The sequence below is a fragment of the Pelodiscus sinensis genome, chromosome 1 (genome assembly GCF_052426305.1).
Source record: "Pelodiscus sinensis isolate ZL-2025 chromosome 1, ASM5242630v1, whole genome shotgun sequence".
NCBI lineage: Eukaryota > Metazoa > Chordata > Testudines > Trionychidae > Pelodiscus > Pelodiscus sinensis.
In genome coordinates this window covers 234,159,688-234,300,841 of record NC_143052.1, presented here as the reverse complement: position 1 = coordinate 234,300,841, position 141,154 = coordinate 234,159,688, and the positions used below count along the sequence as shown (strand labels likewise).

At 44.1% G+C, this 141,154-nt stretch overlaps 9 protein-coding genes and 1 long non-coding RNA gene across 17 annotated transcripts in view; 8 read left to right on the top strand and 2 right to left on the bottom strand.

Annotated features, from left to right (window-relative positions):
• Window positions 1-6,721, top strand: part of LOC102457410 (uncharacterized) — a 9,298-nt gene extending 2,577 nt beyond the window's left edge. Inside the window, exons 1-2 of the mRNA XM_006113542.5 lie at window positions 1-1,596; window positions 2,508-6,721. The exon at window positions 1-1,596 is cut by the window's left edge and continues 2,577 nt beyond it. Of these exons, the coding sequence (XP_006113604.3) occupies window positions 948-1,596; window positions 2,508-2,584 (726 nt within the window). The 5' untranslated portion in view covers window positions 1-947 and the 3' untranslated portion in view covers window positions 2,585-6,721. The remainder of the gene's footprint in view (window positions 1,597-2,507) is intronic.
• Window positions 1-8,544, top strand: part of TXNDC9 (thioredoxin domain containing 9) — an 18,276-nt gene extending 9,732 nt beyond the window's left edge. Inside the window, exon 5 of the mRNA XM_006113543.3 lies at window positions 6,728-8,544. Coding sequence (XP_006113605.1) covers window positions 6,728-6,845 — 118 coding nt within the window. The 3' untranslated portion in view covers window positions 6,846-8,544. The remainder of the gene's footprint in view (window positions 1-6,727) is intronic.
• Window positions 8,545-8,695: 151 nt separating this feature from the next.
• On the top strand, window positions 8,696-22,303 carry LOC102457002 (lysozyme g-like). 2 transcript variants are annotated; one of them, XM_006113541.5, is made up of 6 exons: window positions 8,696-13,595; window positions 14,100-14,188; window positions 14,641-14,730; window positions 16,744-16,940; window positions 18,459-18,597; window positions 20,926-22,303. In XM_006113541.5, the coding sequence occupies exons 2-6, from the start codon at window positions 14,146-14,148 to the stop codon at window positions 21,069-21,071; spliced, it is 615 nt and encodes a 204-aa protein (XP_006113603.2). In that variant the 5' UTR covers window positions 8,696-13,595; window positions 14,100-14,145; the 3' UTR covers window positions 21,072-22,303. The 2 variants fall into 2 exon arrangements, with proteins under 2 accessions (XP_006113603.2, XP_075772968.1); XM_075916853.2 differs by having other exon boundaries at window positions 8,696-14,188.
• A 7,672-nt stretch (window positions 22,304-29,975) lies between these two features.
• Window positions 29,976-47,471, top strand: LOC102456758 (lysozyme g-like). 2 transcript variants are annotated; one of them, XM_006113539.4, is made up of 6 exons: window positions 29,976-30,234; window positions 34,278-34,361; window positions 35,198-35,299; window positions 36,788-36,984; window positions 45,776-45,914; window positions 46,901-47,471. In XM_006113539.4, the coding sequence occupies exons 2-6, from the start codon at window positions 34,280-34,282 to the stop codon at window positions 47,032-47,034; spliced, it is 654 nt and encodes a 217-aa protein (XP_006113601.3). In that variant the 5' UTR covers window positions 29,976-30,234; window positions 34,278-34,279; the 3' UTR covers window positions 47,035-47,471. The 2 variants fall into 2 exon arrangements, with proteins under 2 accessions (XP_006113601.3, XP_089631507.1); XM_089775381.1 differs by lacking the exon at window positions 29,976-30,234 and adding an exon at window positions 34,030-34,126.
• Window positions 32,173-49,941, bottom strand: LOC142825107 (uncharacterized). The gene is made up of 3 exons (XR_012899619.2): window positions 49,027-49,941; window positions 34,457-34,600; window positions 32,173-32,574 (listed from the first exon to the last, which is right to left on the bottom strand). It is a non-coding gene; the product is annotated as an uncharacterized LOC142825107 (long non-coding RNA).
• A 17,200-nt stretch (window positions 49,942-67,141) lies between these two features.
• Window positions 67,142-85,189, top strand: LOC102445789 (lysozyme g-like). Its single transcript, XM_075916771.2, has 6 exons — window positions 67,142-67,292; window positions 75,058-75,150; window positions 75,949-76,050; window positions 77,392-77,588; window positions 83,128-83,266; window positions 84,626-85,189. Exons 2-6 carry the CDS (start codon window positions 75,108-75,110, stop codon window positions 84,757-84,759), a joined length of 615 nt encoding a protein of 204 aa, XP_075772886.1. The 5' UTR covers window positions 67,142-67,292; window positions 75,058-75,107; the 3' UTR covers window positions 84,760-85,189.
• An 8,275-nt stretch (window positions 85,190-93,464) lies between these two features.
• LOC102446023 (lysozyme g-like) lies at window positions 93,465-113,520 on the top strand. Of its 4 annotated transcripts, none has more exons than XM_006137415.5 (6): window positions 93,465-93,649; window positions 99,736-99,802; window positions 100,646-100,747; window positions 102,897-103,093; window positions 111,976-112,114; window positions 113,022-113,520. In XM_006137415.5, the coding sequence occupies exons 2-6, from the start codon at window positions 99,790-99,792 to the stop codon at window positions 113,153-113,155; spliced, it is 585 nt and encodes a 194-aa protein (XP_006137477.2). In that variant the 5' UTR covers window positions 93,465-93,649; window positions 99,736-99,789; the 3' UTR covers window positions 113,156-113,520. The 4 variants fall into 4 exon arrangements, with proteins under 4 accessions (XP_006137477.2, XP_006137478.2, XP_006137476.2 ...); XM_006137416.5 differs by lacking the exon at window positions 93,465-93,649 and adding an exon at window positions 97,901-98,052; XM_006137414.5 differs by lacking the exon at window positions 93,465-93,649 and adding an exon at window positions 97,905-98,084.
• Window positions 113,521-113,814: 294 nt separating this feature from the next.
• LOC102445543 (lysozyme g-like) lies at window positions 113,815-126,627 on the top strand. Of its 2 annotated transcripts, XM_006137412.5 has the most exons (6): window positions 113,815-117,013; window positions 119,899-119,991; window positions 120,199-120,300; window positions 121,393-121,589; window positions 122,547-122,685; window positions 125,158-126,627. In XM_006137412.5, the coding sequence occupies exons 2-6, from the start codon at window positions 119,949-119,951 to the stop codon at window positions 125,289-125,291; spliced, it is 615 nt and encodes a 204-aa protein (XP_006137474.3). In that variant the 5' UTR covers window positions 113,815-117,013; window positions 119,899-119,948; the 3' UTR covers window positions 125,292-126,627. The 2 variants fall into 2 exon arrangements, with proteins under 2 accessions (XP_006137474.3, XP_075772877.2); XM_075916762.2 differs by having other exon boundaries at window positions 113,815-119,991.
• Window positions 126,628-131,441: 4,814 nt separating this feature from the next.
• Window positions 131,442-134,172, bottom strand: MRPL30 (mitochondrial ribosomal protein L30). Its single transcript, XM_075916763.2, has 5 exons — window positions 134,017-134,172; window positions 133,080-133,163; window positions 132,450-132,596; window positions 131,763-131,836; window positions 131,442-131,677 (listed from the first exon to the last, which is right to left on the bottom strand). The coding sequence occupies exons 1-5, from the start codon at window positions 134,068-134,070 to the stop codon at window positions 131,545-131,547; spliced, it is 492 nt and encodes a 163-aa protein (XP_075772878.2). The 5' UTR covers window positions 134,071-134,172; the 3' UTR covers window positions 131,442-131,544.
• A 30-nt stretch (window positions 134,173-134,202) lies between these two features.
• MITD1 (microtubule interacting and trafficking domain containing 1) lies at window positions 134,203-140,250 on the top strand. Of its 2 annotated transcripts, XM_006137420.5 has the most exons (7): window positions 134,204-134,501; window positions 138,205-138,306; window positions 138,451-138,587; window positions 138,750-138,836; window positions 139,466-139,581; window positions 139,909-139,969; window positions 140,044-140,250. In XM_006137420.5, exons 1-7 carry the CDS (start codon window positions 134,348-134,350, stop codon window positions 140,137-140,139), a joined length of 753 nt encoding a protein of 250 aa, XP_006137482.4. In that variant the 5' UTR covers window positions 134,204-134,347; the 3' UTR covers window positions 140,140-140,250. The 2 variants fall into 2 exon arrangements, with proteins under 2 accessions (XP_075772857.2, XP_006137482.4); XM_075916742.2 differs by lacking the exon at window positions 139,909-139,969 and having other exon boundaries at window positions 134,203-134,501.
• The last annotated feature ends 904 nt before the right edge of the window (window positions 140,251-141,154 follow it).

Genomic DNA, 141,154 nt, shown 5'->3' with positions numbered 1-141,154 from the left:
CTCTGTAGCATAGATCTGCTATTTCGAAATAAAGTATTTTGGAGTATTTCTTCTGGAATAGCTTATTTTGAAATAAGCGTGCAGTGTAGACTTACCCTAAGAGAGTCTGGGGGAATGTCTGCTTTGTCTTCCCTTTCTTCCACATCAGTAACAAGCAAGTACAAAGAGGGTGACCAAAGAGAATATATTAGCAGGATCCAACAACTGAGGAACAAGTAGACTTGCTTTATTATAACATATATCGGAAAACCTATTTTGTGAATGTTATAGTGTCTTGAATCTAGTAAATATTGATGAGCTGGCTCATTCCTCATGTGGTAAAACTTAGAGGAAGAGATGAGGGTGGGAGGAAACCTGTATTAGGCTCTCTTTACAAAGTTTCTCCCATCGGGCTACATTAGCCCTCCCTCTGCAAAATGAGTCACAAACCCTACAGACCCCCAGAGATCCCCTGTAGGCTACAGCCATGTGTGGCTGTGCATGCCCACAGTACTCTGGAATCCTAGTTTCCTGTGTCTTGCTTTCTGGGCTCCTGACTGTGATTCTCCTCACGACTCTTCAGGAAGAGGAGGCAGCTGCATAAGCAATGTAATGCTTTCTCTGATAATCTCTGGCTATGTTTACATTGCAGGCTTCTTGCGCAAGAACAGCTGTTCTTGCGCAAAACTTGCAGAGCATCTACACTGCACACGCATTCTTGCACAAATAAATTTACAGTCAAGCGTCAGAAAACGGGGCTTCTTGTGCAAGAGCTCTGATGCTTCGTATGCAGAAGAAGCCTTCTTGATCAAGCGGGCAGTGTGGACAGGCAGCCAAGAGATTTTGCACAAGAACTGGCCTCCCAGGAAAAAACGCAGGTGGCTGCTTGGACACTACGTACCTGGATTCATAGCTCACTACTTCCTGCTTGCTGGACCCCCCCTCTTAAAGGCACACACAGGCTGCAGATGCCGTGCGGCAGCATCAGCACAGCCAGCAGCTCCACCATGTGGCTCTGTCCTGCTGCACCCAGGGGTCCCAGGATGTCTGCTCCAGAGGCACCCCGAGACCCTGCACCCGCCTCCCAGCAGCCACACCAGGGCTCCCAGCAGGCCCGGAGGGGCACTAAGCGGCACGCACCATGCTGGTCTGGGGCTGAAGTCAAGGCTCTCCTGGACTTTTGGGCACAGGAGGAATCCCTTCACAATCCTGGTGCCCATCACCGCAAGGCTGATACCTTCAGCTGCATGGTCCAGGTGCTCTCAGACCAGGGACATCCAGCCTGGACCCTTGAACAAGTCCGGGCCAAGGTTAAGGAGCTGCGCCTGGGCTATGTCCAGGCCACTGAGGGCAAAGGGGCAGGAGCCGACACCTGCCCCCACTATGAGCACCTGCACACCATCCTCAGCGAGACAGCAGTCCAAGGGTCCTCGCTGGCAGTGGACACCGTACTGCACACCCTCGTGGTCAGGCCACCTGGTCTGGAGGAAGAGGACAGCCTGACCACTGGCTCCAAGGACGAGGGAGAGGACCGCCCCATCACCCTCCACCTCGAGCCAGTGCCCAGCAGCTGGGAGGCTTCCTGGGCCTTGTCTGAGGCCAGCAACCAATCCTCTGGTGAGTGTAGTGCTTCTTCCACACAGGGGAAGGGGGCAGCATCAGTCAGGCAGTTCAAGCTTACGCAGCACATGCAACCTTGTGCACCTTGACTGTGTGGCACGTGGACACAGCAGGCAGCTCCAGGGTATGCCTGGGACCCTGCTGCTCATACACATCCTGCCCCGGGCGGGTGAGCCAAGCCAAGCCCCAAGGGCACAGACCACACCCCACACATCCCAAAGGTTGCCGCACACAGACCGCAGGCAACCATGCTTGCCCATGTGACACAGCAGTTGCTCCTGTGGAAAGTGCAGTGAGCCAGCCCTGTGAGCACAGCCCCAATGGAGCCCCTCGGCTGTCCCTGAGGGAAGCCCCCACTGTGGCCACACACTTCCCAGGGCTACTGGTCTGAGGTCAGGGGAGCAGGGAAGCGGCCAGCCCAGGCCTCTGGGCCACTGAGTCTTGCTGCAGGAACAGTACACTCCCCAGTAACCCTGGCTGCGTCTCTGAGGAAATCAATGACAGTAGTCTGAGAATCCAGATCTCGTCTGCCACACTTGCTCCCATGTAATGTGGGGATGTGTACGCAAACATAACTACAGCATCAATGGTGTGTGCTCACAGCCAGTGACAAGAGAAGAAGCTATGTGCTCTAAGTTGGAGAGGAAGTTTGCACAGTGCTATGCAGACACACTGCATGCCAAGTAGCTAGGACACAGACAAAGGGGTCTTCATTCACAGTGATGTCTCCCAAGGGTTACAATCCATGCAGGATCACTTCATTCCCAGGATTTTGAGCTAGTCCTTTATGCGAACATACACACGGGACCGATTGGACCCAAGCTATAGTTGTGTGGTGTTATGTGGGGCTCAGGGACAGTGTGGGCAGGGCTGACTGACCCCTTCGTTGTTTTCTGTGTTCTCTGCAGCAGGACCAGCTGGGAGCGAGGGACCCTCCAGTCCTGCGGCGGTGGCAGCACCAACCACCCAGGCACCAGTCCAGTAGGCCAAGCAGTGTGACCAGCTCCTCTGGCGGCAAGTCCAGGCCATGGAGAGGATGGAGGCGGCAGTCACCACCAAGCTGCAGGCTGACCTGGAGTGGCGGCAGCAGGCATGGGAGCAGTTCCTCCAGAGGTGCGACAGGATGTGCAATACAATCTCCATTCTCACGTCGCACATTGGCCATCAGTATGGCCTTGCCACATCCTCCTACCCTCCCTGCTGTGCCCATGCTCCCTCTAGCCACTTCTCCTGCTGCCTCTACCATGCCTGCTCCTGCTGCACCCCGTTCTGCCCACCTCCCCATGCTGTCTGCCCCAACCTAGCCTGAAGAACTCTGAGGCCTCTGCATTCGCAGAGGCACTGGCAGAAGCAGCCGCTCCCAACAATAGTTCCCCCTCCCAGTTCAGAGGCCCCTCCCACTCGCCCCCCTTCTTTCCCATTGTAAATAAAATTACTGTTTACTCTTGTTTAAACTAAAAACTATTTTGTTTATTGGGAGGTGAGAGGAGGGAAGGGTTGGGAATGGGAGGGAGATGTGGACAGGAGACAGAAGCGACCCTACTGTGGGCCTGGGAGAACATGTCCTTCAGGGCCTCCTGGATGCACAGCCCATTGTGGTGCGCCTGTCAGGTGGCGGCTGTGTGGGGCTGCTGAAATGCCTGGCTCTCACCTGCCCTCCCCTTCGACTCCACTATGTTGTGCAGCACACAACATGCTGCCACAACCTCAGCGATGTTCTGCTCACCCATTTTGAGACGAGTGAGCAGACAACAGAATCACTCCTTCAGCCGTCCAAAGGCATGCTCAACCTGGTTCAGGTGGTGGTTGAAACATTCCTGCCCAGGGTCCATCCATCCGGTGTACGGCCACATCAGCCAGGGCATGAGGGGGTAGGCCACGTCCCCCACAATGAAGAGTGTCATGCGGATGTCCCCAGCCATCAATTCCTTCTGGGAAAAGAAAGTGCCTGCCTCCATCCTGCGATACAGGCTGGAGTTTCTCAGGATGCAAGCGTAATTTGCCTGACTGGACCACCCCGCATAGATGTCTGTGAAGCGGCCGCATTGGTCCACGAGGGCCTGGAGCACCATTGAAAAGTACCCTTCCGATTGATGAAATGGTCTGCTCAATGCTCCGGTGCCAGGATGGGGATGTGGGTCCCATCAACGGCTCCCCTGCAGCTGGGGAACCCCAGGGCAGCAAAGCCAGCCACGGTTGCATTCACCTCCCGCAGTCAGATGACTCTCTTGAGCAGGATGTCGTTGATGGAGGGAGTGTGGGCTATACTAGCAGAGAGAAAGAAAAGGGACAAGCCAGAACTGAGAGGCAAGATCAAATCAGTATTTTAGATGCCTATATACAAATGCAAGAAGTATAGGTAATAAGCAGGAAAAACCGGAAGTGCTAATAAATAAATACAACTATGACATTGTTGGCATCACAAAGATGTGGTGGGATAATATACATGATTGGAATATTGGTATAGAAGGGTACAGCTTACTCAGGAAGGACAGGTGGGAAAAAAAAGGAGGAGGTGTTGCCTTATTAAAAATGTACATACTTGGACTGAGCTGGAGATGGGCATAGAAAATGTGCATGTTGAGAGTCTCTGGATTAGGCTAAAAGGGGTAAAAAAACAAGGGTGATGTCATGCTAGGGGTCTACTACAGGCTGCCTACCCAGGCGAAAGAGGTGGATGAGGCTTTTTTTAAACAACTAACAAAATTATAGAAAGCACGGGATTTGGTGGTGATGGGGGACTTCAACTATCCAGATATATGTTGAGAAACTAACATAGCGGGGCACAGACTATCCAATAAGTTCTTGGACTGTATTGAAGACAACTTTTTATTTCAGAAGATTGAAAAAGCTATTGGGGGGAAGCTGTTCTAGACTTGATTTTAACAAATAGGGAGGAACTGGTTGAGAATTTGAAAGTAGAAGGCAGCTTGGGTGAAAGTCATCCTTGATAGGATAATGAGTCTTGTGGATAAGGGAGAAGCTGGGGATGTGGGTGCATAACTGGCTGGATAAGCGTTCCCAGAGAGTAGTTATTAATGGTTCACAATCCTGCTGGAACGGAGTAACAACTGTCTAGGAAGGAGTACAGCAGAAAGGGACCAAGGGGTTATAGTGGACCGCAAGCTAAATATGAGTCCATAGTGTGACGCTGTTGCAAAAAAAGCCAACATGATTCTAGGATGCATTAACAGGTATGTTGTGAACAAGACAAGAAGAGAAATTCTTCCACTCTACTCTGTGCTGTTTAGGCCTCAGTTGGAGAATTGTGTCCAGTTTTGGGCACCACATTTCAAGTAAGATGTGGAGAAACTGGAGAAGGTTCAGAGAAGAGCAACAAGAATTATTAAAGGTCTAGAGAACATGACCTATGAAGGAAGACTGAAAGAATTGGGCTTGTTTAGTTTGGAAAAGAGAAGACTGAGAGGGGACATGATAGTGGTTTTCAGGTATCTAAAAGGGTGTCACAAAGAGGAGGGAGAAAACTTGTTCTTCCTGGTCTCTGAGGGTAGAACAAGAAGCAATGGGCTTAAACTGCAGCAAGGGAGGTTTAGGTTGGACATTAGGAAAAAGTTCCTAACTGTCAGGGTGGTTAAACACTGGAATAAATTGCCCAGGGAGGTTGTGGAATCTCCATCTGTGGAGATATTTAAGAGTAGGTTAGATAAATGTCTATCAGGGATGGTCTAGTCATTCATGGGTCCTGCCATGGGGGCAGGGGACTGGACTCGATGACCTCTCAAGGTTCCTTCCAGTCCTAGTATTCTATGATTCCATGGCGTGGACAACCTGCAGAAGGGCGCACAGAAACACAGGGAACACACCGAATGAGACAGGGCAGGTGCATGAGCCCTTGGGGCGGGGGGTGCTCACTCCCGTGTGATGCCCTGCGGTGCCCTTTCCCCACAAATACACCATGGCCCCCTCGGCATTCCTCCCCTCCCCATACCAGCAGGCCTGTGTGAGGGATGGCCGGCACAAATCCCTGGGTGATGGGGCCTCCCCCCTCCAGCCTGTAGACTTCCCTTCCCCCGGACAGGGAGTACAGCTCCCCCGAGGGCCTTGCCTGCATCAAAACAGCACCTACTTTGGACCTGCCCATCCCGAACTGGTGTGCCACCAAGCAGTAGCTGTCTGGGTGGCCAGCTTCCACAGGGCAATGGTGACCCTCTTGTTCATGGTGGTGGCGGGCCGCAGCTGGGTGTCACGTCTCAGGAGCACAGGGGCTAGCCAGCCACGCAGTTCCAGGAACGTCTGCTTCTGTATCCTGAAATTCTGGAGCCACTTCTGGTCATCCCATTGCTCAAGGACCAGCCGGTTCCACCAGTCGTAACTGGTGTTGAGTCTCTAGTAACACCTCTCCATGGTCGGGTAGGGATGCCACAGCGAATCCACCGCATCTGGGGAGAGGGAGTCCAGAGTGAGCTCGGCGTCAAGCTCGTGCAGGAGTAGCGAGGCAGCATGGAGCAGCAGTTGCATGCACTCCAAAATGGCCATGTGGGGCCAGAGCAGGCACAGTGTTACCTCTGGTTCCATGGCATAGCAAGGAGAAGGCAAAAATCCACAAAAGCACTAAGGCACAAGCTGTGGTGTCCAAAGAGGCACAGGGCAACCACAACAGGCACTGCTACAGCTTTCAGTCCCTACAAGAGGTCCCAAAGCACGCAGCAGCAGAGAAACGGCGGTCCAGGGAGATCCCTTTAAGCACGTGTCTCAGAGGAGCTCTAGCCTCTGCCCCTGGAAGGTCCTGGTGCCCTTTTGCCCTGTCCAAAGTAGTTCCGAGGAGAAGTCTTTGTGCAAGAGCATCCTGCCAGTGTGGAAGCTGTCTTGCTCAAAAGTGCATGGCTTTTGCAATGCGCTTTGTCCAGTGTGGACGTGCTTTTGCACAAGAACTTTTGCGCGAAACAGTTCTTGCACAAGAAGTCTGCATTGTAGATGTAGCCTCTCGGTTTAGTGATGGGGAAGATTGAGGATATAGAAGGAATATGCTCCTTCTACCTGCTATTGATCTCAGTCCCCCTGTCTTTAAACAGATGTGTCCAACTAGCTGATTCTCTGGGTCTGTGCTCTTGTCTGTTAATTTATCTTGCCTTTTAGTTTTAAACAGCAACATTTTATTTTTTTCTAGTGGAAACTTGATGGACCCACCTTTTCAGAGCCAAAAGAAATTTGGAACCAGTGTCACAAAGCTGGATAAGAAAACCATCAGAGGAAAGAAATACGATTCAGATTCTGATGATGACTAAACACTCAGCTAGAAATCTTTGTATATCATTCTTTGTTTAAACTGGATACATTTCTAGGAATGTTTTTCTAGTCTATTGATTTCAGTATGTTTGCACATAATACTCCATTTTTCTGTACAATTTATAAACAAAATCACATTTTGAAGACATTCCAAATATTTGTTTATTTTTAAATGTCATTTATAGGTTGAAAATCTGAGCCCCTTTGAACCAGGTATCATCTGAGAACTGACTATATACATTTAATTCGTTTCAAAACATTTCAGTAATCTGTACTTCAGTGGTATATGTTTTATACCATTTATCATATTTTCAATAAAGGAAACTTTAAAGGGTCAAGAATTGCAAAGAACTTGATGGTGCAATGTATCTTACAGCATTGCTTGCCTTATAGTGCCATAGTGTAGCATTGACTAATTTAACTACATTGGACTAGGAACTGTAAAAACAATTTTAGCTTTTGTTATTTTTCGATTAGACCCTCAAAAGAAATTCCCATTTACCAAGAATGTACACTGCGTGTTGCAGCTTGCACCAGCAGGTAATAGTACACAACAAGTGTACAGAAAACACCTTGCCTGCAGAGTTATCTGATATGAAAATTCTGCGATTGTGAATTTTAGATGATTGTATAAGAGATTAGGCAGAATAAGAACAGCAAGAGAGACAATGTTTGTTAGTTTGTTTTTAAATTTGATGCAGTACAGTTTATTGCTCTGTTGCGCTTTAGTAACCAATAAGAGATCTTCAAATAATTGTAGCTGAGTTACAGATAAAACAAGGGAAACTGCAGAAAAATAATTAATAGAATTTTCATAATAGCAGTAATTTGGAAAAGGTGCAGTAGACCTGTTTCTTGGCGTGATATAAATAGTCAACTACTATGCTTTGCCTGTGGAGTTTTTTTATAACCAGACAACTTTATGCAACTATATTACATTCATTTTAAAAAAGTGATGAGTACAATATAAAATTAAGAAAACAATGTCTAATACAACTACTATAGAAATCAAGGCAAGTCATTTTAGCCTTTTACATTTTGTAGGCATTAAATGTTAGTGCAGTACACCCTGCTACAGTGGTCTCCTTCATGGCCTCTCCTAGCTTTGTGAAAACTTGTCCATACTGAGATACTATTTGCTTAGCATCCACAGAATTAGGCAAGATCAATAGTGATTGTTTTGTTGTCTCTGAAGATCATTGAAGTACGAATGGAAGAAAAAGTGTGTTGCAAACCTCAAAATGTATGCAAAATTGTGGACTGTGCAAAGTAAGCTAATTTAAAACAAAATTGCAATGGAAGCCTAATATTTAAAAGTTGCAATTTCCACAATATCGCAAGCGAAGTAGGATTTTAGTAATAGAAGTATCTTTTTTCAGAAGAAGTCTCTCTCTGTGAAGCTCTGAGGCCAGCATGCAGTTCAATTTGCCTAGCTGAGGAAAGGATGAGTTTTTTCCTTCAGTGTTCATAAACACTAGTTCTTAATTTCCTCTTGGGAAATAAGCATCGTTGGCAATTCCAGCTTCTTTTGGCCCATCAAGCAAGATGAAGACTGAAAATCTAATCAGTCTCACTGCTTAGTAGTGAAGAATACTTACCAATGGGCCAGCCCACCAATATATTTCTCTTAAGTCTGTAAAACGTAATTATATTTTGTTTCAATTCATGTACATTGAAATAAAGTTATTTGAAATCAGATAGTTTAGCTTGTTTGTAATGCTTTTTATCCAGAGAGCTGTGTGCCAGTCACACATTTTAAGTTTCTTTTGACTTTTTAAGAGAGCATCTGCTAGTTAAAATTTTATCTTAGCAGTGGCACACTTATTTTGTTGAAAGAACAATACATCCACTTGAGACCAAATCAAGTGCTAAAAATTATTTTCTCTGTTGGAGGAAGAGAAGTGCCAAAACAGGTTTTCTGTGCATTCAAATCTCATGTCAGTATACAGTGTTTGGTGGTGTGATCTTAAAATATAGTTGCAGAGAGAAGAGTCCTGTTCTTGCATCTAGTTTTGCTCGAATGAATGAATGTAATAGTTCACTAGTAGTTTCACATACCACAACAATAATCAGACATTTGTAGGCTGAGTTCTGCTGCTTTGAGTAGACTGGGAAAACATGCAACTCTTAGGGTACGTCTACACTAGTCCCGTAGATCAATCTAGGGAGGCTAATGAGGGCGACCGAAATGGCAAATTAAGCCCGGGATTTAAATATCCCGTGCTTGATTTGCCTGTTCCCAGCCGGTCGCCATTTTAGAAATTGACTAGCCTGAAGTAACTGCCCGTGTCTACACGCGGCAGTGAAACGGGATTCCGATTTAAAGCCCTAACTCGAATTAACTGGTATTCCTCCTGCAATGAGGTTTACCAGCTAATTTGATTTAGGGGCTTTAAATCGGAATCTCTTTTCACTGCCGCGTGTAGATGCTGGCAGTTACTTTGGGCTAGTCAATTTCTAAAATGGCGACCGGCCGGGAACATGCAAATCAAGCATGGGATATCTAAATCCCGGGCTTGATTTGCAATTTCGTTCGCCATCATTAGCCTCCCTAGATGGATGTAGGGGGCTAGTGTAGCTTTACCCTTAGTCATCATCCTGAGCGCTACATCCTGGCTGCGTCTAGTTTGGCATGATTTTCCGGAAAAGTTTTCCGTTAAAAGCATTTTTGGAACAGAGCGTCTAGATGGGCACAGACGCTTTTCCGCAAAAGCACTTTTTGCAGAAAAGCGTCCATGCCAATCTAGACGTGCTTTTGTGCAAAAAAGCCCCGATCGCCATTTTCGCGATCGGGGCTTTTTTGCGGAAAACAAATCTCAGCTGTCTACACTGGCCCTTTTGCACAAAAGCTTTGCACAAAAGGGACTTTTGCCTGAACGGGAGCAGAATAGTATTTCCGCAAGAAGCACTGATTTCTTACAGTAGGAAGTCAGTGCTTTTGCGGAAATTCAAGCTGCCAGTGTAGACAGCTGGCAAGTTTTTCCAGAAAAGTGGCTGCTTTTCCGGAAAAACTGGCTAGTCTAGACACAGCTCCTCTGTGTAGGCCTTAGGAAAAGTAAAACTGTTACCATGAGTGCAATCCTGGCATCTATGGTTATTCATTCAGTTTGTCTCACTTTCAGAGTATGCATCATAGTCTGTTTACAATATGAACATCTGATATACAATTGTGTATTTCAGGTGTACACCTGTAGGATTATGCTTCTTTTATATTCCTTCTTAAATTACAGATTGAAACTGATAAACAAAACCAAAAATAGGCTGGCCCTTTTTATAAGATGCAAGTGATTCCATCCCCTTAAAGAAGTGTTCTGAGTAAATATGAAATTTAAGGTGTCTCAATCAATGGAGTAGGAAGTGGAGTTGAAGTATCTATAGCATAGAAAGCGTAAATGAAAATAATTTTTTACTGGGACTGGTCTATACATTTAAAAACCCAAATGAATGACAGAACAATTGTTTAAATCTTTGAAATTGGCTTTTTCAAAACAAGAGAATACAAAATTAGCAAGGAACAAAGATAACGCACCTCTCAAACAGTATTGGAAATACACAAGAAAATTTTCCCTATTGATAAGAATGAAGACTGGGATTGGAGGATGGAGGAGAAAAAGTAATTAATGACACTTTCAATTTCCTCTGTACCTGTGTGTATGGTAGTCTGATACATGAGTTGATGGAGGAAAACAGTCTTTGGAGCAATAAAACCTGCACTAAGCCCTGATTCCTCCAAGAAGGGTAGTCAGTTACTGCAACCCAATTCAAGGAAATACAATTCTGTATTACTACATGTTCAAATAATGTCTAAAAGTGATGATGTAGATGTGAAAAAAAATGTAAGGTGAACTTCAAATCAACTATATTTTGCTCGTTCATCCGACAAGTCGGCAGGCACATCTCTTTTCTAGGGTCTGTTGCACTTGTTGCTAGGTAAGGCATGAACCCTGTAGTTTAAAGAAAGCTTCTTTAGGGACTAGATGTTATTTTTAAAGTGTTTCAGATCTTTCCCACTTCTGAAGGTTTTTGCATCTGCCCCTGTGGCAGTTATCCAGAATGCTTGCTCTTTAAGGGTAAACTTCACTAAAAAAGTTTAGATGGGGTGGATTTTACTGCAGACATATCTACATTTACAGTTGTCCAAGACTTGGCTGAGAGAGGAGACACTGTCAGAGTAAAGCTATTGCTTTGAAATAGCCCACACAGCATCATCTAGGCTAGGTGGTGATATGGTTGCGGTACTCTGCTTCTGAGACTTTCTACCCTGAATGATTATTGCTAATTGAGATTTTTCTCAGGTGTATTTGAGACTGTTTCAGCTAACCAATTTAATGAGCTCTATGGCTTGCAAGTGCTTTCCCGTGTATCACATGTGCATAAAAATTAGATTATTGTAAAGCACAAAAGCAAAATAACTCCCTCACAGTCGTCCCTCCTTATTAATTACTTGTTAATTATATAGTGTGCTGCCCTAAAAAAAGTTTGAGATTATTTCCTTTATGTGGTTTCCAAAATGTTGACTATCTTTTAAATGCAGCTTTTATAATAATGGGTTGTAGCCTTCATCTAAGCATGATAAAACTGTAAGACATATCCTTAAATTAATAATATAACCTTGAAGTGTCATATATTGCAATTGTGTCATTTACAACAATGTAAAGTCATTTGGTAATTACATGTTTATCAGTGGCAAACTATTACTTCCTACAACTGCAACTCATGCTTTGTAATATAATTCAGGGCATGTTACTTAGTAAACTTATGATTTTTAAATGGGTGTTTCCTCTTTGACCATATAATTGCAGAAATTGTAAAACTCAAGAGTGCAATCTGAGCAATGTGTTAGAAAAATTAAATATTTTCTTGTTTCTTTTTAAATATAGACACTTGTAAGAGAAGCAAAACATTCTCTGGACTATTTTTGAGTATTGATTTTTCACATGAATACATACAATACATAATTCTATGTTTTCTTTCATTAGAAACAGAACACTCTGTATGTGAAAACAAAGATACTGTGTGCCCAAGGATCTTAAAAAATATGAATCTGAGTGTGCAACACAGGCTTCTTAAGTAGATCTGTAGACAGATTCTTGTTTATCTCTAGGAGCTGTGAAAAAGCTGGGCCCTGGTTGACACTTGATCTAAAAAACTTCTCAGTGACTGTACCGCTACAGATCTAGATAGCATGACATTATATCACATGAGCTGATAAAATGTTTATGCTTGGCTGAAGGCGTAACCAGTCTCACTGAACTGTTTACCAAAATTAGATGCTCCCAGACTTAAAACAGCCATAAACAGCATTTCTCAAACACAGCCTGGGGCTCCCCTTACATTGTGCTTTCTTTAAAGAGATCTCATACTTGCACCTCTAATTGTTTTTGAGGATGTTCCTGTCTCCCAGATGCCAGACTGCTTTCCCTACATCTGTTCCAAAGGAAGGCACGTTCACAAGCGACAGCACTGAAATTTTATTAGTGAGATGATATTTACTTCCAGATAATTGGTAGAGATATTGAATAATACTGGGCCCAGAACTGATCTCTGTGGAACCCCACAGACGAGGGATGGGAATCCTCTGGCATGCTGGTTACACACAATACATCAGGGTTAGCCTCTGGTGGGCCATGATACGATTAGTTTACATGAGCATCTATAAGCATCGAGGTCTACAACTCCTAGTGTGCGCTTTTCTCCGTTCCTTGCCAATGGAAGCTGTGGAAAGCGACATAGGCCCTGCCACTGCTTCCTAAAGTACCCACTGGTTGGAAATGGGGAGCCACAGCCACTGGAAGCTGTCTGGCTCTGTGCCTGTGGATACTCAAGTAAACAAACCATCTGACAGCCCACCAGTGGCTAATGGTGACAAACCATGTGCAGCCCATTCAGAAGGCTCCCCACCCTTGTGCGCACCACCTTTTGATGTTGATCCCCCATTAAGAACATAAGACCAGCCATACTTGGTTAGACCAAAGGTTCATCTAGTGGTGGCCAATGCCAGGTGCCCCAGAGGGAATGAACAGAATAGGTAATCATCAAGTGTTATGTTCTTATGTATGCAGTTACCTTTATCAAACAAACTTGTAATTTCCTTGCAGAATAAAGTCAAGTTTGTTTGACAAGAGCTATTTTACATAAACCTGTGCTGATTAGTATTAATTACATTTATAGCCTTTAATTCCTTATTGATTGGATCCCATATCAGCTCTTTCATTTTTTCCCCCTGGGATTAATGTCAGGCTAACTGATATGCAGTTAGTCCGGTCATCCTTGCTCTTTTAGAAGTTTGATGCAACATTATTAGTCTTCCAGAATGTCCCCAATGTTCGAAGTTTTACAATTTGAAATGTAACATCAGTAGGCCAGAGACCTCCTCAGCTAGGCAATCTAGGGATGTACAGTATGAAAATAATAGCATTCTGAATCAGTTGTGACCTTTCCTACTGACTCACTGCTATACTTTGTGCAAGTCACTTGTACATCAGCTATAAAAAAGGCTATAATACTTACTTCACTGGGGTGTTCTGAGGTTTAATAAAATAATGAGGGGCAACACTTTGAGATCCTTGGATGAAAGGCATTATATGAGTTCAAAGCATTACTATTATTATAATTTTAAACTTTACAAGACATGTCATTACTCTAAGTAGAACTCAACATTCCCAAAGCCAGAAGGTGGGTCATCTTAGTATATATATATAAAGCTCTTTACGTGCTTGATCTTGCAGGACAAAGCAGATTGAAGACTGGTGAGTCTGAACTCATTCATATTGTATTCTCTTGGAGTATAAGGAATCTTCAGTTTTACTCATAGTAGCGTTCTGTTTGTAGTAATCTAGTGACTGTCGTGTATTTAAGGATAGCGAAGCAATCAGCGGACTTTTAAAATTATTTTTATAAAAGGAATCTTTGAAGAAAAAAGTATGTTAAAAAGTGACTATATGACCAATAGTGTTCATGGAAATATCAATGATGTGCCAAAAAGTCTGCTCATTATTGCCCTGATCTATGAAAATGTTTGCTATTGATTTAATGGGTACAGAGACAGACTATCATCGTCTCATCCTTCAAAAGCTATCAAGCATGGGGCTTGTTACACTGAAGTCCATAAGTGATAAGCCCTGACCTAGAAAGTGCTGGTAAAAAGTCAATGAGCCTATGTTTGGATGTGGTTTGAGTAAAATCTTCCATTTGTGTGTTTGACCTTTTACTTAGTAATATTGCAAACTTTCTTAAATTCTTCGTGTTTGCAGAGTTTGATTTTCAGACAGTCTTGGGTGCCTGAGAAGAGCCATCCTCATGCTACTAACACTGATGTTTCTGGGTCTTGCCGCCCTTGTTGGTGAGTTAAGGGACATTATTTCTATTTCACTAGTCAAAAGCAACACTGGAAAGAGATTATTGTAGAGTTGGGAGAATGTAATCAGATCTGAGTTCTTCTACTATATAGAACTGTAAAATCTACCATATGAGTGACTCTTTTTGCGGGTTTGAGGTTCCTTGCTTACCATGTAAGCATATTAAACTATAAATGCTAAAGTACGAATCAGATACGAGACTAGAATCACAAAAAAATAACTTCCTATGTTTATTCTCAGCTAAGGTCATAAATGCTCTTGGTTGGCTGATGGCTTCAGTTAATTTCCAACTTTCTAGAAAGTAGAACAATTTGGTAATGCTAGGGCTAGTGATTCATTGTTTTTCCTTCAGAATTTCACTTAGTGCTTGCAACACTCTGAACAATACAGTCTTAAGATCTTATTTTATTTTAAATACCTCCCTTTAACTTTTTAGCTCCTTCTGCAAGTTATGGATGTTATGGTGATTTACATACTATGGAAACCCCTGTGATTTCCTGCAGGCCTGTACAAACCCCAACTTGTGGTAGGTAACATTCACTGCTTGATGGTTTGTACTTCAGGGCACACAGCTATTTGCACATGATGGAGGAACATTTTTATATCCTATTGTGACTAAGTTAAACTTTCTAGAGCTCCCTATTCAGTTAGTCAAGGGGGGAAAACCCTGTAGTTGCTACAAACCTTCTATTTGTGCTTCAAAATAAAGTGCTCTTTGGAGGGCACAGACAGTGATACTGAGTCTACAAAACAAACTGAGGGGAACTGCCAAGTGTTAAGGGCTACTCTTTGCAAATGTCTTTTGTCTCTGTCTGTGACGAAATGCCCTTTCAAGGTCCCACCTTTACAGCAAACATACTCTGAACAAAGAGAAGCAGACATAATCCCTTTCCAGTCAACACAGCTCCTTAATCACCTAAGCTTTTAGTGGCATTATCTCCACACAGGTGCTGAGCACACACATTCCTCAGCACTCCCAGACACCTCCTATTCTGGGAAAGAAGATTCCTGGAATCAAACTTGAGTCTTGACATCCTGAGCAAACTGGCCATTTGTGACATGCCAGATAAATACTGTACAGGACAAGGCCCAGATCAAAGGAAGACAGCTCTAGAGCTGTGATGATCCTTCTCCTTTGGGTGTCCCGTTTTGGGAATTCTCTCCCAATTTCCTGGGCATTTGTTTGAGGAGATTAAGTTTTGTGGGTGAGAAGTCTTTTTACTTGCGCTCCTGTTTGTAAAAGAAGATGTGTTAGAAAAAGAAAAGGAAATTGCAGCATTTTATTTCAGCATGTAGAAAACATCCAATATTTTCCTAGTCCCACCGAGAGTCAATGCCAAAAGTCCCATTGACTTGAATGGAGCTAATATTTCTCCTCGTGTAATATCTTGAAGATCTGAAGATAAACTTGGAAGATTAAGTACGAGGTGCATTGGTCTGTGGGCTCTATTTAAAGCCAATCAGGTTTCAAGGGGGAAGATTCCAATTTTTTTGCTTTCATTCCAATTCCCATTCATGATATAACTATGCCATCATCAGGCTAGGTAGAAGCTTGCAAAAGAGGCCTACAAGGAGCATTAAGGAAGGAAAATGATTGAATAGATAGCTCTCTTTCCTCCAAGTCAGTAATGATCCAATGATCCAGAATGCATTAAGAGGCTGGAGGTAACTTTTTGGAGATGCGATATATAAAAGAGTTCCCTTCCACCTTCAGTCATGAAAGATGCCAGAGCACTTTTGTAAGAAGAAGGATGCTATACCTATTGTCTTGATCAAGCTCCGAGTTGGATCATTCCATTTTGTGTATTTATATATCTAAATTCCCCTTTGCTATATTGATTGGATACAGTATTCTCCACTTTCTGTCCTGCATTATTGCCATATGCTTTTAAATAGCCGCTTTACTTCTGAGCAGAGGTGACTAGAGTGATTCCTGTATATAGCGTAGTAAATTCATAAAACTTTTGTCGCTGAAAATTGCTACATAGTGTTAAGTTATGTTAAATACATGTATCAACTGTTTTAAAGCTTGCTGGGGAACTAGACAGTTAATATAGTTTCCTATGTTGCTTTTTAAAAATACAAATATTTTGACATATTTATCTTTGTGTTGTTTCTTATCATTTTATGGATAGTTTTTCAGAAGTCATTTAGAATCTATGACCTGCAGGTGCTTAGCACTTCTGAAAATCAGTCTTGTCAATTTTTTATTGAAAAGGAAATATGAAAAAAGACAGGATCAGGAAAATGATAGGGAGGAAGGAGATGTCAAGGACTGCTTCCCCATCCCTTTGTTACTGATTCAGAGATATAGAAAGATATATATTTATTGCCTTCCGGATTTCAAAAACTATGAACCATATTCCGAAATCAATAGGATTGCACCTGCTTTTCAAATATGTTGATCCATATTAAATAGCTGCAGTTTTCTAAACAGAAAATGATGTATTTGGAATTCTAACTGTCATTGTAAAACTGTTAAAACTGATTTTAACAAAATTACATGCAGAAATCACATTCACCTTTGCATTTGCTACAGGTGTGCTTACGGCACAAAAGATTGCTGAAATAGATATTGTACGTCTAAGGGCCTATCAAGCCCCTATTATGAGGGTTGCCAGAAAGACGTGCTTAGATCCAGCACTGGTTGGTGCAATCATATCTGTGGAGAGTCGTGTTGGAGCTGCTCTTCATGATGGCTGGAACCGTGAAAGAAACCGATTTGGCTTGATGCAGGTACAGAAGGAAGACCAGAAAAATAAAACTCCCAAAGAGTGAAATAGAAATATTATGCATTAAGATGTCAAGCCACTCTGCTAGCTTTCTTTGATAGGATATCAAGCCTTGTGGATAAGGGAGAAGCAGTGGATGTGGTATACTTAGACTTTAGTAAGGCATTTGACGTGGTCTCACATGACCTTCTTATCAATAAACTAGGGAAATACAACCTAGATAGGGGTACTATAAGGTGGGTGCATAACTGGCTGGATAACCATTCTCAAGGAGTATTTATTAATGTTCACAATCATGCTGGAAGGGCATAACAAGTGGGGTTATGCAGGGGTCTGTTTTGGGACCAGTTCTGTTCAGTATCTTCATCCGCGCTTTAGTGAGTATGATTATTAAGTTTGCAGATGATTCCAAGCTGGGAGGGGCTGCAAGTGTTTTGGAGGATAGGGTCAAAATTCAAAATGATCTGAACAAACTAAAGAAATGGCCTGAGGTAAATAGGATGAAGTTTGATAAGGGCAAATGCAAAGTAGTACTCTACTTAGGAAGAAACAATCAGTTTCATACATACAGAATGGGAAGGAACTGTCCAGGAAGGAGTACTGCAGAAAGTGATGTGGGGTCATAGTGGACCACAAGGTAAATATGAGTCAACAGTGTGACACCGTTGCAAAAAAAGCAGACATGATTCTAGGATGCATTAACAGAAGTGTTGTGAGCAAGACATGATAAGTCATTCCTCCATTCTACTCTGCACTGATAAGGCCTCAATTGGAATATTTCATTCCAAGAAATATCACATTTCAAGAAAGATGAGGAGAAATTGTAGAAGGTCCAGAGAAGAGCAACAAAAATGATTAAAGATCTAGAAAACATGTGCTATGAGGAAAGACTGAAAGAATTGGGCTTGTTTTGTTTATAAAAGAGAAGACTGAGATGGGACATAATAGCAGTTTTCAAGTATCTAAAGGGGTGTTACAAGGAGAAAGGAGAAAAATTGTTCTCCTTGGCCTCTGATAATAGGACAAGACGCAGTGAGCTTAAACTGCCTCAAGGGAGGTTTAGGTTGGACATTAGGAAAAACTTTCTGCCTGTCAGGGTGGTTAAACACTGGAATAAATTTTGTAGGAAGGTTGTGGAATCTCCATCACTGGAGATATTTAAGAGCAGATTGGATACACGTCTATCAGGGATGATCTAGACAGTTCTTGGTCCTGCCATGAGGGCAGGGGACTGGACTTGATGACCTCTCAAGGTCCCTTTCAGTTCTAGCATTCTATGATTCTATGTTTCTATGTTTACTTTAAGAAATAACATTATACTTTACCTTATTTAGCACATTGGGACTGCACTTATATACATACTTAAGTCTGTTCCTGTGCAGGAAAACATCTAAGCACGTGCTTACCTGTTGTCCCAAATAAGGATACATCCTTGAATTGTGGTCTAAAAGTATAAAGAAGAGAAACCAAAAGAGTGGTTTTGTTTCTAAGGAGAATGAAATTTTTTGTCTCTATCTTCTAGATTCCTGTAAACTACAATTTGGTTCCTGTAGCCTGGAACAGTGAAGATCATATAGCTCAAGGTGCAAATATTCTAGTTACTGGGCTAGAGGATATAAAGAGAAGGTTCCCTACCTGGCAATGGCAACAACACCTCAGAGGTACAGTATGTGCTGTATAACGTCCAGAAGTTAAAGGGACACTCTAGAGATAAAACATGATATTTGCTGATAAAACATGTTTTGCTGCATTATTAAGATTTTAATAGCTGCAGATTTTTAAAGCTGAAATTAATATAACGATATGATTTACTTTCCACCGTGTTTTTTCAGTTTACTTTTTGTATTCAATATGGGGGAGTATGACAGTTTTGTGTTGGACTATATTTTCTGGTTCTCATGCACTGCAGAGTGCGGTTGTGCTGGATTTCCAAAACCGTAGCAGACATTTTACATGGAAACAGATGTTTCCTTTTTATTGCAATTTAAATATCAAGAACATTTCTATTCATATTTCATCCCATAAAATTATTTGCATAAAAACATGATTTATTATTTGTATTACAGTTCCACATGGAGGGAAAGGGGGCCCACTGTTCCAGGAACAGCACAAAAACAGACTCAACAAGCTTACAATCCAAACAAGTCAGAAAGGAAGGAGAGAAAAGAGAAGCACAGAGCAGTGAAATGGCTTGTCCTGTGTCTCAGAGCAAGCCAATGACTCGACTCTCAGTGCAGGGCCCTCACCAATAGAGGACAGAGTCTCCACCAAAATCCATAACCTACATTTGGATTCTTAAGTATCAGGTGTAGGTTTGATCTAGCTTCCGCTGAGCTGAATGACAATAATCAAGTGACTTCTGTGGATGACGGTTCAGGCCTTAGCTGACTAGGCTATGTCTGCATTTCAAAGAAAGAGTCACATCACTGAGTCTTAGAGCCAGGTGAATTGACTTATGCTTCTGAAGCTCAGCGTGCAGGCCTGCTGACTTGGAGGGGGTGAGGAAAGGGAGCAATTGCCACCAGGCCCGGCGATTCAAAGGCGTCTGGGGCTCTGGCTGCCACTTCTCCGGCAGCAGTAGCAGCAGCCAGAGGCCTGGGCCTTTAAATTGCTTCCAGGCCACTTGCTCTGGGCAGCCCTAAGAGTTGGGGGTGGGGGTGTGCCACACTCCAGGTGGTGCTAAGGGCCAGCTGCCCTTGGCACTGCCCCTTCTATTCTTGGCACTACCACTTCTATCCTTGGCTCCGCCCCTTCTGGGAACACATTGCTGGGCCTCCCCAGTTTCCTCAGGGGCTGGCAGAGGCTGTTGGCTCCACTGTCGGCAGGGGGGTCCAAAACCAGTAGATAGTCCCACTCAGGCTGTAGCCTGGCCTCCAACACCCTGCTATTTTTTACTCTATAATGCGTGCACCATGAGCCCAAGTCAGTTGACCCAGGCTCTGAGGCTTCTTGCTGGGAGCTTTTTTTTTTTTTCTGTGTGAATCTATCCACTGGCAAGGTTGCCAGATAGTTTCAGCAAAAATACCAGACACACTTGACATTACATCATAATCTACATTACATCTTGTTTAGAAAATACTGGACATTGATATTTTCTCATTTATATTTTCTCAATTTGTTTCCCAAACAGAAAGCTCAGATACTGCTGTCCAGTTCAAACCAGACACCTGGCAACCTTATCCACTGGCTCTAATACTAAGACAGTGTAAAAACATTTCCATTGAGTCTAGTGGAGCTGAATCAGGCTTTAAGTCTCTCCTCATCTGTCTGTCTTAGAAGTGAACTGGATATTAAGTGCATGGAAGAGGTCATATGTTGTAGTAGAGTATAAGGGCCCTGGAACTTAAACAGAGACTCAGATCCTTTTCCTGACATGTCTTTTTAGACTGTGAGCACATTGGGGCCATTTTTGTACTGTACCTGTCACGGGGGGGGAGGCCCATTATTGATTAAGACCTCCATGCAGTACTGTAATACAAATAATATATGCTATTTTAAAGCAAAGTTACATGATTAATTATGAATAGAAATGTTCTTTGATATGTAAATGTCTATAAAAAAGAAAGGTGGTAGGTAGGTAGGTGATGTAGTTAAATTGTGAACACAAGAGTGGGAATGGGGGAACTTATAATGAACAAAATGTGGTTATTTCAGGTGTATGTTGTATCTCATTACTTCATCCTTCATTTGTCCTGGCCATTTTAGAGTCTAGATTTTTTAAGGCAAATACTGTGTTGCCATCTGCATTCAGAGAGCACCAACCATGTTTTGGATGTTATTGCAATGTAAATAATAAACAAACAAATAATAAGCTGTTTGCAAACTTCATGCTAAGAATCAAGTACTCTCTAAATGCAGCTACACAATACCACAATTCGTCATTTTTCAATTAGATGGATTTTCACTGAAGCCACAATTTCTGGCTGAGATTTATTTGTTTTTCATTTGATTTAATGTATTTGTATTAACTACTTTGTGTCTTGTTTCAGGTGGGATTTGTTCCTATTATAACAAGGTTAGGAACATCCAGGTCAATGATGGAATGGACATTTGCAATTCGAACGATGATTACGTTAATAATGTTATTATTCGAGCCAAGACTCTGCAGAATAATGGATTTAGAATTTTAGAGTAATGTCGGCTTCCGGCTCTTTTCAGATAAATCATAATTCTCGTTATTATCAACCTGATCATGAGAGATCTGTATATCTGGAGAAAATAAATGTTTAATGTAGTAATCAAATAGTGATTGTAACCACAAAATAAATTGTTCCAGGGCTTTTCCCAACAATAGTGGAGCTGGAAGAACTTGTAAATTAATTCCACCAACACTCCATCTAAGCACCTATCATTAGTTTCAGTTTTTTCACTTGCTAGAGTTGCATGGACAACAGATGTTACTATAGATGTAGGAGTTAATTAATCCCTTCTCTAGGATTCCAATGGGTTGTGTGTGGGAGAAACCCAAGACCTCGGTGCCATTAGGCAAAAACAAAACAAAAACCTACAGGCCAGCAAAATCTTTACCTGTTGAGCCGGGGAGGCCTCTTGTACATTCTATTGTACAAAAGTGAGTTTGGAACTGCTCGTGCATCATCTAGATGGGAGGATGTGTGGTTTTCCTTTTATGTCTACTCTTGTACTTTTTTCATTCTCATGCCTCCCCTCCCCCAACAGGGAGGAAGAAGTCTTCAGCTCCATGGGCTCCTTCTCTTTACCTTATCCTGCTATTTTGTAAACACATTCAAGGAACTTCACTCTGTATTCTCAACCCAAGTTGATGTCTTTGCTAGCTGGCTCATCAATTGGCCAGTGAAGAAGCCAACCAGGCTAGTATACTGGAGGGCACACTGAGCATGCTCAGTATATCTTCTACATTAATTTTCATTAGCCAGACTCCTTCCAGTGGCAGATTAAGTTAACTATATAAGGTCAAAATCAGCTTTACATGGCCATATCCAAAAGGGAATATCTAGGTAGCCCAGAAGTCATGCAGAGCCTCTCTGGGGGGGACAATCCCAAAAGCATCCATTTAGTGAGTTTCCTGAGAACTATATGACGGTGACACTGCTTAGTAGTACAACATTGACAGCTTTAACTTTGTTGCAGTTAGATTGGCACCTTTGAGCGTTTAAACGTGGATGTTTCAGTATCTGCTTCACTATTATGAAAACAAAACCAAAGAAATACTCTAGAAGCATCTATTTTTAACTGAAAAGATCATACCTGATGTTTAAGATTATTCTGTTTGAAAGTTTATTTTTCATTGTGGTTATATTTGGATATGTACATTTACTGACTAAATGAATAAAGGAAAGTGGTATATTAAAATGTTTTGGCAAATGAAACAAGACTCCATCTTTTCAGTTTCATGACCAAAAATGGGCAGCAATTTCAATTACCTAGAAATGGTCTAAAATTAATTTAAAAATATATGGTGGGTACAACTCCTGAAGTTTCTCTGAATTCAGAAGTCTTAGTATCCCTTATTAAACATAAAAGATGTACAACCCCAGTGACAATGATAATACTCTGTGGCTTGTCTGCACATTAGAACATGAAAAAATATGGAGTTCCGGCAAGTAGTTTTTCTCCCTCTGCCTTGTAACAACCTTTTATATACAGACCACAGGACTACTAATTGTTTTTAAAGTTAGACTAACATGGCTCCCCTTCTGAGACTTTCCTTCATGTTATATTGTGCAATGCACAACATACCCCAATACATGGAAAGAAGTAAAGAATTTTGACCAAGAATGTGTTGTAGATCTGTACTGACAGCCTAGTCTACCAATAACCCTGCCCAGAGCCCCTAACCCATCCATCATGAAATTGTTTGAAGTAGTGCTGATCACTTGCATCAAGTTATTGTCCTTGGTCTTCCAGTACGGATGCTTAATATTCTTGACTTTGTTCTGGCTGTGGTGGAGCCCTTGCTCTGTCAGCTTCTTGGAGATGTGATCACAGACGATGAATTCCAGGTCTCAAGTCTCAGAATCAGCTTCCTTGCCTCTCAGCTGATTAGCGGAGTGTCTACAGCCAGCAGCATATGTTTCTACTGGTGGTGCACATCCACACATGACTTGGTGCATATAATAAATGTATTCTGCATGTGGATGGAAAAATGTAGAAGGAGCATTGATGCTGATGCTTGCACTGAAAGCTATGTGTGAATGTAGTTTTCAGACACAACTTGCTTAGATGAACAGCTTGAAGATGGGGGAGAGGAAAGGATTATGGAAAGGCATTGGAAGACTTGTGGTACACAAATAATGTTAGTCTGCATCAACACTGCAGACTTCCTCAGTCAGGGTGGGCTTACTCAGTCTTTAGCCTATGCCACTCTTAGGTAAGCCAACTTGAGTTAAAAGAATCACAAAACTTGAAAGAGTAGGTTTTGTATGTGCACATGTCAAGAGTTTGGAGCATCTCTTGAATTGAAGTGAAGACAAAGTGAAATGGAGGTAAATGCTGACCTTAGCAGGGAAGAGGCAACTTGTGGGAGGCACTGCAGTAAAACTAGAACTGACAGGCCATTTTTTGCAAGTTTAAAAGTCACAAACATCTCATTACGAATAATTTCTTGTTTTATTTCATTAATGCTTAACCTGATTGAAAAATCTTACAGAAATCTGACCATGGGAATTACCGTCCAGTGTTTCCAAGGCACCTCATCTCCTTTTCTGGGAAGCCTGATGGCCTGCGTTGTTGTGAGAATAGTACAGTTGCACAATCTTAATTCTGAATTCTGTTGATAAAATGCATGGTGTGGGCATGACCTTGAGTCCAAGTTTTCTGCAAAGCTACTAATCTCACGGCAAGGATGTTGTGAAGTTAAAGGCAAAGCCAATTACTCACTGAATAAATAACAAAATTATATTTGCATAATTTCTTCCTTCAAGTTTAAAACAGAACTTCCCTGAACTGATGATTCCTGGTGACACTGCTACCATAAACAGAAATATTTTCCTCCTTTTCATCCTTGAGTTGTCTCTGCATTCTCAGGAAGTACATCCCAAACAGTGTGATCATGTATCTTAGTGTATGAATATTATTTAAACAAAAGACACACCAAATTGCAGGAGAACCCAAAAGTAGAACATCACTTCATATGCAGATGTGTTAGTTATCCAATAGTTACTGGCAGCATAATGAAAATGTTGTCAGTGACAGGGAGACACCCAAACCTGAATATCCTCACAAAAGCTGGAAGAAAATCCCCATTAATCGATGATATCAGAGCCAGTGATCAGTGGACAGAACCACAATATTGCCATAAATGAAGGTCACAGGCACCTTGTATGCAAGGCAGACACCACTTAGGGTATGTCTACACGTATAAGGGTATTTTGAAATACGTTATTTTGGAATAACAACTCCTGAAATAACTATTTTGAAACCGCACATCTATACTACCGCGAAGCATTGAAATTAGTCCAAGGCGGGTTCCCTTAATGTGCACATGCTACCTTGATTTAGAGCCCTAGGAGGCACTGGAGAGTAATTACATAGCCTGAGAGGGGTCTTGAAATCTGCTTCTCAGTTCAGGAAAAGGGTCTAAGATAACAGCTAAATAAATAAATGGAGATTGCTTATCTTCTAGAACTGGAAGGGACCTTGAAAGGTCATTGAGTCCAGTCCCCTGCCTTCACAGCAGGACCAAGTACTATCCCTGATAAATTTTTGCCCCAAATCCCTAAATGGCCTCTATAAGGATTGAACTCACAAGCCTGGGTTTAGCAGGCCAATGCTCAAACCATTGAACTATCTCCCCCAATAAATGCCAGCTCCCCATAAATACCAACTCAGGGTCAAGAAAGGGTCGCGGTTGATACATGATAGATGGAGATGGACTAATCAGATCATGAGGCACAAGGTGATTGGTGGTAGCCTGGCAACATCAGAGGGTGACAACCTTACATGTCAGCAGTGGTGTGTTTTTACCTGTATATAAGGTGATGTCTTGGGGTATCTTCTTTGAATGACCCAGAGGGGCAATGGAAGTGTTTCATTATTTTGAACCATTTAATTGTTACGGGATACAAATGTATAGTGGTTCAGTAGAGTCTATTGATAACTATTAATGTACTTTGCTTAACAATAAACCTGGCCTGGCACCTTCAATCTATATCTGGTTTGTGGTCTTTGGGGGCTCTCTTGGAGTCTGCTGTGAAGACTAAGTGCACGTGTCTACATGAGACACATCACTGAGCGCACACACAAGCAGCCTTCTGGTTCTCATCATCAACGGAGCCAGAGACGCATGAGGATATTGTGACAGTGAATCCTGACCCCTGCTAACTAACAGCATTGCTGGACAGTTGCATGAGTAACAACAGAAGACAGTGGGGTTTTAACCCACACTCTCATTCACCAGCTGATTCCCACCCCACTGCACCAAATCCTGCTAATCCAATCCATCGTATGCCTTCCCCAACTCAACAACCTTCAAGGTAATCCAAGCAACTCCAACACCCTCACATCCTAGACTGAGAATCCTCGCTGCTGTCGTAGCTGACAGCTTACTGTGACTTTGGCCATGTAAGAAATATTGAGGCAAATTAAATTATGCCCTACACATAACTTGATGGCGTTTGGATGTTAGGAGATAACTTTTGAGCACCGTAGCTGATCACTTCTAAAATTCCAGGCATGTTCTAGGCATCAATAGGCAGAGATAGGGAAGTTAAATTTCTAGAAATTTTGAAGACATGGGGGAAGAAACAACGCTTATTTCCATGAAAATGGAAATTCTGGAAAAATTGAAAAATCTGCGGTAGCTATTTACTTATCAAAACTAAACTTTATTTACTTCTTCAAAATTCAGAATTGTATCTTGTGTAACTCAGCTAGCACATAAAAAGTTCAGTTTGATATATTAATGAAATAGATAAGTATAGATTCTTTAGTTTTAATGCAAATAATAATGGTGAATATAGTTAATGCTAGGAATAGAGAAGCAGATTCACACTAAGACATTTAAATGCATTTTTTTTAGCTCTTGGCACATAAGAAACAAATACAAAATGTTGAAATTAGAAATACACAGGGAAGAACTGGAACTATAGCTCATTCACAATCTCCATTCTCACACCCATGAACTTAAGGTTATAATCTTCGGGCTCAAAGTCAAATGTAAATAGACCTGACCTGACATTATCATGCAGCTATAGACAAAACTCATGTTTTTAGAGAAATATTTATTTTACATTCTTATTGGTTATTATTAGAAAGCATTTTGAAGGCCTGATGGGCAGAGTAACAATAACCTCACCGCAAAATATAATGGACAAACTGGACAGTCCCTACAGGAAAGAATTAATGGACACAAATCAGATATCCGTAAAGGGACCATACAAAAACCTGTTGGAGAACACTTTAATCTCCCTGGGCATTCATTAACAAATCTTCAAGTAGCTGTTTTGTTACAAACCAATTCCACAAGCCAAATACACAGGGAAGAACTGGAACTACAGCTTATTCACAAATTCCATTCTCACACCCATGGACTGAATAAGGATACTGGATGGCTGGGTCATCATCAACCTACCAAACAATGAAGGCGATAATGGTTCCTTGTCTATGTAGAATCTCATGATACCATCTATATGTTTTGTCAGTCTTTAAATGCTACCTAACCATTTGTTTGCTAATTAATGGTTCTTATCTGCCTCTTTTGACTATCTAGCCTTTAGGTACTTAGAAACTATTTGTTTTTCCTATTACATTCCAGCTCAGCTTTCCCCTTGATATTTTTTACCCACTGCCTCTTCTTCTCCCCCCCCCCCCCCCCGCCCTATTTATTTTGTTCCTGGACATCCAACACTGAAGAAGTGGGCTATGCCCACGAAAGCTCATGATACCATCTACATGTTTTGTTAGTCTTTAAAGTGCTACCAGACTATTTGTTGTTGTTTTAAGTTAATATTATTTTAAACATTCCTCTAAGCGTGTTTTCACTATAAATTCTGAGAGAGAATATTTCACATACCAAGGAGTCCTGTGGCACTTTAAAGACTGACACATTTATTAGGGTATTAGCGCATAAGCTTTCGTGAGCTACAACTCAGATGCTGAAGAGAGAAAGAAAAAGGAAACAGTGATGGGACTGTGCGATCAGTGCTAATTAAATCAGAGAGGATGTGGCTCATCTCCAACAGAGATGAGAAGATGAGAGTACCTGAATGGGAAATTACCTATTGTAATGGGAGAAACACTCCAGGTGTTTGTTTAGGCCTTGGTTCAGGGTGTCAAATTTGCATATGAATTCCAACCCAGCAGTTTCTCTCTGCAGTCTGTTTTTGAAGTTCTTCTGTCTGAAAATGGCACCTAGCAAATTCAAAACTTTGTGCGCAGAGATATTAAAATGTTCCCAGTCTTAATATCTGATTTGTGTCCATTTATTCTTTTGTGTAGAGACAGTCCGGTTTGTCTGATGTACATGGGAGAGGGGCATTGTTGGCATATGATGGCATATATCATACCAGTATCCCTGAATGAAGGTCTAAACAAACACATGGAGTAGTTCTCCCATTACAATAAGTAATTTCCCTATTCAAGTATTCTCAACTTCTCACTACTGATGGAGATGAGCCACATCCATTCTGATTAGCACTGATGTCACAGTTCCATCTCTATATTTTTCTTTTCTTTTCACTCACACCCCTATACAGCTCTATTACCCGAGGCTCGTGACTGACTGACATCTCCCTCTTTGCCCAGCACTCTCTGCCTTCTGTGCCTGGCTGGACCCCTAGGATGGATCCACATATGCTGGCACTGCATCTTTCCAAGGCAACATGTGTGGGGGGGGGGGGGGGGGCACACAGGGACACATGTCAGCCACACCAGATTTCTGTCAGGTTTTGTACTAAAATGTGACCAGCAGCAGCCTTTCAGCCCTGCGTGGGAGGGTAGGGATGGGAACTGCATCCAACTGCAGGGGATGAGATGACCTGGGCTGTGTCTTTGCAGAATTCTTCTCTCCTCCAACCCTTGCTCCTTCCCCACAATGTATCTACCTCCTGTATCCTGGCTACAGCATGTGCCCCGGGGCCCAGGGATCCTGACTATAGGGTCTTCAGCAAAAATGACCAGGGAGATATCTGAGCAGAGGAGGTATTTAGGCAATGGAGCAGCTCTGCACTCCCCAGGGACAGTACCCAGGCAGGGGGTGGGAGACAGGCATGGGTGAAGAGGATACTAAGCCCCTGCCGCAGAGGCTGCTATGGAATCTGCAAGTTTGGGGCATGAGCAGACTGGAAATCGCCTCCCTTCACTCTCCCCCACTGCTCCAGAGCGTAGCTGAGGGGTGGAGAGGCTTCCTCATACTAGTGCTGTGTGGGGCTTTGGCACATGCAGAGATTTGCTCCTCCTAGCCAGCACCATGAGCCAGAGGGTGTTAGGTTTTCCCAAGGTCCCAGCCCAGCCAGAGAGGCAGTGGGAGAAAGAAGGAGCCTGCTGGAGCATTCTTATCAGGGGCTGGTTTTCTGCACAGTACTAGCAGTGGGACACCCTGGCAAGGACACACAGGAGCTGTGGGGATGGGGCTAGGGGGAAGGGGCAAAGCAGGGAGAGGGGAGCATGTAAAGAGCTGGTGGGTGGGAAGCAGAGGGAAAGTGAAGCCACTACCTGGCTCCTGCCCATGCTCATCAGCCACTGCAGCTCACACCCCATGCCAGCTGGAAACGGGACACAGCAGGGGCTGCACTGATGGCTTCATGGGGAAGTGGCCAGCCCTTGATGCACTTCATTTTGCTTTACCACCAGCCTTGCACACCCATCCCCACCACCAGCTACTAGACGCTCCCACTCACCACTGGCAGGTGGGCAGCTGGTGAACAGGGATTCAGCCAGCAGCAGAATCCACCAGTACTGGTGTGTGTGGGGAGGAAGAGATAGAAAATGCCAGACAATTTGCCCTTTTTAAAGAAAAAGTCAGGACACTTTCAGGAGGGCTTAAATATAGGACTGTCCCTTTAAAAACGGGACATCTGGTCACCCTAGCCATTAGTTGCCACTGTTTTTTCTTTGTTTTTTCTTTGTTTTCACAGTCGCTCCTGAAAAGGTCTGTGACATCAGAACAGGACAGGGTGTGTTAGTCTGTAAGGGTATGTCTACACTACCCCCCTAGTTCGAACTAGGGGGGTAATGTATGCATACCGAACTTGCTAATGAAGCCCGGGATTTGAATTTCCCGGGCTTCATTAGCATAAAGCCGGCGCCGCCATTTTTAAAAGCCGGCTACTGCGAACCCCGTGCCGCCCCGTTCCACGAGGCGTACAGATAGTTCGGATTAGAAGCCTAATCCGAACTATCTAGTCCGTGCCGCGTGTAGCCGCGCGGCACGGGGTTCGCAGTAGCCGGCTTTTAAAAATGGCGGCGCTGGCTTTATGCTAACGAAGCCCGGGAAATTCAAATCCCGGGCTTCATTAGCAAGTTCGGTATGCATACATTACCCCCCTAGTTCGAACTAGGGGGGTAGTGTAGACATACCCTTACTGTAAACACAAGAAGGAGACCTGTGGTGCCTTAGCAGCTAACAAATGTATTAATTTAGTAATTATTAGTAACTATTTATTAACTAATAAATGCGTTAGCCTCTAATGTCTACGCAGCAACATTATTTCAAAATAACATAGTCCGCATCTACACAGCTGGCAGTTATTTCGACATGTCGAAATACTGTCAAGCTGGAGGACTTCTTACTCCTATTCCTGTAACCCTCATTGCATGAGGAATAAGGGAAGTCAGAGGAAGAGTGCTCTATTTCAAAATAAGTGCTGGGTAGACAAGCACCAAAACTCAAAATAAACTATTTTTAAATGAGTTACACAATTGACATAGCTCAATTTGTGCAGCTTATTGTGCAATTGCACCCTAAGGTGCCACAGAACTCCTCATTGCTTTTGCTTTGCTTTGGATTTTGTCACCAACTGCAGGGACAGGAAGCGAATGAAAAAGAGAACATGGGGAAGGGGAAATTCTTTACATAAGCTCTTAAAATTACATACTCATACCCTTCCTTAAGGATGTGGTGGTAAGAGACAACAGGCCTCTCTCTAGCATGCCAATGCATCTGATGGGCCAAATTTGAAATTTAAATCTTGCTACTGGGTTACACCTTTCCTAAATCAAGTCTCATAATGACAGACTCTGGTTTGTTTTAATTATAAACTTGAAACTATTTAATCACCGCTGATATAGTTGTTTTGAATAGAGGGAAGGAACCTTCCATGGTATATAAAGGTCTTCAAAACAAAACAACCATTTTCTAGGAGCAGAGAAACTGAAAACAGGTGAGTGTATTACCAAGCTTATTCAGAGCGGGACCTAATCTCTATTCTACTCATTAGTAAAATCCTTAAAAAACAAAAACTGGTCTGGTAGCACTTGTATTGACTAACACAACATATAGATGGTTTCATGAGCTTTCGTGGGCACAGCCCACTTCTTCAGATGACTGAGGTTTTGAGTTTAGGATGTGCAGACCTAAAATAAATAGGGGAGAAAGAAGAGGGAAAGGAAAAAAAGGAGGGGGAGCGGGAAACAAGGAGCAGACAGTATGGAAATATCAAAGGGAAAAACAGGAAGGCAGAACTGGCAATCAGTAAGCTCCTGAAGATTGGATAGTTAAAATGAAGCAGATAAGGATCAAAGGCAATAAATAGGGAGGGTACTGATGCAAGAATCTACACGCAAAGAGCTGTTTGCACCTTCAATAAATCCCTCATCTCGATTGAGGCCATTATCATGAGAATTGAACTTGCGGATGAACTGGAATTCCAACACCTCTCTGTGTATTTGATTGGCATAATCTGTTTGCCACAAGACAGTCACCTGGAGATCTTTTAAAAAGTGATTAGGTAGATTGAAATGCTGTCCAACAGGTTTCTGTATGTTCCCTTTACATGTATCTGATTTGTGTCCATTGATTTTTTCTCGTAGGGACTGTCCAGTTTGTCCAATATATATAGCTGTGGGGTATTGCTGGCATTTGATGGCATAGATCAGATTACTGGATGTGCAGTTGAATGATCCCTTGATTTGGTAGCTTATGTTGTTGGCTCCAGTGATTAATTCACTTGTATAGATATGTAGGCAGAGTTGGCATCACGGTTGATTGCAGGGCTGGGTTCCTGGATGCTTATGATGTGGTTGTGTAGCATGGTTACTGGAAAGAATTCGTTTCAGGTTGGGGGGGGGGGGTTGTCTGTAAGCGAAAATAGGCTTTTCCCCAAAGACCTCTGAGAATGAGGGATCATTTTCCAAAATGGGTTGCAGATTGTGTATAATGTGTTGGAGGGGTTTGAGTTGTAGACTATACATAATGGCTACGTCTACATTGGCCCCTATTACGAAACAGGCATGCTAATGTAGCACTTGGGAAGAGGCAAATCCGCGGGGGATTTAAATATCCCCCGCGGCATTTGCATTTTCATGGCCGCCGCTTTTTTCCGGCTTGGAGATAAGCCGGAGAAAAGCGTCCAGACTGGCGCGATCCTCCGGAATAAAGCCCTATTCCTACTTGCAAGTAGGAATAAGAGATCCTCCGGAATAGGGCTTTATTCCGGAGGATCGCGCCAGTCTGGACGCTTTTCTCCGGCTTATCTCCAAGCCGGAAAAAAACGTCGGCCATGAAAATGCAAATGCCGCGGGAGATATTTAAATCCCCCGCGGATTTGCCTCTTCCCAAGTGCTACATTAGCATGCCTATTTCGTAATAGGGGCCAATGTAGACGTAGCCAAAAAGAAGTGGAATTCTGTTATTCTCCTTTTTGGGTCTATCTTGAAGTGGTTCATGTCTGGGTACTTTTTTGGCTCTGTCAATCTGTTGTTTCACTTCTCCAGGTGGGTATTTCAGTTTTAGGAATGCTCTATAAAGATTCTGTAGGTGTTTGTCTCTGTGGGTATGTCTAGACTATACCTCTCTGTCGACAGAGAGATGTAGATTAGGCACATCAAAATCGCTAATGAAGCAGGGATTTAAATATCCCACGCTTCATTAACATAAACATGGCTGCCACTTTTTTTCAAAACAGTTTAAAAAAAAAGGCAGTGTAGACACAGATCTTTCAAAAATAAACCCTTTTTTGAAAGAACCTGTAAACCTCATTTTTTGAGGAATACAGGATCTTTCAAAAAAAGGTTTATTTTCGTAAGATCCGCGTCTAGACTGCCATTTTTAAAAAAAAACCCTCCGTTTCGAAAAAAAAGCGGTGGTCGTGTTTATGATAATGAAGTGCGGGATATTTAAATCCCTGCTTCATTAGCAATTTCAACATGCCTAATCTACATCTCTGTCGACAGAGAGTTGTAGTCTAGACACAGCCTGTCTGTGGGATCAGAGCAAATCTGGTTGTCTCTTAGGGCTTGGCTGTATACAATAGATGGAGAAATGTGTCTGGGATGGAAGCTGGAGGCAGAAAGGTAAATGTAGCAATTGATGGGTTTCCAGTATAGGGTGGTGGAGAATTGTCCATCATTCAGTTGTACTGTAGTGTCCAGGAAGTGGATTTCTCATGTGGACTGGTCCAGGCTGAGGTTGATGATGGGATGGAAGTTGTTGAAATCCTTGTGAAATTCTTCAAGAGTCTCTTTTCCATGGGTCCATATGATGAAGATGTCATCGTTGTAGCCTAAGTAAAGTAGCGGTGATAGGGGGCGAAAGTTGAGGAAACATTGTTCAAGGTCAGCCATAAAGATGTTGGCATATTGTGGTGTCATGCGGGTGCCCATACTAGGGTTTGTATTATAAATGAGCCATTAAGATTGGTCACAAAAAATGAATTACGAACGTCAGCAAAGATGAATTATTGCATCTTGATTCTGAATTTATTCTCCTAGCTTTCTTCAATAGTGTAACAACCTAATTTGTGTGAAAAAGGAAGACCTACTGTTATGGTCTCAGTCCTAGTATTTATATACAGAATTATTTTCTGTCTCAGTGTTTGCACATTCAGCCAAGAGCAACACTCCATCATTTCAAACATGGTTTCTTTGTACTGTAGCGCACATGGGCTAGCTGCCCTTTGTTATATTCACTGCCTTGCTTTTGGCATAGTCAGCTCAAGTGCTGCATTGCCTTCCCCAGCCTGCTCCTGCACCCTCACCCCCATGCTTCTTTTGAACTGTATCTCCTGCTCAGACCTGCACCATGCCGTAGCCCATTCCCTGGCAAACTCCTCCTGCACACCGAACCTAGTATTTTGGCCCCACCCTAAAAGTTAGGAGGGACCCACAAAATCTACCAGGGCCAGGTCGGTTCCTAGAAGAGTTACTCCAGACCCAGGGAGAAGCCCTGAACCTTGGTGCCTTTTTTCTCCATCCTCATAGGGCTGAGAGAGGAGTGAGGTGAGCATCTTTATTTTTTCTGCATCTCAGTTGGGGGACATGTCTGTGAGAGGTTTTTTCTCCTTTTCACTTGGACACCAGATCTTTAAGGTTTGTTTGTTTTGCATCTTACTTATGTGTGGCCCCAACTGATTTTTCTGTGGGTTGGTGGCCCCCAACCCCAAAACCGTCTCTGCTGTAAGACATTTAGCTGAAGCAAATTAGCATAAATATAGTCAAGTATAACAGGCTGAACTCTAGATAAATGGCCTAACAATTACCTTTAGATGGCTCAACAGAAGGAGTTAAAATTTACCAGTAAATGCTACCACAAGGAACATCAAAAATACTAACCACCAATCCAACTATAGAAAGGGTATAATGGATACAATAATGTGCTTGGATGGCAGTTACATGGATCAGTATGTTATCCTATCAAATCTGAACACCACAATAGTAGGTGAGTGAAAAGGCTAAATCTGGGCATGGAGCATGAGCTGATGGTGCGCCGGCCTATAATAGGGCAGCCACCATGTGGTTAAGAGTTATTTCTGGGCTTCTTGCATCACTATCGCAGGGGCGGCCCTAGACTAGCTGCCAGCAACTGGCGCCTTAGGCAAACCATGCAATCGGTGCCCCCACCTCCAAATCCCTCAATGATATTGCGCCACCATTTGGCATTTAACTTGGCACCTAGGCGACTGCCTAGTTCACCTATATGTACGGGCCACCCCTGACTATCTGTTTTCCACTGCTTAACCCTTCAGCTCACCGAGGAACTTGGTCCATCAGACACAGTGGCACGCTAGTGACAAAGCTGGTCTGTTGTATCATACTACAAGGTCCTTAAGGAAGGATGTGAGTATATAATTCTATGAGATTATGTAAAGAGTGGGGGAAGAACCATATCACAGTCTGATCAATTAGCCATCATTAAAGTCATCATTACCCTCTGGAAGGGTCAGACAACAGCACTTCTTCTCACTTAGATATTTTGATTTCTATGCAGACATGGATTTATTTTCAGACTCTCTTGGGTGCTTGAGAAGAACCATCCCCATGCTACTCACACTGATGATTCTGGGCCTCATTGGTGAGTCTGGAGTCTCTTTCTAGTTCACTTAGCTCACTGCCAAAGCAACTGTGGAAGTAGATAATTGTGGGGATGGGATGTGGGATAGGTTTTACCTCTCTGGCACCCCTGGGAGGAAGGAAACCCCTCTCTCATGCTGGACATCCTTCTCTGGACAGCATCTTGACTGTAGCCTTGGCTCCAGATTTGGGGTGCAGCCTCTGGCTTTGCCTCTTTGGGACTCTGCTCCCTGCTGGCACCTGGAGTCAAAGAAGTCCAAGATAAAAAGATAAAATATTTCCCACAGCCAAGCAAAGGACCAGTTCCCCACAGTCTCATGCAGGACACAGGCCAACAGGGAGGAAGGGTTGGGCTGCTTGTCCCTTGTGTGTCCAAACAACTGAGGCCGAATTCCAGGGCTTCAAAAATAAAAGCTGGTTCTGTTGCTTCTTGTATGGGACAAATGAGTTTGGTTCATGAGCAAATGGAATATAAATAAACCATTTCTGACTAATTTGGGTAACTCTTTCAAGAAGTGGCAACTCTTGCCAAAAGTGGTAATAGGATGTTCTGCGTGAGGGGCACCTGATATAGAGGGAAATAGGTTTTCATTTTTAGCCTCTTTTAGAGCCAAATTAAAACAGATCTCACTTTGCACAAGACTTCTCCTTCACAGAGGCTCTGACTCCTGGCTAGCAAGTTCTGCACTCCCAGAAAATTCAACCCAGATCCCACAACCTATGACACAGAACCCATCTGAGAGCGGAGCAGTGTCTGATTCATGACTTTGAATCTTTTCACTTTACTTATGTTTATGAAAAGTCCTTAAATTAAAATATCTCCATTCAATTTTTCAGGTACTTCTGAAAGTCAGACTGGATGCTATGGTGACATAAACAAAATTGATACCACTGGGGCTTCCTGTAAAACTGCAAGAGCAGAAGGCTTAAGCTACTGTGGTGAGTAATGGCTGCTGTTTGGTTGCTGTATTTTAGCACACAGAGTCATCACAATGATGCACAGTATTTCACTTCTGTAAAGTACTTTGCAAGCATTCATTGATTAAACCTCATAACATTCCTCTTGGCTAAACACCATTGTCCTCATTTTACAGAGACAGAGAGGAGGACTTACACTAAAATTTCGTAACACCAATGTCTTCAGTGGAGTTTCACTGCAAATGATTTTGGCCCAGAAACAGATAGTTAGTTTTTTCCACGAGTGACTTTTTTTAAGGTGCCCAACATGAACCATTTAGGGGCTGATTTTCAGAACCACTCATGTAAGTGCCTCTAATTAAAAGGATTGGGAACTGTGGGCACCGTGTGATAGGTCAGTTAAGCTCTTTTACAGTTCATTGTCTCTTGCTGATGGGCCATCGGCACTGTACCAAGCAGTGTCAGCAGTGGATGCAACCCAAAGTAGCAAATATGAAATTACAGATTATCACATCAACATTGCTAACTTCATTTACCTAAATGATACAGGCATACAAATGGGATAATCATATTCAGTTAATCACAACATCTCCAATTATATGTTACATGAGCCACCTTACATTAGTAATGATGACATATTCATATCATAAGCTTATTTTCATAAAGCATGTAAAATACCCTGTCCTACTCTGAACCCTCAAATACCAGGCTCAAGGTGTCCCTGTTTGGAACATCCAAATTTAACAATTACTTGTTAAACTTTGGCCCAACTGAAATTTCTAAAGCCAAAATTGGGATTAGTACTAAGAAATTCCTGACTCTCAGACTTGTGTTGAGTTCTCACTATTTCACACCGACTACATGCTCCTCAGATCAACAATTTATCTGGTATTGCTGGTAAAAATAGAAGGAGCTCCCTAGTCTTTTACTCTACAAATACAATCAGACTTAATGCCAATCCTCCCCATGTTGAGTAGAATTGAGATTTCCTCCTAATGTGGGAAGAAACAGTGCTCAGATGCCAAATGAAACTGAGAGGAAAGTGCAATTATTGAGATGTATCTCAAATTACAGTTCTCCCAGCATAAGTCTTCTGCCTCTACCTGTAAGAATTCCATCATTTTGAATCCACCTCTCGACTTTGAAGCCCCATATTACAGTCCTGTTTTTCTGGCCATAAAGGGGAGATGTGACTCCTCTCAACTACTGCCACCATCACCCTTACATCATTCAGAGGATGACAGGCAGCCGCTAATTCTTCTGCTCTATCTGCTCAGCAAGCCCCTTCACCTTCACCTTGAGGCCTGAGAATTAAATCCAGACTCTGTACATTATTTGAAGACATATTTTTTTTGTCTTGAGACATTATTAAAATTCATAATCCAAAATGCACAATACACATGACTTGACAAGGGCTATCAGAGAGTAGAACGGAGCTCTGTACTTAAGAAATCTCTTGCTGATATAACAGTTATTAAGGAGACATCTTTACTCTCCCACTTACTCCAGGAATTAATGCTTCAGCAAAGATGGCGGAGAAAGACTTACCTACTATGAATAATTATAAAGCCATCATTAAGAACGCTAGCAGAGCAATTTGTATGGATCCAGCTGTGATCACTGGCATCATCTCCCGAGAGTCAAATGCTGGAACCCCCCTAAAGGATGGCTGGGATGAAAGTGGAAATAAATTTGGTTTGATGCAGGTCAGTAATTGTCAATAAACTAAGCATACAGCCAACTGCTTGGCAGGGAGCCAGTTGCATTTCTCAATAGTGCAGCTTAGGCAAAGAATGAAATTTGGCCCACTGCTATTGCTGAGGCATCAGCTCATGGCTCGGGGGTATGTCAGACCTGTCATTAAAGAGGCTGCTGCTTATGCTGTAGTTTGAACATCAATTATTTCCATGAGTTCATGGAAGTGCCTAATGAGCCTGAATGTTTCACCCCTCCACCCAGAAACTCTATTTCTTGTTTTTAATATTTATTTATTTAGGAAGGATTATCCATCTGTCTGTCTGTCTGTCTATCTATTTTGGAATGTGTCTGTCTGTGCATCTGTTCGATCATTTGTTCAAGAGCTCCTCCTAAGCCATAAGAGCTAGGACTACCCAATTTTGCCTGCAGCTTTATCTTACTCTCAGTTGAAACCAAAGTCAGGGTTTGGTTGTGTCTGGACAACGGAAAGTACCGGAAATGGGACTATTTCCGATAACATGGAAAAGGAGGCAGCAGAGAAGAGAGGGATGTGAAAGGGAGAGACACAGAGAAGAGGGACGCAATACTGAGAATGGCCACTGGGGGCAGCACAAAGTCAGTGGCCATGAGGGCTGGGACTCCATCTTGCCTGACTCCAGATGAGTAAAGAGCCTCCCTGCCCAGAGTCTCCCACCCCAACTATGGAGTGCCTGTAGGACATGGGAAGGAGGGGGCAGCCCCCAGAGCCTCACCCACCCCCCACAACAGTATGCAAGCCATAGGAGGCTGCTGGAGGGAGGCAGCTGGAGTTGGGGCAATCCCCAGAGCCTGGCCCCTCCCCAGACAGCTTACAGACTGTGGGGCAGAGGGGCTGGAGAAGGGGGCAGCCCACCATGGAGCTCCTCCCCCCCTGCAAGCTTGCAGGCTGTGGAGGAGCTGTTGGAGAGTGGGGCCAGCCCAAAAGCACCACCCACCTCCACAGGCTGCAGGACAGGGTGGCTACTGCTCCAAGCAAAGCCACCCCTCAGAGCAACTGTAGGCTGGGGTGGGGGGTAGCTGCAGACTGGGGCTGACTGCAGAGCCCCAACCCCCACTCAATGAGTGTGCAGCCCCGGATCCACCCTTTCGGGGTAGAGCCACCCTCCAGAAGTGCAACCCTGGCCTCTCGAGAGGAACTGCTGGCAGAGAGCACTGCCATGGCCCCCTGGGAAGGTGTCTGTGATAAGCCCTCCCCCACCTCCCAGTCTCCTGTCCTGAGCCCCCTGCCCTGAGTCTTGCACCTCCCACCTGCCTTGACTTCTGCACCCCCACTTCCTTCCCTGTGAGTCCACCCTACTTCCCCCTGCCCTGAGGCTACCAACTCCTGTCTTGACCCCCCTACACCTCCCAACCCTCTGCCCTAGGGCTCTCTCCTTGATGCAGAACCCTGACTCCAGCTTTAATTTTCTTTCATTTAAAAAAAAATATAATAATTGAAATAAAGCATAGATGTTTTTCATTTATTTTCCAAAAACATCAAAACATTATTTCAGTTAAAGACCCGAGCAAAACTGGGTATATCGGCTAGTATTCAACATAATAGCACAGCTGTGCTGCTTTTGTTGCAGGTGGATGTAATCTGAGGGTACGTCTAAACTACATGCCTCCGTCGACGGAGGCATGTAGATTAGCCAGATCGGCAGAGGGAAATGAAGCCGCGATTAAAATAATCGCGGCTTCATTTAAATTTAAATGGCTGCCCCGTTCTGCTGATCAGCTGTTTGTCGGCAGATCGGGGCAGTCTGGACGCGCCGCGCCGACAAAGAAGCCTTTCTTGATCGGCACAGGTATGCCTCGTGAAACCAGGTTTACCTGTGCCGATCACGAAAGGCTTCTTTGTCGGCGCGTCGCGTCCAGACTGCCCCGATCTGCCGACAAACAGCTGATCGGCAGAGCGGGGCAGCCATTTAAATTTAAATGAAGCCGCGATTATTTAAATCGCGGCTTCATTTCCCTCTGCCGATCTGGCTAATCTACATGCCTCCGTCGACGGAGGCATGTAGTTTAGACGTGCCCTGAGTGTTGAACAAATGGTAACTAAACAACTAAGTATGGGTATGTCTACACTACAGAGTTAGTTCGAACTAACGGACATTAGTTCGAACTAACTTTCATAGGCGCTACACTAGCGCTCCGCTAGTTCGAACTTAATTCGAACTAGCGGAGCGCTTAGTTCAAACTAGGAAAACCTCATTTTACGAGGATTAAGCCTAGTTCAAACTAGCTAGTTCGAATTAAGGGGTGTGTAGCCCCTTAATTCGAACTAGTGGGAGGCTAGCCCTCCCCAGGTTTCCCTGGTGGCCACTCTGCCCAACACCAGGGAAACTCTATTGCCCCCCTCCCGGCCCCGGACCCCTTAAAGGGGCACAGGCTGGCTACGGTGCCCGTGCCAGGTGCAAGCCTGCCAGCACCCAGCCAGCAGACCCTGCACCTGGCACGGCTCGAGCCAGCCACCCGATGCCCCCCAGCCCTCCCCCTCTTCCCGGGACCAGGCTGGCGGCTCCCGGGAGCTTGCCCGGGACCGCAAGAGGCGGGCACCCGCCTGGTCTAGTGCGGACATCGTGGACCTCGTCCACGATTTCCGCATGAGGCACAGGAAAGTGGCCATCTAGGGCAGGAGAGCTGCCAGCCTGGCCACCCAGGAGCAGGTGTGCATGAAAATCAAGGGGGTCCACTGAGACCCCCGACCCTGAGCCCTGAGCTTACAATGGCCGTCCTGGGTCAGACCAAAGGTCCATCTAGCCCAGTAGCCTGTCTGCCGACAGCGGCCAACCCTAGGGACCCTGGAGGGGATGGACCGAAGACAGTGACCAAGCCATTTGTCTCGTGCCATCCCTCTCCAGCCTTCCACAAACCTTGGGCAGGGACACCACTCCTACCCCCTGGCTAATAGCACTCCATGGACCCAACCTCCATGACTTGATCTCATGTCCCTTTAAACTCTGTTCTAGTTGTAGCCTTCACAGCCTCCTGCAGCAAGGAGTTCCACAGGTTGACTCTTTGCTTTGTGAAGAAGAACTTTCTGTTACTAGTTTGAAGCCTGCTACCCATTCCTTTCCTTTGATGTCCTCTAGTCCTTCTTTATGGGAACTAATGAAGAACTTTTATGTATGCACCCTCTCCACCCAACTCCTGCTTTTAGAGACCTCTATCCTGTCCCCCCTCCATCTCCTCTTTTCTAAGCTGAAAAGTCCCAGTCTCTTTAGCCTCTCTTCATATGGGACCTGTTCCCAACCTCTGATCATTTTAGTTGCCCTCTCCTCTCCCAGCCTCTCTCTTCCCCTCTCCCACCTTCTTTTCCCAGTCTCCCCCAGTTTTGTTCAATAAAGACAGATTCCATTTTGGAACACAATTGTCCTTTATTTTGTACATCAAGAAAAGGGGCGAGGGAAGGGTAAGTGGAAGGAGGTGAGGGAGGAATGGGGTACGAGCCCCCGATGGGGAGGACTGGGCTGGCTCTGCGGGCTTCTGGGGGTGGAAGCTCTCCTGCAGCCCCCCCAATTGCCCCCTCTCCCCAGATGGCAGCCTGCGGCAAGTGCAGCCGGTCTGATGGCCGAGTGCTGTGATGTGCCCAGTGTGGGCACTCCAGGCACTCCAAGCCAGGACTGGTTTGCAAGCGGGGCACCCCTGAGAACTGTCTGTCCGGGGTGGGGGTCGGGTCCCTTTAAGCGCAGCCCTCGGCTAGCCTGAGACAGCATCTCCACTCTCTAAGTCCTCCTGTGATGCCCTGCCGGCACTGCTTCCGGCCATCCTTAAGTCCGGTTCAGGGTCCACTTAATGTGGACATGCTAGTTCGAATTAGCAAAACGCTAATTCGAACTAGTTTTTAGTTCTAGACGCGTTAGTTCGAATTAGCTTAGTTCGAATTAACTAATTCGAACTAAGTTAGTTCGAATTAGCGCTGTAGTGTAGACATACCCTATTATACTTGATTTATTTGGCTGGGTACATAACAGATACACCCTCCCATATTTCTGAACGATTCCTCGAGGGCTGCACTATTTCTTTTGTCCACTAAGAGGTATCAGTAGCCCAGTAGTTAATAGCAGATGAGAGATTCATTCTTCATTTCCCTTTTGTGTGACCAATTCTATTAGGAAGACCCAGGAGGATCCCAAAGGGTCATTTGGTAAAATATCTAACGATATTTGGTTACAAATTGTGTTTCAATACTAGCTAATAACCATAGGTGTATAAAATCTCCTCTTTCACTACAAAAAACAACGAATGGTCCTGCAGCACCTTAGGGTACGTCTAGACTACATGGCTCCGTCGACAGAGCCATGTAAACTAGTTTACCCGGCATAGTCAATGAAGCAGGGATTTAAATAATCCCCGCTTCATTAAAATTAAAATGGCTGCTGCACTGTGCCGACGATCAGTTGATCTGGCACAGCGCAGCAGTCTAAACGCGGCGCGGTCGACAAGGGAAGCCTTTGTCGACCACTCCGGTATGACCGGGGGCTTCCCTTGTCGACCGTGCCCCATCTAGACTGCTGCGCTGTGCCAGATCAGCTGATTGTTGGCACAGAACGGCAGCCATTTTTATTTTATTGAAGCGTCGACGGAGCCATGTAGTCTAGACTTACCCTTCGAGACTAACCAAAAATGTAGTCTAAGGTGCTGCAGGACCATTCGTTGTTTTTTAAGTTTTTTTCAGTTACAGACTAACAGGCTACCCTACCCCTCTGAGACTCTTTCACTACAGTTTCTCCAGTGCTTATACTCATCTATAAAAATCTCTGCTTTCACTATTATTTCTCCAACACACCTCTGTCTCCCAATCCCTCTATCCCCATTCCTCTGGGATTATTTATCTATACAGCTCCTATTCCCAGTGTGTCATATGCAGACCTTTGTGTGTGTGTGTGTGTGTGTGTGTGTGTGTGTGTGTGTGTGTGTGTGTGTAAGAAAGCTGGTTACAAAGATTGATATTAATTAGTTCTAACCAGGGTTTAAATACTCTTGAAGTTTTCCAGTTTTCCAGTTTTTTCCAACTCTCTTTTTTAGTGAATGGTAGTACCCCAGTGTGGCCATTTAGTCCACCATTTAGTTCCACTTGTCTGAAGGAGTCCATCCTTGCCAACAATGAGATTTGGGCCAGGTCCATAGGCTGTGGCAGAGAAACAGATTCCTCTGTGAATGCCTGGATTTTACCAAATCTCCCCAGAGCAGGGCGGCACTTTTCTGTGACATTTTTCCTAGATACCTTCTGAGGAGCTGTTACCCCTCAACTTCTATCCTCAAACAGCAATTGAGCAGCTTTCTGCTGTATCTCCTCTTCCAGCAGGTGAATAGTCTTATCTTCTGTTGTACTTCCTGTTTAACATTTCTGGGGGTAGCAGAGTCTCACAAACCTGAGTACATATCAGTGAGTTTCATGGAGGTGATGTTTACTTTATCAAATACTTACTGCAACACACTAGAACACGGGTTCCCAAACTGGGAGGTGTGCCCCCCCTGGGGGGAGGCATGAAGAAACTCTGGGGGGGGGGGGCGCGAGGTAACCCAGCCTCTTCCCCCCATCAAGTTTTGCTGCCCTGTTCAGTTCCTTTTTTCCTTTTTTTTCCCTCAACAAGTTTTGCTGCTATTTTGGGGGGGAGGGGCGTGAGGGTTTTTCAAAAATCAAAAAGGAGGGCGTGATGCCAAAAAGTTTGGGAACCACTGCACTAGAAAACTCCTTCCAACTTAATCCTTTCTATTTATCATAACTAGTTGCACAAACCTTTTAGGGAACATAACCCTAAGCCAATCTGAACAATTTGTATGATTGGACTGCCAAAATGTGTCTGTTATAGATCTATGCTGCTAGCATCCATCATTAAATAATACTCTAGATAGTGATTCTTTTTAAAGATATAGACCATAGTGTTAAAAATTGTTTAAATAAATAGATCAGGCTACTTTGGGGCTAATTTTTAAGTTACTGTGCACTATTGACAGAGTAGAAAATAGCCCTGGGAAATGCAGTTAAATTTTCCCCTTTCCACCAAAATCTGAAATGGCAGCCCTGTCTTTTAGGTCATAATTTCCAAGACCAGAATGAGCCTTCTGGATGAACTCCTAACCTTGGACCGGACACTTAGCTCACCCTTGTGACTTCCCTCCCACAGCGCAGAAAAATGAAAGAATCAGGCAGCTGTTGCCACTGAGCTACTCACACCTTGCACAGCTGCTGCTCCACCTGTCCACACTGGCTGGCTGCACCATTCCTGCTCTGCGTTAGCAAGAGGAGTAACCTCTCTCTGCAGGATCCAGCGAGCCCTGCAGTAGCCTCTGTCGAGGATAGCAGTCCAATCGTAGCAGCTGAGGCTACCAGCAAGGACAATATTTAGCAGCAGATAGAACATCAGACAGCGTGTACTAGGCATTTTGCATACAAGTTCATGCATGCCTGGGCAGGACCATGTGTTCTTTAAAATGGCGTTCCCTCATCACATGGAACCTCATGCTCATCATGCCATCAGAGGCAGGGGTGCACAACAGAGGCAGGCCCTGGCTCTAATCTCTGGGTCTATAATTATTAGGCCCAGATTGGAAGGTGCAATGCCCTACATGTCCTCTCCACTTTCACTTTTTCCAGAGAGCTCAGATTTCACAACTCCATACTTAAAGTTTTCACAAACAGGAATGGGTTTTGTCCTGCAGCAGTTTCAGGCGGTCACTTAATTCTGATGTTCCTTTAATGATCTCTCTTCTGATTCATCCAGTTTAAGATGCCCCTCTTTCTTTCATCAATACTGTGTAGCTCTACAGCTCTCAGTCTCCCTCTCACTTTCTTCTCTGAGGCCAGTCTCTAGAAGAGTGGCTGGATTTTCTATGGCAATAACTTCCTTCTTTACTGCTAGCAGCTTAGTTATCAGATCATCTTTTATGGCCATAATCTCAGAGATCAACTTCCAAATGTCAGTTTTGGTAGCCATTTGATTTTCTTCAGCCCCTGGCATTTCTTCCTGATTTGGCAGCCATGTGCTCATTTGGAACTTGAGAGATTTCTTCACACAGCGAGCAAGAAACACTCCTAGGCTGTGTCTAAACTACATCTCTCTTTCAACAGAGGGATGTAAATTAGACACTTCGAAATTGCAAATGAAGTGGGGATTTAAATATCCCACACTTCATTTGCATAATCACATCATGGCGCTCTTTTGAACAAACGCCATTTCGAACGCTCTACTCTGCACTAGTTAGGCCTCAGCTGGAGTACTGTGTCCAGTTCTGGGCGCCACATTTCAAGAAAGATGTGGAGAAATTGGAAAGGGTACAGAGAAGAGCGACAAGAATGATTAAAGGTCTAGAAAACATGACCTATGAAGCCAGGCTTCATGAACTGGGCTTGTTTAGTTTGGAAAAAAGAAGATTAAGGGGGGACATGATAGCAGTTTTCAAATATCTAAAAGGGTGTCACAAGGAGGAAGGAGAAAATTTGTTCCTCTTGGTTTTTGAGGATAGGACAAGGAGTAATGGGCTTAAAGTGCAGCAAGGGAGGTTTAGATTGGACATTAGGAAAAAATTCCTAACTGTCACGGTGGTCAAATATTCGAATAAATTGCCAAGGGAGGTGGTGGAATCTCCCTCTCTGGAGATATTTAAGAACAGGTTAGATAGACATCTGTCAGGGATGGTGTAGACAGAGCTTGGTCCTGCCTTGAGGGCGGGGGGCTGGACTCGATGACCTCTCGAGGTCTCTTCCAGTCCTATGATTCTATGATTCTATGAAGTGTCTAATTTACATCCCTCTGTCGAAAGAGGGATGTAGTCTAGACATAGCCCCAGTTAGATCTATTTTGTGGGGGCGGGAGAGAGGGGAAATCCACCTTCTGCATCTTAAGCTCCATATTATGGGGGGAGTTTACTAGGCTGAGGAGTTGATGGAAGTAGATTTCTATCCCCTCAGACTTCAAGCTTCAGGCAGCCATTTCAGTTCATCGCCCTGCTCGTTTGATGAAATTCCATTTCTTAGTGGCATCAGCTAACTGGGGAAAAGTCTCAGGCCAAGGTGAAAACCACCACAAACTCGTCCCACAAAGACCTGAGAGACAACAATGGATTTTTAGAATATTCACCTAACACAGGGGTGGGCAGTAAAAAAATGGCAGCCCAGCAGGGTTAGTCCATGGTAGGCCACCACCGCTATATTTACCTGTGTCTCTGCAGGTATCAGTCGATTGCAGCTCTCATTGCCTACAGCTCTCTGTATGTGGCCAACTGGAGCAATTGGAAGTGTCATGGACTGGGACAAATCTTCCTACCACTCCCATTGGCCACAAACTGCAAGGCATGACCAACAAGAGCTGCAATCTTCCAATATCTACAGAGGCATAGGTAAATAAAGAGGTGGGGGACCACCAGGGATTAGCCCTGTATATTGGATCTGGCACACAGGATAGATTTTGCCCACCCTTGACCTAACATCTTAAAGCACAGGCTGCTTCTGCCAAGCCTGTCAGTGATAATCCAATAGTGACTTAAGTGTGCTGGTATATGGTGGCAGCACCAGGCACCTCAGCAGAGCTGAATATCATCATTAATGGCTATAAGTGATATGGCACAGAAAACGCATTTTAAGATAAACCCTTTTTCATTAGAAGAGTCCAGTGTACTAGTCCTTAATGTCTGTGTTGGGATTGCAGCAAGAAGTTCAGTAAATATGAAATACTGATTAATTTCTCAACCATGTCATGTGGAATATGCTGAGAGGAAAGAACAGCATAAACACATCATCTTTTTCAGAAGTAATGTTCTCTTTGTCCCTTCTAGATTGATAAACGCAAACATCAACTGTTTGGACCATGGAATAGCAAAGTGCACCTCATTCAGGGCACAGGCATCCTTGCTGATAATATTAAATTAATCCAGAAAAAATTCCCCAGATGGACCAAGGAACAACAGCTGAAAGGTACAGCATAGACTATATTCAGTAGAGGAGCTAAGGGAACTTTTAGCACAAAAATCATGTTAAAGATTTTTTTGTTACTGATATTTTAAATGCTTTTTATTTCTAAGTATCATTTTTTCACCACTGATTCAGTTTGTCTATTTTGCATAGTTTGGGCAGTGAAACTAGATGGGTGTGTCTAGACTAGATGGCTCCGTCGACAGAGCCATGTAGATGAATTTACCTGGCAAAGGGAAATGAAGCGGTGATTTAAATAATCGCCACTTCATTTACATCAAAATGGCCACTGCACTGTGCTGATCAGCTGTTTGTCAGCACAGTGCGGCAGTCTAGACGGGGATCTGCCGACCCCAAAACCTTCGTCAGCAGATCCTTTATGCCTCGTGAAAGAAGAGTTAATTTGGCCTATCGGAAGCCCTGCACCTCAGTCTTCTCTGTCCCCCTCAGTCCTTGGGGCTGGAGTACCAGTGGAGTAAGGTGTCTCAGTTGGGGGCCACATCAGTGAGGGTTGGGGTTTTTTGGAGGGCTTTTTTTTTTTTTGCTTTTCACTTGTGTGGTCCCTGACTGATTTTTCTGTGGGTCAGTGGCCCTTGACCCAAAAAAAGTTTCCCCTTCCCTGCTATAAATAAAGACAATGTTGAAACCTTTTGTGTTGGACATAAATTAATATTTTACTTTATTTAAAATAAAGTTTGGTAAACTAACACAAGAAAGTTAAAGAGCTTAATCTGCTTAATAATTTCAATTCATATTTCCTTTTTTGCTGGTTAAATTAAAACATTCTTCCTATCTACAACACTAGCAAAATGGCTCGGATGTAATTATATAATTAACAGAGAGTTTCCATTAGCAACTGATGGGTTTTGGAAATATTTGAGTTGAGACAGGTGGGCCATGGGCCAAAAGGTTTGAGAACCACTCGCTGGAATTTTTATTTGTTTTTTAATTTTAAGTCTCTTTTTAAAAATTCCCCTTTTTTGTTTCAGGTGGAATTTCTGTCTATAATGCAGGACTAGAAAATGTCCAATCCTATGATAAAACAGATATTGGTACAACCAACAATGACTATGCCAACGATATAGTTGCACGAGCCAAGTATTTTAAGAGAAATGGATACTGAATATGAGAGTTTTTGTTTTCAGATACATTGTGGTTCTTACAATAACAGGAATTCAGGAAAGAGACCTTATATTTGGGGAAGATTAGAAGCTGGAACCTGCAAACCTTAATCATGTAAATATGGCCATTGACTGCACTGAGAACTTGCTGAAATAAGGGTTTGCATTCTAAGGGTACATCTACACTGCAAGCTTCTTTCAGAACTAGCCAATTAGGCCGTCATAAGATGGGATTTTCAGGTCTCTTCTCCACATCGGTCTTCTCTCCTGAGCCTCTGGTCTCTCGCTCCGTGTGTTTGTGTGTCTCTCTCTTTCCTCCTCCTACTGCCTCCCTCCCTCTCTCTCTCAGCTCTCCTCTGCCTCCTGCCTCTCTGTCTCTCTCTTTCTCTTCTCCTCCCGCTCCTGCCTCTCATTCGGGGGACCGCGGAGCCCAAATGGCCGCTTGCGCCGCTTGTTCCCCTGCGGCGGCGGCGCGGCTGAGCGGCACAGAAGTCAGCCGAGCATCATGACAAGAGATGAAGGACATGAGTCAGGCAACAGTGCTGCCCAGAGGGAAGAAGCCAGCATTTCAGCGTTACAGAGTCACAGACATTGGGCTACTATATATATGATAAGCTTTTCCAGAATATAGTATCCACACTACAGAGAAGCCTCAAAATTAGTCCGAGGCAGGCTCCCTTAATATGGACGTGCTATCTTGACTTAGAGCCCCAAGAAGCCTTGGGGAGGAATAACTTTAGAATGGCCCTGATGAGAAGCTATTTCAACACAGAACCCGTGAAGCATCTACACATACCCTCTTCTGAAAAAGCTTTGTCGGAAAAGGGCTTATTCCTCATGAAATGAGGTTTACTGATATTGGAAAAAGTAATCCGTTATTTCAACTTTCTGTCAAAATAATGCAATTGCAATGTGGACACCAATATTGTTTTTCTGGAATAATGGCTGGAATAACAACATTCTCTTTGGTTTTTTAAAACTTTTTTTAACAATCACTCCAAGATCTCTTCTTGAGTGGTAACAACTAATCTAGACCCCAAACTTTTATATGTATAGTTGTGACTATGTTTTCCAATTTGCATTACTTTGCATTCATCTGCCATTTTGTAACCCACTCACCCAATTTTGTGAGGTCCCTTTGTAACTTTTTTACAGTCAGTTTTGGAGTTAACTATTTTGAGTAGTTTTGTACCATCTGCAAATGTTTAAACCTTATAGTTTATCCTCCTTTCCAGATTATATATTCATAAGTATGTTGAAAAGTATTGGTCCAAATATCAGTGATATCCCTTCGGTGATATCCCTATTTACTTCTCTCTATTCTGAAAAATGTCAATTTATTTGTATTCTTTGTGTCTTGCCTTTTAACCCATAACTGATCCTTGAGAGGACCTTGCCTCTTGTCCCATGATAACTGGATCACCTTTGTCCACATGCCTGTTGACCCCCTCAAAGAATTCTAGTAGATTGGTAAGGCATGATTTCCCCTTACAAAAACATGATGATTCTTCACAAACTACTCATTTTCACCTATGTGTCTGATAATCCTGTTCTTCACTATTGTTTCAACCAGTTTGCCCTGGACTGAAGTTAGGCTTATCAGCCTGTAATATCCAGGATTGTCTCTAGAGGCTTTTTTAAAAATTGACATCACGTTAGCTATCTTCCAGGTCCACCAACCATCAACACCCCCATTTCAGTATCAGAAAAGGATTGTTCTGGCCTGTACCACTTGGAAGGGTCACAGATACTACAGTTGCCCCTCTTTTCCCCATGCTGGCCAATGATAAGAGTAGCTCAACAAACAGCAAGCTGGTGCCTTAGAGGAAGTGTCTAAACAGAGGGCTTCTGTGAATCTCTGTGGCAAGCAATCCACCTGAAAGAGCAGGACCCACCAAGGTTGAGGGGGAGCTTTGTCACAATATTTAATGCTGTCCAACTCCATCCTTGGGCTATGTCCTATCTGAGCTCTCAGGCAGGTTCCTTCAGCTCACCTGGATACTTGGAAGCTGGCAGTCTAGGCAGATCCAGCTACTCCTTGGCATCAGGTTCCTCGAGGTGCCAGTTGGCTCCTCTGGCTTTGTCTGGCTACTCAGCCACCAGTAGTCCCTGTAGCTCTGGCTCTGTCTCAGCATCAGGCTGCCTGGCTCTTCCAGCTCATCTGAGTACTCAGCCACTGGCAGCAATCCCAATAACTCCAGTTCTTCCTCACTTGAGGTGCAGGCCACTGCGAGGCTGGTGGGCAGGTGCCAGTAGCCTGCATCTGGTTCCTTCCATGGCTCACTCCCAATTGTGCGAGAGGCACCATTTTTTATGCTTTCTGCTCTGCCACTGCATTTCCAGAGGCTGGGGCAAGCTCGGCCTGGCTATGCCCATGTGCACAGAGAGAGTGGTTTCTTCCCTTCTGGCTTGGAGGGAAGCCACATTGCCTCATTATAGCACCCATGACTTTGCAAAAAATATACTTCCAATAAATCACAAGGTTCCTCTTGAGTAAGTGCAGACACATGTATTATCATGTTCCCTAACTGCTGTACCAACTGGTCAAAATAGGATAGCTGTGATCTAGTTATTGTGAACGTTGCCAATAACTTAGCTATTGTATGGTAATTGATGCTCCAGTATCAATAATAAATAGAATTTGGCAGGAAGCTTACCAATGCTGATGCTACGGGTAACTCATTAGCACCTCTACTGTAAAGGGCTACATCACAGCATGGTGCCCTTTGGCATCATGTGATCTCTTCTTCTTCCCCTCTGGACTTCCATACTCCATAGAGGGAGTTGAAGTCCAGGATAATGCTCCAGCAACTCTGGCAATGGGTTCAGTTGGAGCGGATTGGCAACCTAAAACCACTGAACTCATTGCTGCTACATTTCCTGTATGTCACACTTCTGAGTGTCTAGAGTTGTCCTATCTGGTGAAGTTCTTTAATAATCATGACCAGTGTAGGAACGGGTTAGGTATTTTGGGACAGGGCAATAATGATTTATATCTGGCATAAAATGTTTCCTGTCTGTAGTCGGTGAAGATGCAACCATGGTCCTTCATTTATGTTTCTTTGTTATGTGACGGTTCACCTCTCCCATCCTTTATGAAATGGACTTATGGACATAAACATACATAACTCAGAGGTGCTTTGAGAAAATTACTTCATGTAACCTATCAATCTTCAGGTCTTAATCCACTGGATCTGTTTATCTTATTTTTGGTGTATGTATCATTCTTGTGTGTAAAATTAGACACATGGAGTAGGGAATACGTTATGGACTTTAAATGTGTGAATGAAAGTCATCAAGGGAGGCATCAGTGTCTGGACAATCATATGCAAATGGCCTTAAGACCTTAAGTCTTAGCAGTAGTTGGTAGGGACAGACCAGGTGACTCCCTATGCACTAAGGGAATCTTTAAAAACAATAGGAAAGTAGGAGTCTTTTGTCTTTGACTGGCACACCCGAGGGAAGGAACCAAAGACCCCAGGGTGAGGAACAGCCCTGGTTTTGGAAGGCTTGGTCAGGAAAGAAACAATTTTAGGGTGAGTTTGTAGTAAGTTTTTGTAATAAGTTTGTACTGACATTTTAGTGTAGAAGTATCTAAGTGTTTCTATTATTTTGAGTTTGTAATCTACTTTGCTCTGCTTGTTCTCACCTATTACCACTTAAATCCTACTGCTTGTACTTAATAAAATCACTTTTATTTTCTGTCAAACCCAGTGTTAATAATTGTTACATGGGGGAGCAGTCAGTGTGTACATTCCCCTTCCGTTGTTAAAGGGGGCTTACTCAAATAATTCATCGGGGGGGAAGGGTTGATCCTATTTGGGGAGTGGTATTCCAGGAAGCTGGGCCCAAAACTGCATTTTCTTTGGACCTAGAGATTCAGTGTCTGCATTGCTTTTTGGGGGGCATTATTCTCAGCTCTGTGCATTGGCTGGAGGAGACCAGGGAACTAGCCCAGCAGGATAGGGCAGCAAGAAGTCCCAGAGAGCAAAAGGATGGTGGCAGTGGCCTTGTCAGCACCTCGGGAATCACCCCCAATGGGTCATTTGTGATTTCACCCCATCACAAATTATATTATGGCATTTAGGAGTGCTCATTAACCGCTTAATTTTCCTGTTTAAATTGAGACATTCCAATTAAAGAGGGGTTTGACTATGTTTATTAGATAAGGTTGCCATTTTGTTTGGTTATAACAACAAGGGTCTGCTATGTTGGGCAAGGTTCTTGTTCCTCCCAGAGAAGGAAAAAAGGTGGAAAGTTTAGAAAGAGAGGGAAAGAGAAGTTGGGAGTTGCTAGGAGAATGGGGAATCTCTATAAGGAGACTCGCGCTCTCATTTGTGGGGGAGGTGTCTCCAGATTACATCTTGGAAAGAGTGATCTTGTGACAGGCACCTCCCTGAGAAAAAATCTACTTCCCTCTCTTTCTCTGGAAGTATGCGGTAACTGTCAGCCTAAAGCAGCTGAATAGTTGGAATAGAATATCTTGGTGTTTGTTATTTTACTAGGGGTACACACACTTACTTGCAGATTCATTTTGGTTAGGAGAGCTTACCTGCACGCAAGAAGGTGCAAAAGGAGATTGGGTGGAGGTTCTTTAGGGAATCCTAATCTGCTTTTGTTCCAGTCAACATCCATCATTGTTCACTCAGCGGAGGTGGTGATTGCCAGCAGGCCACGGTACCAACTATGTGAGATAAGGCAGAAAGCTTCAATTGTTTCTCCTTTGTACTTACCTGTGTTTTTTATGTGTGGTAGTTCTAGCCCTCCATTTTCATCCTCCTATCCCTTCCTTTTCTACCTCAGTTCATTGTATTCATCCATCCTCTTTCCCCTAGTAACTAAAGAGATTTCGCAGCACTTTATAGACTAACGAAACATGTAGATGGTATCATGAGCTTTCGTGGGCACAGCCCACTTCTTCAGATCATCTGTGCCCAAGAAAGCTCATGATACCATCTACATGTTTCGTTAGTCTATAAAGTGCTACCAGACCATTTGTTGTTTTTTCTGAGACAGACTAGCTCAGCTACCCCTGAAACTCCTAAAGAGACTTCGGTTTAACATCTGGTGGGCTATATTTTATTTACAAGGTAAGCTCTTATGCCTTGCAGGAGGCATAAGGGGTCTGTTAAAAAAGGCTTTCTCTCTCGACAGATCCCCCTCTAGACTGCCACTTTTTGCCGACAAATTTTTTATGCAAATTAGGCATGGGATATTTAAATCCCTGCCTCATTTGCAATGTCGACCTGCCTAATCTGCATCCCTCAGCTGACAGAGGGATGCAGTCTCGACATACCCATAGTGTTTTCACAGACACTACATCATCCTAAATATGTTGATGTAAGGGCTGCGCCTCTCATGGAGGTGGAATTATTGAGTTGATGTGGTGGGTGACCTTTATTAACAGGAGCACCACTGTAGTGTAGACACATAGGTAAGCTGCCTTAAGTCGACCTTCCTCATGAAGATCAGGCCATAATGTGTCACTTATCTCTTGCTGCTGGAATTAATCTTGTCTTGCCTCATACAACTATTCTAGTTTTTTCTTCAAATTTATTCTCAGGGAATTTCATGCACTAAATACGCAACCCATGGGTATTACTTTTACCTCGTTTGGTGTTTTCTTTAACTTTTCTTCCTCAAAGAGGAACATGAAGTTCCACAGATCTTGATGTTCAGCAAGGATCTGGTTACTTTATTTTTTTGCTACTCCCCACCCAGATTTCAATATAATCTTGCACAAAAGCTTCAGGGGGTGTCTGGGAGATCATTGGGGTGTCTGAATTGGTCTGTTCCATAATTCATTTAGTAAATCACACTTCAGAAAGTGCCTCTTGCTTGCTCCCTATGCCAAAAAATATGGTAGGGGGATTTTCCCTACTGAGGCATAATTGTGGTGCTTACTTCCTCTTCAGCTGTTAACAACCAAAGTACACTAGGGCTGCGTCTAGACTGGCAAGATTTTGCGCAAAAGCACTTGCTTTTGCGCAAAATCTTGCCGCCTATCTACACTGGCCGCAAATATTTGCGCAAGAACACTGACTTTGTACTGTACAGGATAAGCCCAGAGGGCCAGTGTAGACAGCCACGTTGATTTCTTGCGCAAGAAAGCCCGATGGCTAAAATGGCCATCGGAGCTTTCTTGTGCAAGAGAGCGTCTACACTGGCACGGATGCTTTTGCGCAAAAGCAAATCTTTTGCGCAAAGGCACATGCCAGTATAGACGCTCTCTTGCCCAAATACTTTTAATGGAAAAACTTTTCCATTAAAAGTATTTGCGCAAAATCATGCCAGTCTAGATGCAACCTAAGAGGAGAGGCAGTGATCCAGATTACTCCACAAAGTTTTCCTTGATCCTTCATCAATAATGCAATCCAGAAGATTCCAATGTTTCGGGAGCTTGTTATGAGAGTTTTAGGGAGCTTATTAATGATGACTGTTTGACTCACTCTGCCACACCTTTTAGAATCTCATACACACAAGTGCTATTATCTATTTCGCACTACTAAAATACTTTTTCATTTGAATTTTTTCTAAGCTCAGTTCTTACAACTTTACATAAACAGACAAGTGAAACCACACAATAATTCAACAAGAAGCCTAAGTGAAAAAAGAAAGTTCCCTCTTCTAGTTACTGTAATCATAACACATAAGTTTTGTCTACATAAAATGATTTTTCATCAACTAGTTACACACATATAGTCTAAAGCAATCTTTCTCTCCATTGTCTTTTCTGTGTTTTCTCAAACATTGTGTGCCATTTGTAGCCTTTTACTTTATTCATAATAGATTTTGTGATGCTATCTTGCACCATGATGGGTTCAGCTCTGTTCATTACAGTTTCAAGTTCAACTAAAACACCTCTGTCACCCTCTTCAGATTTAAAGCCTATAGGAACCTAGGAAGACCAAAAAGAGAGACATACATTCACAAGTACCATTTCTAGTCTGTCTTACAAGTTTTATCAGACTCGCTAACAAGGTTATGTTTATCCGAGCATACATCAGTCCCAAACACCCCTGCACAAGTTACAAATATAGTCATACTCACAGCCCCAAAGATGTTCTTAGGCCACATCTATACTTATAGCTAAATCACCTTTTCTGAGTTCAGCACAGGGCATCAGTTTAGCAGGTCTTGTGAAGACACCTTTAGTTGATGGCAGGGCACTTTCTTCTTACCCCAGCTCCCCAAAAAGTGTAATGTTGATTGGTGGGAGAGCATCTCCTGTTGACATAGAACAGCATGGACACTGCTGTAAGTCAACCTAAGTTAGATTAACTTCAGGTACATTAGTGAAGTGGTATAACATAGGTCCACTTACAGCTGTAGTGTAGACTAGCCCTTAGGGTCTGATGAATTCTTCAGCAATTGATTATCAACAGAGGGATGGTTCTTGCTGGGATTTTCCTGGAGGTTCCAACTGTACACACCTGAGAGCCCTCTTTTATAGTGATTTTGACTACACCTAACACTGTATGTTTGTACATGAAAGCATCAATCCGCCTTTACTTATCTAATTTCTGCACTCCAAAATTAGTGAGAGGCCCTGTTTTTTATCCTATTTTCATCAGCATCTATCCACAATAGGTGCTCTGCAGTCAGGACTTACTATAAACAATGTTATAGAAAGTATCTTGTAAGTTGGTACATGATTAAAGCAAAACATTGCCCAACAATAAATGAAAAGAACATGAAGTAATTGGTTACACCCTTTGGGCTGCAGTGTGTGTCAAACCTTTCATGTTATATTGTGCAGAGCACAGCATATCTCAGGCTATATCCCAGAGGTATCCCAGAAAAGCTCTGCCGCATCCAGGGAATGTGTCTGCCGAAAAAGTGAGCGCGTTCTTTCAGCATCCTTGTATTCCTCTCGGTGAGAGGAATAAGGGATGTACGAAAAGAGGTCTTTCTTAAATTTAGCCCAGTGTAGATGGATGAAATTTCAGAAAAGCCTCTTCTGAAAAAAAAAACCCACAAAAAGATACACAAAGATACACAAGAAATTTGCATATATTTTTCCGATAAAACTCTGCAGTCCAGATGTAGCCTCAATATCTGAGAAGAAGTAAAAGCACTTTGGTCAAGAATGGGCTGTAGATTGTGCTGATACGAGTGCCCTGTACTGTCTGCCTGGTCTATCAACAACCCTGCCTAGAGCTCTTAAAAACTGGGCTCTGTGTTTGGAAGAGTGCTGATCCCTCTCATGGAGTTGCCAGACATGAAGTTATTGTCCTTGGCCTTCCAGTACTGACTCTTAATACTCCTGACCATCTACTGGCACAAAGATCCCATTTGGTGGAGCCCTGGCTCTGCCAACTTCTTGCAGATGTCATCATAGAACAATGAATTCCAGGTCTCAATCTCAGAATCATCTTTCTTGCTGGCCTCACAGCAGAGGCCCAGCAGACCCTGGGCGTCAGCCTATGGTCAGCTGGCCACATGCTAAGAAGAGGTCTTTTTAGCTGCCAGTCCAATCAGAGAGTTCAGTACCAGAGCTGGAGACATGCTGATGCTTCTACTGAAAGCAACATGTGAATGTGGATTTCAACACTGAGCCTGCTCAGTTGAGCTGCCCAGTGGGGGTGGGTGGAAGAGGATTATGGGAAGGCATTGGAAGGCAATCAAGTTATGGTAGCCTGCATCAACACTGCAGACTTGCTCCATAAGGTTAAGCTTAATCAAGCTTTAGCCTATACTATTCTTAGGAAAGCCAAGTTGAGCTAAAAGAATCAACAAACTTGAGGCAGTGGTTTTTGTGTGTGGCAGGTCAAGAGTTAATCTGAAGCGAAGACAAAACTCAGTGGAGGCAGCGGCTGTCTTTTAGTAGGGAAGAGGAAGCTTGTGCGCGGTACTGCAATAAAACTAGAACTAAGAGGTCTATTTCTGCAAGTTTTAAAGAGACACACCTCTCATTAAGGATAGCTTTTCTCTTTATATTTCATGTATCGATTGAACATCTTATAGAAATTTGACCCTGGGAATTATCATCCAGTCTTTCCAAGGCCTCTCCTCTCCTTTTCTGGGAAGCCTGACAGTCTGTGTGGTTGTGAGTTGCACAATCTTAACTCTGTTAATAAATTTCATTGAGGGGGAGTGAGACCTGGAGTCCAACTATTATACAAAGCTACTAATTTCTCAGCAGGGATGTTCTGAAGCTAAAGGCAAAGCCAAGCACTTGCTGATCAGAACTTCCCTGACCTGATGATTCCTGGTGACACTGTGCCCACAATAGTGATGCCAACAGAATTGCTGTGCCCCTGGGCAAGGTGGATGGTTCTATGTTCCCAGAATACATGGGGCCTCAGGTGGAAGGTGTGAGGTTGGGGGCAGGCAGCCCTCAGTACCACCTGCAGCGCCCTGCCCAGTGTTTCAGTGGTGATTTAAAGCACCAGGGACTTCGGCTGTTGCCGCTCCAGCAGTAGCAGCAACAGTGGCCGGGAGCCCGGGGCCCTTTTGAATCAACAGGCTCCAGGGCGACTGCCCTGTTTGCACCCTCTGGTGCACTCCTAATTTGCACCCCCTGGTTTGCACCTCCTGGGCATAGGGGTACAGGAGATACATGGCTCCACGTACTTCCCCTCTCTGCTGGTGTAACCCACACACTTAGCGAGTGTGATTCACTGTCCCATGTAGTGGTACTGAGACCACTTACAGGGAGAAATAAGAACAAGTGCGCTCTATAGCCTAAGCTGAGAGCCAGCTGGCTTTATAGCTCAAGCTGTAGACCCTTGGTTCCCAAACTTTTCTGCATCACTCCTCCTTTTTGATTTTTGAGAAACCCTCAACCCTTCCCTCCCCCCCCAAAAAATAGCAGAAAAACTTGTTGAGGGGGAAAAAAAGGAACTGCCCGCATATGAGAAACAAAAATAGCAGCAAAACTTGTTGAGGAAAAAAAAAAAGGAACTGACCAAGGATGAGAAACAAAAATAGCAGCAAAACTTGGGGGGGAGGAGGAGGAGAGATTGATGGGGACGGTAGGGGCTGGGTCACCTTGCGCCCCTTTGGAATATCTTCACATCTCTCCCCCCCCCCCACATGGGGCACGCCTGCCAGTTTGAGAACCCAGGCTTGAGAGGCACTAAGGGTATGTCTACACTACCCTCCTAATTCGAACTAGGAGGGTAATGTAGGCATACCGCACTTGTAAATGAAGCCCGGGATTTGAATTTCCCGGGCTTCATTTGCATGAAGCCGGCCGGCACCATTTTTAAATGCCGGCAGTTCGAACCCCGTGCCGCGCGGCTACACGCAGCACGGAGTCGCCAGTTCAGATTAGGCTTCCTAATCCGAACTAGCTGTACTCCTCGTGGAATGAGGAGTACAGCTAGTTCAGATTAGGAAGCCTAATCCGAACTAGCTACTCCGTGTTGCGTGTAGCCGTGCGGCACGGGGTTCGAACTGCCGGCATTTAAAAATGGTGCCGGCCGGCTTCATGCAAATGAAGCCCGGGAAATTCAAATCCCGGGCTTCATTTGCAAGTGCGGTATGCCTACATTACCCTCCTACTTCGAATTAGGAGGGTAGTGTAGACATACCCTAATATACTAAGCTCCAGAAGTCCCAAGTTCAAATCTACCCGGTGGTGGATATACTAACACTGCCCCCTCAGAGGAAGTGCACTGTTTCTGAGATTTCTTCAGTTCAGAGTCTCTCTCTCTCTCTCTCTCTCTCTCTTTCACATACACACACACACAGAGAGAAAGACTCTGAGCAGAGGGAATTTTCCGAAACAGTGCACTTCCTCTTTCAGAAGACAGTCAGTCACACACACACACACATGCAGGCTATGTCTACACTACAGGGCTTTTGCGTAAAAAGCTTTTTGCAGACGAGATCTTCTGCAAAAACTTCTTGCACAAAAGCACGTCCAAACCTCAAAAGCACAACGAAAAAGCAATGTACTTCTGTGCCAGAGAGCATCCACACTGTATGGAGACTCTTGCACAAGAAAGTTCTGATGGCCATTCTGTGAATGGCCATCAGAGCACCTGTGCTTTTTGTGGTAGGCTCTTTTTGCGCAAGAAACCCCTGTGGAGCATCCACACACACCTTTTTGCACAAGAGTTCTTGCGCAAAAAGGAGTTATGCCTTGCAGAAGAGGTATACCTACACCGCAAAAAGCCCTCTGTTCTGTCAATTGACTGTAGATTTTCTTGTGCAAAAATGCGTTTGAGGTGTGGATGCTCCACAGGGTTTTGTGCAAAAACCCTGTAGTGTAGACATAGCCTCAGAGTTCAATTTCAGTGAAGACTGCTCTGAGTCCTCCTGAGCCACCTGTGCTCTCCCCTTTTCCCTGCTCTGCAGAGATGGGGTACAGGAGCACGGGGACACCCTGACATCAGTGCCTCCCTTCCCCTACCTCATTCTACACAGCCAGAGGGGTCTCTGGCAAGAAAGAGCAGTGTGGGTGGCAGGGAAAGGCACCTAAGCATATGCTGCTGGCCGTGCTTACTCTGCTTTCAGCAAACCTGTCTTACTGCCGCAGATTGACATCTATTGGGAGAGTCTCCAGGATCGACTAGTCATTCATGATCAACCTGATTGTGACCACTGCTCTACACTAACCCAACCTGTTTACATTCCCAGCCTGATAATCCTCCCTTTTGTCGTACCTGACAGTTTCAACCCATCCCTGTTGGCTCACATGCCTCTCCCACACCTCAATACACACACACACCCACCCAATGCTGCCATGCTCATGTAACCCTTCTGCCAGGCCGAGTAAATAGCAGCAGCAAGGGCCGGGTTCAGTATCTAGGGGTCTCCTCCCAATAGGGCCGGGTTCAGTATCTAGGGGTCTCCTCCCAACGAGGTAATACAACACCGGCTCGAGCCCCCACCCAGTGACCTGGGAAATCTTACATACACCTCTGGGTGCCTCAAAAGAGGCAATTCTTCCCCTCTTGCAAGCACAGAGCCTCAGTATAGTAGCAAACCTTTAATAACATGCGGTAACCGACATCTGCATTAAATTGGGGAAACACCATTAAATTGGGGAAACACCACAACTCGGATTTACCAACCAAACAATGAGCAAAGGCCCTCCCCCCAGCCACAAATCTCCCCAACGTCCAAAAGTCCAACACCCCAAGAGTCTCAGCCCCAAAAGTCCAACACCCCAAGAGTCTCAGCCCTGGGTCAGTGCCATCCCAGGGTTCAAAAGTCCACCCGAGGGGTGGGGGATCGATGCACCTTACGTGGCCCGGCGGTGGCGCCGCCTCTCCGTGCCGCTGCCGTCAACGCAAGTCACTCAACGCGAGTCACTCCGCCACACTCCACTTGTCGTCAGGTGAGCCGCCTCCACTGTCCGGCTCCGCAAATCCACCAACCGTCTCGGTCCACGCTCCGGGCTGCCAGCTGGTTGCTCCTGCCGCTGCTCTGCCAGCTGCCGCTCTTACCAGCCGCAGGCCGCCATCAGCCGCTCCGCTGTCTGCCCTCAGGTCGCCCCACCAGCTGCATCTACTGTCCACCTGCGCTTGCTGGTTGTCCCTTGTAAACTGCTCTGCTAGCAGCACAGCACCAGGCCCCCCTCAGCAACAGTGATTTCAGCTCTTGTTCACAGCTCAGCAACAGTGATTTCAGCTCTCGTAGCGCTGGCCCACAGCAAAGTTAGCTCCACAGCTCACAACTAGACCCCTAGTGGAATCTAAATTAACTCTGATATTCCACAGTGGAGAGAGGAGGGAGTGCAATCAGTGTTGTTTAGGCCAGGCCCTCAGACAGAGCCACCCCACCACCAGGTACCAAGACCTGTCCCCAACCTCTCTCAATTTGACTGGGTTTGGAACCCATGCCCCTTGTCTAGCGAGTGCTACTTAGTTTATGGCGAATCCCTCTGTCATAAACAGTTCCACCATTCCATTGTCCTTGATTCGCATAATCAGGGTAACAACACTTTTATCCCCTCTGCCTCAATAAGAGAAAGACTGGGGCTCCCACAGTGACGATTTGGGCTGCTGAGGCACATACTAGACAGGGTGGGTGTGTCTATGCAAATTGGGCTCAGCCCCTGAAATCTCTTTGCACCACTTGCCACAGTTCGCCACTAGATGTCAGGATAGAGTTTACCCTGACCCTGCTTACACTCAGAAAAAAATTTCTTCTTACCTGGCATCCACCATCACCAGGTTCAGGAAAAAAAATGCTCAAAAATCCCCACTCCTGCTCCTCCTCCTCGTTAGGCTTAGAGAAGCAGGATCAGAGGCAGCAGGAGAAAACTGTGGGAGCAAGGAGCCATATACCCTGTCTCTACATGGTGACTCTGAATTAGCGCCACTGGAGCTTGTGTGACCCGCTCTGTGCCTCCTACCCACCATCTATGCCAGGGCTACTCAACATGCGGCCCACGGCCTGTTTGTTTGCAACCCGCAGTGCAGTTTGGGTTTATGCAGGATTCAACATGTGGCCTGTGGGTTGGATCCTTTGAACATGGCCTCCACTGGAACATGATCCACAGAGGTGAGGCATCTCCCAGGCAGGGTGAGCACTGAAAGATGCAAGCAGATGGGCTGGCTGGAATAGATGGGTACAGGGTGTCAGCATTTCTAGCCCCCGGGGAAGAGATGCCAGGAGTGCAGGGGCATTGTGGGAAGTGCTGGCTGCTTAGCCTTGTGGGCAGAGCCTGAGAGGTGCTGACTGACTCACATGGCCACGTTTGGGTCCAGCATTGCATCTTAAGGCTTAATCTTTGTATTCATGCCCATCAGTGTGAAAGAAGCTATTTGCATATATATATATATATATATATATATATATATGAATGTATATGAAACCACACTTAAGTTGTGGCCCTTGGCATGTGCTGTGAGTATCATTGTGGCCCCCTGTAGCCAGACAGCCACACCCCATTTCATCCATCTTATTTGCCTCTCTGAAGCATACAGGACAGAGAAGGAGCAGTAAAATCAGCATAGTCTATGCTGGCTCATCTGATCCTGAGAAGCTGAAACATAGATATGAGGAGAGATCAGGATATGCGAGACTGCCACCGGCTGGCACCTATGTTGATTCGAACACACACACAGTCCCTGGAAGAGGAATTTCCCACTGAGAAAAGAATCCCCAGTAATTCCAATTTAGTTATCTCTCTTACAAGTGTAAATTAAGTTCACAACTCCCTTGTAAGAACTGGTCTCACAAAAGACAGACCAGCCCCATTTGGCATGACAGACAAGAAAGAGAAATACGTGACCCCATGGGTATATAAGATGGGCCCAGCACACACTCACTTTGAGTGTCATTCTACCCTCTACCTGCTGGTCGGGTTAGGTGTTTGACCTCCCGAGGTTCTATGGGGATGCCCACCTCGTATTTTCGTCTTTCCTAGGAATTGAGGGACCGGCCCTGGCCTGACATGCTGGAGTCGAGAGGCACAGAAGGGGGTAAAAATTGTACCTGGATGTGGTCCTCTGTCTTAAGTGTACACATAGAAAGAGTAAGCTGTTACTTGGTACCATTATTTCTATTTTTCTATCTTTATCTTCTTTGTAACCATTTTTAAGATCTATATTTTGCTAGCAGTATCTATATTTTGCTAGTAGTTAAGATATAGAGCAATAGCCATTGTAACCATATGATTTATAAGCTTCTTTAATAAACCTGTAACTGTTTAAGTTTTAACCTGACTCTTTCAGTTGCTGTAACAGAACCAAGCACAATTTAAAAGAACTTCAGCCGGTCTTAAGGGACAGATATAGGGAGCCCTGACCGTCGGCTGACACCCCCGGGGCTTCCAAAGTTGAGTAGCCTCGATCTATGCGCTCTAGAGACTCCTGCCATATTGCTGGCCACAAGACCTAGTGCAGCTTCCATTGGGACAAGAGTCCCCTATCCACAGCAGGTATAGTCATGCTACGCAGTGTCTGCAACATGGCTGACAAATGTGCCATATCTGGTGGGGATTTGGCCAGGTAAGAGCTACTGAAGTGCATGAAGTGGTGCCCCACACTCAACTTGGTGGCGTTTGTCAGGATGTAAGGAGATAACTTTTGAGCAACACATTTGATCACTTCTAAAACTCTGGGAAACGTTCTAGGCATCAATAGGCAGAGTGAAGGAAGTAAAATTTCCTGAAATTTTGGAGGAATGGAAAAAACCAGCTCCCTTTTCCCATGAAAATGGAAATTCTGAAAAAAATTGAAGTATCTGCAGTAGTTACTTGCTTATTAAAACTAAACTTTATTTACTTCTTTAAGAAGGAGAAATATATTCTGTATAATTTAACTAGCACATAAAAGGTACTGTTGAATATATTAATGAAATAGATAAGTACCGATTCTTTAGTTTAAATTCAGATGATAATGATGAACATAGTTAGTATTAGGAAAGAAGCTGCAACTTCACACTAAGGTATTTAAGTGTATTTTTTAACCTCTTGGCACATAGGAAACTATTATAAAATGTTGAAAATACAAAGCACCACTATTGTTACAAACTAAAGGGAAGATTATATTTCACAAAGGGTATGTAAACAGACCTGGCTTAACATTATCATGCAGACAGTGGCACCATTTCAGCTTTTGGTGGGGGAAGAAGGGAGTGAGAGCCAGGGGAACGGACTGAACAGACAGAGGACAGAGACTTCAGCAGTGTTACTGAGTATGCTCAGTACAAGCCAAGCACCAAATGGAGGGTGAGGGGAGAACCAACCTCATCCGCCCTTCCTCACACATCATCTCTATCCAGGGGCTACTAAGGCATTGAAAAACTCATTCCCTACCCATTTTTGCTAATAGCCATTGATGGACCTTGAACTTATTTTGTTCTTATTGGAACCCTGTTATGGATTGGGCCTTTCCACCATCTCCGGGAAGATTTCCACAAGTTAACTATGAAAAAATAATTTTGTTTGTGTTAAGTCTGCTGCCTATAACTTTAATTGGGTCAGCTTCTTGGGTTCTGTTAGTGAAGGAATGAATAACATATCCTTATTCTATTTTTCTACTCCGTTCATGATTTTCTACACATCTGGCATATCCCCTCACCCTTTAGTCAGTTCTTTTCCAAGCTGAAAATTCAGTCTTATTAATCTCTCCTCATATAGAAGCTGTTCCTTACCACTAATTATTTCTGTTGTCCTTTCTGTAGCTTTTCCAAATACAATCTATCTTTTTTTACAGGGGGTGACCAGATCTGTCTACAATATTCAAGATGTCGGCATAAAATGACTTTATAGAGAAGCAATATGCTATTTTGTGTTATCTATTTTTTTCCCCCTAAGGATTCCCAATATTCTGTTAGCTTTTTAGTTTTTAGACTGCCATTGCACATTGAACAAATGTTTTCAAGAACTATCCACAAAGATTCCAAGATCTCTTTCTTGAGTAGTAACAGCTATTTTAGAACCCAGAATTTTGGATATATAGTTAGGATTATATTTTCCCATGTGCATTACTTTGCAGTTATCAACACTGAATTCTATCTTCCCTTGTGTTGCCCAGTCACCTGGTTTTGTGAAATTCCTTTGTAACTCTTTGCACTCAGCTTTGGATTAGTCGCTGTTCACCCCTTTTTCACAAACATTTATAAGTTTGAAAGCATTGATCCAAAAGCAAATCCCAGCAGCGCAACTCTCAATCCTACTCTTTTTTTCCTCCTAGCTCTTAAGTGAAGTACCCAGCAATGATTTGAAGATGATGAAATGATCCTTCAATTATTTGAATGCCAAGCCTTTTCTTATTCTTAATCACCGTGCCTCCCTCTTTTTATAACAAACTCCCTGCCCCATGGGCAAAACTGTAAGCAGCTCAAACTCTGTTGCAGTTAAGATTTACCTCTGGAGTCAGGGCATGAAGCTTAAAGCAGACCTCAAGTATGAAATCCAGGGGTTTTAAATTCAAGAGGGGGGCTATTGTCCCCCCAGAGCCCAATAAATGGTGCCCTTACATGCAGATATAAACAACATTTATGTTTCTACAAGGGTTTCAATTCATCACAGTCATCTCATGTGATTAAGTCAAAAAATGAATCATGATTAAGCACAGTTTTAATCATGCAATTAAACAATAGATTACCAATTGACATTTATTAAATATTTAGGATGCTTTTCTACATTTCCAAATATATTTATTTCAATTGGAATACAAAATACAAAGTTTACAGTATTCACTTTGTATTATTTTTATTACAAATATTTGCATTATAAAAATGATGAACAAAATAAATATATTTCAGTTGACCTTGCACAAGTCAACTGTAGTGCAATCTCTTTATTGTGCAAGTGCAACTTACAAATGTAGATTTATTTTTGTTACATAATTGAACTCAGAAATAAAACAATGTAAAACTTTATAGCCCATAATGCCACTTTTTCTGGCACTCACTACGAGAAACAAGTTTGTTTACCTTTACTGGAAATAATGCTGCCTTGGGGAAGAGTTGTATGTCTCCTGCTCTGTGTTTTACCCACATTCTGCCATATATTTCACATTACAGCAGTTTTGGATGCTGACCCAGCATATGCTGTCCATATTAAGAATATTTTTACTGCAGATTTGACAAAATGCAAAGAAGATATCTGAGACAGGTTGGATCATAGAAATCCCCTTGGAATTGTCCCCCAGTGTGCTGATCAAGCCTCTGATGCTCACCTTCCTGCTCTTTGGGGCTTCCCACCACTCTGTCCTAGTGGGCCAGAAGTTCTGGTTTCCCCCTGACGATGCTGAAGCAGTTCAGCTTTAAGAGGATTCAGCTATATAATCCAGGAACCACCCCCAAAATAGACCAAAACCCCAAATAAATCCATCTTATTCGGTGTAAAACTTTTACACTGAGAAAGCTTATAAGGTCACCTCCTTTTATCAATGAGAGACATGGACAGTGGTTGTTCTTCTGGCAGGTAATAATTATTTACACTGGGCTTGATAATAAACAAAAGTGTTTTTATTGCATATAAAACATAGGATTTAAGTGGTTGCAAGTAAAAACAAACAGATCAAAGTAAGTTACTAAGTTAAAATAAACAAAAAATGCCAACTAGTTCTAATCCACTAAGAAACTTGTTACAGGCAAATTCTTACCCGAAACATCTGTTCTTATCTCAGACAGAGTATTTCAGGTCAGTGTTGATCTTTATTCTGGCCTGGGTCTACAGCTTTTTTCAGAGTTCTTTGTTGCCAAGTTTCTTCACATGTATCCTTTTAGGGTGGGTGAGAAAGTTTCACGGGACAGCTGAAGACAAAGACCTGATAGCTTTCCATTCCTTAAACAGACTTTCCCTCAGTGGGGCGACGTGGACGGGGGAGGAGGGAGGTGAGAGGTGGGAAGACCCTTTCTTTAGACTGCCCATCCCTAAGGAAAAATACCAGATTACAGATGGATTCCAATACCAGGTGGCATAGTCACATGTCTTTCTGGAATCAACAACGGTTAGGGCTTACAGGACAAACAAGACCTTTCAGAGGTTGTTGGTTTGAATACAGAAACATTAAGTTCCTAAAGTATCACTAATGCCCTTCATTAGCACATTTAGAATTAAAATCACATTCACAATTCACATATCTAACTTCACATACAAGAACGACACATGTATAAAAATAGGATATACAGATTCAGCACTACATTACTTGTATTAAGTGAACTGAAAAAGAATATTTCTTTTATTTTTACAGTGCAAATATTTATAATAAAAAAGTGAGGACCATACACTTTGTATTCTGTGTTGTAAAAAAAATCCAAAAACATATATATATTTTTGTATTCTGGATGTTTATATGGATTCCATTTTTTTAAGAGCACAGCATTTTTAAGAACACAATTAATTACATGATTAGTCACAATTCATTTCCTTAATCACTTGACAGTCCTCATTTCTAGGGAAATATTTATTCATTGTGCTTACTTATTATTAGAAAGCATTTTGAAGGCCTGATAGGCAGAAGTAATGATATTATTTTAAACGTTCCTTTAAATATTTATTCACTCGTCATTCTGAGAGAAAATACGTCATATTAACAGTTTCTTTTCAATCTTCCCCAAAATTTCCAATCATTCCAGAAAAAGCCTCAGAAAAGAAATGCCATAAAAATTTTCCCAGCAAGATTTCAATTGTTCTTCTGGATCTCACATTTGAAGAGCTCTACTGATTTTCCTAAAAATCAGAAAACTGGAAAAGCCCTGAATGTTGTTCCTTACTCTCTGTGCTGTGACTCACCTAACAGTGCTGGGGTGGATTCAGAGCCAGCAGAAGGAGTCAGAGGTAGAGGAGAGAAAAGGAGACTTTGTTCTTTCCACACATGCTGTCTCCATAAGCCTGCTCCATATTTAGCGAAAGAGAGGTCAAGAGGATACCAGCCATAGGCTTGTCCCTTTCCATCAATGGGCACTGATGGAATTAAGCCTCCTTCACTGGAGGCTGAGGATAGTGAAAAGTGAAGGACACGGAGTGCCTGGCACAAAGGGAAGGAGAGAATGTGGGTGCCAAATACAGCTCCTGGTGTGAGGCAGGAGAATGCATGGAGCCCTGAGATATGCAGTGATCTGATATGTATGTATTACAGGACCATTTCTGTGCTCCATAAATGCAGGATATGAGGTGTAACTGTCACCAGAGAGTGTTACTTCTTTAGCTCAAGCTGTAGTAGTTTATGCTTTTAGCGTTAGAAGTTCCCAGTTCAGTCCCTGATGTATCAGCCAAGAAGGCAGCCATCTCACACCTAGCTCATGGGGCAAATGCAAGTGCCTCTGGTATGTTCCATGAGCTTGGAGTATGGACACAATGACATGCACCACCCGCTACTGAATAGTTACCCCCTGCTTTTTATGTTTCGTCCTTTCCAGAGTCTCCCCTGAGGGGATCTTTGACACCAGAACAGGATAGGACATGTTAGTCTGTAACTATAAAAACAACCAGGACACCTGTGGCTCCTTAGAGACTAACACTGTATTAATTTATTAATCATGAGCAACTATTTATTACCTAATAACCGTGTTCATCTCTAAGTTGCAACAGGACTCCTTCCTTGTTCTCTTGCTTTGGATTTTGTCACCAACTGCAAGAAGAGGAAACTAATAAAAAGGAGAACACAAGGGAAGGGGAAATTTTTTCTTTTGAAATTTGAATCTTGCCACATAGTGAAATTAAACTTACACCTTATCACACACAACCGTCATAGTGACAGAAGCTAGTTTGTTTTAATTATAAACACCAAACTTAATCACGTCTGATAGGGCTATTTTGAATAAAGAGGGAAGGAACCTTCTAGGATATATAAAGCTCTTCAAAACAACCATCTTCTCAGAGAAGAGAAACTGAAGACAGGTGAGTGAAATACTAAGCTCATTAGGAGTGGGACTAGTCTCTATTCTACTCATTAGTAAAATCCAATGGGTGGTAATGGAAGGCCATTTCTTGTCTCATTTACTTCAATGAAACTCTGCCTGAGAAATGACTCCATCATTTGCTCTTTAATAGTTGTTAATGTGTCTCTGCTGGACATTGAGTTCTGGATAAGAGGCATCTGCTGATTATTCAGATTACTTTAGACTAGAAAACTAGATTCACAGAGCAGCTACAAAGGAGTTTAAAGATGATAATCCCCTCTGCACTGCTCAAATAAAAAGGTGAATTTAGCAAACATCCGCACAGAGTATGCAAGATATCACGACACAGAAAAAAGTGCATTTATAGCAGTAGTGGGTCATATTAACACCATGAAGAATTTAACGTCCTGATTGAATATTACAAGGGTTTGTATTTAGAAATAAGATAAAATAAGGAACTGGGGAAACTTTTGGGATAGGGGGAGCCTATATAGGAAGGATGGGCTCCACCTAAATCAAAGTGGATCCAGACTGCTGGTACTTACCATTAAAAAGGTCGCAGAGCAGTTTTTAAACTAAGAGATGGGGGAAAGCCTATTGGTGCAGAGGAACACATAGATTTGACAGAGGAGAGTCTATTGATAGATATTCTCTAGGTTTTAGTCAGCAGGAGAGGATGGAAGAGGATAAAGTATGAGCCAGATAAGACAAAAAACATTCATATAAAAAAGAATCTGACACATCAGAAAAGGGCAGACAAATAAACAGTGGCAAGTTTTTAAAGTGCTTGTACACAAATGCTAGAAGTCTAAAAAATAAGATGGGTGAATTAGAGTGCCTCGTGTTAAAGGAGGATACTGATATAATAGGCATCACAGAAACCTGGTGGAGTGAGGACAATCTATGGGACACAATCATTCTGGGGTACAAAATATATCAGAAGGACAGAACAGGTCGTATGGGTTGGGGAGTGGCACTATATGTGAAAGAAAATTTAGAATCAAATGAAGTAAAAATCTTAAATGAATCAACATGTTCCATAGAATCATTATGGATAGTAATTCCCTGCTCTAATAAGAATAAAGCAGTAGGGATCTATTATCGACCACCTGACCAGGACAGTAATAGTGACTATGAAATCCTAAGGGAGATTAGAGAGGCTACCAAAATAAAGAATTTAATAATAGTGGGGGATTTCAACTATCCCCATATTGACTGGGTACATGTCACCTCAGGACGAGATGCAGAGACAACATTTCTTGATACCTTAAATGGCTGCTTCTTGGACCAGCTGGTACAGGAACCCACAAGGGAAAAGGCAATTCTCAATTTAGTCCTGAGTGGCGTGCAGGATCTGGTCCAAGAGATAACTATAACAGGGCCTCTTGGAAATAGTGACCATAATATAATAACATTTAACATTACTGTTGTGGGAAATACACCTCAGCAGCCCAACACTGAGGGATTTAATTTCAAAAAGGGGAACTATGTAAAAATGAGGAGCTTAGTTAAACAGAAATTAAAAGGTACAGTGACTAAAGTAAAATCCCTGAAAGCTGCATGGAAACTTTTCAAAGACACCATAATAGAGGCTCAAATTAAATATATACCCCAAATTTTCAAAAAATAGGAGAAGAACTAAAAAAGCGCCACCGTGGCTTAACAACCATGTAAAAGAAGCAGTGAGAGATAAAAAGACATCTTTTAAAAAGTGGAAGTCAAATCCTAGTGAGGTAAATAGAAAGGAGCATAAACACTGTCAAATTAAGTGTAAAAATGTAATAAGAAAATCCAAAAAGGAGTGTGAAGAACAGCTAGCCAAAAACTCAAAAGGTAATAGCAAAATGTTTTTCAAGTACACCATAAGCAGGAAGCCTGCTAAACAACCAGTGGGGCCACAGGGCGATCAAGATACAAACGGAGCACTTAAAGACGATAAAGTCATTGCGGAGAAACTAAATGAATTATTTGCTTCAGTCTTCACAGCTGAGGATGTTGGGGAGATTCCCAGACCTGACCCGTCCTTTGTGGGTGACAAATCAGAGGAACTGTCACAGACTGAAGTGTCATTAGAGATGGTTTTAGAATTAATTGATAAGCTTAACAGTAACAAGTCACCGGGACCAGATGGCATTCACCCAAGAGTTCTAAAAGAACTCAAATGTGAAATTGCAGAACTATTAACTATGGTTTGTAACCTATCCTTTAAATCAGCTTCTGTACCCAATGACTGGAAGATAGCTAATGTAACATCAATATTTAAAAAGGGCTCTAGAGGCGATCCCAGCTGTTACACACTGGTAAGTCTAACATCAGTACCGGGCAAATTAGTTGAAACAATAGTAAAGAATAAAATTCTCAGACACTTAGAAGAAGATAATTTGTTCGGCAAAAGTCAACATGGTTTCTGTAAAGGGAAATCATGTCTTACTAATCTATTAGAGTTCTTTGAGGGGAGTCAACAAACATGTGGACAAGGAGGATCCAGTAGATATAGTGTATTTAGATTTCCAGAAAGCCTTTGACAAGGTCCCTCACCAAAGGCTCTTACGTAAATTAAGTTGTCATGGGATAAGAGGGAAGATCCTTTTATGGATTGAGAACTGGTTAAAAGACAGGAAACAAAGGGTAGGAATAAATGGTAAATTTTCAGAATTGAGAGGTGTAACTAGTGGTGTTTCCCCAAGGGTCAGTCCTAGGACCAATCCTATTCAACTTATTCATAAATGATCTGGAGAAAGGGGTAAACAGTGCGGTGGCAAAGTTTGCAGACAATATTACACTGCTCAAGGTAGTTAAGACCAAAGCAGACTGTGAAGAACTTCAAAAAGATCTCACCAAACTAAGTGACTGGGCAACAAAATGGCAAATGAAATTTAATGTGGATAAATGTAAAGTAATGCACATTGGAAAAAATAACCCCAACTATACATATAATATGATGGGAGCTAATTTAGCTATAACTAATCAGGAAAGAGATCTTGGAGTCATCATGGATCAGGAGCAGCCCAAGGCTGGTTGCAGCAGCTGGAGCCCTAGGCAGAGCGGCACAATCGGCGCCCCTGCCTGCACGGCCGTCAATGGCCATGATGTCATCATGGGGCACCCTGGCACCCCGTGACGTCATCATCGGGCGCCCGGGCCAGCGGCACCCTGGGCAGCTGCCTAGCTCACCTAGGCTCACGGGCTGCCCCTGTCATGGATAGTTCTCTGAAGACGTCCACGCAGTGTGCAGCGGCAGTCATAAAAGCAAACAGGATGTTAGGAATCATTAAAAAAGGGATAGAGAATAAGACGGAGAATTTCTTATTGTCATATAAATCCATGGTACGCCCACTTCTTGAATACTGAGTACTGATGTGGTCTCCTCATCTCAAAAAAAGATATACTGGCATTAGAAAAGGTTCAAAGAAGGGCAACTAAAATGATTGGGGTTTGGAATGGGTCCCATATGAGGAGAGATTAAAGAGACTGGGACTTTTCAGTTTGGAAAAGAAGAGACTAAGGGGGGATAAGATAGAGGTCTATAAAATCATGAGTGGTGTGGAGAAAGTGAATAAGGAAAAGTTATTTATTTGTTCCCATAATATAAGAACTAGGGGCCACCAAATGAAACTAATGGGCAGCAGGTTTAAAGCAAATAAAAGGAAGTTCTTCTTCACATAGTGCATAGTCAATCTGTGGAACTCCTTGCTAGAGGACGCTGTGAAGGCTAGGACTATAACAGGGTTTAAAAGAGAACTAGATAAATTCATGGAGGTTAAGTCCATAAATGGCTATTAGCCAGTATGGGTAAGGAATGGTGTCCTAGCCTCTGGTTGTCAGAGGGTGGAGATGGATGGCAGGAGAGAGATCGCTTGATCATTATATGTTCGATTCACTCCCTCTGGGACACCTGGCATTGACCACTGTCGGCAGACAGGATACTGGGATGGATGGACCTTTGGTCTGGCCCAGTATGGCCATTTTTATGTTCTTATGTAAAATTAGCAATGGGGAATGAATTATGAATGTCAACAAATCTGAATTATTGCTGAATTCAGGATTCTGAATTTATTCTCCTGGCTCTCTTCTATAGTGTAATAACCTTATTTGTGTGAGAGAGGCAGAGCTACAGTTATGGCCTCAGTCCCAGTAGTTATACAGGCAGTCCCCGGGTTACGCGGATCCGACTTATGTCGGATCCGTACTTACGAATGGGGCTTTTCTCGCCCCGGAGGACGTGGGTGGCAGGACCACCCAGATGCGCCACGGTCCCACCACCCGTGTCCTCTGGGGTGAGAAAAGCTGCTCTGCGTCTCCCTGGTCTGCTGGGGGGGGCCCCAGCAGACCAGGGAGATGCGGAACAAAGCCGCAGAGGACGCAGGCGGCGGGATCGCCCAGACGTGCCGCAGTCCCGCTGCCCATGTCCTCCGCAGCAAGAAAAACTGCTCCACATCTCCCTGGTCTGCTGGGGGGGCCCCCAGCAGACTAGGGAGATGCGGAGCAAAGACGTGGAGGATGTGGGCGGCGGGTCCCGCTGGCCACGTCTCCCTGGTCTGCTGGGGAGGGGGGGCGCTAGTGCCCCCCCCCCCAGCAGATTAGGCTTTTCTCGCTGACACCTGGGGTAGAGCAGCTGGGGTGCTGCCGGGTTGGTCCCTGCAGCGTTGAGGTGCGGTGCTGCGGGGACCTACCCGGCAGCGCCCCAGCTACTCTGTCCCAGGCGTCCAGATTCAGCCGCTGTTGAAGCTGATCAGCGGCTGATTCCAGGAAGCCCAGGGCAGAGCAACTCTGCCTCGGGCTTCCTGTAGTCAGCCGCTGGTCAGTTTCAGCAGCGGCTGAATCTGGACGCCAGTTCCGACTTACATACAAATTCAACTTAAGAACAAACCTACAGTCCCTATCTTGTACGTAACCCAGGGACTGCCTGTACACAGAATTCATTTCTGTCTCATTCAGTCAAGACAATGCCCCAGCATTTCAAACATGGTTTCTTTGTACTGTAACCCACAGAGCTAGTTGCCCTTTGTTATATTCACTGCCTTGCTTTGGGTATATTCTGCTTTCATTTTATTCAGCTGTCATGCAAGAAAGCTACAGGCCTGTATGCTGTGAGGCATGTTGCTGAAGTGAGTTAACATAAGCAGGCATTAAGTATAATTAAGCATAACAGGCAACAAGCTTTGGCTTAGCTAAAGAGCCTAAGGGTTACATTTAGATTTAGAGAACTTAGGGGAGCTTGCTCAATGGTAGGAAGTAAAAATTTACCAGTAAATGCTGCCACAAGGAACATCAAAATAATAGCCACAAATCCATGTTTGGAAAGAGTAGCGGTTATGATAGTGAGCTCAGCGGTTATGATAGTGAGTGGCAGTTACATGGATCACTACATTAAGCAAATATATCATGACTCAGAGGGGTATCTGTGTTAATCTGTAACTTAAAAACCAACAAGTAGCCCTGTGGCAACTGAGAGTCTAACAAAATATACATAGTATCATATATAATATCCAGTGGGGTCCCCCAAGGATCTGTACTGGGACCCATCCTATTCAACTTATTTATGAGTGATCTAGAGAAAGGGGTAAACAGTGAGGTGGCAAAATTTGCAGATGATACCAAACTGCTCAAGATCATTAAGACCAGGGGTGTCCAAACTTTTTTCAAAGAGGGCCAGATTTGAAGAAGTGAACATGCGTGAGGGCCGACCATTTTGCCTGACATTCTTTGAAACCATTAAAATTAAATGCAAATTAACTATTTTATGCAAAGTTTATTGCAAACGGCATACTTTTCATTTCGTCACATGGATGACAAATCTAAACAGGTGTTAAATCACTCTGCCTTTCATATCTGAAGGCCAGATGAAAAAAAAATCCAGGAAGCTGAAATATATGTCAGGAACATTGTAAAGTACATTATATATTATCAACTTTTAAGTTCAAAAAATATGAACAGGAACATAACACCAACTATACATGTTGTGTCCAAATATATTTATAACTGATTTAGACCAACTGACATTAACTGAGATTTTACAATGTATTCATCTCAATTGAAAAAAAAAACTTGCCTACACTAATGTGAAGGGTGAAACTGAGATCTGGACTGCAGCACAGGAGAGCGCAGGGCACGCTGGCCTCACGGTGGCACGGGGGCAGGGCGAACCCGCAGCCAAGCGGGGGAGCGGGGCTGCGGACGTGCCCTACAGGGCAGGGTCTAGGACTGCGGCGGCGGCGGCAGCGCGGCCCAAAGCGGCGCGCTGCGCTGCGCGCGCCAGTTAAAAGGAACACCGGGGAGCCGGGAGAAGCGGGGGCCATATTAAATCCGACCGCGGGCCGCAATTGGCCCGCGGGCTGGACTTTGGACATGCCTGATTAAGACCAAAGCAGACTGTGAAGAGCTTCAAAAAGATCTCACAAAACTAGGTGATTGAGCAACAAAATGGCAACTGAAATTTAATATTGATAAATGTAAAATAATGCACATTGGAAAATATAATCCCAACTACACTTACAATATGATGGGGACTAATCTGGCTACAACTACTCAAGATCTTGGAGTCATCATGGATAGTTCTCTGAAAACATCCACTCAGTGTGCAGCGGCAGTCAAAAAAGCAAAGAGAATGTTAGGAATCATTAAAAAGGGGATAGCAAATAAGACTTATTGCCTCTATATAAATCCATGTTACTCCTGCATCTTGAATACTGCTTATAGATGTGGTCGCCTCATGTAAAAAATGATATATTGGAAAGGGTTCAGAAAAGGGCAACAAAAATGATTAGGGGTTTAGAACAGGTCCCATATGAAGAGAGATTAAAAAGACTTGGACTTTTCAGCTTAGAAAAGAAGAGACTAAGGAGGGATATGATAGAGGTCTATAAAATCAGGATTGGTATGGAAATAGTGAATAAGGGAAAGTTGTATGCTTATTCCACAAGATAAGAACTAGAGTCACGAAATGAAATTAAGAGGCAGCAAGTTTAAAACAAACAAAAGGAAGTTTTTCTTCACTCAGCACACAGTCAACCAGTGGAACTCCTTTCCAGAGAACTTGGTGAAGGCTAGGACTTTAACAGAGTTTAAAAAAGATCTAGCTTGATTCTTGGAGGTTAGGTCCATCAATGGCTGTTAGCCAAGATGACTAAGAATAGTGCCCCTAGCCTCTGTTTCTCTGTAAATGGATGACAGGGTGGCGGGGAGGGCTCACATGAAGATTACCTGTTGTGATCCCTCCCTCTGGGGTATCTGGTATTGGCCACTGTCAGCATATAAGATACTGGGCTAGATGGACCTTTGATCTGACCTAGAATGGCCGTTCTTATGTTCTTATGACCCTTCAGCTCACTGATGAACTTGGTGCATTGCACAAAGTGGCATGGTACAGATAGTTCTGGTCTGTTGTCTCTTACCACAAAGTCCTTAAGGAAGGGTGTGAGTATGTAAGTCTAAAAGCTTATGTAAAGAGTGATACTGCCGAAAGCCCCTACACTGTATTATCTATATGGTTTTATGTAGCTTAGATTTTTATTGGCTTTGTTCCTTATTTATTTCCACAATTTATTTGGTCCTCAGGGTGAGTTTCCCTGCCATCCACCCTGAGGCTCCCCAAAAGTGCCCAAAAGCAAACTCCATAGTTTAATTCTGTAGCCTGTGAGGAAAGAACTTATTACAGTCAGAACAATTGGCCATCATACAGTCATTATTAACTTCTAAAGGGCCAGACAACATAACTTCTTCACACTAGTACTGCACGGTGAGATATTTTGATTTCTTTGCAGATTTGGATTTATTTTCTCACTCCCTTGGGTGCTTGAGAAGAACCGTCCCCATGCTATTCACGCTGATGATTCTGGGCCTTGCTGCCCTTTTTGGTGAGTCTGGGGTCTCTTTCTATTTCACTGAGCTCACTGAGAAAGCAACTGTGTAAGATTGTTGTGGCGATGAAGTGTGGGATAGGTTTTATCTCTCTGGCATCCCCAGGAGAAGGGAGCCCCTCTCTCACACGGAACATCCTTCTCTGGACAGCAGCTTGACTGTAGCCTTTGCTCCAGACTGGGGGTCCAGCCCATGGAAACTGCCTCTTTGGGGCTTGGCTCCCTGCTGGCTCATGAGGTCAAAGCAGTCCAAGAGAAAAAGGCAAAACACTCCCGATAGCCAACTAATGGACCAGTTCCCCATAGTCTCATGTAGGGTACAGGCCAATAGGGAGGAAGGGTTGGGCTGCTTGTCCCTTGTGTGTCCAAACAACTGAGGCTGAGTCTCAGGGCTCCAAAAATAAAAGCGGGTCCTGCTGTTTCCTCAGAGGACTCAGGCAGCTTCTGTGTAAGAGAAATGAGTTTGGTTCAAGAGCAAATGGAATATAAATAAACTGTTTCTGACTAATTTGGCTCTTCATATCAATATATTGTCAGAAGTGGTAATAGGATGTTTTGCATGACGGGCACCTAACACAGAGGGCAAGAGGTTTTAATCTCTAGCCTATTTTAAAGATCTCACTTTGCACAGGCAGTGACTCCTGGCTAGCAAGACCTCCACTCCCAGAGAACTCAAACCAGACCCCACAACCTATGACACAGAACCCATCTGAGAGCGGGGCAGAGTCTGATTCTTGACTTTGAATCTTTTCACTGTACTTGTGTTAATTAAAATATCTCCATTTAATTTTTCAGGTACTTCTGAAAGTCAGTCTGGATGCTATGGTGACATAAAAAGAGTCGATGCCACTGGGGCTTCCTGTGCAACTGCAAGACCAGAAGGCTTAAGCTACTGTGGTGAGTAATGGCCGCTGTTTGGTTGCTGTATTATAGCACACAGAGTCATCACAGCGGTGCACAGTATTTTACTTCTGTAAAGTACTTTCCAAGAATTAATTGATTAAACCTCATAACATTCATTTACAGATGAAGAAATTAAGACAGAGAGTAGGACTTAATAAGATTTTGGTATAACGCCACCGTCTTTAATGCAGTTACACTAGGAATGATTTTGGCACAGAGAGGTGATGGTCAATTTTTTCACATGTGGCTCCTGGCTTTCTTTTCAGGAGTGCAACTCAGACACTTAGGTCTGATTTCCAGCAGTGCTGACACAAGCACCTCTTGTTAAAGTTATCAGGAGCTGTGAATATTTCTATCCCTCAACAACTAGACCCAAGGTGTCTCTGAAGAATCCAGAATTAACAACCACTTATTAAAATATGGCCCAACTGACTTTCTCAAGGCTTATCACAAATCAGTAGCAGAGGGGGATTGGCAGGGAGGAATTTCCTCACTCCCCGACTTTTGTTTAGTCCTTGCTGTTTTACACCCGCTACATGTACATCAGATCAACAGTTTATCTGGTATTGCTGGTAAAAAATGAAGGAACTCCCTGGTCTTTCACTCTAGAAACAAAACTGGACTGACTGCCAGACCCGCCCCTGCTGAGTAGGATTGAAATTCCCTCCTAATGCAGGATGAAATGGTGCTGAGACTCCCCTGCCCCCGCCATTCAAAAGGGCCCAGGGCTCCCAGCCACCACCACCACTAACACAGGAACTGTGGTGGCCGAAGCCTCAGGCCCTTTAAATTGCTGCTGGAGCGCTGTGGGGTGCGCTCCAAGCATTTCTTATGGATGCGGGAGGTGCTGGAGTAGTAGTGCTCTGGGCAGAGCTGAGGGCTGGCTTCCCCAGCCCCGCCCATTCTGAGAGCACGGAGCTATCCCTCCCCCATTTAATGGCCTAGCATGTCTGTCAGCCCTTCACTCTACATCTGTCCCTAGGAATCCCACTCTTTTGAATTCACCTCCCAACTTTGAAGCCCCATATCACAGTCTTGTCTCTCTGGCCGTACGTAGATGGGTAGATGTCACTCCTCTTAGCCCTTATCTACATCACCCCTGCGTCATCCAGAGAGTGAGGCCTACTGAAATAAGAATTAAATCCAGATTTCACAAATTATTTCCAGGCACAATTTATTTTTCCTAGATACATCATTAACATTCATACTATGTAAAATGCAGAACACGCAAGTTGCACACGAGCAATGAGAGAGGAGAATGAAGCTCTGTGCTTAGGAAATCTCTTGCGGCTATTGCAATAAGAAACCATCTGATGACTTTTCCACTTACTACAGGAGTTCGTGCTTCAGCAGAGATTGCTCGGAAGGACTTGAGTAGAATGAACAGATATAAAACCATCATTAAGAGCGCTGCCAAAAAGTACTGTGTGGATCCATCTGTGGTTGCTGGTATCATCTCCCGAGAGTCACATGCTGGAGCTGCCCTAAAAGATGGCTGGGGTGATGGTGGAAATGGATTTGGTTTGATGCAGGTCAGTAATTGTCAATACACTAAGACCAAGCACAGCCAAGCACTTGGCAGAGAGCTAGGTGCATTTTCCGTACTGCAGCCCAGACAGAGATTGATACTTGGCCCACTGCCAGAAAATGCATTAGTGTTGAGGCACCAATGCATTGCTCTGGCATGTGTCAGACCGGGCAGTAGAGAGGCTGCCTCTTGTTCAACCTAAGAAGGTTCAACATTTTACCTTTCCACACAGAAGTTCCATTTCTCATTTGTATTATTTACTTAGGCGGCATTAACAGGGTTGCAAATCCCTGCTGTGTAAATACCAGAACAAAACAACAGTCATTAAAGTCTCAAGCTTTCATTTAAAGAGACACTATGCAGTAGTCCAGACATCTGACCTCTGTATTTGTTACCATATTGCCTCATTACAGCATCTATGATGGCATTGGTAGTGATTTTATTAAACAGAGTGGAATCTCTGATTGCAGACATTCCCCAGAGCAGGAATAGGTATTAATTGTAATATTCAAGGAAACTGGACAGCTGTGCTGTTTGTTGATGGTGGGTGTACTCTGAGTGTTGACCACATCATAACTAAACATCTAAGCATCTGTTTGTCTTTGGTTTCTTTGGCTGGGTACATAATAGGTCCATTAATTTTTCCATAACAACTTCCCATGCCCATAACATTTCTTGAAGGCTTCACTATTTTTGTTTCTCAGCTGAGAGGTATCAATAGTCAGCAGCTATGAGCAGATGAAAGGTTCGTTCTTCATTTACTTTCATGTGGCTAGTTCTACTAGGAAGGCTCTAGCCGTATTCCAAAGGATTATACAGAAATGATTTGTTGATATTTGGTTACAAATTGTATCTCAGTACTAGCCAGTGACCATATTGCACACATTTTCCTTCACCAGTTTGTCCAATACTTATCCCCTACCTATAAAAAATCCTCTTTCACTACTATTTCTCCAACACTTCTCTGTCTCCCAGTCTCCTTAACCCAATTCTTTTAGTGTTAATTAGCTATACAGAATCTTTTCCCAGTGTGTCATATACAGACTTTTGTTGTTGTTAAGAAAGCTGGCTATGAAGGTTGATATTAATTTGTTATAACTTTTTTGTTTCATAACTGACCAGTTGCCATGGCTTCTATTAGAGTTATGTTTCTGTATAAAACAGCTTTCTTAGAAAGTTGAAAACATAATTCCCTAACTTTAGAGTACTGGTACCATGGAAGAATGGGCCAGTTAATGTTAGTTTTGTTATCTAAATGTGTTTAAAAAGTTTCTTTATTGAACAGATGTCCAACCATATGCATTCTATGGCTCTCCCAATTTTTAAAAATCATAGAATGCTAGACCTGGAAGGGACCTTGTGAAGTCATCAAGTCCAGTCCCCTGCCCTCACGGCAGTTCCAAACACCATCTAGATAGGCATCTGTCGAACCTCCTCTTAAATATCTTCTCTGATGGAGATTCCACAACATCCCTAGGCAATTTATTCCACTGTTTAACCACCCATGTCTAGCCTAAACCTCCCTTGCTGCATTTTAAGCCTATTGCTTCTTGTCCTATCATTAGAGGCCAAGAAAAACAATTTTTCTCCCTCCTCCTCGTAACATCCTTTAGATACTTGAAAACCACTATCATGTCCCCTCTCAGTCTTCTCCTTTCCAAACTCAACAAGCCCAGTTTTTTCAGTCTTCCCTCATAGCTCATGTTCTCTAAACCTTGAATCATTCTTGTTGATCTTCTCTGGACCTTCACTGGTTTGTGAGCTAGATTATTTGCAAGGGTATCATTAGAGAGGAGGAATAAGTATCTTCTTTCTAGTTCAATCCCAAATGTTTAGAATCGCCTTTGCTCTAGCATGTGTGTGATTCCTGGAGGGTGTGATTTTTTTTAAAATTAATCCATGATAAACTAGGAATGTTTACACTGCCACATTAACTGGATGTTGCATTGTAAAGCCAGTCTCCCCTGCATTTAACACTTCACTTTTACATCAAAAGCTAAGTATGGGACACTTCCAGTCCACTTAATTAGCCTCACTAGTACAAGTCCTATAATTGACAGGTACCCTTTTTTCCTCGTTATAAAATACTTGGTTTCTGACTGTTATTCTTCTCTGGTTCATTATCTGATGAAGAGTGTCTTATCTACAAAAGTGATAGAAATGTAGCCGGGTTAGTCTGGTGTAGCTGAAACAAAATACAGGACTATGTAGCACTTTAAAGACTAACAAGATGGTTTATTAGATGATGAGCTTTCGTGGGCCAGACCCACTTCCTCAGATCAAATAGTGGAAGAAAATAGTCACAGCCATATATACCAAAGGATACAATTTAAAAAAAATGAACACATATGAAAAGGACAAATCACATTTCTGTTCTGATGTGTAGGAGATGCAAAGTCAGATGCAAAGTGGGTCTTTGCCCACGAAAGCTTATGCTCCTACACTTCAGTTAGTCTATAAGGTGCCACAGGACTCCTCACCACTTTTGCAGATTCAGACTAACACAGCTACCCCGCTGATACTATTTCAAAATAGCGAGTCCACACTGAGTGGACCCTGAACCAAAGTTAAGGCTGGCTGGAACCAGTGCTGGCAGGGCATCAGGTTAGGACTTAGTGTGTGGGGCTGCTGCCTGAGGCTAACTGAGCTCTGTGCCTAAAGGGACCCTACCCCACTCCGGACAGACAGTTCTCAGGGTTCCCCATCCCCAAAAGCTGGAGCCCCCTCCTATAGCCCAAAGCTTTCCCCCTCGTCCCCACCCTGGAGTAGGGATGTGAGGGTATGTCTACACTACCCCGCTAGTTCGAACTAGCGGGGTAATGTAGGCATACCGCAATTGCAAATGAAGCCCGGGATTTAAATTTCCCAGGCTTCATTTGCATAAGCGGGGCGCCGCCATTTTTAAATCCCCGCTCGTTGGAACCCCGTGCCGCGCGGCTACATGCGGCACAAACTAGGTAGCACTTTAAACCTAGTTCGAACTACCATTACTCCTTGTGGAATGAGGAGTAACGGTAGTTCGAACTAGGCTTCCTAGTTCGAACTACCTAGTTCGTGCCGCGTGTAGCCGCGCGGCACGGGGTTCCAACGAGCGGGGATTTAAAAATGGCGGCGCCCCACTTATGCAAATGAAGCCCAGGAAATTCAAATCCTGGGCTTCATTTGCAATTGCGGTATGCCTACATTACCCCGCTAGTTCGAACTAGCGGGGTAGTGTAGACATACCCTCACGTCCTTCCACATACCCCTCCCTAGCCCCCTTCTTGATGTCAAACAAAAGACACGTATGTTCAAAAATAGAAACTGGGTATATTGAACAAAAATGGGGGGGGAATGAACCTCTGGGGAGACTGGGAAAAGGAGGTGAGAGAGGGAAAGAGAGAGGGTGCGAGAGGGGAGGGGGAAACCTGAGAGGAGGGAGCTTGAATGGGGAAGCAAGGGGAAGAAGGGGGAGGGGAAGCTCAGGGCTCAGGGTTGGGGGTCTCGCCGGACCAACTTGATCTTCATACAAACCTGCTCCTGGATTCGCATGTGGCCTTTGGTGGCCAGGCTTGCAGCTATCCTGCCAAAGACGGCCGCATTCCTCCGTCTAGTGCGGAGATCATGGACGTTGGGGACATCCCCCCCAAACCTGAATAAGGTCCATGATCTCCACCCTGGAACAGGAAGGCACCCAGCTTCTCCAGCCCCTGTCAGGCTCCTGGGAGCTGGCAGACTGCTCCTGGGGAGCAGTGGAGGGCTGGCTGCCAGTGGCTTGCTGGCTAATGTTTTGGGGCCACTGGGTCAAGGGCCCCGGTGGCCACTGCTGGCTCTGGGCTGGCAGGCTTGGAGCTGGCACAGGCACTGTGGCCAGAGTCTACCCCTTTAATGGCTCTGGGGCTGGGAGACAGGAGAGTAAGTTTTCCTGGTTGTGGCCAGAGTGACCACCAGGGCTCCTTGGGAAGGGCTGGAGGCCCCCTATTTCGAATTAAGTGTCTACACAGCACTTAATTCGAAGTAGCTATTTCAAATTTGGTGTTACTCCTTGTAGAATGAGGTTTACCAACTTCGAATTAAGCACTCCGCTATTTCAAATTACAGGCAGTCCCCGACTTACGCGGATCCGACTTATGTCAGATCCGCACTTACGAACGGGGCTTTTCTCGCCCCGGAGCTCATAGGCGGCGGGTCGCCACCCGTGTCCTCTGGGGAAGAAAAGCTTCTCCCGGTCTCCCTGGTCTGCTGGGGGGGTCCAGCAAAGCCGCTGGACCCCCCCAGCAGACCAGGGGGACAGGAGCAAAGCCGCCCAGGCGGCGGGGATCCCGCCGCCTGGGCGGCTTTGCTCGGGTCTCCCTGATCTGCTGGGGGGGAGGGGGCGCAGCTAGTGCGCCCCCCCCCCCAGCAGACCAGGCTTTTGTTGCGGGACGCCTCGGGTAGAGCAGCTGGGGTGCTGCCGGGTTGGTCCTGTGGGAACCTACCGGGCAGCGCCCCAGCTGTTCTGTCCCAGGCTCCAGATTCAGCAGCTGTTGAAACTGATCAGGCTGATTCCAGGAAGCTGGGGGCAGAGCAACTCTGCCTCCGGCTTCCTGTAGTCAGCCCCTGGTCAGTTTCAGTGGCAGCAGCTGAATCTGGAGCCAGTTCCTACTTACATACAAATTCAACTTAAGAACAAACCTATAGTCCCTATCTTGTACGTAACTCGGGGACTGCCTATAATTTTGAAATAGGGGTTTGCATGTATAGACGCTATTAAAGTTAATTCGAAATAATGGCTGTTATTTCAAATTAATTTTGCAGTGTAGACATACCTAAGGTGCCATAGGACTACTTGTTGTTTTTACAGTTACAAACTAACATGAGACTTTTTAGCTCTTCAAAGGCAGTAACTTTCTTCTTTACTTGTCAAATTAACTTTGTAGCCTTAATCTCAGGGATCAACTCCCAAATGTCCATTTTGGTAGTTATTTGATTTTCTTCTGTACTTGGCATTTTTTCCTGATTTGGCTGCTATGTACTGTCTTGGAAGCTGAGAAGCTCACACTCTGAGCCAGAAACACTGTCAGCGAGGTATCTTTTAAATGTTTAGATTTCGGGGTGGGGGAAATTGTGCTCCAAATTTGGGGGAGAATTTAGAAGGCTTAGGGGTGGATGGAGACAGATGTCTCTGCTATCCCCTCAGAATTCAGACTTCAGGTAGCCATGTTAGTCTAGCCCCTTGATGATCTCCATGCCCTCATTGTATATGCTTCTTGAGGCAGGACCAGTGGGACATATATACAGCAGCAGCAGGCATTGCTCAGTGCTAGCCAGTTAATTAATTACTATAACTTGAAATGGCAAAGAAGATGCAATTTAAGATAAATCCTTTTTCATTAGCACTATCCAGTGTATTATCCATCAGTGTTTATGCTGGGATTACAGCAAGAAGTACCGTGAAGATGAAAACTTGACTAATTTCTCAATTTGCAGTTTAAGACTTTAAGTTATGTACAGTGTGCTGGGAGGGAAGAATAGTATAAACACATTATCTTTTTCAGAAGTAATGTTATCTCTGGCCCTTCTAGGTTGATAAACGCTCCCATAGACCAGTTGGAAAATGGAATAGCCAGGAACATCTCAATCAGGGGACAGGCATCCTTGTTAGTATGATAAATGGAATCAAAAGAAAGTTCCCTAAATGGACCAAGGAACAACAGCTGAAAGGTACAGTATAGACTGTATTCCGGACAGGAGCTAAGGGGACTTCTAGCACAAAAATCACGTTAACGATTTTTTTTGTTACTGATATTTTTAACATTTTACTGCTTATTATTCCAAGTACCCTGTATTATTTTTTTAACTATTGATGCTGTTTGTCTATTTTCTTATTTTGCATAGTTTGGGCAGTGAAACTAGATTAGTCAATTTTAGCATTTTTCCCCATTCTGTAGCATGGGTTTCCTTTCCAACACTAGATGGGGAACATTCATAAATTCTGCCCCCACCCACCCAATCTAGTTTATATTGACATTTGGGCCTCTACTGTTTCGCCATGAATGAAATCTGGTGCCTTTGAAGGCAATGAGAGTTTTGCAGTTTATTTGAATCAATTCAAAACTTCACCCCATATCTCTGTAGGTGTGTGGGTGTGGGTGCATTTTTAGGAAGTATACAGAGCTTCAGGGGACTGCAAAACTGTGTGGTACAACATGGAGCAGAGATTCAGAAAGGGGAGAAGAATGAAGTGCAAGCTCATGTTTTCACTTTCTCCCATATAGTTATTTGTAGGGCTGAATGTAAAGTAACATGGTAATTGGGTCTTATGTTCTATTAAGAACAGGCCTGGTACAAAGATGGAGGGCTTCTATTTGAATGTTCTGAGCCAAATGGTTCAGCAAGCTACTGACATTTGCTCACATCAAAACCAAAAAGCTCCCCGATCGTGGGTGGATTCAGACTTCTTTTATTCAGTCTCAGAGGGGTAGCTGTGTTAGTCTTCAACTAAAGAAACTTAAAAAACAACAACAGTCCTGTAGCACCTTAGAGATGAAAAATATATAGCTAGTACAATGAGCTTTTGTGGGCACAACCCACTTATTCAGATGCTAAAATATTTTGTCATCTGAAGAAGTGGGTTGTGCTCTCTAAAGCAGTGGTTCTCAACCGTGGGCCATATGGCTCCCAAGGAGCCACACCCTACCTCTAGGAGGCCACATGGAAAAAACGGATCATTAGGTAACTTATGTACCTTTTTTCCAACTAACAGTGGCTATGAGGGGGGCCACAGAGGTAAACAAGGCTCAGAAGGTGGCCAGGAGCAAAAAAAAGGTTGAGAAACACTGCTCTAAAGCTCATGATACTATCTATCTATCTACCTTTTTTGGTTAGTCTTTATGGTGCTAAAAGGACCACTGCTGTGTTTAAGTTCTTTTATTCAGTTACTGTGTAGTAAAGACACTGGCTATGCATGAATTCTTCATTTATTTTGTTTGTAATAAGCTAAATCAAGACAGATCTGTCTGGAATTATTTGTGCTTTTTCATTTTAAGACTGTTACTTTAAAATTCCCTTTTATTGTTTCAGGTGGGATTTCTGCCTACAATGCAGGAGTAGGAAACGTCCGAACCTATGCTGGAATGGATATTGGCACAACCCACAATGATTATGCCAATGATGTAGTTGAACGAGCCAAGTTTTATAAGAGAAATGGATATTGAATATGGGCGTTTTCTTTTCAGATATACAATGGTTCTTGCAGTGACTAGTGTTCAGGAAAGATACTATATATTTGGGGGAGATCAGAAGCTGGAACCTGCAAAATTTAATGCTGTAAATATTGTCATTGACTGAATGGGAAGACTTGCTTAAATAAGAGTTAACAGTCTCAGCCACCAAATTTTTACATTCTCCAGTCTTGGATATATGGTAATTTCAAAACAAATTTGGTCTTGGTCTTACTAAAAGGAATAGTAATAATCAGAGAGGATAGACCATTATTAAAATGCTTGTTTCTCTGGATTATTAAAGCTTCTCTATCTGACTATTGCTAATCATCTGCCTTCCAATTTTCAAGCAACAACATAAGATATTTCAATATCTACTGCTGTCTTAACAATAAAAAAGGAAAGTAATCCGTTGGGAAAGGAAGCCTGTATTTTCAATCTTTGTGATTTATTTTGATCATATATTTTCCATTGCAGATGGACACAGGTGAGACAACAGACTCACTGGACAAGGGTGCCATTAATAGGAGACTAGGAGGGCAGTAGCCCCACTCTTGAGTTTGAACCCCCTGGATTTCATACTTGAGATATGCTTAAATTTGCATGCCCTGATTCCAGATGTAGTTCCTAAATGCAACTGAATTTGAGCTGCTTGCAGCTTTGCCTTTGGGACAGGGAGTCTGTTATGAAAAGAGAGAGGGGTGGGGTGATTAAGAATAACAAAAGGCTGGGCATTCCAGTAACTGAGGAATCATTACATCATCATGAAAGCCTTGCTGGATACTCCACTTAAAAGATAAGGGGGAAAGAGTAGGAATGAGTGTTGTGCTGTAGGGATCTGCATTTGTATTACTGTGCAGTGACAGTCTAAAAACTAAAAAGCTAACAAAATAACAGGAATCATTAGGACATGAGCAGATATTAAAACAAAATACCATATTGCCTCTAGATAAAGTCATGCTATGCCCACATCTTGAGTACTGTACGCAGATCTGGTCAACCCATCTGAAAAAAAGATAGATTGTATTTGGAAAAGGTACAGAAAGAACAAAAGAAATTATTAGGGGTAAGGAGCAGCTTCCATATGAGGAGAGATTAACAAGACTGTGACTTTTCAGCTTGGAAAAGAAATGGCTAAAGGATGGGGGGATATGTTAGATGGCTAGAAAATCATGAACAGTGTGGGAAAAAGAATAAGGAACTGTTATTTATTTCTTCACTAACATAACACAAGAAGCTGACCCAATAAAATGTATAGGCAACAGATTTAAAACAAAGTAAATTATTTTTTCACAATCAATTTGTAGAACTCTTTGCCAGGAGATGGTGGAAAAGCCCAAACCATAACAGGATTCCAATAAGAACAAAATAAATTGAAGGAGGATAGGTCCATCAGTGGCTACTAGCCAGAATGGGCAGGGATTGGGTCCCTAGCTTCTGTTTGCCAGGCACTGGGAACGCGTGACAGGTGATGGATCATGATGATTGCCTCTTCTCTTTATTTCTTCTGAAGCACCTGGCATTGGCCACTGTTGAAAGACAGGATACAGGGCTAGCAGGACCATTGGTCTGACCCAGTATGGCCATTCTGATGTTCTTATATAGAGATTAAATGTATCTGCCCCCCTGCTGTAACCCACTGGACCCCACAACCCTTCCAGAGCTGAGATAGCGCCCAGCAGTCCTGACAGGGTCTGTCACCCTCCACAGAGTTAATAACAAAGTAAGAATATACATTAAAATATTAAGGCTAACCAGTGTCCCTTAAGTGACTTGCCACAAGATGTCAGAATATGTTCGTGTTCGAGCTGAGAGGATCTAATATTTAATTAATTGTATTTCTTTTACAGAAGAATTAGATACAGTGCTCCTGTCAGCTAAGTGCTAAGTTGTCTGCCAAAAAAAAAATAGAGATTTCCAGGGCCTTCTCTCTTGGAGAGAGAAGATGTGTGTGTGTGGGGGGGGGGGGGGGGGGGGGACAGGGTGGATGGGGTTGGTCCCCCCCACTTGATGTCTGGCTTGTACCTGAGCATGCTCGGTAACACTGCTGAAGCCTCAGTCCGCTCCCCATTCTTTAACTCTTCCCCCCACTCTCCGCCTTCATCCTGGCATGCACAGGTCATCCCCTCCCCTTCCAAAATCTGAAATGGCACCCTTGTCACTGGGCCTCTGAGCAAGTTCGGGGTGGGGGAGGGGTGGGTGCTGCATTCCTGGAAGGGGTGGGATCTTTGCAACTGAGATCTCTGGAGCACACTGCCTGGGGCTCTGCCGTGCATCACACAGGGCTTTGGCAGGGATTTAAAGGGCCCGCAGTTTTTGCCCCTCCCCTCCTGCCCTGTCAGCAGGCCTCACTGAACATGTGTCTAAACATATAGCATGTGGAGATTTTATCTATTATATTTTTGCTAGAAATGCCTGGAGACAGGACCGGATGCTTTTAATCAAACTGAAATAAGGATACAGACTGAATAAGAATTTTATTAGCAAATGCAGCAAGAGTCAAATATTCATCTTTCCAGCTGGAAAGTTCGCAAAGGTTGGATAATGATAATAGTCCGTGTAAAAGCAGATAAGCAAAGTAAAAAGTGCCTGTCACTGGCCCCTGCCAGAAAACAGGATACTGAGCTAGATGGACCATTGGTCTGACCCAGTGCGGTCATTCTTATGTTTACAGTAGTGAGAGGCTCAGCATGCTCAATAGGAGCATTTCCTGCTGTGCCTCAAGAAGTGAACCCAGGAACTCAGGTGGCTGGCTCACAAAGACGAGAAATCCGACACCTACTGGGTCTGTCAAAATTCAGTCCCAAAGAGGAGCCAAGGTGCATTTGTGCGGCTTCAGGAAGGCAGCAGTCACACTAGCAAGTGTGATCCTCTTGGGCAGCTCGAGTGGCCCCCTTCCATTCAGGAAAAGCTCAGGTATCCAACAGCCTTTGCCTGATGGCCGTCCTACAAAATGGTAAAAGAGGCCATTCTGGATAGACAAGGGCTGATACCAGATGCACACCAGCCCTACACTCCAGGAAAGCTTTCCCCTGGGAAATATACCGTTGTTTGGCGGCACTGTGGCTACGGTACCTGACAACAAAATGGGTCTAGCCCAACATGAATTCACTGGAAAAGGCAGAGGGCATTTTAATCATGGAATAATTTCTAAGGATCCTGCCTGGTGCTGTCCAAAGCTGGTTCCAGGTGTTTCAGTGATCTTCTACCAATGAGGCGGTAAGGAGAACAGAGGCCTATATGCAATTTGGTGATGCCTAGGCGGGAAACTCAGCAGGTAAGAGTATGGTAGGGAAGGGGAAGGAGATGGCAGCAGCAGCAAATCCAGAGCTTGGGCCTCTGGAGCCCAGGTAGGAGCCACGGGAAGAGAGGAAGGGAAGGGAAGGGAAGGGAAGGGCAGCAGCAGTCCCAGAACCCAGCAGACCTGATCCCAAGTAGGAGCCACAAGGGGGCAGAGAACAGATCCCCTGGAGCTTGAGTGCTCCAGGAACTGCAGGGGGAAGGAGAGGAGGAGCAGTGGCAGCCATCCCAGAGCTGGAGTTCTGAGCCCAGGCAGGACAGAAGCCCCGAGCTAGGCAGAAGTTGCAGGTATTGGAGCTGTGAGGTGGGGCAACCCTGAGCTGGAGCCATCCCCTGCAGGAGCTGCAGGGGGGAGAAGAGGCCTGAGCTTATGCAGGAGCCTGGAGCCTAGTTCTAGGGCTGCAGCAGCACAGAAATGACCTCACTGGAATGACCATAACAGAAATGACCTCACTTCTGTGCTGCCTGTAGAGATGTCATCTGATCTCCTTCCAATAACAGCTGAGAAGGGGAAATCCTGTCCCTCTCCAGCTTGGCTAGTTTCTGAGGGTATGTCTACACTACCACCCTACTTCGAACTAGGGTGGTTAATGTAGTCATACAAACTTGCAAATGAAGCCCGGGATTTGAATTTCCTGGGTTTCATTTGCATGTTGCCGGGCACCGCCATTTTTAAATGTCCGCTAGTGCAGACTCCGTGCCCGCGGCATGAACTAGATAGTTCGGACTAGGCTTCCTATTCCGAACTATCTGTACGCCTCGTGAAACGTGGAACAAGGTGTACAGATAGTTCGGAATAGGAAGCCTAATCCAAACTATCTAGTTCGTGCCACGTGTAGCCACGGGCATGGAGTCCGCACTAGCAGACATTTAAAAATGGCGGCGCCCGGCAACATGCAAATGAAGCCCAGGAAATTCAAATCCCGGGCTTCATTTGCAAGTTTGTATGACTACATTAACCACCCTAGTTAGAACTAGGGTGGTAGTGTAGACATACCCTGAGAGAGCAGACTTGATGGGGCAGAGCTAATTTCACTGTCCATGATATTTTTCATGGATGAAAATTGGTAGGGCTCTACCGATGATTAATGTTGCACAATTTCACTCTTACAATATAAATCTTTCCCCCTTTGGCCCTGGATATTCTCTATGGATCAGATTATTTCAGATCCTGAGTGCACCAACATTGTGATTTTCCAGCCATTGAAGTAATCAGACACATTAGCAGGTGTTTGGGCCGCTCTTCACATGGACTTTCTAATAGTTACTGATGATGACTAAGAAAATTCCTGTTTTCTTTGATGTGGCTTCCTTCTTCTTTGCAAATCCATGTCCATTGGCCATTGGCACTGCATTGGCTGCAAGTGTCATCTGAGCTGGGACCCACTTGGGAAACATTCTCTCTTAGCTGACCCCTGGGAGATCTGTGAATAGCTTACATCTGAGCCTCCTCCAATTTTTGAACCACTTCCTTTGCAATCTTTTTTCAATGAGCTGCTAAGAAGTTACTCTGGGGTTGGGAAATAACAGTCGATACTGATAGATTTAAGGAAACACCATTTTGCACTTTTTCAAGTCCTCATATCATCTGGTCCATAGCTAGCAGTTTATTTTCCTTCATCAGCAGATGATGAACTTATGAAGTTTCCCTGTTAAACCATTTATAATTGTCACCCAAGATTCTCTCATGGCTTGCACTGATCATAGGCCCCTCTCTGCATTGCCATCTCCAGATTAAGGCTTTACTCGAGCCATCTTCTGATCAGGTTGGGGTAGGAAAAATACAATCCATCTCCTAAATGCACACAAGTAACTATTCAGATGTTCCCCTCTTTGCTGCTTTGCCATTTCTTCAAGCATTTTAAAGAGGCCAATCCCACCTTATGTAAATGTTTACATAATAGGCTGTAAGAACCATGCTTTGCACTGGAAAACTGCTTTGTCATCACTATCTGTAATAGACAGGAGGAGTTCTGTCCTTTTCCGGGCATCCCAGTATTTGGTAACTAAAGGGTTAAAGTCAGGAAGCTAGGATGTGTTGGCAGGGAGCCAGGAGAGCCAAAGGAAGAAGGTGTTGAGATTTGAATTGAAAGGGACCCTGCTTGCCTTTTTTTCTTTGTGTGAGTTTAAACCAGGATCTGGGGGAACAAGATTAATTTAACCAGACAGGACTACCACGCCTACAAAAAATTCTGGGCATGGAAATGGACTGGACCTTGAAGCACAGATATGTGAGTAGATAGGGAATGGAATGTCTATTTAGATGTGATCGGTTATTTTCTTGGTTTCATTGTTTGGTTAAACTCTGTCCTAAGTCCATGTGTGCTCCCCATCCCCCATAAACTGTAATTTAAGTTGAATCCTAGGGATGGAAATCTGTTGTAATTTGCTCTTTTCTCAGTTGCTTTAAAATACCTAGCAAACAAGTATTCTTTACCAAGTATATTTTTTTGTTTTGTTAATAAAATCTCGGTTTTTTTAGGCTATGATTTGATTCCTATGTCTGGGAAGGTAATAGGAGGCCTATGTGTGCCTGCCTAAAATTCAGAGGTCAGTTATTAGGTTATGTCTACACTACAGCATTACTTCGAAATATCTTAATTCGAAATAGTTATTTCGAAATAACATTTCAAAATAATGCATCTAGACACAAAATTTAATTAGAAATAGCATTTTGCTATTTTGAAATAGCGCATCCACACTGACTGGACGCTGAATCGCATTTAAGGCCATCTGGAACTGGTTCTGGCAGAGTATCAGGTCAGGAGTTACCCTGTGCGGCTGCTGCCTGAGGCTATCTGAGGCCTGTGCTTAAAGTGACCTCCCCACCCTCCGCGGACAGCCAGTTCTCAGGTTTCCCTGCTTGCTTGACTACCTTGATGAGGGACAGCAAAGCATTTTGTCTCTGTGTGCTCTGGTTGCCCTCACTCGGGACACCACAGCACTCTGCAACATGGAGCCAGAGCTGCCCCCGGGCACTCTGGTGCTTCTTTTGGATGCGTTGCTGCGAGCCTGGCTGCACTTTCTGCAGGCTGCCATCTGGGAGGTCCATTGCAGGGCTGTCAGTATCCAGGAGGCCCTGTGGGAGAGCTTCCACCCTGAGGAGCACTAAGAGCCTCCTTGGTCTGCCCCCCTCGGGGCTTGTGCCTCATTCCTCCCTCAAATCCTTCCACTTTTCCCCCCAGCCCTCTTCCTGATGTAAAATAAAATACACGTATTTTCATGAACACAAACTGTCTTTACTTAACAAAACTGGGGGAGGGGAGGAATGAAACCCTAGTGAGACTGGGGAAAGGAGGCAGGATAGAGGAGGAGAGAGGGTGGGGGAGGGGAGGGGGAAACCTGGGAGGAGGGAGCTGAAAGGGGGAAGCAACAGAAAGAAGGGGGAGGGGAAGCTCAGGGTTGCGGGTCTCACTGGACCAACTTGATTTTCATGCAAACCTGTTCCTGGGTTCACATGTGGCCTTTGGTGGCCAGCTGGCAGCTATCCTGCCATAGACGACCGCGTTCCTCCATCTAGTGCAGAGATCATGGACGTTGGTGGCATCCCCCACAAACCTGAATAAGGTTCATGATCTCCACCCTGGACAAGGAAGGTGCCCACCTTCTCCAGGCCCTGGCAGGCTCCTGGGAGCTGGCAGACTGCTCCTCTGGAGCGGTGGAGGGCTGGCTGCCAGTGGCTTGCTGGCTCATGTTTTGGGGCCACTGGGTCAGAGGCAGTGACTGCTGACTCTGGGCTGGCAGGCCTGGAGCTGGCATAGGCACTGTGGCCAGAGTCAACCCCTTTAAGGGCTCCAGGGAGGGGGGAAGGAAGAGGCGTGTTCTTGGTTGAGGCTGAAGTGGCCACCAGGACACCCTGGGAAGGCCTGAGGCCCCCTATTTCGAAATACGTGTCTACACAGCACTTATTTCGAAATAGCTATTTCAAATTTGGCGTTTTTCCTCATGGAATGAGGTTTACCAAATTTGAAATAAGCGCTCTGCTATTTCATATTAATTTCAAAATAGCGGTTTGGCTGTGTAGATGCTAGTAAAGTTATTTCACAATAACGGCTGTTATTTCGAAATAACTTTGCTGTGTAAACATACCCTTTGAGAAAAAAGTTCGTTTACAGTTACAGGAGATAATACTGCCCACTTTGTATTTATAATGTCACCAAAAAGAGAGAACAGGCATTTACTTGGCAAATTTGTAGCAGGCATTGCAAGATATTTGCATACTTGATATAATGAACATGCATATGCCTCTTCATGTTTCATGCTTTGGACGCATTCCAATACAAGATGATGTTCATTAAAAATGCGTTCATTACATTTGTGACACAACTCTTCTGGGGAGAATCGTATCTCTCCGGCTCAGTTTTACCAACATTCTCCCATATGTTTCATGCAACAGCAGTGTCAGATGATGATGACCCAGCACATAGGTGACTAGTGAGAAGGGACAGAAAGGGGGCACTGGCCACGTGATCTCCCCACTGTCAAGTGACTCCTCCTGTGGTCTGGGTCTCCTCACCCCGCTTCCTCCCCATCCCATGTTACCTGCGTCAGGCTGTCTGTCTGTCCCAAAGCACTGCATCAGGCAGCAAACAGCATCCCAAGCAGCATGGTCAGAGGCTGCTTGGGACTGGTGAGAGTGCAGCTGGACCTCCCCATGCTTCCCCCCCCCACCCCATTACTTGTCTAGGGTGCTGGGCTCTTTCTCTGCACCATGTGGACTGTGTCTCCTTTCCCCGGGTGTGAGCAGAGTGACCGGAGACTGCCTGGGAGAGTGCAGCAGCTGAGAAGCAGGGCTCATGGCATAGTGGGGGGGGAGGATCGGCCCTCCCTGACCCAGCACACATTTACTAGAGGGTAGTCTCAACCCTCGGGGGCCAAATCCAGTCAAGCCAGGGGCCATAACCAGCCCCTGGGCCATAGGTATCCCATCCCTTCTTTACAGCATTCAGTCCCCCGTACTGTAGCAGTGTAGAAAAAAACGCTGCAGGGGCTGGCAGGGCGAGCCAAGGCATTAGGACAGCTGCACTGTTTTAAGAGCACAAACAGGAAGCAGCCCTGTGCTCCCGCGCTGGTACGTTTCATCTGGAGAGAGGAAATAAAACCTCCTCTCTGCCCTCTTCTACTCCTGTTTTTGTACACTCCGCAGGTGGCTCATCTTCCTGGGTCACTGTTACCGCCTTTGCCTCTCTCTGTGTGAAGGCAACCCCCCCTCCCCTGAGGTGGACAGCATCTCCCCCCCAGCCAAACCCCAACTCCAATCATCCCCCATCTGATTTTTCCCTTCCAGTCCTTCTTCTGCCTCACCCTAAAGTTACCTGACCCCCCCCCCCCCAGGCCACTTAATTTCTGCCCCCTGTTAATACTCTGCCCATCTCTCCACTGTGCCCTCTAAACTCCTTTTCAATGCTTGTAAAGAGCCAGAAATAGCATCTGAATCCATGTAAGGGCAGAGTGAAGGCAGTAGCAACAACAGCTCTTATTGAGCATGCTCAGTTTCAGTGTGCATGCTTACTACACACTAAGTATCAAATTCTGAGACTTCTGTCGCTGCACCCTCCCATTCTAGAAGAGAAACTGAAGACAGGTGAGTGAAATACTGTGTCATATAAACTAGTCTTTATTTTACTCATTAGTAAAATCCTATGGGCAAGTATGCCGTTTAGGGGATTGGAGGCAATAGCCCTCCTTCCTGAGTTTAGACCTGAGGTCTGCTTAAAGCTGCATGCCCTGACTCCAGAGGCAGTTTTTAAATGCAACAGAGTTTGAGCTGCTTTCAGTTTTGCCTTTGGGAAGGGGGTTTATTATAAAAGAGGGAGGGGCAGGGTGATTAACAATAACAAAAGGCTGGGCATTCCAGTTGTGACAGACCGGGCCGGGTCTGGGCACGGCTGAGGGCATCCGCTCAGGGCGAATGGCTCAAACTCGGGGCTCCATACACCCCCAGACTGGAGGCCCTTCCCAAATAGGCCACAAACCAGTTGCACAGAGCACTTCAGCTGCCTGTCTGGCCAGCCAGAAGCCTCATGAACAAAACCCCTTTGAGACCTCAGCCCTATCTGTGCCCCTAACAGCCCAGGGCCTAACACACAGGTGCGGGGTTTAGAACCTAATCTCACCTTCTTAAAAAAGGTGTGAACAGGAACTAATCTAAAAATGACTGCAGAGTGATATAAGGATTTCATAAAATTGAGTGATTAGGCAACACAAAGGCAGATGGAATTCAGTGTTGATACATGCAAAGTAATGCACATGGAAAAATATAATCCTAACTATAGATACAAAATATCTGTTACCACTTAAGAAAGAGAGCTTGGAATTCCTGTGGATAGTTCCCTGAAAACATCTGTTCAATGTGCACTGGCTGTCTAAAAATTAAAAAGCTAACAGAATATTAGAAATCATTAGGAAAGGATTAGCTAATAAGACAAAATACCATATTGCAAAGATATATTGTATTTGGAAAAGGTACAGAAAGGACAACAGAAAATAATAGGGTATAGGAACAGTGCTCTTCACAGGTGATTAAGTAGCCTGCCCATGCACAGGGCCCGGAGCCTCTAACTGGGCAGGGCTGATTAATCACCTGTAAAGCTCTGTTGCCATGCATTTTAGAGGGAACATTGGTAAGGAACAGCCTCCATAGGAGTGAAGATTAACAAGACTAGGAATTTTCAACTTAGAAAAGAACTAACTAAAGGGGGGATATGTTAGATGACTAGAAAATCATGAACAGTGTGGAAAAGTAGAATAAGGAAATGTTAGTCATTCCTTCACAAACATAACACAGTAAGCTGACCCAATTACATTTATAGGCAGCAGATGTAAAAAAAACACAGTAAATTATTGTTTCACGTTCAACTTGAGGAACTCTTTACGAGGGGATGGTGGAAAGGCCCAAATCATAATAGGGTTCCAATAAGAACAAGGAAGTTCAAGGAAGATAGGTCCATCAATGGCTAATAACCAGAATGGGCAGGGATGGTGTTGCTAGATTCTGTTTGCCAGAAGCTGGGAATGGGTGTCAGAGGAGGGATCATGATGATTACCTCTTCTCTTTATTCCTTCTGAAGCACCTGACATTGGCTGCTGTTGGAGGACAGGATACTAGGTTGAAAGACCTTTTGTTTGACCCAGTATGGCCATTCTGATGTTCTTACATAGAGCTAAAATGTATCTGCCAACTTGCTGTAACCCACTAAATCCCAATCATCTTCCAGAGCTGAGCTAGAGTCCAAGAGTCTTGACAGGGTCTGTCTCTCTCCACAGAGTTAGTAACAAAGTAAGAATATATATTACAATGTTAAGGCTAACCAATGTCCCTTAAGTGACTTGCCACAAGATGTCAGAATATGTTAATGTTAGAGCTGAGTGGGTCTAATATTTCTTTAATTTTCTTTCTTATATACAGGGTATTCCCACTATACGTCTCCCCAGTATACATCCATTCCACACTAAGGTCATTGGCACTTGTAGGAACTGAGGGTATGTCTACACTACAGCACTAATTCGAACTAACTTAGTTCAAATTAGTTAATTCAAACTAAACTAATTCGAATTAGTGCATCTAGACTTAAAATCTAGTTTGAATTAGCGTTTTGCTAATTCGAACTAGCATGTCCACACTGAGTGGACCCTGAACTGAGGTTAAGGATGGCCGGAAGCAGTGCCGGCAGGGCATCAGATTAGGACTTAGAGCGTGCAGCTGCTGTCTCAGGCTAGCTGAGGGCTGTGCTTAAAGGGACCCAACCCCCACCCCGGACAGACAGTTCTCAGGGGTTCCCCGCTTGCAAAGCAGTCCTGGCTTGGAGTGCCCTGAGTGCCCACACTGGGCACATCACAGCACTCGGCCATCAGCCCGGCTGCATTTGCCGCAGGCTGCCATCCGGAGTGGGGTCAATCAAGGGGCTTCAGGAGAGCTTTCACCCCGAGGAGTCCGCAGAGCCACCCCAGTCCTCCCCATCGGGCGCTCGTACCCTATTCCTCCCTCACCTCCTTCCACTTACCCCTCCCTAGTCCCCCTTCCTGATGTACAAAATAAAGGACATGTGTGTTCAAAATAGAAACTCTCTTTATTGAACAAAACTCGGGGAGACTGGGAAAAGGAGGTGGGCGAGGGGAAGAGTGAGGGTGGGAGAGGGGAGGGCAACTAAAATGATCAGATGTTTGGAACAGGTCCCATATGAAGAGAGGCTAAAGAGACTGGGACTTTTCAGCTTGGAAAAGAGGAGACTGAGGGGGGATATGATAGAGGTCTATAGAAGCATGAGTGGTGTGGAGAGGGTGCATAAAGAAAAGTTCTTCATTAGTTCCCATAATAGAAGGACTAAAGGACACCAAATGAAAAGAATGGGTAACAGGCTTCAAACTAACAACAGAAAGTTCTTTTTCACAAAGCAAATAGTCAACCTGTGGAACTCCTTGCTGCAGGAGGCTGTGAAGGCTAGAACTATAACAGAGTTTAAAGAGAAGTGAGATAAAGTCATGGAGGTTGGGTCCATGGAGTGGTATTAGCCAGGGGGTAGAAATGGTGTCCCTGGCCTCTGTTTGTGGAAGGCTGGAGATGGATGGCACGAGACAAATGGCTTGGTCATTGTCTTCAGTCCATCCCCTCCAGGGTACCTAGTGTTGGCTGCTGTTGACAGACAGGCTACTGGGCTAGATGGACCTTTGGTCTGACCCAGTACAGCCATTCTAAGCTCAGGGTCGGGGGTCTCAGTGGACCACCTTGATTTTCATGCAAACCTGCTCCTAGGTGGCCAGGCTGGCAGCTCTCCTGCCCTAGACGGCCACTTTCCTGTGCCTAGTGCGGAGATCGTGGACAAGGTCCACGATGTCTGCACTAGACCAGGCGGGCGCCCGCCTCTTGCGGACCTGGGCAGGCTCCTGGGAGCCGCCAGCCTGGTCCCGGGAAGAGGCGGAGGGCTGGGTGGCAGCGGGTGGCTGGCTCGAGCCGTGCCAGGTGCAGGGTCTGCTGGCTGGGTGCTGGCAGGCTTGCACCTGGCACAGGCACCATAGCCAGCCCATGCCCCTTTAAGGGGTCCGGGGCCGGGAGGGGGACAGAAGAGTTTCCCTGGTGGTGCCCAGAGTGGCCACCAGGGCAAGCTGGGGAGGGCTAGCCTCCCACTAGTTCGAATTAAGTGGCAACACAGCCCTTAATTCGAACTAGTTAATTCGAACTAGGAGTTAGTCCTCATGGAATGAGGTTTACCTAGTTCGAATTAAGCGCTCCGCTAGTTCGAATTAAGTTCGAACTAGCGGTTCGCGTGTATAGCGCCTATCAAAGTTAATTCGAACTAACGTCTTATTTCGAATTAACTTTGTAGTGTAGACATACCCTGATACATTATAAGTCCTCCCATTCCCCACTCTTAAGTCACTCAAAAAAACAAAATAAAAAAACAATTTGCACAAATGGAAGTCAGCCATAGGGAAAAAATTTAAGTTGTTTCGCTATAAATCCAAGTTTTTTGGAACGTATCATCTTGGATCTTATAGTGAGGACAGCCGGTATAGTAATTAGATACGGTGTTCCTGTCAACTAACTGCTAAGTTGTCTGCCAAAAAAAAAGTAGAATTTTCCAGTACTGTGGGAGCCACTGAACAAAGATGATGTGGGGTGGGTTGGTTCTCTATAAGCTGTGCACCTACATGGCTGCACAGCAGTTATCTAAGCTCCTCTCAGAAGCTCCATGCAGGCCAGGAGCTCAGCTGACCAGCAGGGGGAGAGGCATTGTTTCACTAAGCAAGCAGCTAATGGAGGGCAGCTGCATGCTTGAAACTGAGCAGCTCCCAGAGCATGTGAACAAGAGAGATAAGGAGAGAATAAGTGGCTGGGAAGCAAGCAAGAAAGGCAGGAAGCGAGTAATTGGCTGAGGGGGAGCCAGTGGGGAGGAGAGTTTAGAGAGTCTCATACACAAAAGGAGCGAGGCAGAAACTCACCACCCTCAAACCTCCTGGGAACGGGGAGATAAGATACTGACTTCTGATGTGAGTCTGGAGTTTGTTTGTCCTGTGGTGAGGTATGGATAATTTGTCTGTGCTCTGTCCTGTCCTAATTCCCAGTTAGACTGCTGGTGCCTGCTACTTTGAGAAGAAAGAGAAATTCTGCCCAAAGTGGGATCTATAAAACAATAGGAACCTAGCAGGCCTTTGTCTGGCAGGCATGACACACCCAAGGGAAGGAAGCAAAGACCCCGGGGGGAGGGAACTTCCCTGGGTTTGGAGGCTTAGCTGGAATACGAACAATTTGAGGGTGAGTGTGTAATAAGTTTGTACTGAGGTTTTAGTGTTAAAATTATCTAACTATTTTCTGTTATTTTAAATTTGTAACCTACTTTGCTCTGCCTCTTCTCACTTATAACCACTTAAATCCTACTTCTTGCCCTTAATAAAATCACTTATTTACTATCAATCCCAGTGTAAATAATTGTTACTTTGGGGAGCAGTCAGTGTACATTTCCCTTTCACTGTTAAAGGGGGGGTTACCTAAATAATTCATTTGGGGGTCTGATCCCATTTGGGGAGTGGTGTCCCAGGAAGCTAGGCCCAAAACTGCATTTTCCTGGTACTTAGAGTTTCAGTGTCTGTCCTGCTCCTTAGGGAAGAGGAGGAAGAGGGGGGCATTGATCTCAGCTCTGTGCCTCGGCTGGGGAAGACCAGAGAGCTGTCCCAGCAGGACAGGGTAGCAAGAAGCCCCAGAGAGTAGGAAGGTGAGTGGCAGTGGCCTTGCCAGCACCCCGGTGCAGTAAGTTGAGGGTCAGTAACATGGAGTCAGCAGGCCTGAATAAAGGCCTGTAACATAAAAACAACAACAGGCCTTGAAACTAGCAAGCAAGTCTTTGGTTCAGTAACACAGGAGCCAAGAAAAAGACCCTATTGATAACTGTGTAAGTTAGGTTGAACATGGAAGGACACAGGGAGGCACCAGGTACAGGTTGTAAGCCAGAGGGGAGCAGCGGAACATCTTAAGAAATGACTTAATACCAAAGTAGAAAATGTTAGAGGAGGAAATGGGGTTCCTCCATCTCCATTTGGTGCTTGGCTTGTACTGACCATTCTCGGTAACACTGCTGAAGCCTCTGTCCTCAGTCTCCCCTTCCGCATACTTTCACTCTCCTCCTCCACCTCGTGGCATACACAAGACACCCCCCTCCACAAAATCTGAAATGGAGCCCCTTTCTATGGGTGGTAATAGGAGGCTATTTCTTTTCTCATTTACTTCAGTGAAACTCTGCCTGAGAAATGACTCCAGCATTTGCTCTTTAGTGGTTGTCCAGCAGAGACACATTAACAACCACTAAAGAGCAAATGCTGGAGTCATTTCTCAGGCAGAGTTTCACTGACATAAATGAGAAAAGAAGTGGCCTCCTATTACCACCTATGGGGCTAAATGTTGGAAAGCAATTGGAAAAAGCTGCACAAATTGTGTTCTGCAATTTGTGTAGCTTTTCTCTGGAGAAAAAAAAAGCTATAGTGTAGACATACCTTTTGGGGAGCCTCAGGCTATCAAACTCCATAGTTTAAGTCTGGAGCCTAATTGTGGAGAAAAGAACCTTATTGCAGTCAGATCAATTGGCCATCATACAGTCGTTATTCACCTCCTAAATGGGTCCAACAACAGAACTTCTTCACACTAGTACTGCACAGTGAGATATTTTGATTTCTTTGCAGATTTGGATTTATTTTCTGACTCGCTTGGGAAGAACCATCCCTGTTCTGACAACCATGGGTCTCACTGGTGAGTCTGGGGTCTCTTTATATTTCATTGCACTCACTGCCAAAGAAACAATGTAAGATTGTTGTGAGGATGGGGTGTGGGATACATTTTACTTCTCTAGTATCTCCTAGGAGGAAGGGAGACCCTCTCTCATGCTGGACATCTTTCTCTGGACAGAAGCTTGACTGTAGCCTTGGCTCCAGACTTGGGGTGCAGCCTCTGGCTCTGGCTCTAGGACTCTTCTCCCTGCTATCATGTGGAGTCAGTAGTTCCAGAGAAAAAGGCAAAATACCACTATGGCCAACCAATGGACCAGTTCCCCCAAGCTTAAACTGAGTACAGGCCAATAGGGAGGAAGGGTTGGGCTACTTGTCCCTTGTGTGTCCAAACAACTGAGGCTGAATCTCATGGCTCCAAAAATAAAAGTGGGCCCTGATGTTTCCTCAGGGGACTCGGGCAGCTGCTGTGTGGGATCAATGAATTTGCTTCAAGAGCAAATGGAATATAAATAAACCATTTCTGACTAATTTGGCTCTTAATATCCAGGGTGACTCTTCTCAGAAGTGGTAATAGGATGTTCTGCGTGAGGGGCTCTTGATATGGACGGCAAGAGGTTTTAATCTCTAGCCTGTTTAAGAGCCAAATTAAAAGAGATCTCACTTTGCACAAGACTTCTTCACGCAGGCTGTGACTCCTGGCTAGCAAGTCCTCCACGCCCAGAGAATTCAACCCAGACCTCAAAACCAACGAAACAGAACCCATCTGAAAGTGGAGCAAAATCTGATTAATGAGTTTGGATTATTTTTGCTTTACTTATGTTCACAAAACATCCTTAAACTACAATCTCTTCTTTTAATTTTTCAGGTTCTTCTGAAAGTGAAATTGAATGCAATGGAAACATAAATGACGTTGATACCACTGGGGCGTCCAGTACAACTGCAAGACCAGAAGGTTTAAACTATTCTGGTGAGTAATGGCTGCTGTTTGGTTGCTATATTTTAGCACACAGAGTCATCACAATGATGCACAGTATTTCACTTCTAATAAAGTACTTTACAGAATTAATTGATTAAACCTCATACCATTCCTGTTGGCCAAATACCATAGTCCTCATTTTACAGATGAAGAAATTAAGACAGACAGAAGGACTTAACATTTTGGTATAACTCCACTGTCTTTAATGCTGTTACTGAAGGAATGATTTTGGACAGAGAGGTAATGGTGGACTTTTTCACATTGACTTCAGCTTTTTTTTTTTTTCCCTTCAGGAGTGCAAATCAGACACTTAGGCTGCGTCTACACTGGCACGATTTTGCACAAAAGCAACTGCTTTTGTGCAAATTCTTGCCACCTGTCTACACTGGCCGTGAGTACAGGCAGTCCCCGGGTTACGTACAAGATAGGGACTGTAGGTTTGTTCTTAAGTTGAATTTGTATGTAAGTCGGAACTGGTACATATTGTAGGGGAAACTCTAGCCAAACATTTCTCCAGAACTCAGTTTTATTCTCCCACACCTCACTTCCCTCAGTCCTTTATTCTCAAGCTGAGGTGTCTGCTGAGAAAAGCTGCTCCGCGTCTCCCTGGTCTGCTGGGGGGGGGGCGCTAGTTTCGTGTCTCCCTGGTCTGCTGGGGGGAAGCAGCTAGTGCAGGGTTGCCTCACCCCGTTTGTAAGTAGGGATCTGATGTAAGTCAGATCCATGTAACCTGGGGACTGCTTGCATTTGCGCAAGAACACTGACTTTGTACTGTACAAAATCAATGGCTCTTGCGCAAATACTGCGGCGTTACAACTCAGGGATAAGCCCTCTTGCGCAAGAGGCCAGTGTAGACAGCCAAGTTAATTTCTTGCGCAAGAAAGCCCAATGGCTAAAATGGCCATCGGAGCTTTCTTGCGCAAGAGAGTGTCTACACTGCAACAGATGCTTTTGCGCAAAAGTATTTGTGCCAGTATAGATGCTCTCTTGCGCAAATACAGAAAAACTTTTCCGTTTAAAAGTGTTTGCGCAAAATCGTGTCAGTCTAGACGCAGCCATAGGTCTGATTTCCAGAAAGTTATCAGGAACTGTGAATACTTCCAACCCTCAAACTAGGCCCAAGGTGTCTCTGAAGCATTCAGAATTAACAGCCATTTAAAGTATTAAAGTTTGGCCCATGTGACTTAAATCAGTAGCAGAGGGGGATTGGCAGGGAGGAGGCTTTTGTTTAGTCCTTGCTGTTTTACACCCGCTACATGTACATCAGATCAACAGTTTATCTGGTATTGCTGGTAAAAAATGAAGGAACTCCCTGGTCTTTCACTCTAGAAACGAAACTGGACTGACTGCCAGATCCACCCCTGCTGAGTAGGATTGAAATTCCCTCCTAATGCAGGATGAAATGGCACTGAGACTCCCCTGCCCCCGCCATTCAAAAGGGCCCAGGGCTCCCAGCCACCACCACCACTAACACAGGAACTGTGGTGACCGGAGCCTCAGGCCCTTTAAATTGCTGCCAGAGCTCTGTGGGGCGTGCTCTAGGCAGCTCTTAGAGATGAGGGAGGGGCTGGGGTAGCAGTGCTCTGGGCAGTGCTGAGGGCTCACTTCCCCAGCCCCGCCCATTCTGAGAGCGCACAGCTGCCCCTCCCCAGTCCAATGTCCTAGCAAGTCTGTCACCCCCTCCCCCCCCCCCCCATTCTGCATCTGTCTTTAGGAATCACTCTCTTGAATTCACCTCTGAACTTTGAAGCCCCGTATCACAGTCTTGCCTTTCTGGTCATAAAGGGTTCGATGTGACTCCTATTACCCCCTGTCAACATCACTCCTGCATTATCCACAGAGTGACAGGTTTCGGCTGATTTCGCTATCGTGTCTGAGCACACTCCCCCTCCAGCTCCTCGGGGAACCTGTTCACCTTCACCTGGCAACCTCAGGAAATAAGAATTAAACCCAGATTTTGAAAATTATTTCCAGACACAATTTATTTTGCCTGGACACGTCACTAACATCCATAATACTTAATGCAGAACACACAGGTTGCACAAGAGCTATTAGAGAGCAGAGTGGAGCTCTGTGTTTGGGAAATCTGTTGCTGATATTGCAGTAAGGAAATATCTGATGACTTTTCCACTTACTACAGGAGTCCGTGCTTCAGAGGAGATTGCTCGGAAGGACTTGGATAGAATGAAAGGATATAAACCCATGATTATTAGTGCTGCCAGAAAACACAATATGGATCCAGCTGTGATTGCTGGTATCATCTCCCGAGAGTCACATGCTGGACTTGTCCTAGAGAATGGCTGGGGTGATCATGGAAATGCATTTGGTTTGATGCAGGTGGGTAAATGTCAATCAACTAGGGATAGGTATTTTTCAGTACTGTAGCCCAGACAAGGATTGATACTTGGCCTATTGCTAGAAAATACAATAGTGTTGAGGCAGCAATGCATTGCTCTGGCATATGTCAGACAACGCAGTAGAGAGACTGACTCTTGTTCAACCTAACCAGGTTGAACATTTTACCTTTTCACCCAGAAGATTCATTTCTTATTTGTATTATTTATTTAGGAAATATTAACAGGGTTAAAACAGGATCTCCTGATAAATACATCAATGGCCCAAAGTTGCTTCATGACAACATGAAAGCAACTCTTCTGAGCTGCACTGGCTCCTAGAGTGATCCTTTCAAAATACAAACAGGGCTGTATTATCGCTTGAAGCATGTTTGCAGTTTTTATTGCCGTCATTTTTTTACCTCATTGCTGGGAAGCTCCCATCTGGTGTTGAAATCGTCTACAGAATGAATGGAAAACTGTTTAGGCTTAGCAGTCCGAAAGCTAACAGTAAGATTTCCACCACATCAAGCATGGAACTTCAGTATGCTGATGACAATGCAGTTTTAGGCTGAAGATCTAAGAGTGGCAATCTTGAATGTGTTTGCTGATGCTTATGTATGTCTGGGTCTCACCCTCAACATCAAGAAAACCAAAGTGCTCCATCAGCCCTCTCCAAATGAGATACTATGTGGCACACCTATTAAAATTGAGGGAGAGGCACTGGAGAATGTTGATCATTTTCTCTACCTTGGAGGTTATTTTTCATCCAAGGCAGATATTGGTGTAGAAATCCAATATCGTCTGAGCTGTGCCAGTGCAGCCTTTTCTCATTTTGAGGCATGGGATTTTTGAAGATCACGACATTCAAACAGTGATCAATCTTCTTTTCTATCAAGCCATCGTTCTCCCATAACTACTGTATGGGTCTGAAACCTGGACAACCTACAGACATCACTTAAATGTCCTTGAGAAGTATCACCAATGCTGCCCCTGGAAGATCTTGAAGATCAAATGGAAAGACAGGTGCACTAACTTCAGTGTTTTGGAAGAGGCAAAGACCACCTGTATTGAGGCAATGATCATCCATCAGCAACTTTTCTGGACCGGTCATGTTATTCAAATGCCAGACGATCACTTCCCAAAACAGAACATGTTTTCTCAGCTGAAAGAAGGATACCGTAATGTGGAAGGACAACAGAAGCCGTATAAAGACTTGCTAAAGAATAACTTGAAGTGCAACATTGACATTGATACTTGGGAGACACTTGCTCAGGATCACTCAAAATGGAGACTAGTCCTATGCAATGGCTCCTGGCATTTTATATTTGCCCACTGACAAGCCGAGGAGGGGAAGAGGCACAGAGGAAGGGGAGACTGGCTTCTATCATGGTCAGCAGCCTCCTGCTGTACCTGGAAACATTTGTCCTCGCTGTAATAAGGCCTATCCTTGAAACACAAGCTCTATCGCCCACCTGAGAGTCCATAACTCCCATGGAAGATGATCATACTTGACAACAAGTGGTCACCCATCATCATTAACAGGGTTACAAATCCCTGCTGTGTAAATACGAGAACAAATAACAGTCGTTAAAGTTGCATGCTTTTGTTTAGAGACATTATGAAGTAGTACATACATCTGACCTCTCTATTTATTACTATATTACATCATCTAAGATGGCATTGTTAGTGATTTATTTAAACAGAGTGGAATCTCTGATTGAAGACATTTTATAGAGCAGGAATACCTATTAATTGTAATATTCAAAGACACCAGACAGCTGTTCTGCTAATGTTGCAGGTGGATGTGCTCTGAGTGTTGAACAAATGGCAACTAAACATCTAAGCATCTATTTGTCTTCGGTTTCTTTGGCTGAGTACATAATAGGTCCATTAATTTTTCCATAACAACCTGCCATACCATTCTTTAAGGGCTTCACTCTTTTTCTTTCTCCGCTGAGATGTGTCAATATCCCAACTGCTGTGAGCATATGAAAAATTCATTCTTCATTTTCTTTTGTGTGACTAGTTCTTCTAGGAAGGCCCCAGGAGGATTCCAAATGATTGTTTGGAACTAAATAGCCAATGATTTCTTGATATTTGGGTGCAAATTGTGCCTCCGTACTAGCTTATGACCATATGTGTACACATTCTCATTCACCAGTTTGTCCAATGATTATCCCCTATCTATAAAAATGTCCTCATTCACTATTCTTTCTCCAACACTTGTCTGTGTCTCAGTCTCTCAAACCCCATTCGTTTAAGGTTATTCATCTACACAGAGCCTTCTTCCCATGTGTCATATACAAACTTTTTTAAAGAAAGTTGTCTTTTTTGTTTCATAATTGACCAGTTGCCATTGCTTGTATTATAGCTATGTTTCTGTATAAAACAGCTTTCTTTGCTGAAAACATGCCTAACTTTATTGTAGTGGCACCATGGAAGAATGGGCCACCTACTATTAGTTTTGCCCTCTAAATGGATTAGAAAAGTTTCTTTATTGATCGGCCGTCCAATCACATCCATCCCATAGCTCTCCCAATTTTTAAAGATCACTGGTTTGTGATCTAGATTATTTGCAAGGGTCTCACTAGTGAGTGAAATAATGTATCTTACTTCTAGTTCCATCCCATTTCCTAGCATGCATTTAATTTTTGGAGGGTGTGATTTTTTTATTTTTTTTTTGGTATTAATATATAGTAATCCAGTGATCTCATTGCCACAATATTTTTGTCCAATAATGACCGGATGTTTGGCTGGGTTAGAGCCTTTCTCTCCCCCCAGAACACTACAGCTTTGAGCTGGCGGGCTTGATCATATCAGACTGTTTGGAACAGCTAATCCACTCTGTTCAGTGGGTCTGTACAATGTATCTGCATTTATTCTTGATATTTTCTTATTCTATAGGAATTCTTACAATGTTCTCTGTGTTCCTGCTAGGATTTTAGTTGGGAAGACTACAGAAAGATTTTGAAACAAGAAAGATATCCTGAGTAAAATGTGTATGTTGAGTGTGTCTATTCTTTTTCCAACCCAAAATAGCTTATGTCCTTCAGCATTTCACATCCTTTTTTTTCCTTTGTTGAAGTAGTGGTTTGATGTACAGGCAGTCCCCGGGTTACATGGATCCGACTTACATCGGCTCCCTACTTACAAACGGGGTGAGGCAACCCCGCACTAGCTGCTTCCCCCCAGCAGACCAGGGAGACGCGAAGCTAGCGCCTCCCCCCAGCAGACCAGGGAGACTTGGAGCAGCTTTTCTCAGCAGACACCTCAGCTTGAGAATAAAGGACTGAGGCAAGTGAGCTGTGGGAGAATAAAACTGAGCTCTGGAGAAATGTTTGGCTAGAGTTTCCCCTACAATATGTACCAGTTCCGACTTACATACAAATTCAACTTAAGAACAAACCTACAGTCCCTATCTTGTATGTAACCCGGGGACTGCCTGTACATCATGGAGCTTTTGTGGGCTGTTTGATATTTAAATTCCCAAGTGACATACTGAAATTACTGCCCATTTGAACCCAAATGTTTTCAGAAGGAATGACTTCTCAGAGTCTGGTAAATTGACAACTAGTATTTCAGGCTTGGCACAGTTTACTGTAAATCCAGATGTTCCCCAAGTCAGAGATTTTCTTAAAAATAATTGTAGTGTATGCAGCACTTGTTTCCAAGGGGTTTCTGCAAGCTTTATTGCTGTGAGAGATTTGCTGATCCTTTTTCTGTGTGCAGAAAGCTCCGTGGCCTGTGCAGAAAGTAAAGGAGACAATGGACAAGTCCCCCGTAATTCAAACACTGCCTCGCAGAGGACAGGTGTAAAGTGCAGTTATCTGATTAAGGAACTGGGAACCAGTGTGCACGTAAGATAGGACTTCCAACACTATTCTGTCAAAAACTCTTTCTGCTTCAGGTGACATTTTGCTGATCTGGCAATATGGGTGCTTCAAAGTACCAGGGCTACAGATGGCGGGGGAGAGGGAGTAAAGGGGGCTATCACCTCAGCCTGGAGTTTCAAAGGGGCCCGGAGCTCCCGGCTGCTACTGCAGCTACAGCGGTGGCCAAAACCCTAGGCCCTTTCAGGAAGGACAGGTAGGGCTGGCAGGGGAAGGCTAATCTCCAGCCCACCCCTTCTGCGTGAGGCCTTATTCCTTCCAGAAGGGTCCAGAGCCAGACCCCGTCCCCTTTCCCAGGGGTCTGGCATTTCTGTCCTTAGCCCTGTACTCTCAGAATATTGCCTGACTGACATTTGACCAGTGTTAAATGACTCCACTTTGATCTGGATTTATAGAAGATGAGAGCGTGGACTGCACTCAGTAGCTAGTATTTTGGCTAAAATACTTATGCCATGATTCAGCAGTAATATGGGCCAACCAGAGTTGCATACAGTCAGATCTGTTTCAACTTTAGAGAGAAAGACAGCCTACCATCTTTCATAGTTTGTGTAAGATCTTTCCCTAGAACAATAGCTGTTTCTCTCAACAGATCTACTAATGCCACTTTAAATGCCTTATATAATTCAACTAAAAGCCATCAGCCCTGGAGTTTAGGGCCAATAGACAGTATAAAAAGCAGATAAATGTCATCTTCTGTTATTTCTTTATTGAAAGTCTCATGGTCAATTTTGTTTCCCTTTGTCAAGCCAGCTATTTCCAGGTTTTTTTTTCTGCATAAATCAAGAGCTTGGAGTATCTGAGCTAGAGAAGTTTTTAGAATCTTTCATTTTGGTGTATAACTCCCTTCTGCTGATGCTATTTAATAGAGGAATAATATATTGTTCTTGAATCTCTTAAGCCAGATGTTTCCAAATGTTGTCACAGGAGCCTCTCTAACTTAAGAAAAACAAAAAGTGTGTTCTTCTCTAGAGCTTATTAAGACACTAGAAAGCATTGAAAATAATATAATTTGTACCAATACGTGTCAGGTGCTTGATGCAGGAAAACTGGCTTTGTAATGCGACATCCAGTTAATGTTTTTGTTCAAACCCAGAGTAACAATATCAAATTTACAGATGGAAAATTTAACTGTTTTCCTAGTCTTGAACAAAGTCTATAAAGTGCCGCAGGACTACTCAGTGTTTTTAAAGTTGGTGTGCATCTGCACTGCACTGTAACTCGAAATAAGATATGCAATTTGAGTGACACAAATTGCGTATCTTATTTCGATGCTATTTCAAAAAAGCTTATTTCATTATTTGGCACTGTTTACACAAGTGCCAAATTTTGAAATAAAATGCTATTCCAAAACATCCCTTATTCCTAATAGAATGAGGCTTACAGGGACATTGGATTAATGAACCTGAACCTGGACTGCTGTGAAGACGTGAGAGTTACTTTAGGATATCTCGATATCCTGAAATAGCGGTGCAATGTAGATGTAGCCTTACAGACTAACACAGCTACTCCTCTCAGACTTTCTACATCTTCTAAGGCAGTAATTTTTTATTTCACTTGTTGTCAGATCATCTCTTGTGGCCTTAATCTCAGGGATCGCCTCCCATATATCCACTTTAGTAGCTATTTGATTGTCTTCTGCCCTTGGTATTTTTTCCTGATTTGGCTGCTATGTGCTCTCTTGGAAGCTGAGTGGTTTCTTCACACTGTGAGCCAGAAAGGCTATAAATGAGGAACCTCTTAAATGTTTAGATTTGGGCATGGGGGAAATCCATCTTCTGCAGTTTGTGCTCCCAGATTTTGGGGGGAATTTAGAAGTCATAGGGGTGGATGGAGGCAGATGTCTTTTGAAAGAGGGAATATCAAAGACCCTGTAAACCTTGATTTACGAGGAGTAAGGGATCTTTCGAAAAAGGGCTTTTTTCCAACATTTGGCCCCGTCTATGCCAAAGAAAAACCTCTGCAAAAAGGATTGGGAAAAGATATGCAAATGAGAGCGCACTTTGCATATCTTCTGTTGAAAAAAACAGCAGTCTAGACGTCGCTTCAGACTTCAGGCGGCCATTGTAGCCCATCCCCCTGCTGATCTCCATGCACTCACAGTATAGGCTTCTTGAATCAGGAGTTATGGTGCAGGTATACTGCAGCAGCAAGCATTGCTCAGTGCTAGCCAGATAACACTGTTCTACAGCCAAAATGTTTCTGAAATAAATGGTCAAACTTTACTAATTCTGGGTCACTGAAAATGATGCTTAAAATTGTTGATTGACTCTAGTTTTCAAGATATGCTATTAGGTCAGTATATACGACCCTTGACTTGCAAATGGTGGAGGATAAGTGAGTTATAAACCAGAAATGACTAAAATACATCTTTGACTGGATCTATGAATAAATCTATGACTGGGTTTGGACAGTACTTGCTTTTTAGGCAAAACAATGAATGATGTAATCTGAAGCTAGCATTGCATGATACATGATATGAATTGCATCATGTTATTCCCAAAAGTCATGGATGATGCAATCATAATGAAGCTTATATCACGCTGCTGAACAAATTGCCCTATATCGGCTCTAGAAATCATACAGTGTCGTGCTCTCTTATTTGTCAGTGTTTGATTTTGCAAAGGGACACATTTCTGTTTAGCCAAAGTGAGCAGAGATGCCTCATACTTGTGTGAACAGTGCAGATAACTTCTGCTATGTTTGTGGTGAAGTGACTCTTGCATCACACAAGCGCAGTAAAACCACTATGGTTAAGAGAGCCTATCACCTTTAGTTTGGCTGCAAAATTGGAGATCAGGACAAGAGGTGGGCCCTACACATATGTTGCAACACTTGTGCAACAAATCTTCGCCAGTGGTTGAACAGGAAAAGGAAATCTATGCCTTTTGCAGTGCCAGTGATTTGGAGAGAGCCAACAGATCATACCAGCAATTGTTACTTCTGCATGGTGCCTCCAGTTGGGAAAGGTGTGTCAAAGAAGAAAAAGTGGACTGTGCATTATCCAAACATTCCATCAGCTATATGTCCAGTACTCCACGGAGAAGGACTGCCGGTTCCTGATGCACCAGAATCATTCTCACTTGAGTCAGACGAGGAAGAGGATGAAACTTCTGGTCCTGAGCCATCAATGTCACAGGACCCACATTTTCTCCCATCCTCCTCCTCTGAACCACACCTCATAACACAAGGTGAACTGAATGACCTTGTCAGGAATTTGGAACTACCCAAGAGTAAGGCAGAGCTGTTGGGCTCCAGACTACAGCAGTGGAATCTCCTGGCAGGTGATGTTAGGGTTTCCATGTTCCGTGACCGTCAAAAGGATCTTGTCCCATTCTTCTTCATGGAAGGTGATCTTGTAGCCTGCAACAACATCGATGGTGTGATGGCAGCCCTCAACATCATTCACGATCCAGATTAGTGGGACTGTTCATTGAGTCATCAAAGACGAGTCTTAAAGCTGTTTTGCTGCATAATGGCAATGTTTTGCCATCAATTCCAGTTGGTCATGCAGTCCATATGAAGGAAATCTATGACAACATGAAACAACTTTTGAGGTGCATAAACTATGACCAACATCAGGGGCAGCTTTGTGGCGATTTGAAGGTTGTTGCTCTCTTGCTTGGTCTGCAGACTGGATACAGGCAGTCCCCGAGTTACGCGGATCCGACTGATGTCGGATCCGCACTTACGAACGGGGCTTTCTCGCCCCGGAGCTTGCAGGCAGCGGGACCGCCCAGAGCGCAGCGGTCCTGCCACCTCAACCTCCGGGATGAGAAAAGCTGCTCCGGGTGCCCTTGGTCTGCTGGGGACCGTCTCCAGCAGACCAGGGACACCTGGAGCAAAGCCGGGGAGGCGGAGGGGTCCTGCGCCTCTGAGGCTTTGCTGTGGCAAAGCCGGGGAGGCGCGGGACGCCGCCGCCGCTGCTGCTTTGCTCCCGGTGCCTCTGGTCTGGTCGGGACCGTCAGTTTCAACAGCAGCTGAATCTGGACGCCAGTTCTGACTTACATACAGATTCGTGAACTTCTTCGAGATGATGCATTTAACCATGCACTGCGTGGCAAGGAAAAGACAGCATGGAAAGCCTTTCAGTTAGTGGCAATAAATATTCTCGGAAACAACAAGGCAGACAACTACAGGTTGTTGGTGGAAAACCTCCTCAAGGCATGCAAAAGCCTTGGTTGCAACATGTCACTAAAGATTTTTTTTTTTTCCACTGAACTGCGGAGCAGTGAGCAATGAGCACGGCAAGCGATTTCACCAGGACATTGCAACAATGGAGAAATGCTGTCAGGGCAAATGGAGCCCATCAGTGCTTGCGGACTATTGCTGGATAGTGACAAGAGATGCTCCATTTAATGAATACAAGAGACAAGCCAAGAAGCACCGAGTAGACACTGAATAGGACTAAACTATGTACATAATAGTTTTTTGCCTTTTTGTTTCATAATAAATTTTATTTATATAACCCTTTTGCTGATTTTTTTAAAGTGTTACATAAACCAGACAGGTGAAATATTATCATGTAAAGCAACCATAAACACATGAAAAGACTTAGGTTTACAATTTATGATTAAAACTCTATCTACACAATATACATAGACGTAAAATGTAAACTTAAATATATTGGAAACAGTAGCCAGTCAGTTGTTTTAATTGTCATATTTGAATTCAGCACATCAAAATACATAGTAAATAGCACATTTTTATCTCTGAAGCAGATGACATCTAAAAAATTGTAGACCAGTGTAATTAACGACTATAACTTGAAATGGTGAAGAAGATGCATATTAGGATAAACCCTTCTTCATTAGCAGTATCCAATGTACTCTCCCTCAGTGTTTGTTGGGATTACAGTGAGAAGTACAGTAAAGTTGAATATTTGAGTAATTTCTCAACCACGGTTTGAGACTGAGTCGCGTAGAGTGTTCTGGGAGGGAAGAACAGCAGAAATACATCATCTTTTTCAGTAGTAGTGTTCTCTCTGTACATCTAGGTTGATAAACGCTACCATACCCCAGTCGGATCATGGAATAGCCAGGAACATCTCGATCAGGGGACAGGCATCCTTGCTGATATGATTAACACAATTGAAGATAAGTTCCCTGAATGGACCACGGAACAACAGCTGAAAGGTACAATATAGACTGTTTTCAGGCCAGGAGCTAAGGAGATTTCTAGCACAAAAATCATGTTAGAGGGTTTTTTGTAACTGATATTTTAAATGCTTTTTATTTCTAAGTATCATTTTTTTTCACCATGGGCGCTGATTATCTTTCTGATTTTTTTGTTTGTTTGTTTGCATAGTTGGGCAGCGAAACTGGTTAGTCAGTTACAGCAGGGTTTTTTTGTTCTTTGACGCAATACTGAGTGGTGGGTTTCCAACACTGTGTAGGGAACATTTATAAATCCATTCCCACCCTCTCAATCTAGTTTATACAGAAATGTAGGCCTCTACTAATTCACCATCAGTAAAATCCTGGTGCCTTTGAAGGCAATGAGCACTTGCAGTTTATTTGAATCATTCCAGGAATTATCCCTATATCACTATAGGAATGTGGGTGTGGAGTGCATTTTTAGGAATGGGACAGAGCTTCAAGTAACTGCAAAATTGTGCACTGCAATATGGAGCAGAGATTCAGGAAAGGGAGTGGAATTAAATGCGAGTTCATGTTTTAATTTTCTCCCTTACTTTACATTCAGTCCTGCAAATAATTGTAATATGGTAATTGGAGCTTGTGTTCTATTAAAAATAGGCCTGGTTCAAAGATTTAGTGTGTCTATTTGAATGTGCTTAACCAAATGGTTCACCAAGCTCCTGCCACTTTTTTGACATAAAAACCCTAAAGCCCTCTAATTCTGCGTGGACTCAGCAGAGAGCCTCCTTTTTATTTAATTACAATGTAATAAAGAATTCATACACAGCCAATTTTTTTACTTTATTTAATATCCTAAATAAAAAGAAGAAAGATCTAGCTGGAATTTTTATTGTTTTTTTTTCTTTTTTCTGTATGTAATTTAAATTCCCTTTTAATGTTTCAGGTGGGATTTCTGCCTACAATACAGGACCAGGAAACGTCCATAATTATCCTGGAGTGGATAATGGCACAACTCACCAGGATTATGCCAATGATGTAGTTGCACGAGCCAAGTTTTATAAGAGAAATGGATATTGAATATGGGGAGTTCTCTTTTGCATACACAATAGCGCTTGCTTGCTTAAATAAGCAGGGTTGTAAAAAGGGTGGGGCAAGTGGGGCAATTTCCTCAGGTGCATCATAATCAGGGATGCAGAGACACAACAAGTAAAAATAATAAGCTGCAAAAATAAAGAGAGACATACGCTAACCCTTAGAGGTGGGGCATAATTAATATTTTGCCCCAGGTGCAAAAATTCCTAGTTACACTTCTGCAAATAAGAGTTTACAGACTCAGCCACCAAATTTTTCCAGTCTTGGTGTTATATGGTAACTTCAGAACAAATGTGGTCTTACCAAAAGGAATGGAAATAGGATAGAACATTATTAAAACTCTTATCTGATTGATTCTCTGAATTATTACAGCTGCTCTGTCTGGCTAGTCATAATCATCTGTCTTCCAATTTCGAGCAACGACATGAGATATTTCAGTATTTGCTGCTGTCTTAACAATAAAAGAGGAAAGTAATCAGTTGGGGGAAGGAAGCCTGAACTTTAAATTCCTGATTTCTTTTGATTAGTTTGTCCTTGCAACTATACATCTGCAAGCCAACAGACCCACCGGGCCTAGGCAAACTGGGGGCATGGTACCATACTCTAAGAGGTGGGGCCTTAATTGGAGGGGGCAGGGCCTTGGCAGTTGGCCCTTAGCACTCTCGGGAATGTGCCGCCCAAGGCTCTGTAGAGCACCTCACAGGGCTTTGGCATTGATTTAAAGGGTCCAAGGATGTTGCCCAGTCCTCTGTCAACGTGCTTGGCTGAACACATGTCTGTAAACAGACAATAGGTGGTGATGGATCCCTTTAATCAAACTGAAATAAGGATACAGACTGAATGGCTACATCTAGACTGGCATGATTTTCCGGAAATGCTTTTAACAGAAAAGTTTTCCGTTAAAAGCATTTTTGGAAAAAAGCGTGTAGATTGGCACAGACGCTTTTCCGCAAACGCACTTTTTGCGAAAAACGTCTATGGTCAATCTAGACGCGCTTTTGCACAAAAAAGCCCCAATCACCATTTTCGCGATCAGGGCTTTTTTGTGCAAAACAAATCTCAGCTGTCTATACTGGCCCTTTTGCTCAAAAGTTTTGCACAAAAGGGACTTTTGCCTGAACGGGAGCAGCATAGTATTTCCGCAAAAAGCACTGAATTCTTACAGTAGGAAGTCAGTGCTTTTGTGGAAATTCAAGTGGCCAGTGTAGACAGCTGGCAAGTTTTTCCAGAAAAGCGGCTGGTTTTCTGGAAAAACTGGCCAGTCTGGACACAGCCAATAAGAATAGTAGCAAATGCAGCAAGAGTCAAATATTTATCTTTCCAGTTGGAAAGTTAGCAAAGGTTGGATAATGATAATAGTCCATGTAAAACCAGAATAGCAAAGTAAAAAGTGCCTAGGACTGGCCTCTGCCAGAAGACAGGATACTGAGCTAGATGGACCATTGGTCTGACCCAGTGCGGTCATTCTTATGTTTACAGTAGTGAGACACTCAGCATATCCAATAGGAGCATTTCCTGCTGTGCCTCAAGAAGTGAACCCAGGAACTCAGGTGGCTGGCTCACAAAGAAGAGAAATCCAGCAGCTACTGGATCTGTCAAAATTCAGTCCCAATGATGAATTGTGCAGCTTTAAGAAGGCAGCAGTCACAACAGCAAGGACTAGATCCTCTTGGGCAGCTTGCATGGCTCCCTTCCTTTCAGGAAAAGCTCCTACCAGCCTTTGCTTGCTGACAATCCTACACAAATGGTAGAAAAAGCCATTCTAGATAAAACAGAGGCAGACTCCAGAACCACACCAGCCCTACACTAGAATAGAGCATTTCCCTGGGAAATTCACCTTTGTTCGGTGGCACCCTGGGCTATTGGCCATGGTACCTGGCAACAAAATGGTTCTAGGCCAACATGTCTTCATTGACTAAAGCAGAGAATATTATAATCATTGAATAATTTCTAAGGACCATCTTTAGTCCAAGGCAGGTTCCGGAGGACTTCTACTAATGAGGCTGTAATGAGCACACAGGCCTATGTGCAACTTGGTAATGCCAAATCACCCAAACAAGGAGTTAGATCATGGGCAGGCAATACTTTTTGATAGGGGGGGCACCTCAAGATTTTTGTAAGCGGTCCAGGGCCACACTCTTCCATGATATTCATGGAGGAGGCGTGGGGTCTGGGATGGAGGTTGGGTGCAAAAGGGATCTTGTGGTAAGGGATTTGTTGCAGGAAGGGATGTGAGGTCTGGGTGGGAGTTTGGATGAAAGGGGCAGTTGTGACTTGGGGCAGGGGACTAGACTGCACAAGAAGTTACAGGGGTTCTGATTGTGACCTGGGGCAGCAAGTGCTTGTGACCTGGGGCAAAGGATTGGGATACAGGGTTTGGGAGGGGGTATGGGTTCAGAAGGGGAACAGTGCATTTGGCTTATGTGGGGTTGAGGGAGGAACCGAGGGACTAGTGTGCCAGAGGCAGGCTCTGGCTGGGAGACTTACTTGGGTGACCCCAGCCCAGCATGTTTCTCATGCAGTGTCCCTGTTTGCCCTGCACCAGCTGCATGGTGTGTCAGTGAATAAGAGCCTCAGGAGAGAAGGAAGGGTACTTCACATGCTACCTGATCTTCAAACAAGAAGCTCCCATTGGCCAGAAAGAGGCCAATGGGATTGTGTTGGGGGCAGGGGCCATGTATGAAGATTCAAATGACCCAGCAGCTGCTTTTCTGAGCAGCATATGGAGGGTTCCTGCTTAGGCTCTGGGCTGCTGCCCCCTTCCAATAGCTCCTACTAGGATTGGGGGAGTGCCTGGGCTCCAGCTGGCACTCAGGACTTCAACCCTATGCAGCTCCTCTCTGGGTTCAGGAGGCTACAGTCCCTTTGGTGCCCAGGCAAGAGCCATGGGAAGAGAGAGAGGGAGGGAGGGAGGGGAAAGCAAGGGCAGCAGCATTCCTGGAGCCCAGGTGATCTGATCCCAAGTAGGAGCCACAAGGGGGGAGAGAACAGAATCCCTGGAGCTTGAGTGCCCAGAGTCTCCCTCCCACCAGCAGGAACTGCAGGGGGAAGGAGAGAAGGAGCAGCAGCAGCCACCCCAGAGCTGGAGTTCTGAGCCCAGGCAGGAGCCAGAGGGAGAGCAAAGCCTGGAGCAAGGATGTTAAATGGCTAATCGAATAGCCAATAAGGGTGCCTCTGTCTTTGAAGTGTAGCAACTGCCTCAGGGCTGTTGCTATACTTCAAAGGCGAAAGCGCAGCAGGGGACTCAAGCAGTCCTCTGCTGGCCTCATGCGCCCCGTGGCATTTGAAAGCGGCAGGGTCAGTGGGGGAGTCCCCAGCTGGCTCCTGGCTGCACACAACATTTCAAAGCAGCAGCGCGGCATGGAGCTCAGGATCTGGCCCCAGGCTCCACGCAGCACAGCCGCTTTGAATCATCCCCACCTCGTTCCCTCCGCTGCTGCCTCTTTCTGATAGAGGAGGCAAGGGGGGGGGGGGGGAGGGAGCAAGTAGTCAACTGATAAGCATTGCTTAATTGACTAGTCATTCACATCCCTAGCCCAGAGCTAGGCAGAACCTGCAGGGACTGGAGCTGTGGCAACCACAGCCCTGAGCCCTGGCTGAAGCCATCCCCTGCAGGGAAGGTTGCCCTGGCTTGTTCAGGAGCCCGAAGCCCAATTCTGTGGTTGCTGCAGCACAGAAATAACCTCGTGTGTGTGCTGCCCATGGAGGTGGGTCTGATCTTCCAATAACAGCCGAGAAGGGAAAGTCCTTTACTGCTTTCTCAGAAGTTCACTCCTTCATAAGGAATAAACATCTCAAAATCCAGACACCTCTGACCTGTGGAGGAGTCAAATAATGTCTAGGGTGAGAAATTATTAGTTGTAACTAGTTTCTTTGGTGAATTTAGAGTGGATTGTGGCTTTGTATTATTATTGTGTGCTTTATTCCATTTGCTACCTCTTTAGCCACTTAAATACATCTTTTCATAGTTAGTAAACCTATTTCTGATTTATAATACAATCCAGTTCATGTAATTTCTTACTGGCAGGGGTGGGCAGAGATAGTCTGTGCATATCTTCCCTCACATTGCGGTGAACCTCATATAACTTTGAGTATGTACTACAAAGGGGAAGGGAAATCTGGGTGCTATAGTAAGTCCCTGAAGTTGAGGCTTCCTAGAACTGTTCTCAGTGATGGTATTTTCTGTAGCTGGCTGTGACCCTAGTTCTAAGCTTTGCTAGAGCAGGCTTTAGTGCCTGGCTTAGCAAGACAGAGCTTAAGCGGGGCCCAGGCTGATGAAATAGACTGACTCAGTGGTATCTTAACACCTTAACTGGCATCCCCAGGCTGCTCCCAAATGCTCGCAACTTGCATATGACTCATTGGATCACTGCAAATCCCACATCAAGCACAGAATTAGGACTGAACTTCCTGCTTTGTTGTCAGCTGCTGTGTGTGTTGTTCTCCCTATGTAACATCCCAGCACTGCACAGACAGCTGGTTCAGCAGCCCTCAGCAGAACTACTCTGAAAGACCAGAGTCAGTTTGCTGATGAAGGCACTCGGCCAGGTTTATTGTTAATGAAGCACAGTCCCTAGTATCCTACAGCCTCTATGGGAAAACTCACTCAAATATGCCTGCCACAATGGACCAGCTCATTCACACCAGGATTTTCTGCTGTCCCCTCAGCTGGACAAAGGTGCCCCTCCTGCTATTTCTTTGGATACATTGGTGCAAAGAAGTTACATGTCACAATCCTGAGATAGTTACTGATCCTACCCATTGTATCTGTTGCTTTAAAAACAAAACAAAAAAAACTGCAGTTTGTGTTAGTTATGAAACTTGAACAAGCTGAGTAAACAGGGAAGTACTGGCAGGTGTATATAAAGCTCTTCAAAACCATCCATCTTCTAGAAGAGAAATTGAAGACAGGTGAGTAAAATATTAAGCTAATTCAGAGAGGGAGCTATTCTGAATTCTGTTCCTTAGAAAAGTCCTGGGGGTAGTCATGTAAAGCCAAATTCTCATGCGTTGACTTCAGTGAGAGTTCTGCTGGAGGAAAGTCTCCAGGAATTGTCTTTAGATAAACATCTACGTTATGAAGTAGGAGTGTAATTCCCAGCTCACATACGCAGTCACTCACCCTTTTTGCTCTAGGGCACTTGTAATAGCATGCACGACTAGCTTCCCTTCCAGGCTCAGAAGGCTTCACTGTAGTAGAACACACATGTCCTTTTTTCCTTCCCAGTTTCATCACCACCAGCGTCCAGCTAGATAGAAATGCTACAAAGTTTTGCTCATCTCCCAAGCAGAATCAGTCACCAGCTACAAGGCTTCTAACTCCCTCCCTCACTAACTTCTCCTTGCCTTTTGGCTCCCTCCGAGACTTTGTAACCTCTGGCTCCCAGGCCTACAGGCATTGCCAGTTTTCAGGCAGACACCAAGGTTTTCCACCAGCCCCAATCTGTTCCTCTTGTTACGAATGTAAGAATGGCCATACTGTGTCAGACCAAAGGTCCATCCAGCCCAGTACCCTGTCTGCCGACAGTGGCCAATGCCAGGTGTCCCAGAGGCAGTGAATTGAACAGGTAATGATCAAGTGATCTCTCTCCTGCCATCCATCTCCAGCCTTTGACAAACAGAGGCACAAAGGAGGCAAGGATTAATGAGGTGGTAACTTAAAGCAGCCAGTCAGGGCCCGGGTGGGCTGTATAAGAAGGACTTCACATCAGAGGAGTCAATGGAGGAACTCAGGGGTGGGCACTGTGAGAGGGCACTACCCAAAGGAAAGGGTGCCCCAACCTGGGAGGAATATAGCCCCCAATGTATTGGAGACCCTGAAAGAGATAGGTAACTATTGCCAAGACACCACCAGAGGAGAGTGCTCCTGGGTGGCAGAGCTAATTCCCGAGATAGACACAAGAGGCGCTGTGGTAGAGAGTACAGCCCTGTTAAACTACTAAAATCAGTAGTGCAGTTATGGGAACATGGAAAGCAGCGATAGGGACTAGCAATGTGGAGTACCGACCTGCCCAACCCCATGGATATGTACTCCCCGTGCCACCACTCACCGCGGACTGTGGTCCTGCAGCCATGTCACTATTTTTAGTGCATTTAGTTAAGGAAAGCTAGCATGAGAATGTCTACGGAAGCTGGGAATCACAGCCCTAGTCCATGATGAAGACATATCCTTAGTAGCTGTTAATGCTATAAAGTGCTGTACGCTGCATAGAAGAGATGAGGTATCTGATGATTATTCAGATTACTTTTTAGAAAATCAGCATCCTGGAATTGATGTAAAGAGTGGAGGGGATAATCTCTTCTATTCTGCTCATAGAAATAACAATTAGCAAACAACTGCCCCATGTGTATAGGAGACCCTGGCATAGAGTAAAGGTGCATGTATAGCCGTGGCAGGTACCTTCATTCCAGATCAAATATTACTGGGGTTTGTACTTTGAAGTAAGCTATTAAGATGCTATGGGGCAAATTATGAATATGATCAAATTTAAATTATTACAATTTGCTGTGTTTAGTCTCCCAGATCTTTTTGACACTGAAATCTTTGTGTTCAGTGTCAAAAGAGACATAGGTATTATTGTGCCCACCATCCCAATATTTACACATGAGTACACAAAATTCCCTTCGATTTAAGTATTTGCACATTCAGTGAAGAAAGACATCCCATCGTTTCTTTGTATTTCTTCACACCAGTATTTGCATATTTAGATATTTCAATTTTTCTGCAGACTTGGATTTATTTTCCAGCTCTCTTGGTCACTTGAGAAGAACTGTCCCCATGGTACTCACGCTGATGATTCTGGGCCTTGCTGCCCTTTTTGGTGAGTTTGAGGTCCATGTCTATTTCACTATTTCATGTCTAAACTCACTTCCAAAGCAACAATGTAAAGAGATGACTGAGGGGAAGGGACAATATAAGAGATTAAGGCATTTTTCTGAACCTTCCTACAAAACCTAATTATGGACATGGAAGAATGAGTTTATGTTCACAACAGGTATTAATGTAAAATCACTCCATTTAATTTCAGGTACTTCTGCGAGTCAGACCAAATGCTATGGTGACATAACCAAGGTTGATACCATTGGGGCTTCCTGTAAAACTGCAAAAGCAGAAGGCTTAAGCTTCTGTGGTGAGTAGAATGCTGCTGTATCCCAGGACACAGAATCATCACAATGATCTATAGTACTTTACACGCATGAATGGATTAAACCTCACAATATTTTAATTGACTAATTTCCTCATTTCACATGAGGAGAAAACTAAGACAGAGGAATATTAAATCTTTGGTGTAACTCCCCTGGTTTCAATGGAGCTACATTTGAGATGAAACCATCAGTGTTTACACAGGTGGCTTATGATTCTTTAGGCGTCCAACCTCAAATATTTCGGACCTAATTATCAAAAGTGCTCACATAAGCACTTCTAATTAAAGTTACCAGAAGCTGTGAATGTTCAAAATCTATGAAAATCAGGCCCAAGGTATCTCTTCTTGAAGCATTCAAAATTAACTGTCACTTATTAAAATTTGATCCAGGTGACTTTCCTGAGGCTGCTCAGCAAATCAGTGGCAGAGCTGGGATTGGTACTGAGGATTTCCTGATCCCAGTTGCTCAGTTACACCTCATTACATTAAACTATTGATCTGGTGGATCTGGTATTTTAGACAACAAGGCATTCCCTATTCTTTTACTCTACAAAATAAATTGGACTTACTGTCAAAGCCTTCCATGCTGGTAGGATTGAGATTCCCTCCTAATGTAACATTAAATGGTGGTGAGATGGGAAATTCAAAATGCAGTTGTCCCCTTCTACCTTCTGCCTCTGTCACTAAGAATCCCACCAAGAATCCCCTTGGAACTTTGAAACCCCATAGTACAGTCCTAATCTGGCCACAGAGGGTAGATGCGACTCCTCTCAACATCTCTCTTGCATCATCCAGACAATGACAAGTTGTTGCTAGTTTCTGCTCAGAGGCTGAGCATGCTCCTCCTCCCAAGCCCATTCACCTTCATCCTGGCACATAAAGAAAGAGGAATCAAACCAGCTTTTATATGTTGTTTCATGGCACACTTCTTTTTTTTGCCTTGACACATTAACATTGACAGGGCAAAATTCACAATGCATGTAACTCTCAGATGGCAGAACAGAGCTCTGGGCTTCTGAAATCTCTCACATTGACTTAATCTTATAGAAAACACCCTTATTTTCACATTTACTATAGGAGTTCAAGCGTCAGAAAAGATCGCTGAGAAGGACTTAAATAATATGAACAAATACAAAGCCATCATTAAGAGCACTGGCCTAAAAACATGTGTGGATCCAGCTCTGATTGCTGGTATTATCTCTCGAGAGTCTCATGCTGGAGCTTCCCTGAAGAATGGCTGGGGTGATAATGGAAATGCTTTTGGTTTGATGCAGGTCAGTAACAATCCATAAAATACTATTGTGTAGCAAAATGTTTCCACAGACTCAGCTTGTTTTATGTCTCATTAGCCCCAGGCTGAGATCAATACATGACACTCTCCTACACGGTGCACCTTAGATGAGGCAGCAGCACATCACACTGGCACATGCCAGGCCTGGGAGTGCAAAGGTTGCTTCTTGTGATGCAGTTTGAACATCAGCTAATGCTATGGGTTAACAGAAGCTCCTGGAGAGGCTGCACATTTTACCTTTCTGTAGAAGAAAAGTGAAGTCCTTAGTGGCAGCAGCAAGTTAGGGGGAAAGCGTCAGATAAAAAGACAAGGTGAAAACTGGCAGGTTCAGAATGACAGGGCAGGCTTTATCCACAAAGTCCTTAGGGATGATGATAGAATTTAAAACATGCACCTATCACCGCTTAGTGCACATTGCTTCTTTTAAGACTGTCAGTGATAATCAAACAACAAAAGAACAGAGTATAAATTTATGGTTCATTCTGAACTTTTGCATTTCTTTGAATTTAGCCAGGCCTTTGTCGTCTGTGGCAGTCCATGTTTATAATGAAGTCAATGAGACTATTCAGAAAGATTAAAGTCTTTAAGGATGAGAAATCAAGACGATTTTTCCTAGATAAAACCCTTAACTTCCTCCTTGGGGCAAGAAGTGTGGCCCACAAACTGCAGCATCAGACATTGCAGCAGTAGAAGCCAAATACATAACTACAATTTGAAATGGAAAAGACGATGCATTATAAGACATCCTTTTTCATTAGCCCAGTCCAATGTACTGTTCTGTGGAGTCCGCTCAGAGTACAACAGGAAATGCAATGAAGATCCATGGACATTACCAAAAATTGGTCTATCAAATAAAATTTGACAACTAAAATAACATAGATTATATTGAGAGAAATAGACAATTTAAACACATCCTCTTTTTCCCCTCTGGCTTTTCTAGGTTGATAAAAACAATCATAAAATTGTTGGACGGTGGAATGATGAAGACCACCTGCTTGATGCAACACGAATCTTTATTGGCATGATAAATGGAATCAAGGCAAAGTTCCCCAAATGGACAATAGAACAACAGCTGAAAGGTACAGTATAGATTTGTGTTTATACCTGGAACTAAGGGAAAATCTGACAACCCCGTTTACAAGATTGTGTTACTGAAACTTTAGAATAAGCATTTAAAAGAAAATCACAATTTTTCACCACTGATGCAGTTTGCTCAAACAATGGAAAAATCAAGAAGTAGACAGTGTCCCATTCTTTAGGACAGTGTTTTGTGGTAGATTTCCAAAACTGCACAGGAAATACTTGCATGGGCAGTGATTTATATGGGCTCGTGGTGCCCATGCTCCAGCAATATTCAGAGCCGGGGGCCCTGCTCCATCAACATTTGGAGCTGGGTCTCTCCCCCGTCCCTGCCGGGAGCAGACCCTGGCCCCCACCTGCCGGCCCCCCCCACGCATCCTCCCACCCCAGCCCCAGACTGACCCTGCTGTGCACAGCTTTCAGTCTGGCTCCCCCTTGCCGGCGCGCGCTGCCGGCTGCTGCTGCCATGCGCAGCGTTTGCAGGTGAGCAGGGAGACGCCCGGGCATGACATGATGTCACAGCCCGGGACTTTAAAACTGCTCGGCGCAGCATTGCACCGTGTGGCCTACCTCCGGCTTCAGAGTCCGGAGACTTCTGGAGCCCAAGTGCAGACTCCAGCCCTGCAAAGTGGAAGGCAGAAGGTAGGGGAGGGGCAGGGAAGGGGGAAAACTAGGGGAAGGTGTGGGAGAGGAAGGTGCTTGTGCAGGGGGGGGAACAGGGAGAGGGGTAGGAGAGGAAGGGGCTTGTGTGGAGGGGGAGAGAGAAGGGGGAAGGCACCAAGGGGCAGGGTGCAGGAAGACAAATGCCAGGGGGCCAAGTGCAGACAATGAGGAAAAGGGCAGGAGGGGAGGTGTCAGTGGGAGAGGGGACAGGGTGATGCTGGGAGAGGAGAGAGTAAGAAGGGCATTGGCGGCTAAAGGAGGGCGTGGAGGTGCTGGGAGAAGGCTTGAAAAAAGGGGTGGGCATGAGAAAGGTGGGAATGGAGCAAGCCATGTGTGAGGGCATAGAGGTGCATGAGAGGAATGGGGGCAGAGGGTGGTGAGGGGGTGGGCATCAGGGAAAAAGAGGGCAAAGGGGGCAGGGGCAGTGAGGGAAGGGGGAGGCACCAGAAGGGTGCAGGGGTAAGGGAAGGTGCAGGTGCCAGTGGATTCTGGGGGTGAAGCAGAAGGGCAGACACCTTCAGAGGAAGGACCAGCACCAGAGGAGAGAGGCAGGGCAGGTGTGTAGAGGGAAGTGTTAGAAGAGGGGATGAGAAGGGGTAGCTCACATGATCAGAGTGGAGCTACTGGAGGAGTGGGCACAGAGGGGAGAGAAGGGCTGGTGGAGGGGGGTAGGTTGCAGGAGGGCTGAGGGCAGTGAGAAGGGCAGGAGTCAGGACAGCAGAGGAGGGTGAAGGGTTGGGGGCAGCAGGCACCAGGGGAGCTGATGGAGCAAGGGGAGGAGACATGGCAGCAGAGAGAAAAGGTAAAGGTTTATAAAATATTTATTAATAACTTGGGTGCCACAGTGGCACATCCAAACAAGCCACATGAACTCAGTACTGGTGCACAACACAAAATTCATTCTGCTCATGGGAGGAAACTCTTAGGTATGTCTACACTGGCGCCTTTTTGAGCAATAACATCTTGCGCAAGGGTTCTTGTGCAAGTAGTCTTGTGCAAGAACATGTCCACACTGCCATGTGCGAGCTGTTCTTTTTCGCAAGCGCATCCATGGCAGTGTGGACACTCTTGCACAAGAAAGCTCTGATGGCCGTTTTATCCATAGGGGTTTCTTGTGCAAGAAATCCCTGCCGAGCATGCACACTGCCCTCTTGTGCAAGAGAGCTTACACCTGTTAGAAAAGAGCGTATCTCTTGTGCAAGATGCCCTCTCTTACTACGCCATACTGTAAATTTCCTTGCACAAGAGCAGGCGAGCAGTGTGGATGCTCTGTGGGTTCTTGCGCAAGAATGGCTGTCCTTGCTCAAGAAGCCACGAGTGTAGACATAGCCTTGGAGGGAACATTTCCCCCAGCCTCTCTGCCCTCGAGTTAATGTCACATACATTGGGTTAATGCAATTTCAGGATAGTTGCATGAGGGGGGTTTGGTGGGGGCCAAACTAATCCCTGTTGGTAGGAGGATGGGGGGGAAAAGTCCTTCGAGAGGGGTGACATGACACCTTTTACTTCTGGTCATATGTCCATATTGCCCACAAAAATAAGCAAATGAAAATTGAACAAAAATGTGTTAGCAAATGAAGCAAGATTCCAATGCTCATCTTATCAGTTGCATTACCTTCAGAGGCCTGGCTAACGGAGCTCAGGGGGGCATGGTTAACGGGGGTCAGAGGTGTGGTTAACAGGGTTCAGGGGGTGTGGCTAATGGGGCACCACCAAAAATTATATAAACCTGCCACCCCTGAATACTTGTAATTCCCCCAAAACTCGTTTCTATTGATTGTGCTCACTATTTTGGTGTTTTGTTTCAGGTGCGGTTTCTGCCTACAATGGAGGAATAGGAAATGTCCGAAGTTATGATAATATGGATATTGGCACACCTGGCAATGACTATGCCAGCGATGCCACTGCACGAGCCAAGTTTTTCAAAAAACAGGGTTACTGAATCTGGAAATTCTCTTCTTTCAGATAATCGTAGTCACTACAATTTATCAATGTGATGTTAATGAGAGATACTATGTTTGGGGAAAGATGAAAAGCTGTATCTAGAAAATCCTTATTGATGCATGTTGGCCCATTGATGGCAGTGGTAAGACTTGCTTAAATATGGGTTTGCAATCTTGGACAACACACTTTAAATTCTGCAATCAGTAATACATTCATTATAGCTGGCTGTAAAGGAAGCATTGATTCAGACCCTGCTCACCTTCAGTAACTTCAAAACATTTGGTCTCTAAGGAAACATTGATAATATCTTAGTCTGATTATTTCTTTGAGTTATTAAAACTGCTCTGTCTAGCTGTTAGTTTTCTAGCTTCCTAATTTTAATCATAGAAATTATATATCTCGTCTGCTGTTGGCATAACTAAAAAAGGAAAGTGATCTCTTTGAAAATAAATGCTTTCTTCCCCAATCTTTTAGTGATTTAATTTGACAATTTTCACTGTAGCTAGACACACATCTGTAAACTTATTGTATGTGGGGATTTTATTGACACATCTTTTACTTTTTCATGGAAATGTCCATATCCTGGGATGAATGCTTTAATTGAACAAAAATAAGCAAATGAAAATTGAACAAAAATGTCTTAGCAAATGAAGTAAGATTCCAATGCTCATCTTATCAGTTGCATTAGTAAAGGTTGGATAAGTACAATGACATATTTAAAGCAAATCAAATAAAAAAAATCAAATGAAAGAAATTTGAGCTACATGAGACCATAGGTCTTCTCTCCTTTCAAAGGCCTAATAACACTTCCTTAAGTCCATGTCTACATTACGGGTAAGATAAAAGCAGCCACAGTCGATCTTCTGAGCTTCGAATTAGTGAGTCTAATGAAGACATATTAGTTCAAACTGAGACAGTGATTCCATTGATATCACTAGTCCAGCTTCTATAAGGAGCAAGTCAAAGTGTGCTCCCTTCAACTTCCCACAGTATAGACATCGACAAAATTCAAGTTAAGATACTTCGACTTAAGCAACGCAATTAATGTAGCTGGAGTTGCATAGCTTAATTCGAACTTATCCCTTAGTGTAGACCAGGTCTAAATGAAAAATAATGATAAATGCCTTGAGAAAACATTAGTACTATCTGTAATGTAACAGGGGGTTTGGGACACCACTAAGAGGGTCAAATCAGGGCAAACTACTTAGAACCAGGGCTACTTACAGCCCAAGACTGGGGTCCTTCTGAAAACCAGTCACACAGAGCACTCCAGCTGCCACTCTGGCTAGCAAGAATTTTCAAGAGCAATCTGCTTAGACACCTCAATTTTACCTGTGCCACAACCACCACCACTCCTTACACAGGGAGAAGGTTATAAAGCCAATATCACCAACTCTGAACAGGTTCTCCTGGTCCCAAAGGACCAACCGCGCTGTCCCAGGTCAATTTATACCTCCGACTTATCCAAGAAGTCCTTTAGAATCTAAATGCCAAAGGTTTATTAATAAAAAGGAAGAAAAGGTTGAGTGTAAGATTGTAAAAGAGAGCACATTACAAACATCAGTCACCAAGTTCTTGATGCAATCTCTTAGCAGAGATTTTACAAACTGCTACCTTAAAAGTCTTTCGTGTATATCCTATGCTAGGATGGGTCAATGAATCCTTCTAGGCCCTATGTCCTTAGCAAAGGGGCTTCTGAAGCAGAGCGCAGGCGCAAAGAAAAAGTTGGAGGCACCCTCCCTTGGATACTTTTATAATCATGCCCATGAGGAGGGAAATCCATTGTTCTCATGAGTGATGAACCTCCCAAAATGGAGCTGATCACATGATCACCATGTCCTTTTTAGGCAAGGAGCCATGGAGTACCCAGGTATGTCCTAATTAGGCAAGGGGCCATTGTGTGCTCCTCAGGTATCAACTGGCAACATTTAAGAGCCATTGTCCATGCAGCATCCACTGGGTCGCCAAACCTCACAATAGGTGGTTGACACCTGGCACTATCTCCCAGACAGAAAACATTTAAAATAAGTACAGAGCCCATACTCATAACTTTATATACAAAAACATACACCCATATGAGTAGCACAAACAGAATCAGCACAGCATAAGCTTTTATTAGATACCTCACATGGCCCACTTTGCACAGAATTTAGGGCAAACTCACAGTAGTGGGTGCAACAATGATCTGCCTGGTCACATTAAAATCCAATAACGTGACACTATCCAACACAGCACGGTCTTACATTCTTGACTTTAATATCCGAAATTGAGCACTTTTTCTGGAGTGCATTCATAGTTCACTTGCTCCCAGTGGGAGCTACAGGATAAGGAGAGTTTTTTTAAAATGGTGTCTTTGACTTGACCAAAAGAATCTGAACCAATGTCTATTGAGTCAATGGGAAGATGGTTTTACTATAAACAAAAAAAGTGAAAACATTCATGTTGGCATACGGAACCTCAACAATTTTACAGGTTTCTATATTCCTGAAAGCCTAAATAATCATTCTGGATTTGCAGACATATGTTTTACAAACAAACAAAAACAAAAACAAAAAGATAACTCTACTGTTAATTATTCAATTGACAATACAACTGGTAGCTTGTTAGATTCCACTTGTCCAGTCAAACATTATAATTTCCCATATCATTAGTCTCCATTATCCATGTTTTCAATTAAAGTTAATTGTGAATATTTGTATCTTTCTTTAGATTCATAGAAGCATGTGTAACCATGTTTCCTGGGAGCCTAACAAGAAACACTTAAACCAGGGGTCCCCAACGCAGTGCCCATGGGTGTCATGGCACCCGCCGGGGCATTTATGTGTGCCTGCAAGTGAACAGGGTCGACCCAAGCCATTCTTGCACCCTGGGCGCCTGGCGCATGCGTGGTCCCCACCCCGGGCATATGGTGCATGCACAGCTCCTGCCCCAGGCACACTGGCAACCCCAAAAGGTTGCGGACCACTGATTAACCAAATACACCAACTAAATGTTGTATTTCTTTTTTCTAAATGGAAAACCATCTTCACCAATGCATTTAGTAAGCACAGAAATACTAATCTGCATCCTCTTAATTTACATGCAAAGATTCTTGCAAACAGGCTGCAGTAGAACTGTCCTGTAAGCATGCCAAATCATAGGCTATGTGTGTGATTTGTCTGTCTCTGCAATGGAGTGTAGTCAGCCATTGAAGTGTTGTTCTGGTGGCCCAGCAGTCATTTATAAAAGCAACATGTCCACACTACCAAGCCCATTGTTCTGTCATAAGGAGCTGCAGAAGTCAAATGCCATAGTCCTGCTTTTCACAAGGAATAACACTATTCTCAACCATTCATGTCCAAAATTATAGTGATAGAAATGAAGCCGTGTTAGTCTGGTCTAGCTGAAACAAAAAACAGGACTATGTATCACTTTAAAGACTAACAAGATGGTTTATTAGGTGATGAGCTTTTGTGGGCCAGACCCACTTCCTCAAATCAAATAGTGGAAAAAACCATATATACCAAAGGATACAATCAAAAAAATGAACACATATGAAAAGGACAAATCAAATTTCAGAACAGAAGGGAGATGGGGGGGGAGGTAAATGTCTGTGAGCTAATGATATTAGAGGTGATAATTGGGGAAGCTATCTTTGTAATGGGTAAGATAAGTAATGTCTTTGTTTATACCGAGATGTAAAGTGTCGAATTTAAGCATGAATGACAGTTCAGAGGATTCTCTTTCTAGTCTGGTGTGAAAAGGTCTTCGAAGCAGGAGGCAGGTAATCAAGTAGTTGGCGAATCAATGCCCACAAAAGAGATATTAGACAGGATCACAAAGAAAAAAGAGTTTCTTGCCATTTCAACCAGAAAGGGCATTGTCTCAACAACTTGATTACCTGCAGAAATGTCCATCCCATGTGGCCAGCTTCATAAGTCCTGTGCAAATGACCAGCATACGGAGACATGAATGCCCCCAATGCCCTCTTGGACTGCGAGCTCTTCTGCTCCCACAGTCTCTATTGAACAGGAATGCAGTGCACGGGAGATACTGGACCTCAGCAAGGTCTGAGAGGAAGGAGTCCATTCTCCACAACCTCCAGGCAAAGAAACAGAATGCTGACATCTACAGCAGGATCACCACCCACTTCACGGCCAAAGGACATACCAGGACTCTGAAGCAGTGTAGGCTCAAGATCAAGTTGCTCAGGCGGGCCTACCAGAAGGCCAAGGAGCAGAGCAGATGTTCTGGAGTGATACCTGCCACTTTTCTGACTAGCTGGATGCCATTCTAGTGGGGGTAGCCATTGCGCCTACCCTGGTCATTGAGTCTGCCCAAAACACACCTAGCATCACTCTGCAGGAGGGTGGGGTGGCAGCCACACAAGGAGGAGGAGACCAGCCAGACAACTATGCCCAAGATCCAGGAGCTGCTCTTCACCTTGGAGCTTGGTTCCCCCTCCCAGGGCATCTCTTTGGCCAGCAATGACTCCAGGGAGGGCACTTCTTCTGAGTTCTCTAATTACAGGTGGGATCAGGTAATAGGCTCTGGTGGGGCATGCTCTCTTTCAAACTACTGAGCAGGGGGGGTGTGGAACAGCTTCTACATGCATCTCAAGATGGAGTGCCAGTCATGAGTACTCAGTTCTATGAAGCTCTCACACAGGAACCCCTGATCCTTCTCACATTTCTGGGGAGGCCTGCTTAATTTCACATGGTGACCCGTAGTTCTTATATTGTGGGAATAAGTAAATAACTTTTCCTTATTCACTTTTTCCATACTATTCATGATGTTATAGCCCTCTATCATATCCCCCCTCAGTCTCCTCTTTTCTAAGATGAAAAGTCCCAGTCTTTTTAATCTCTCTTCATAGGAAACATGTTCCAAACCCCTAATCATTTTTGTTGCCCTTTTCTGTACCTTTTTCAATGCCAATATATCTTTTTTGAGATGAGGCGACCACATCTGCACGCAGTATTCAAAATGTGAGCATACCATGGTTTTAATGCCTCTACATAAGATATTCTCTGTCTTATTCTCTATCCCTTTTTTGATTCCTAACATTCTATTTGCTTTTTTGACTGCCGCTGCCCAGTGAGTGGATGTTTTCAGAGAACTATCCACAATGACTCCCAAGATCTCTCTCTTGAGTAGCTGTAACTAAATTAGTCTTCATCATATTGTACATATTGTTGGGATTATTTTTTCCAATGTGCATTACTTTACATTTATCAACATTTAATTTCATTTTCCACTTTATTGCCCAATCACTGAGTTTGGTGAGATCTTTTTGAAGCTTGTCAAAATCTGTTTTGGTCTTAACTATCCTGAGCAGTTTAGTATCATCAGCAAATTTTGACACCTCACTGTTTAGCCCTTTCTCCAGATCATTTATAAATAAACTGAATAGGACTGGTCCCAGGACAGACCTCTGGGGGACCCCACTAGTAACCTCTCTCCAGTCGGAAAACTTACCATTTATTCCTACCTTTTGTTTCCTGTCTTTTAACAAATTATCAATCCACAAAAAGACCTTCCCTCTTCTCCCATGACAACTTACTTTACTTAACAGCCTTTGGTGAGGGACCTTGTCGAAGGCTTTCTGGAAATCTAAGTATTCTATATCCACTGGATCCCCCTTGTCCACTTGTTTGTTGACCCCCTCAAAGAACTGTAGATTAGTAAAGCATGATTTCCTTTTACAAAAACCATGATGACTTTCCACCAATAGATTATGTTCATCTATGTGTTGAACAATTTTATTCCTTACTATAGTTTCAACAAATTTTCCCAGTACTGATGTTAAACTTACCGGTCTGTAATTGCCAGGATCACCTCTAGAGCCCTTTTTAAATATTGGCATCATGTTAACTATCTTCCAGTCATTAGGTATGGAAGTTGATTTAAAGGATAGGTTACAAACCACAGTTAATAGTTCCGCAGTTTCCCATTTGAGTTCTTTCAGAACTCTTGGGTGAATGCCATCTGGTCCTAGTGACTTGTAACAAATAAGTTTATCAATTTGTTACAAAACCTCCTCTAATAACACTTCAATCTGGGACAATTCCTCAGATGCGTCACCTAAAAAGAATGGCTCAGGTTTAGGAAGCTCCCCAATATCCTCAACCATGTAGACTGAAGCAAAGATAGAGACAGTAAGCTGTGCTTCTCATGGACAGATTGAGTTTCACTTTAATCATTCCTTAATACTTAAATTATTTAACTGATAAATTGGATTATTTTATAAAAGTGGGAATAGTCAGTGCATACTATGACATAATTGCTTTTTGTTCCACTGGTTTCAGACGCCGCCGAATTACTAATTCTCCCGTGCTCTTCAGGAAGGTATCTGACATTTCCTCTTCTGTTGGAATTCCATGAGGTAATTTCAGAGGTCGTATTCTATGGACAAGGGAATTTGTTTAAAACCTGGACAATGCTAACCGTTTATTTTAATTGTTGCTGGTTAAAGGAACAGTTAACAAACCTTATCAGATGCTTTATGACTTTCAGTTTTGCATTCACAGCTGGGATATTTTTGTGCACTCTGGGCTGAAATCTCTGTAAACAATGCAAAATACAAACTCACTTCAAAAAGCAATATATGTCGGTAAGAAGTGAATATTAAACTGAAGCATTCATATATCAATAAAAGAAGATATATACACAAAATTAAACTACTTTGGGAAAATCACATCTTATTGAGAGTAAGTTAGTGAATCTCTTAAAGTTTAATGAATTTTAGCAGAAATTCACTAACATACCAAGGTTGCCCAATACTCATCAGCACGGATTAATATGGCACCAGCATAAGAACGAGCATTCATAAATATATTTGAATTTTAACACATTAATTAAAGGCTAATAGGCAAAATTCTTCTCTGCCATGCATAGCAGTCTCAATGCTGGTGCTCTACTTTCCTTAAAAATGCATATTTCCTATTAATATCCACATATCTAGACTACAATTGTGCAAATGCCGACCTGTTGGCTCAACTTTACTATTGTGTGCAGTCCTTTTGATTTCAATGGGATTTCTCACTGTAGTCGCATTAAGCACATGCATACACATTTGTGGAATCAGGATCAGATCTGAAAGAATTTTGTCCTAAATTTCTAGGCTAATTACTTTACTGATGTGCATGATAAACATGAAATAATTTAAAAAGCATACTTTATCCAGTCCAAAATCATGTATTATCTTCTTTTCCCAGTAGGGACGACCTATTCCACTTCTGATTCTAGTGATAAGATGCAATTTGTGAGGCTGCTGAGGATCACCTCCATACTTTTCATGATCTGAAGGTTGTGGCTGAAATACCTACAAATACAAGAAATATCTTTGTTTATTTTTAAACATTTACTGAATCCAAAAGTATCTTGCTGTAAGAATACTCTGCTAAAATATACTTTTGATCTTTCACAAAAAAGAAAATGGGGCAACTCTTGCTAAATTTCTAAAAATTGGTGATGGTGTTTCCTCATCACAGTTTGCAGAAAGACACAAAAAGTTTGGGATCATGATTCTACAATCACATATCTGGGCATTTCAGTGGCCCCTGTACAAGAGCAAAGATCCAGTTATAGACCCAGGACTTGAATTTGTAAGATCATTGTGACAAGCTTATTATTCAAGAATGCCATATTTCAGAAATAAAATTAGCTACAATTGGATATTCACACAAGAACTTGAGTGCATATCTCTCTAGTTTAACAGAATTGTGCAGTACTCTTACAAATTAGTATTGAGAAAACTAAAAATAAAATCTAAACATGCTTTCAAATCCTTAAATATTGGGCTTACTGAAGCTGGAATTCTTGATTTAGTAAATTTATGGCGAATCCATCCTGTCCAGGTCAGTGACTCCATGCTGCTTTTTGCCAGATTCTAAACAAAACACAAAAAAATGGTACGTTGCGTCAAATATATTCAAGGATAAAGTTACCATTTGTATTGTGAATAAAAATGTATAATGACTAAATTAGGATCATGGTCCCATTGTTCAAACTAGAGATGTAAGATCCCAGTTAATCAGTTAACTGGTTAAACCAATTAACCGAGTAAGCAGGATCCTGCATGTGAGGGACCAGCTTCTGCTCCTGCCTCCCCCTACACTTGGGGTTGCTGATGCTACCCTCCCCCTGAGCTTAGGGCTGTCTCCCCCTCCTCCACGTGGGGCAGCCAGTTCTCACCACCTGTTTCTGCAGGGATGGAGTAGCCCTCTGCCTATGGCAGGCAGCAGGTGGGGGGGGGGGGGCTGATCCTGAGTACGGGTTAACTGGTTACTGGTCAGCATCACCCGTTAACCGGTTACCCGTTTAGACTCCCAGTTTAAACAAAATAACGGACACACTGTTGTGCACTTATTGCATCAGCAGGGGCTCTGACTCTTAGAAATGTAGCCTATCCTCTCCGAAGGAAACCAAATGCTTCCGAATCCTTTTAAAGCCTGGGATTCTAGTGCCTGGCCCGAGCGCCCTGCAGAAGAAGACGGAAACCCTAAGCGGCCGGGACACGCTCTCGGGGAGCGCTCAGCCAGCGCAGCTCCCCGGGGGGTGGAATCAGGCTGCAGCGCGCCCTAGCGTGGCCCAGCAGGCCCGGAGAGGGGGGAGGCCCAGCCCCGCGCGAGGGGCCAGGGCAGCTGGCGGGAAGCAAAGCGCCGCCGCGGGGACCAGGGGCTGCGGGACGTCGCGCCCCCGCCAAATCAAAGGGACCCGCCGCGGCCCTGCGCCCCACTCACTCGCCAGGCGCCCAGGGGTCTCTTAGCAACGCAGCCCAGCACGGCCGCCGCCATGTTGGCCCCGAACGCCGCTTCAGCGGCCACTAAAAGTCCGCGCGCAGAAACCGCCACAGTTTGGTTCCGAGGCGGGGAGGGGGAAGGAATAAAGCGAGACACCGCCGCCGCTTCCGGGGGAGGAGAGGGGGGGGACAACCACGTGACCTTATTTCCTCCGGGATCGCACCCGGCTGCCGCCTGTGGTGGCTGCTAACGCGCGTGCGCAGGCTTGGCCCAGCTGGGGTTCGATCCCCGCCCGGCGCGTGCCGCGCTGCTGCCCCCGCGCCCCCTCCCAATGTCCCAGGATGGGCCGGGCGCGGTGGCCGCGCTGGAGCCCGCGGCGGTGGCGGCGCTGAAGCGGGCGGTGGAGCTGGACTCGGCGTCCCGCTTCCAGGAGTCGCTGGTGTGTTACCAGGAGGGGATCGACCTGCTGCTGCAGGTGCTGAAAGGTACCAAGGGGCTGGACGCCGCCCACCTGCCCGGCCCGCTGCAGCCTCCCAGCCGGAGCTAACGCTGCTCGCCCCTGAGCTGGCGGGCGCTGGGGGCTGGGGACTGTCACGTTCTCTTGGGCTGCAGGGATGCATGGCACAAGGGAGCCCTGGTCTACACTAGAAAACTAAGTTGGCTTAATTGTATTGGTCAAGGGTGTGAAAAATCCCCCCTCCCCCACCGTCTGGTGTAGTTAAACCCAGCTAAATCCCTGTGTAGCCAGCGCTAGAAACATTCTTCTGGCAAGTTAGCGCTTGGGAGGTGGGTTAGCTATATTGTTGGAAGAATCCTCCCTCCTCCCCCCGAAGTGTCTATGCTGAAGGAGCACAGGTGTGCATTGCAGCTTTTTAAGAGTGGAGGAGCCCTAATGACTTTAACATAAAGGCAGTGAGGTGCATGTTATAGTTATTTTATGCGCCTGCCTTGGGCATCACTGTGAATAAATAAGGCTTAAGATTTTGTCATGGATATTTTACTAAAAGTCAGGGATAGGTCATGGTTAATAAAGAAAACTTCACAGAAGCTCATGTTCTGTCCCTGACTTTTACTAAAACTATCCATGATAACATGGCAATGGTTAACAGGCTACAGGGATTCCTTTGATGCCCTGCCACCTGTGCCAGGTACCCCTACTGCCCGTAGCAGCTCAGAGCTTGCCTGGTCCCTCTTGCCATGGGGGGTACACAGCTCCCTGCCACTGCAGGAAACCATGGGACCCTGCAGCTCCCAGCTGAAGTCATGGAGTCTTTGGAAGTCATATTCTGTGACAAAATTATGTCTTTATTCCTAAATGTCTAATGACTGGTCTACATTAGGAAATTAGGTCAGTAACTAAATCTCTGGGGTATTTACAATTAAAGCAGCCTAATCACTTGTGGACAGTTCTAGATGGATTAGAGCAGTGGTCTCCAACCTTTTACAGGATGAGATCGCTTTTTGAACATAAATGCAATCCAGAATCTACCTCAAACACAAATATCTTTGCCCCGCCTCCTTTGTGCCTCTTCTCCAAAGCCCTGCCCCTGCTCACTCCATCATTCCTCCTTTCCATCAGGCAGGGGCAGAGGGTTGGGGTGCAGGCTCTGGTCGTGGGCTAAGGGATTTGGAGTGTAAGGGAGCTCTGAGCTGAGCCTTGGGCAGGAGTTGGGGTGCAGGAGGAGGTTCAGTGTAAAGCTCTGTAAGGGAGTTTGGGTTTAGGAGGGCTCAGGTCAGGGGCTTGAGGTACAGGAGAGGGTACATGACTGGCACAGGGATTCAGGATGCAGGCTCCAGCTGGACACTTCTTACTAGGGATGTTAAATATTGGTTAATTGATTAGTCGATCAACTTCATGAATTCTTATCGGTTAGTCAACTATTCTGTAGTCCCCAGGGATGGGTCTAGAAGCCAGTGCAGTCTGACCCCACTCCCGAGGAGCCCCCTACCACTCCACACTGCTGCCTCTGTATCAGAGCCAGCAGCGTGAGGTGCTAGGCGGGAGCTGGTCTGCAAGAAGAGCCAGTTTAAAAATCAACTCCCCTCGCAGACCAGCTACCTGTTGCCCCAGGCTGCTGCCTCTGGCATGAGCCAGAACTTAACCGGGCTGCCTGTCCACCTGACTCCTAATACACTTTAAATGCAGAGCCACAGTGGGGGTAGGTCCCAGACCCGGCATGAGCTAGAACTGAGCTGAGATGCTGGCCAGCCTGCTAAAAAATGTACTGGCAGGTGAGAGGTTTGGGAGAGGGGGAGAGGAGGAGGAATGAAGGTAGTATTAACCTATAAGCTTTTGCTTATCCATTAATCAACTATACTATTTGTGGCGGGTACCCCCCGATCCTGCACCCCGTTCTGACGTAGTGGGGGGTACCTTGCTGGTTGCTATGCTGGGCAGTGGGTTGTGAGTGACCTCTATTGGCTGCTGTCTGTAGCACGGCCCAGCAGGGCAGGGGATGAGTCATTATGCAAAGGGGACTTCAAACCTGTCTGACCAGTGATCTCCCAGGGAGCGAAACAATGGGAAGAAGGAGGGTGGAGCCCTGGCTGGGGGCAGGGCTGGGAGCGAGTTAGTTTCTGTCTGGGATCATGGAGGAAGCAGCCTAGGCAATGGGCTGGGATTTAGGAGCCCAGGCTCCCCCATCTCAAGGGGGGCTGAGGCATCCTAGGCCTGCCCTGTAACCAGTTTACATTTGTGCTGTGCTGTATCCTGGAGAAGCAATAAACTCCCTCTATTCTACTGGCTGGTGAAGTCTGTCTGTGCCATTACGGGGGTGCAGGAGACAGGAAAACCCCAACGCGCCGTCACACCCGTCTACACCAAAATGAGATTCCGCCAGCGAGTAGAAGGATGTATTGCTTCTGCAAGGTACAGCACAGCCTGGGTTCTATGTGGGCATCAAAGTGAGGGACCAGGTAGCCTCAGACTCTGGGGTAAGGGTCCACAGGCCCCCAAACTCCCAGTACTTAACAGTCTCTTCTCTCCATGTTTTCCCATCTAAGACCGACTCTTCCCCAAACCACACCCTTCCTTTGTTCAAACTCCTTCCCTCGCTGGTGAGAACCAGTTGGGCCATGGTCTACGTGACATGAGGGCCCTCAAGGCGACCCCCCCGCTGGGAAGTGCTTACAGACAGAGACCACAGCCCACCATCCCAAGCATAGCGACCAGCGAATGGACTGTACCCCCCACTACATCACACTGTTACATCCTTACTGCTTCCTACTACAGGTGGCTCCTTTGTGGTGGTACAGTGGGGCTAAGGCAGGCTCACCCCTTCCCTGGCCCTGCACAACTCTCAAAAGCAGCCAACAAACTCCCTGCACCCCAAACACTGTTGTTCATCTCACCCCCATTCTGCGGAGATCGAATACAGGGTGACAGAGGGGGACAGCTCCAAGGCAAAGGGCAGGAGATGTGCAACAGTGGGGGGAGGGGTAGCTGAAGTGCTGTGCTTGAGAGCCTCTTGGCCAAACCAGTCAAGATCACCTGTCAGAGGCTCCAAGATCTACCAGTAGATCCTGATCACCTGGTTGGTGACCACTGGATTAGAGATTACCTACATCAGGGAGAACTTCTCCTGGTAGAGTAGATAGCACTTCACTGAAGTGCTACAGCAGCACTATTGAAGCATTTTGAGTGTAGGCAAGCCCCCTCTTACTTTTTTTTAAAAGAAATGCCATCTTTCTAGTACATACTTGTTAAATTCTCCTTGCTCTCTCATTCACGCATCTGCTTGAAAACTTGATTTAAGGATACTAACTTTGTGTATTTTGATGTGATGTTAATTTCTAGGTTAACCATAAAAATAATCTTATTGAATCTCAACACCTAGTGTTGTTAAATAGTTGTTTTAACACCCTCCAGAGTTTTCCTGCAACTGTGAAAATTTTAAATTGATTAATGTTAAAAAGTGCTTAAAAATAAACCTTGAAAGTATCTGTCAAAATTAATTAAAAAAAAATCTGCCAAGCCTAGATATACACACAATAGAAAAATACTGAGAACCAAACAATAAAGGGACTGAATCTTGGGCATGGATGTAGTTCCAGCCAAGGATTTCTCTCCTTTTCTGTACACTGTTAAATACAAAATATATCTGAGAATCTTTTATTGGTGGGACTATAGAAGATTAACTACCAGACATAGCTATCATCCTTTTTTGAGATATTATTTTTTACTTACAGGTACAAAAGATGAAACAAAAAAATCTCATTACAGACAAAAAATATCTGCCTACATGGAAAGAGCTGAAGCAATTAAAAAATGTATTGCAAAAGAGAGAGAAGGTATGAAGTTGTACTGGCATTTAAAAAAAAAAATTCATGAAATGATGCACTTGTACATCTGAAGTTATGATATAGTTACATAGGTTTTGCATAATACATATGTATGATTGAACTGTCTTGTTGAGTGAAATATGCTTTTTTTAGATGGTAAATACCACAAGCAAATTAAAATTGAAGAGAATGCAACAGGTTTCAGCTATGAGAAGGTTTTCCAAGACTACCTTAATGAGACTGTTACAGAAGTTTGGGTAGAGGATCCATACATCAGGCATATTCACCAGGCAAGTGACTCTTGAATGTAGTCGGTCTCCTCCCTCTGTGTGTGTGTGTGTGTGTGTGTGTGTGTGTGTGTGTGTGTGTGTGTGTGTGTGTGTGTGTGTGTGTGTGTGTGTGTGTGTATGTAAAACAATTTTTTTAGTTATTAAATAATCTAACTCTTACAGTTGTACAACTTCTTACGATTCTGTGAGATGCTTGTTAAGGGGCCCTGCAAAGTGAGAACTATCCACCTCCGCACTTCCTATGATGATGTAAGTATCTAGACTTCTTGTATAAGATCTATTTATTCACATATACCAGTATTTGTCAGACCCTCTCTCTTTCAACAGGAGATACAGGCAGGTCAAGAGGATTTAACAAACAGTGCAGTGAATAATCTAACAGAATTTACTTACGTGGAATCCTAAGTGGAAGTATCCATGGAAAAAGAGATGTTTGTATTGTCATATTTGCCTGTCTGTTGCACCATTTAAAAAAATTCTGCTGTGACACTAATAAGAAAGGGCTGGATACATTTTGATCTTTAAGGGTTATGACAAGTACAAACCTTCTCATTGTCATAGTACTCATTCTAGCCCAAATCTTAGTCTGAACACATAATCCTATGTATGTGGACACAGCACATCTAGTGGTTAGAGCATGGGACCAGAAGAGGGAATTGAGTCCTTATCTGTAATCTCTTGTTGTTTGCTATGTGTTCTTGGTCAAGGCAGTCATGGTGCCACAGTCGTGCAATTTACAAAAATGAGGATAAATTATCTGCCTTTATAAAGCATGTTGAGTCTTGGACAAAATAACAAAGTGATGTTAGTGAATGACAGAAGATAAATGGACACAATCAGAACATGCATAGTGGAAAACAACTTTTACTCTTGAACAGGGCAATGGAAAGAATCAGCAGACAAGTTGCCTAGAAGAAATAAAGCAATCACTAAAGAACTATGGAATAACACTGAATGTCTCATTTTCATCTTCGATCCATGATCGAGAAATAAAGTGAGTGATGCAGAAAACTAATTAATTCAAGATTATTTAATCCTCACAAGTTGTCTCTGACCATGCTTACAAACCTCAATAAAAACAGCAGGCAGTTACTTTAGCCAGTAAAATAAGTTCTTCATAGTTTTACGTTGTATTCAACATTGAGACCCATAGGATATAGTTTAAATGCTTTTAAAAAGACACTACTGCATTACATAGTTGGCATCTACTTGAAGAAGTAATTGTGATTGAAATGGTAGGTGATATTTGAATACCTTGTGTTAAATGTATGAACAGTTTGCTACTCCATCTTCAAGTTTACAATGTGAATTTTTAAAATAGATTCAACAATGGATGGATGATTAAGATTGGAAGAGGGCTTGATTATTTTAAGAAACCACAAGTAAGTGTGTCTTTACTTTTGAATGAATTTGAACTACGTGATGACTTATTCTAAAACTGTGTTCCTTTCTGCAGGGTCGATTTTGTCTTGGATACTGTGACTTTGATTTGAGACCATGTCATGAAACAACAGTGGATGTCTTTCATACTAAACACACAAAGAAAACATGACCAAATATTTATATTTAATTACTGCTCTTCCAAGCTTAAAATGCCTGCTTTTAATGTCTCAATTATATGTACTGTATATTTTTATGGAATAAATTTTTATATTTTTGATTACTTGCAGTTTGTTTGAATCAAAATTTCTCTCTATATAACAATTCTTCCTTCGGAACTACAAAATGACATCATCACATCACTCTGCATGCCTCCACCCTTATCTACGAAACCTCCTTCTTCATCCCTCCCTGTGCTCTGGAGAGCTGCAAGCTGTGCTCCTTCCCTCCTCCCAGGTGCACAGGCATTGGACTCTCATTGTGGGCCAGAGGGGAGACGTGGAGCAGCTGGCCACACACTGGCCCTTGTGCCTCACTCCTCAGCCCAAGTGATATGTGGAGTGGAACTGGGGGGAAAGCAGAAGCAGTCCAGGCCCTGCTCAGTGGCAGGTGTCCCATGGGGCCCGACAGATGGGAGAAGGGGCTACTTGCACACAGGAACAGTTTTAGCAACACTGGTTGTAGAACCCAAAGGGAAATCCGGGTAGGTTGTGTCTTTGCTTGTTGGGCTGCCCATTTGTTGGAGGGGCAGCATGTGCGTAGGGAGGGAGAAAGGGGCATAGGTGTATGTAGGGAGGGATGGTGAGATATAGGAATGGAGGCAGGAAGATGGGCAGTGTGAAGATGTAGAGGGGGAAGGGTTAGAGATGGATGGTGGGTGTAGGAATGGAAGCAGGGGAATTGTGGTATAGAGACGGAGGTGGGAGTAAGGATGGAAGGAGGGGGGATGGGCAGTGGGCCATGGAGCTCCAGTATAAGGATTAGCAGCCCAGATTACCCCACTAGGATCTCTTCCAGTGTGACTCAAATCTTGTTTTCAGTAGGGCACAGGTGCACAAAGATGGGGACTCCCACATGGTTCCATGTCTGTCCATTGGGTCCTGTCCACATGGAGCATGTCCCAGCCCTGCAGCGGGAACTTGCTTGACAGCTGGAAGGGCACATCTCGAGCACTGCTGCCCTGTAAA

Coding starts and splice junctions, on each gene's coding strand:
- LOC102456758 (XM_006113539.4), top strand. CDS start 34,280: ATGGATTTATTTTCAGACTCTCTTGGGTGCTTGAGAAGAACCATCCCC. Junction 34,362..35,197: donor GATGATTCTGGGCCTCATTG/GTGAGTCTGGAG, acceptor TCAATTTTTCAG/GTACTTCTGAAAGTCAGACT. Junction 45,915..46,900: donor CAAGGAACAACAGCTGAAAG/GTACAGCATAGA, acceptor TTTTTGTTTCAG/GTGGAATTTCTGTCTATAAT.
- LOC102445543 (XM_006137412.5), top strand. CDS start 119,949: ATGGTACTCACGCTGATGATTCTGGGCCTTGCTGCCCTTTTTG. Junction 119,992..120,198: donor GGGCCTTGCTGCCCTTTTTG/GTGAGTTTGAGG, acceptor ATTTAATTTCAG/GTACTTCTGCGAGTCAGACC. Junction 121,590..122,546: donor ATGCTTTTGGTTTGATGCAG/GTCAGTAACAAT, acceptor TGGCTTTTCTAG/GTTGATAAAAACAATCATAA.
- MITD1 (XM_006137420.5), top strand. CDS start 134,348: ATGTCCCAGGATGGGCCGGGCGCGGTGGCCGCGCTGGAGCCCGCGGCG. Junction 134,502..138,204: donor GCTGCTGCAGGTGCTGAAAG/GTACCAAGGGGC, acceptor TTTTACTTACAG/GTACAAAAGATGAAACAAAA. Junction 139,582..139,908: donor ATCCATGATCGAGAAATAAA/GTGAGTGATGCA, acceptor TTTTTAAAATAG/ATTCAACAATGGATGGATGA.
- LOC102457002 (XM_006113541.5), top strand. CDS start 14,146: ATGCTACTAACACTGATGTTTCTGGGTCTTGCCGCCCTTGTTG. Junction 14,189..14,640: donor GGGTCTTGCCGCCCTTGTTG/GTGAGTTAAGGG, acceptor TTAACTTTTTAG/CTCCTTCTGCAAGTTATGGA. Junction 14,731..16,743: donor TGTACAAACCCCAACTTGTG/GTAGGTAACATT, acceptor CATTTGCTACAG/GTGTGCTTACGGCACAAAAG.
- LOC102445789 (XM_075916771.2), top strand. CDS start 75,108: ATGCTATTCACGCTGATGATTCTGGGCCTTGCTGCCCTTTTTG. Junction 76,051..77,391: donor AGAAGGCTTAAGCTACTGTG/GTGAGTAATGGC, acceptor CACTTACTACAG/GAGTTCGTGCTTCAGCAGAG. Junction 77,589..83,127: donor ATGGATTTGGTTTGATGCAG/GTCAGTAATTGT, acceptor TGGCCCTTCTAG/GTTGATAAACGCTCCCATAG.
- MRPL30 (XM_075916763.2), bottom strand. CDS start 134,070: ATGGCGGCGGCCGTGCTGGGCTGCGTTGCTAAGAGACCCCTGGGCGCC. Junction 133,164..134,016: donor GACCCCTGGGCGCCTGGCGA/GTGAGTGGGGCG, acceptor TGTTTTGTTTAG/AATCTGGCAAAAAGCAGCAT. Junction 132,597..133,079: donor AATCAAGAATTCCAGCTTCA/GTAAGCCCAATA, acceptor TTGTATTTGTAG/GTATTTCAGCCACAACCTTC.
- LOC102446023 (XM_006137417.4), top strand. CDS start 98,228: ATGACACACCCAAGGGAAGGAAGCAAAGACCCCGGGGGGAGGGAACTT. Junction 98,318..99,735: donor GGAATACGAACAATTTGAGG/GTGAGTGTGTAA, acceptor ATTTCTTTGCAG/ATTTGGATTTATTTTCTGAC. Junction 103,094..111,975: donor ATGCATTTGGTTTGATGCAG/GTGGGTAAATGT, acceptor CTGTACATCTAG/GTTGATAAACGCTACCATAC.